Raw genomic sequence first — 144,179 nt, 5'->3', positions numbered from 1 at the left:
GTAGAATTTTCCAGCGAAGCTGCCCGGGCCAGGGCTTTTTTTTTTTTTGTTGTTGGGAGTTTTTCATTTACCTTTTCAGTCTCTTCTTTTGTTATGGGTTTATTTAGTTCTACCTCTGTTTGTGTTAGGTTAGGTAGGTAGTGTGTTTCTAGAAGTTTGTCCATTTCTTCTAGGTTTTCAAATTTGTTAGAGTACAATTTTTCATAGTAATCTGATATGATTTCTTTAATTTCAGTTGGATCTGTTGTGATATCGCCCTTCTCATTTCTTCTTCAGGTTATTTGCTTCCTCTCCTGTTTTTCTTTTGTCAGTTTGGCCAAAGGTTTATTGATTTTGTTGATCTTTTCAAAGAACCACCTTTTGGTCCTGTTAACTCTTTCAATTGCTTTTCTATTTCATTTAATTCTGCTCTAATTTTTATTGTTTGCTTTCTTCTGGTGCCTGAGGGTTTCTTTTGTTGCTCTCTTTCTGTTTGTTCAAGTTGTAGGGATAATTCTTAGATTTTGGCCCTTTCTTCTTTTTGGATGTGTGCATTTATTGATATAAATTGACCTTTGAGCACTGCTTTCGCTGTGTCCCAAAGGTTCTGGTAGGAAGTGTTTTCATTCTCATTGGATTCTATGAATTTCTTTAATCCATCCTTAATTTTTTCTATAACCCAGTAGTTTTGGGGCAAGAATTTCTTTAATCCATCCTTAATTTTTTCTATAGCCAAGTAGTTTTTGGGCAAGGTGTTGTTTAGTTTCCAAGTGTTTGATTTCTTTTCCCTGCTTTTTCTGTTATTGATTTCTACTTTTATGGCCTTACGGTCAGAGAAGATGCTTTGTAATATTTTGATGTTTTGGATTCTGTTAAGGCTTGGTTTATGACCTAATATGTGGTCTATTCTGGAGAACATCCCATGTGTGTTGGAAAAGAAAGTATACTTGGCTGCCATTGGGTGGAGTGTTCTGTATATGTCTGTGAGGTCAAGTTGGTTGATTGTGATATTTAGATCTTCTGTGTCTTTATTGAGCTTCTTTCTGGGTGTTCTGTCCCTCACCGAAAGCGGTGCGTTGAAATCTCCTACTATTATTGTGGAACTGTCTATCTCTCTTTTCAATGCTGTTAGAGTTTGTTTTATGTATCTTGAAGCACTGTTGTTGGGTTCATCAATATTTATTATGGTTATATCCTCCTGGTGTATTGACCCTTTAATCATTATATAGTGTCCTTCCTTATCTTTGTGGCAGATTTAACTTTAAAGTCTATTTTGTCAGAAATTAATATTGTCACTTCTGCCCTTTTTTGATTGTTGGTTGCTTGATATATTTTTTCCCATCTTTTGAGTTTTAGTTTGTGTTTTTAAGTCTAAGGTGTGTCTCTCGTAGGCAGCATATAGATTGATCGTGTTTTTTTTTTTAATCCATTCTGCCACTCTCTGTCTCTTTATTGGTGCATTTAGTCCATTTACATTCAGCGTAATTATTGATAGGTATGAATTTAGTGCTGTCATTTTGATGTCTTTTTTTGTGTGTTGTTGACAGCTTCTTTGTTCCACTTAATTTTTTGTTCTGAGTAGTTTTTCTTTTTTTTATTGTCTTTTCCTCTCTTTCATTGTTGTTGATTTTGTTTTTGCTGAGTCCTTATGTTTTTCGTGTATTTTACTTTGATGTGTTGGATCGTTAGTCTCCTTTGTGGTTACCTTAATATTTACCCCTATTTTTCTAAGTTTAAACCAACCTTTTATCTCTTTATATCGCCTTGAGTTCCTCTCCATATGAAAGATCTATGACTACATTTTTTAGTCCCTCTTTATTGATTCAATGTTGTCATCTTTTATGTAATGTCACCTCTGTTTCCGTTTTGAGCATTTTTCATCTTGATTTATTTTTGTGATTTCTCTATCTGGTTTGATATCCGGTTGCTCCGTCGTGTGATCTAGTCTTGGTCTGATATCTGATGTTTTTGATTTTCTAACCAGAGGACTCCCTTTAGTATTTCTTGTAGTTTTGGTTTGTTTTTTGCAAATTCCCTAAACTTCTGTTTATCTGGAAATGTTCTAATTTCGCCATCATATTTGAGAGACTGTTTTTCTGGATATATGATTCTTGGCTGGCAATTTTTTCCCTTCAAGGCTTTATGTATGTCATCCTGTTGCCTTCTTGCCTGCATGGTTTCTGCTGAGTAGTCCAACCTTAGTCTTATTGGCTTTCCTTTGTAGGTGACTTTTTGTTTATCCCTAGCTGCTCTTAGAATTCTCTCTTTATCTTTGGTTTTGGCAAGTTTGATTATAATATGTCTTGTTGACTTTCTTTTGGGATCTACTCTGTGTGGAGTTCGATGAGCATCTTGGGTAGATATTTTGTCATCTTTCACGATATCAGGGAAGTTTTCTGCCAACAAATCTTCAAGAACTCTCTCTATATTTTCTGTTTTCCCTCTCTGTTCTGGTACTCAGTCACTCATAGGTTATTTCTCTTGATAGATTCCCACATGATTCTTTTTTTAAAAGAAATTTTTAAATTCTTTTATCTGGTTTTTCTTTGAATGTATTGGTGCCAAGTGTTTTTTTCTTCCATCTCACTAATTCTGACTTCCATATCCTGAATTCTGCTCCTCTGACTTTCTATTGTGTTGTCTAATTCTGAAATTTTATTCTTAATCATTTGAATTTCTGATTGCTGTCCCTCTACGGATTCTGTAGCCTATTAACTTTTTCATTACGTTCCTGAATAATCTTTTTAATTTCTTCAATTGCTTTATCTGTGTGTTCCTTGTCTTGTTCTGCATTTTGCATGATCTCCTTTCTGATGTCTTGAAGAGTTCTGTATATTAATCTTTTGTATTCTACCTCTGGTAATTCCAGGAATATCTTTTCATCCAGAACATTCCTTGATTCTTTGTTTTGGGAGCTTGTTGAAGCGATCATGGTCTGCTTCTTTATGTGATTTGATATTGACTGTTGTCTTCAAGCCATCTATAAGTTATTGTATTAATTTATTTTGTTTGCTTACTGTATCCTAGCTTCTTGCTTTGTTTTTTTTTTATATGCCCAAATAGGCTGCACAAGTTAGCTAGTTTGATTGTTGGTGCCTTTGAAGCTCTAATGTCCTGTTGCCAGATGGCTAGAGCTGTTATCAGGTTTATGAGCCCAAGAGTCCATTCACTTTTCTTGTATGGATTCAGTTCAGTTGTCCAGGTAGTTGGTCACCAAGTGTGTGGTGCAGGCTCTCACCTACAGTCTTCGAGGAGCAGGGGTGATTGGTGTAGGCACAGGTATCTAGCTGCAGCAGGGGGTCATGCTCTGAGCAAGGGAGGGGGCTGACAACCATCCCCTGAGTGACTGTGAGGAAAGCACGTCCCTGTTCCCTAGAGTGCACAGGTGGGTGGACTCTGCAACTGGTCCATGGGCACCCAGTTGTTTTGGCTGTAAGGACTGGGAGGCACCACTTATCCTTGAACCCTGTCACAAGTGGCTAGGTGGCATGGGTGGAGCCACCCGTCCTCAGGCCCGTGATGTGGGTAGGTGAGGACCCTGCTTAATAGGCAGAGTGGTATCAGACGTCAAAATTCCTCCTCTCCACCACACAGCTGAAACAGTTGAAGTCAGTCCTCAGGCACATACACCATTGCACTGTGTGAAGGAGGGTTTAAACTGCCAAAATGGGCCCACACAGGTCCATGCAGGGTTGAAAGGCATTGTAAGTCTGTGGACCACTTATGCCTTTGCCCAGACAAAGGAGCCGCCACTGTCCTGAGTTCCCAGTTTAGGGGAGCTGGCAGATTATTTTTTCACCATTTGTTAATTTGTTCCTTCTCCAAGGCCAGGAGAATGGCTCAGGATGCGCAGCAGAGCCTATCTCAGGCCCAGGGAAAGTGGCCGCAACTGAAGCTGGCTCACAGACTGGAGCAAAGGGAGGAAGGATCAGATAAATGGGAGAGAGTTCTTTCAAAACATGTGCTTTTTGATCCACTCAGTAAATTCGATGCAAGTACTTATCTTTGGGGAGAGTGCTGTTCTTCGCTGATTCTGGAGGTGCAGGTAAACTCTGTGTCACTTAATCTCACCTGCTGTGTGAAATGTGTCCTAAATGCTACTGCCAGCCCTGCCACGGTCGTGCCAGGGGATCGGGCCTGTGGAGCACTGGTTCCTGCTCCTCACTGCTTCTGAACCATCTCTCCTCCCCCTTTCACTCAGTCCAAGTTTTTAACTTTGCCTTTGATGTTCAGGGCTATTAGCTTGTCATATATATAATCGATTCACTTGTTTTTTGGGGTCTTTGTTGTAAGAGGGATCTCTAGAAGCGTCTGACTACTCTGCCATCTTGGCCCCACCTCCTAATTGACTCAGGTTTTAGGGGGTATTCAGGAATTTTAGGTAGTTCTTGATCTGAACAGATATGCGCTCAAATGGACTTGGCAGATTTAAACCCTGTTCACGTAGTGGTTAAGAGCTACAGCTGCTAGCCAAAAGTCGGCAGTTTGAATCTGCCAGGCACTCCTTGGAAACCCTACTCTGTCCTTTAGGGTCGCTATGAGTCAAAATCAACTCAATGGCAATGGCTATGGCACGGTATATCTGTTGAAAAACTCAAAACTCCAAACCATAGGGTTGCTATGAGTCAGAATCGACATGACAGCAATAGGTTTGGTTTGGTTTATGTTCGTTGAATTGGCAAAGAATGTTGAATTTTGAATATACCATGGACTGCCAAAAGAACAAAACAAATCTGTTTTGGAAGAAGTACAGCCAGAATACTGTACTATTTCAATTATAGTATAATATATGACAAGAGTTCATCTCACATACTTTGGACATGTTATCAGGAGGGACCAGTCCCTGGAGAAGGACATCATGCTTGGTAAAGTAGAAGGTCAGCAAAAAAGAGGAAGACCCTCAATGAGATGCATTGACACAGTGGCTACAACAATAGGCTCAAACGTGACAATGATTGTGAGGATGGAGCAGGACTGGGCAGCATTTCATTCTGTTGTACATAGGGTTGTTATGACTTGGAACCAACTTGATGGCACCTAACAAAAACAACAACAATATCGGTTGAATTAGTGGTCCATAGGAAGGGGGGCATTTGGGCTAATAGACTGGAAAATGCCTCCAGGATCTCTTTGGACTTTGCATCATCATGCTCTAAGGCTTGAAATAAGCATAACCAAAAAAGGATTCCTCAGAGGTGTCCTTGCAAGAAACATTAACCCAGAAAAAAACAAAACCCAGTTCTGTCGAGTCGATTCCAACTCATAACGACCCTATAGGACAGAGTAGAACTGCCCCATAGAGTTTCCAAGGAGCGCCTGGGGAAGAAACATTAGGGAAGTTTAAAATAGTTTCCCCCTTTTCATCAAAGGTGATGGAACAATTCCATTTCATTTGGAAGTTTTGTCCTAAAAGGCTAATGGGAGCATCAGGGAATAGTAAGAAAGAATGGAGATCTTTGATAGTTCCACAATTAATTTGAACAGATTCAGTTTTTGTTAAAGTTTGAACTTGATTATTTACCCCAATAATATTTGTAGTGTGTTTACTCCAGGGCAGGGGCTGAGATAACGAGTTGGGGTTTATAGGCAAGACAGTTGCTGCAGTATCTATGAGAAATTTACAGGGGTTCCTGTAGATTAAAAGAGTTGTTTCAGCCTGCTGATCAAGGGAAATAGCTGGTAACAGCCTCTGATACTCCCCAGAGCTCTGTCACTGTGAATCACAATGCTTAGGAAAACTTGCATCTGCCTCTATTAACTGTAGCCACCAGCCATTTGTTTTTCAATTTAAAACATTCAGTTTTCCAGTGACCAGGGTTTTTATAATAGTGGCAAATGCTGGATTTAGTTTGTTTTGGATTGGACCAAGGCTTGCCCTGGGTTTGTAACTGCTGTGACTGTAATTCCATTAACTTGTTCTGCTTAGGCTGCTTTCCTTGTTGTAGGGTCTAGGATAATTTAAAGGTTAGATTGGTCAGCTCAGTAATGGGTACAGTTTTCCAATCTAATTTACAGCAATTGACTAATGCAGACAGTTCTGAGTGCAGGCCATTTAGAAACATTGAATTAAAAGCAATTCTCGCTCCCGCTTCATAAGTGTCAATCCAGAATGTTCCACAAAAATTTTGGCCAAACAATCCTTGTAATTATAAACATTTTCATCCTTTTCTTGCTTAGAACTTTGGACTTTTGCCCAATCTATTTTCCAAGGAAACTCCTTCAGAATAGCATACAGAAGCTACTTGGCTTTGGCTCTTGCCTCGTCTAACAATTCAGAACCAGATGCAGTGGCTTTTATAGTTAAAGATTTTTCTGGGTTTATAAAAATGACGTGGCGGCAGCATCTGACCTCCTCTAACTTCATGAGGGAAAAGAGAATCAAGATCAACAGCCCAAGGCTGATTCCTATGAGGCAGAAGTCAGACATGCCTCCTATCTCTGCCATCTTTACCAACTCTGACACTAACCGTCCCTCCCACGACACTCTACTTCTCTGCGGAGTTCCATTAATTCTTTGCAATGGCCACACAGAACTCACAGACAATATTCGATTATGGGGTTTACTAGGGAAGATACAGGTCACAATTCAGGTTCAGGAATGCACAGGATACAGTTCTTCCATGAGGACAGCCTCTTCTCAGCCTCCTCTCTCTGGCCCTTTGGCCTCTGCCCTGCTTGAGCCAAGTGTTACAAAGCTCTTTTGGCTCCTTGGCCTCTGTCCTACTCAAGCAAGTGTTACTCTTTTAGCTCTGCCAGTAAGTACCCCAGGGCACTCCAGCCCCCAGTAAGCCTTGGCCCGAAGGGGCTCAGCTCTAGCTCCATGGGTAGGCAAGCCTAGCTCCACCAAGTGCCTGGAGGCATGCTATGCAACCAGCAACCCTCTGGCCCGAAGGCACTCAGCTTTCTCGATCCATGGGCTGGAAAGCCCACTGTGCTGTCTCCTGCCAGACTACTGGTTCAGCTGCCCCTGCTGCTGCTATTTCTCTGCCGCTGCTTCTTACCATCTTATTGTCTTCAATGTTACAGCTCTCTCTCTGTCTCCTGGGTCTAGGAGGGTTTCAGTGCAGGGATTCCAGGTCCAAAGGACACACTCTACTCCTGGCTATTCTTTCTTGGTGGTGATGAGATCCTGTCTCTGCTCTGGAATTGGCTCTCTTTTAAGCCTAGCAGGATGGTAAAATGACCAGTCTCCTTGGTGGGCCACGAATACCTTATTTGCACAGTTGCACCCAATCAATTGGGTGGGAGTTACAAGGCCATGGCAAGAAAGGCCACACAAAAGCGATTCATTGCACCACAGGCCACCCCCAGGCTCTTCTAGGTATTGACCCTTTCATACTTGAAGGATTAACTTACTCTTCCCAATCATTTTACCAGTCCAAAACAACCATTAACAATAATTAGTCCTTCAGTAGGGCAAAAGAGTCCTAAGGGTGAGGTTATTCAGGTACTGGCCATTCAGGTCTGCTGCAGGTATCCATCTGATCTGATTAGGTTCTCCAAAAGTCACCTTGGCTTCACCCGTTCTGATGTCTGATAAAATTTAACTGAGAGAAGATTATTCCCTTGCTCTGAGCCTTTCAAGGTAACAGCATAGTAAAACCTTTAACGGACTTTAGGTTTGGCCACTGTACTCAAGTCCAGCAGTGCCTCCCCGTTATTCTTTCACGCTCACAGCTTCTATAATTACAGTTTTTATAATCACAGTTAACCCTGTTAACAATCAACACTCACAGCTGAATCATATAATTCTATCAGCATCTTCCCAGAGGAGATGACAGGAGATGGCATGGTGGGCTTCCCAGCCCATGGAGCGAGAAAGCTGAGTGCCTTTGGGCCAGAGGCTTGCTGGTGGAGTAGCATGCTTCCGGGCACCTATCAGCAGAGCTAAAAGAGCTTTGTAACACTTGGCCAGAGCAGGACAGAGGCTGAGGGGCTGAAGGGCCAAAAGAGCTTTGTAACAATCAGCCTCTCTCACCCATAATTGAGCCTCTCCTGGCTAGACTAACATATTTATCAATTGATGTAAATTAGATAATCTAGGGTCATAAGCTTCAGTTAGGATTTTAAAATCCTCTGTGAATTTTTGGGCTAATAGGGGTTAGGAAATACTTTTATGATTGCTCAAGGTTATGCTTTAGACCAAGGAGAGAAAGTAAACTGTGGAGGTTCCTTAGCTTCCTCTGGTGGTTTTATCTTAAAAGGCATCTGATATTGGGGTTTAGAAACTGCAGTTATTTCTACCAGGTTAGAAATGGGAGCAGAGGATTAGGGGTTCAGAGTCAATATCAGCAGCACAGAATGGAAGGTCAGAATGGAAAGGTGGAGATGGGAGAGGTGAAGCCATAGCAGAAAGAGAAGGGGAAACAGCAAGGGGAGAAATTGAAAAGGAAGCCTTTGGCTCAGTTCGATTTAGAGAGCATTCCAAGGCTCTCTGTGCCTCCTTTAACTTAACTTTTTGTAGCTATTGTTAATTTAGAGACCATATCTTTTAAAAAGGTCAGTTGAGACTCTGGTTGTCTCTTAGAAGCTTCTAAGTACCAAATAAAATATGCATATTGTCTTAGTCATCTAGTGCTAATTTATCATGAATATTCAGGACTGACCTTCATGCAGGTGCTCAGGGTTTGGAGATTACTGTGCATTTTCTCTAGACAAGGGTTTGATCCCCTGGAATGGAGGAAAAGGTTTTTTTTTCCATTAGCATATTAAGTCTCCACCCAGAGGTGGGGTGCTTATATGTATTTTTCACTTAATGAGCTGATAGGTCACTCGAAGTGTTAAGATGGTGTAGAAAACCTGCTAAAACCACTTGAGGCCCTCAATGGCTGTTCTGTGGTTATCTTGTCAAGGACAATTTCAGAAGAATGTGTAGCCTGCTTGGTGTAGGAGGATAAGCCAAAGCAGGAGTCTCTTAGAAGGGTTGGGTTCTGAGGCTGTTTGCCTCAAGGGTGTTCTAGAAAGACAAAAACAAACACGATCGGACTGGTGTGCCTGGGGGCACATCCAAAGCTCCCTTAGAGTTTGCACTACCCATCAGGATAGCAGTTTCAAAGTTGACAACCCAAACACAAATCAAAAAATCAATCTCAAGAGAGCTACTGTGCAAAGCACAGAATTCAAGCGACCCCCGAGAGAGTGCACGGGCAAGGAGACCAGTCAACTCAGCTGGTATCAAGCTCATGTCCAATGAAATCTGAGAGTGTCGCAGAGGCTTCAGCACCCTAAGATCCCCACTTCTGACACCAAAAATGTTGAATAATTTCTGAGAGTTAAAATGCTAAAGACTTATTAGTCAATCATACAATTTGCAAATTGAGCTACACACAGCATGAGACTGGGTGTTGCACCTGAGATGAGGTAATTTGGGGTATTTATAGTCCAAGAAACAAAGGAAGTTCAAGAATTTTGATGAGTCTTTTGGATATTCATCAAAATGTCTCTTGAAATCCTTTCTTCCTCAGAATTGTGTTTGGCTAAGAAGACAAACAATGAAGGTCTGAGGGGTCAGTGCCTGCCACCAGCTTGTCTGGAATGTAGAGCTTTTCTAAGAGGGTTCATTACACAGAAATGTAAAGAAACAAGCTAGTTATTATCTCTAAGGTTTAGGTTACTTATTATCTTAAACATCTGCCCTATGAAGCCAGGTTTTGGCATGTTCTTCGGACTTGGCAGGGATGTTATCCTCAGTTTTCACATTTTGTTTTAGTCTTCACATAGATTTCTAGCCTCCAGCTTGTGAACTGATTTTAGCAAAAGAGCCTTAACCACTGAACTAGATCATCGCTATGGGCCCTTCTCAAGCTCCCTCACACACTCACTCATACAAATCTAAGACTTGTCTCTGACTATTGTCTGTTGCCCTGCAATTTCACCAGGCAGAAGCAATAGGGAAGCAATTTGGGTTTGACCTAAGACAGTTCTGATAATCAGAGGTATTCAAAGATACGGAGGTGAGCTCCCTGTTCCTGGAGGCATGTAAACCCAGTCTGGATAATCACCATCTCACAAAGAGCTTTTCAGGCCATTCAAGCACCTGATGGGAATTTTTATACTTTCCACTTAATCTGAGAAATCGGAAAACAGAAGAGGTTTCTTTTTGCTTGGGGGAGGGGAGTGGACAAGAAGGAAGGCACAGAAAGCCCCAGGGCATTTGGAAGGCAAAGGTGGGAGTTGGGGAGTCGGGGGGAGCACTGAGGGGAATGTGTTCTCTATCCCTCTTTTGCTCAGTTAAGTTCCCTTTCTACACGCAGGTAAATGTTAATCCCTCCTTCAGGGCCTGATTAGTGTTTATAGAGATTTGAAAGCATACCAGCCATGGTGAGCTGAAGGAGCAACCTGAGGGAGAGATACCATAACTACGATGTTGACTCCAGCCCTTGTTCCACAGTGTAAAACAGCTCCTTCATCCCAGCTTGGAGAGTTGCTCAAGGGATCTATTCTAATGAATCGCCTGGAATGACTAGAACACATTCTCAAGTGTGTAAATAGTGCTTTGAAATATTTGAGGGGGCTTGAAAACAGCTTGTGCTTTTAAGTATATTGAGCTCCACAAAATATATCAAGTATCTCTGATAACAGGCACTGCTTGCTGTGCAGGGTCCCAGGAAGGCCGAGAGAGAGGAGTCCAAACTAGTAAGACTACATTCGTGCTCTCAAGGAGGCCTCACAGCCTCCAAAGTGAGATCCACACAAATCCAAGTTACCCCTAACCCAAAAAAAAAAAAAAAAAAAACCCGAGGCCCACCAATAAGTGTTGTGATGGAGTAAGAAGATGAGGAGAAGGGGTGGGAATAATCTGGGCCAGGTTCGGGCCAGGCGGGGGGAGGCAGAAGAGGGAATAGGTATCCTTGAAAAAGCAGCTTAGATTTAGGTGGGCAGCGCTAAAGGGAAGGGTATTCCAGCAAGAGGGGACCCCACTAGGCAAAATACACAGAGGTGGCAGTCTGCATGACACATGTAGAGAACAGTTGTTGGTTCCATCTCTAGCATCCATCTCTATTTCCGAAAAAAAAAAAAAAAAGACACTTTTCTTTTGGGGTGCCGTTTTCCTCAACCTCTTGGGGTGAAAGGAGTTTGCCCACAGGGCCAAGGCCTCTAGGTCTGCCAATCAAAGCACCGCGTCTTCCTGGCCACAGTGATTGGTTTGAGATAAGCCTATGGCCTGGGCCCGTCCAATCAGAGTGAAAGCCTGGATTTGATGAGCGCATGCGCATTGTTCCTTGTTTGAATTTGTGAGGAACGGAGTCTGGAGCCTCTGCCATCTTGGAACCGTTAAGAGTGGGAAGGGGGCAAAGGTAGCAGTTACCAGGGGCGGCTCACGTGGAGCCAACATGGGGAATCACCTAGTGGAATCAGCCCCTAGCAAGAGTCTAATAAGACCCTTCCTGGAACTGGAGGTGAGTTCAGAATTTGAGGAAAATCCAAATCAGGAGTTTGTTCGAAAGAGGAAGGAAATGGGTAGCAAGAAGCATTGTCCATGTTTTGATTTCATGTTCACCGAACAACTCTATCTGGGTTTCTTAGCTACCTTGATTCCAGGAAGAGGGCGCTTGAGGGTATTCTAGTCCCTGGGGAGTGGCTTCCCTACTGAGGAGAAGTAAATGGAAATTCTGGGGCGTGATATGTCAGCCTGAAGTGAATTGAGGTAGTATTTGTCCATTCCCAAGAACTCGGGCCGAACTGGGGGTACTGGGAATATCCAGTTTCTGATACTAAGGGCAGGCCCATGTGGCAGCTTCCATCAGTGTAGGGCCCAGGCTCAGCAGTTAGCCAGCGGCGGAAATAGTTATTTCTGCAACCTGCTCACCCTTTGAGGGAGAAAATCTTATGTATTGAGGAGTTAGAATGCTACTCCATGGGCAATAAGCTGTTTGGTTTCTACTCATGACGACAAAAATTTGTTTTTTAAGGAAAGAATGAGACATGAGAGCTGTGCTTTGGAGGTAATGAAACATAGCTTTTGGAGGAAAGACAGAGTTGAAGGCAAGAAAGCAGAGGTAAGAAGACAGAGGCTCCCTTTTAATCTATGTCAGATGACGCTGACCTGGACTAGGGCAGTGGCAGCAGGGAGAGAGGAGTGGATTAAGGTGATAGATACTGGGAGTAGAATTAACATTTGTTTTATGTGGAGAGTAAGGGTGAAGGAAGGATCTGAGGTGAGTCTCCAGTTTTTGGCTTTAGTAACTGAGATCAAACCAAAACCCAACCAGTTGCTGCCCAGTTGACTCCCACTCACAGCGACCTCATGTGTCAGGATAGAACTGTACAACACAGAGTTTTCAATGGCTGATTCTCAGAAGTAGATTGCCAGGCCTTTCTTCTGAGGGGCCTCTGGGTGGACTCGAATCACCAATCTTTAGGTTAGCAGCAAGGGCATTACCTGCACCACCAATCCCTTAAACTGCCCTTCAAGTACAGTGTTCCAGGTTTCACGTGTACAACCCTTGTACACTGAATTTTTTAGTACCTCTGAGCTAAACTATGAGTCAGAATTGACTCAATGACAGTGAGTTTGGTTTGGTTTTTTTGGAGCTAAGCTTAAAGGGGTGTGTGTGTGTGCGCGCGCGCATGTGTATGTGTGTGCACGTGCGCTATGTGTTTACATATGTGCACATGCAAACTGTCTTAGGAAGGATATACAAGAAATTCCAAGGAGACAAACTCAGTGGCTGAGGGACATGGTGTGAGTGCATTGCTTATTCAAATATAAATATAGTTAAAATTTAAAAACACATTTAAATTTAAAAATGAAGTCAGTAGCAAGTTGAATGTGTGTTGACAGTCACCCAGCAGTAACCCTCAATGGTACTGTTCCCAAAGTCAGAATTATTCATCAATGATGATAAGACAGGGAGCTTCAGCAGGACAATGCAGGGAGGTCTCTGGCACTCTCTGCAGGTGTAGTGCACTAGGCATGCTTCTTCCTGTAGTCCACTAGTAGATAACTATTTGACCAGCATTCATAGTCTCTCTCTGTCATATACCACCCCTTTCAAGAAAAGTTAAATCCATATTTTAGAAGTTACATGCTTTTTTCCTGAATTCAATCTCACAGTAGATTTTGAGTTCAACATCATTTTGCAAAGCTCTTTCTGTTCCTTCTGCTTCTACTGGTGCAGAGACCTGATGCCCACTATAATGCTTCGTCTAACAACAGAACAACTAACCCTGAAAACAGAAAGAGTCCACAGCAGAAGCTTTGAAATTCAAGAGCTTTTTTGCTTTTTTTGTTGTGTTGTTTTTTACTTTGGGCCAGGTCAAATTTTTGGCCTTGGTGTATTTCCCTCACTGCCCTTTGAAGATAAGAAGGGAAGGTCCCCAGGAGCTATGGGGAGTGATGAGTAGATGGGATGGGGGTTGGGGACAGCAATTCTTATAGTTTCATTTGCATAGAATAAGCACTAGAAGAATAGACACCGAATTTTAATGGAGGTTTTCTGCCAGTGGTATTATCCAAAACCAAAAACCAAACCCAGTGCCGTCTAGTCAATTCCGACTCATAGTGACCCTATAGGACAGAGTAGAACTTCTCCATAGAGCTTCCAAGGAGCGCCTGGTGGATTCGAACTGCTGACCCTTTGGTTAGCAGCCGTAGCACTTAACCACTACACCACCAGGGTTTCCAATGGTATTATAACCCAAACCAAACCCACTGCCGTCGAGTCGATTCCGACCCATAGCGACCCTATAGGACAGAGTAGAACTGCCCCATAGAGTTTCCAAGGAGTGCCTGGCGGATTTGAACTGCCGACCTCTTGGCTAGCAGCCGTGGCACTTAACCACTATGCCACCAGGTATTATTAAAAAAAAAAAGTGAGTTTAATTTCTACAGATTATCGACAGTATATATTACATTTTCTTTTACATTTGATTTCAATAAAAATGAATCAGTGCAAAAATTCCCAGATACTGCAAGAGACTCATTAAAATGATGTTGTAGTATTTTTTCTGCAAACAGAATACTTTTCTTTAAGGAAAAAAAAAATTAATTGCAAACGCTTTTTTTTTTTTTTTTTGGATAGAAAAGCAATAAGCCATGTCTTTCTTTTTCCTAATGAATAACGATTTTCCCAAATAGGCTTGCTCCAAATGTTAAAATTTTAAACATTTCAGTGATGTAGTGTACTGTGTACGCAGTAGCTAACATGATGAAAAATTAAAATCTTCCTTAAAACACTGAAAATCAATGTAACTAATAGTTAAATTAAAAATAAAAATATTATTTTTCTAAAAATAATTTCATATTTTAAGGACTTGTTAGAAAAATGAAGCTGGAAAGTAATTTGCAAAATAAACCATACAAAGCAAATTTACTATAAAATTGTCATCCTTCTAAATTTTTAGGTATTTTAATGCTTTTATGATAGTATAAAAACTATAAATATTAAAAATAAATGTTTAAAAAGGGGAAGTGACTAAGGGAACATGAGGGGAGCTTCTGGGAGTGGTGGTATTATTGTCCCGTTTTTTTTTATCTGAGCTCCGATAACATGTGTATTCATTTTGGAAAACTCATGAAGCTGCGTCCTTATGAAATGGGCTTTTCTGTATGTGAGTTATACATCAGTAAATCTTATTAAAAACAAAAAAGAGGAGGAAGTCAAACAGCTGAATGTCACAAGATTTCAGGATAGGAAAAAAACTAGGTTGTTGGATATTGTGAATAATAGTATTAATAATAATAATGACCATGTAATAATAGCTAATAATAATTGTAGTGAACACTTACCATGTACCAAGCATGGTAAATTTAATCCTTCCTAACCCTATGAAGGGAGTCCTGGTGGCTCAGTGGTGAAGAGCTCAGCAGCTAACCAAAAGGTCTACAGTTTGAATCCACCAGCCGCTCCTTGGAAACCCTACAGGGCAGTTCTACTCTGTCCTATAGGGTCGCTATGAGTTGGAATCGACTCAATAGCAATGAATTTGGATTTTTTTTAACCCTATGAAGGAACCCTGGTGGCGCAGTGGTTAAGCGCTTGGCTGCTTACCTAAAGGTCAGCGGTTTGAACCCACCAGCCACTCCATCGGAGAAAAAACCTGGCGATCTGCTCCCATAAAGATTACAGCCTAGGAAACCCTATTGGGCAGTTCTGTTCTGTCCTGTGGGGTTGCTATGAGTCAGAATCGATTCAACAGCACACAACAACAGCCGTATGAAATATTTACTATTATAATCTCTATTTTACAGATGAGGAAACTGACTGATGGAGCAGTTAAGTATCTTGTCTAAGGAGATTATTTTACTCTTTTGAGAAGTTTATAGTGAATAAAAAGAGAGAACAGTAATTAATGCAGAAAGCAGGGAGGTTGATTTTATGTTGTACATTGGTTGAGTGCATTTGTGGTTTGAGGAGAGAAGCTAGAGAGAAGGGGAAGGAAAGTCTGAGGCCAGAAAGGGATGGATCAAGAACCCATATAGGTACAGATTTGCCCAAGAGAAAAGCATCTTCTAAGATCTGAAGAAAGGAGAGGCCTGTGCAGTGGAGAGCTGGAAGAGCCCAGGTCTAGTGGGCTTTTCTCTGTCAGGTAAAGTAGGTGGTGAGGACCTTTGCTGAGGATGAGGAAGTCAGGAATAGGTTAAGGAAACTTGAGAAAATCTGCAGTAAGGATTGCCCAGTGTTCATCAAAGTTAAAATGACTACAGTTTCTTATTTCTGGATCCCACCCCAGGCCTACTGAATTAGACTGTCTGGAGGCAGAACTCCAGCATTGCATTTTTAACAGGCTCTAAGGGTGATTCTGATCACCCTTAAGTTTGAGACATGCTAGCATATGAGATCCACAGGCTCAAAGATGAAGAAAGATGGGTTCACCCTGTGAGACAGAGCATGGAAAGGTCATTTTCCCCAGGAATTGGGAGTTTTTAATAAACTCTCCAAGTGATTCTGATGTAGGTGGTCTGTGAACTAACTTGAGAAATTTTGCCTCTAGGGTGACTGGAGCCAGATTGGCTGGATTTGATCCTAAATACTACTGTTTATTACCTGTGCAACCTTTGGCAAATTAATTAACCTCTCTGTGCTTCAATTTCCTCATCTGGAAAATGAGGCCAAAAGTAGATAGTACCTACTTCATAAGGTTGGTGTAAGGGTTAAATGAGTTAACATATGTAAAGCGCTTGAAACACAATAAACAGTGAACACTCAATAAATACTAGCTGTTAACATTGCTATTTTTATTCTTCTTCTTTTTATTCATATTTGGGGAGCCCAAGACTACTGAACGTGTGACCTATGAAAAGTAGGTTAGGCAATGGAAATGTTCAAGCAGATTCATGAAAATTGCCCAGAGTCTTGTGACCAAAGTTGTAATAAGGGTTGCAAACTCAGATGCCCATGAGGGTCATTAACATAAATGGGTGAGGGAAACCAAACTGTTTGGACTGTGGCCCAGCATAACACTAACTGCAGAGTGTACATACCTAGCAGCCACCAATTTGGGAGCTCTGTGAGTCGACAACCACTCTGTGTGTGCATGCATATGTGTATGTGTGTGTGTGTGTGTGTGTGTGAAGCCCACACCTTGATCTCAGTTTGGTAGAGGTCTTAGGTTCTGAGAGGGAGCAAAAGGACAATCTTTGCTATTCAGGTGCCTCTGAACTTTCTGGCCCCTAAAACTCATTGCCCACCCCCTTCACTTTGCCAAGGTGAAGGCGTTCTTCAAATTTCTCTTCACTTCCTTCAGGTTTCTCTCTTCAAAACAAAGGACTCATTTTTCTTCATTCAACACAATTACTAATGGATGTCTCTGTTTCATCCCCTACTTGGCTCACACACACAGCTTAAACAAAAGGTTTGTGGCAGTCATGCTTGGACAGTAGATTAAAGAACAAACCCCAGGTTTTGAGGGGTAAAAGATGAACTAGGTAAAAGCCAAAGCTCTGGGCCACATGAGAGTCCTACACATTAGTTCTTCCTTAGCAAAGGGATAGAATGGAAAAGAAAGTGGTGTATTAATGAAATAAGGACTTAGAGATGAAAAAACAGATATTTGCCATGGAGAAAGTGTTCTGATTCTAGAAACCTAATCCCAAACCCTGGACTCTGGCCTTAGGTTTAGGGAGAGAAAGTCCTTATTTGGAAAGGGAAAGAATTTGATTTAGTAAGCTGCTTACTCAAGTTAGATCAAAGCAGCCTTTGCTCTGATTTCCATGGCCTCCTAGACTCCCAGGTGGAAGAGCTTTATCTTAGAACATGTTATTTAGTCCATCTTGCCACTGCCACCTCCCACAAACAATGCCTCAATGTCTTCTCTATTCCTCAAGCAGATTTATGAGTTGTCATTTTCCCAAGTGATCTTTCTCTCCGAGAAAGGAATTTTACCTCCCAGGAAAGCACTGTTCTTGAGTATAAATCAGTTTTCATTGAATGTAAGCCCTTTATTTCAGTGCCTCATATCTGTCAAGGTCAGGTGCTGGAAGTCACAATGATCTGTGAAAGAATTGTTCCTTCTTTCCACAAAAGAGCCCCATCCAGTAAGAAAAGCGACAGTAGGGAAAAAGACTTAAGCCCAGGTTTATAGTCACTAATATGGAAATCCAACCCCAAACCCCTTGGTACCCTTGGGAAGTGACATTGGAGAGTAAAGCACAGATCGTTCTACAGAAGATATAGGACATCGTGCTTCATTTTCTCACACCTTCTAGCCCCCTTTCATAAGGAGAGCACAAATACCTTACTATTGGAATTATGTTGACTTTTAAGAGTGGGCAGCCTTTCATTGCACACAGCCTGGGGATAGAGGCAAATGAGACAGGTGAAGAAAACATGAAGAATTCTAAGGAGGGTGAGGATTCTAAGAATTAGCTGCCTCCCCTAGGAGAAAGGGGGAGCTACTTTCAAGGCTCCAGGGCATTATCTCTGGACATTTGGAGAGGTGGCGGGGGCCTCACCCCCAGGAGGTATGTCCTGCCAAGGTGGCTCAAATGAGAATCCTACAGTCCCATCTCTTAGCAGCCTCCCCCTCAGGCACTGTGCTAGGTGCTGTGTTATAGAGTTAAATAAAGGCTTGCTGGATCAAGCCTTTAGTTAATTAGAATTTAGAGGATCGAAGGCCTTTGCCAGCTAGTCCTTCACAAGATTGATGAGAATAGGGATGACAGCCCCAGTTGGGCATGAAGGTAGGCCCCAGGATGGAACATTAACGGGACCTAGTGGTGTCTTAACATTCCCCATCCAGTGTTGCAGCTCCAACCTCCCAGCTGCTAATCACCACGCCCCCTTCCTGGCTGGTGTGGGGCAATGAGTAAGGAAGACTGAAGAAGAACTGATACCTTTGAATTATGGTGTTGGCAAAGAATATTGAATATACCATGGACTGCCAGAAGAACAAACACATCTGTCTTGGAAGAAGTATAGCCAGAGTGCTCCTTAGAAGTGAGGATGGCAGGACTTTGTCCCATGTACTTCGGACATGTTATCAGGAGGGGCCAGTCCCTGAAGAAGGACCTCATGCTTGGTAAAGTAGAAAGCAAAAAAAAGGAAGACCCTGGATGAGATGGATTGATACAGCGGCTGCAACAGTGGACTCAAACATAGCAACGATTGTGAGGATGATGCAGGACTGGGCATTGTCTCCTGTTATACATAGGGTGTTGCTGTGTGTCAGAACCGACACAACAGCACCTAACAACAATAGTGGTGTCTGCTCCTAGACAGACTGCTTTTTTGTAGGAAGGTCACAACTGTTGCAGAGAGGCTTTGTCGAACTGTGGGAAAAGCTTGCTTTGAGAATCAGTCTTATGAAGTTGGGATTCTACTTTTTAGCTCTGTAACTTTGAGCAAGTTACTTCACCACTCTGTGCCTCAGTTTCCCCATGTGGAAAAACCTCTTAAGTGTGTTATGAAAATTTAATGAAGTGTGGGTAACAGCAATGTTCTTGGTTGGTGCAAACAGTTTGCACTCGGCTACTAACCTAAAGATTGGTAGTTTGAATGCACCCAGTGGTATTGCAGAAGAAAGTCCTGGCATTCTGCTCCTGTAAAGAGTACAGCCAAGAAAACTCTATGGAGCAGTTCTGCTCTGTTAACACGTGGGGTTGCAATAAGTTGTGATCGACTCAACGACAGTGAGTTTGGTTTTAGTTTGGTATAAAAGCACTTGGCACATAGCATGTGCTCAATAAGTGTTACTTCCTTTCTTTTGGCTTGGCAGAATACGTTTACTAAGAAAACCTGAGATATGGAAAGGCCAGCCCTATCTCTTGGACTGGTGCCAAATTGGAGCCCTCTAGATGACATGCCCAAGAAACAAAAATACAATCAGAAGAAGGTTAAATAAAGCTTTTCTCTGCCGGCCTGCCAGTGTCACAGGAACTGATAGCCTATGTGCTGTCCTTCAAATACATAGTTGACTTTAACAAGATGGAAAAACCAATCGCCAACTTTATATGGAAAGGAAAGAGGCCCTGGATAAGCAAAGCATTACTGAAGGAAAAGAACAAAGTAGGAGACCTCACACTATCTGATCTCAGAACCTACTATACAGCCATGGTAGTCAAAACAGCCTGGTACTGGTACAATGACAGACACACAGACCAATGGAACAGAATCGAGAACCCAGACGTAAATCCATCCACTTATGATCAGCTGATCTTTGACAAAGGACCAAAGTCCACTGTGGGGAAAAGGCAGTCTTTTTAACAAATGGTACTGGCAAAACTGGATGTCTACCTGTAAAAAAAAAAAAAAACAGGACCCATATCTCACACCATACATAAAAATTAACTCAGAATGGATCAAAAACCTAAATATAAGATCCTGGAAGAAAAAATAAGAACAATGTTAGGGTCCCTAATACCTGGCATAAATAGGATACAAACTATAACCAGCAATGCACAAACACCAGAAGATAAACTAGATAACTGGGAGCTCCTAAAAATTAAACATTTTTGCTCATCAAAAGACTTCATCAAAAAAGTAAAAAGAAAACCTACAAACTGGGGAAAATTGGCTACAACATATACGACAAGGGTCTAATCTCTAAAATCTATAAAATACTTCACCTCTACAACCAAAAGACAATTGACCCATTAAAAAATAGGCAAAGGTTGTGAACAGACACTTCACCAAAGAAGACATTCAGGCAGCTAACAGAGCTCAGCTGCTAACCAAAAGGTCAGTAGTTCGAATCCACCAGCCACTCCTTGGAAACCTTATGAGGCAGTTTTATTCTGTCCTGTAGGGTTGCTATGAGTCAGAATAGACTCGACTGCATTAGGTTAACAGACACAGGAGGAAATGTTCGGGATCATTGGTCATTAGAGAAATGTAAATCAAAACTGCAATGAGATACCATCTCACCCTGACATTACTGGCACTAATTTAAAAAAAAAAAACAAATGTGGAACTCTTAGGCACTGCTGGTAGGAATGTAAAATGGTACAACCATTATGGAAAACAATATGGCACCTCCTTAAAAAGCTAGAAATAGAAATACCATACGATCCAGCAGTCCCACTCCTTGGAATATAACCTAGAGAAATAAGAGCCGTCACACAAATAGACATTTGCACACCCATGTTCATTGCGGCATTATTCACAATGGCAAAAAGATGGAAACAACCAAAGTGCCCATCAACAGATGAATGGATAAACAAATTATGGTACATACACACAGTGGAATACTACTCAACGACGAAGAACAAAGATGAATCTGCAAAACATTTCACAACATGGATGAATCTGGAGGGCATTATGCAGAGTGAAATAAGTCAATCACAAAAGGACAGATACTGTATGAGACCACTATTATAAAAACTCAAGAAAAGGTTTACATACAGAAAAAAACAATCTTTGATCATTACAAGGGTGGGGAGGGGAAATCACTAACTAGATAGTAAACAAGTGCCAACTTTGGCGAAGGGAAAGACAACACACAACATAGGGGAAGTCAGCACAACTTGACCAAGGCGAAGTCATAGAAGCTTCCTAGACACATCCAAACACCTTGAGGATCCTAGTTACTGGGGCTGAGGGCTGGGGACCATAGTCTCAGGGGACATCTAGGTCAATTGGCATGACATAGTTCCTAAAGAAAATGTTCTACATCCTACTTTGATGAGTAGCATCTGGGGTCTTAAAAGCTTTCCAGCAGCCATCTATGGTACATGTCCTATCCTGTCCAGAGCAAAGGAGAATGAACAACACCAAAACCAAAAAAAAAAAAACAAACCCAGTGCCGTTGAGTCGGTTTCAACTCATAGTGATCCTGTAGGACAGAGTAGAACTGCACCATAGAGTTTCCAAGGAGTGCCTGGTGGATTCGAACTGCCAACTCTTTGGTTAGCAGCTGTAGCACTTAACCACTACACCACCAGGGTTTCCGAACAACACCAAAGACACAAGGAAAATATTAGTCCAAAGGACTAATGGACCACGTGAACCACAGCCCCCACCAGCCTGATCTCAGAAGAACTAGATGCTGCCTAGCTACCACCACCAACCACTCTGACAGAGATCACATAGCAGGTCCTGGACAGAACGGGAGAAAAATGTAGAACAAAATTCAAATTCACAAAGAAAGACTAGACTTACTGGTTTGACGGAGACTGGAGGAACTCCCAAGACTATGGCCCCTCCGGACACCCTCAGAATCGAAGTACTCAGATTCTGGTAACTCAGAATCGAAGCTACCCTTGAAGTCCACCTTTCAGCCAAAGATTAGAAAGGCCTATAAAACAATAACACACGTGAGGAATGTACTTCTTAGTTCAATCAAGTATATGAGACTTGGTGGGCAACACCTGCCCAAAAGCAAAGACGCAAAGGCAGGAAGGGACAGGAAAACTGGACGAACGGACACAGGGAACCTGGGGTGTTAAGGGGAAAGGGGAGAGTGCTGACACATTGTGGACATTGCAACCAATGCCACAAAATGATTTGTGTATAAATTTTTGAACGAGAAACTAATTTTTGCTGTAAACTTTCACCCAGAGCACAATTAAAAAAAAAGACATAGTTGATCCTCTTGGTCCTCAGGCATGTTCTTGGATTCTTACCTTTACACCAAGCTCTCCAAAGTCTGGTCTTCTTGTGACCAAAAGCAGTCATTTTCAAGATACCAGGCCTGGGGAACAGTTTGTCTGTGTGAAGCTAATTAGTCCATGAAATATTTTGAACTTTGCTCCCTCTTGCCTTGAGTCTTCAGAAATCCTGTTCTTTGGTTGTTCCCCATCTTCCCCTTCCTTCACTTGTCTAACTTCTAAAGGTCTCAGCTTAAATATCACTTCTACGTACTCACTAAACTAGGCTGGTATAAAAATGGCATGACTGGGGTGGCGTCTGACCTCTAACTTCAAGAGGGGGAAGGACAATCAAGATCAACAGCCCAAGGCAGATTCCTATGAGGCAGAGGTCAAACACGCCTCCACCCTCCAACCTTTTCACCAATTCTGACACCAATGGTGCTTCCACGGCATACTCTACTACTCTGCTGGGTTTGATAATTTGTTGCAGTGGGCACACAGAACTCACAGACAATATTCAGGATTGTAGGGTTTATTAGGGAAGTAATTCAGGTTCAGGAATGCTCAGGATACAATTCTTTGATCAGGACAGCCTCTTCTCAGCCATGCCTGCAAGCACACCTCTCTCTGGGCCCTTGGCCCCTGCGCTGCTTGGGCAAGTGTTACAAAGCTCTTTCAGCTCTGCCAGTAAATGCCTGGAGGCACCCCATTCTGCCAGTAAGCCTCCTGCCTGAAGGTGCTCAGCTTTCTCGCTCCGTGGACCAGGAAGCCCACTGTGCCATCTCCTTTCAGTCTCCTGGTTCTGCTGCCTCTGCCACCGCTGTTTCTCTGCCACTGCTTCTTCCCATCTCTGGTGTTACAGTGCTCTCTTTCTGCCTCCTAGATCTAGGAGATTCTCAGCACAGGGATTCCAGATCCAAAGGACGAGCTCCATTCCTGGCTCTTCTTTCTTCATAGTGGTTACACCCTTCCTGCCTTTGGGATGGCTCATTTTAAGCACAGTGGGATGGCCAAACTGACCAATCACCTTGTTAGGGTTCCATATGCCTTATTTGCATGGTTCCACACCCACAGGGGTGCCATGCACCTTATTTACATTATTAGCAAGCTATCCAGTCCCCTTGCTGGGCACAAGCACCTTATTTGCATAGTCCCACCTACTCATCTGGTGGGAGTTACAAGGACTGTGGCTAGAAGGGCCATATTAAAAAATCCACTGCATCAAAGCTGAGTACTTGTACTTTGCCTCAGCACTTTGTGCACTTAAAAGCAATGAAACAAGTGCACCTTTCTGTGTAATGACTATTTTCCCTACTAGATTGGGGAAGGTCCAGTGAGGGAGGGACCATGCTTGTTTTATTCAACTCTATGACACAGCACCTAGCATAGTGCCTGGCATGTGGTATGTGCTCAAAATATGTGTTGATTAACTGACTAGATGACCTTTAAGATCCCTTTTATCCCTGCAGTCACATAGGCAGGCTGTTTCTCTACCTCCCAATGGCAAGACCATGGCTAACCAGCCAGAGTCCAGTCTAGGAAGGGTTTGGGACACCATGGGGCCAGATGCATAATGGCTCTGAAAATGTGACATCTCTTTTTTTCCTCCCTCTTCCTTTTCCCCCTCTTTTTCATGACCATCCCTATTGAGGTGGTGACAGAATTGTGAGCAATCATTCCGGCCTCTACCACAGTAGAGAGGAAGACTTAGCCACCAATCCTAACAGCTGTTTTGGGTTCTGACAAAGAGCAAGCCAGAATGAACAGGGCACCAGCTCTGGGGGTTTCAGATCCCAGAACAAGGTCCTGAGTCTTGGGGGTGATAAAGACAGAGTCCCTAACTGCTCCAGGCTGGCAGATATGTAGGTGAGGCCTAGATCAGGTAGCCACAAATGGCTCTGACTCTGGCTGCCAAGAGAAATGTGATTTCTGGTGTTAGAGGTCAAGAAGCTTCCCTCCTGCTGAGTGCTGGAGAAGATTTCCAGAATGAACAGGGAGTGCAAAGAGACAGCAAGCCAAGAGAAAGTCCTGAAGGAACCATCCATCAGAGGCTCATATTGCAACTTCTCTTCTATGCGTTGGCTTAAAAATCAAATTCCATTCTGGACAAATTTTTTCATTGCATGCAAGCTGCCCTAATTTCAAGAATGTCAGATATGTGGCCAAATGCAATTACATTATAGGCACAGCACTCACTTGAAATGTGGCACAAATTTCTAAACCAATTTTAATCACATTACAGAGAAGGCAGACATGCTCGGCAATCTGAAATTCCAACTTATCCAGAGAGCCTTTCCTGATTAGTTAGAAGAGTGGCCAGTTCACTGGCTCTGCTCTGCCTGTTCACTCTCTGCTCTCAGGTATGCATTTGTCCTTATTCTTGTACACAATGTAGATGGGTCTGTCGATTATTCATTTCTGCCCTGGTTACTTGTTTGCTCAGTTACTCACATGTCCTATATGCCTGAGCAGCCTTTTGGCTGTTTCAGTCTGGTACCCTTTGTGATTACAGGCCTGACCTTGATTCCTTCCATGCAGAAATGTCAGGGGCAGAAGGGACAGTGGAAAAGTAGGGACTGGCCTTGAACTGGCAATGCCATAGGATAGTGGGCTGTCATATTCTGGAGACAGTTCCAGGCCATACAGATGTGCTAAAGGATAGGAAGCCTACCAAGGAAGTACCTTGGGAATGCTGCCAGTTGGTTCCCACTTAGGTCGAGTGGTATATGGCAAGATAATGTCACTCAGGTTGTGTCTTGGCCCCTCCTATTGGATGCCACCTAGTCACCTCTCGTTACCAGCTGGCAACCCCCAAAGCTAGAAATAGGGGATGTGGCTCTAGAGAGGCCAGAGAGTTGACAGAGAGGTTAAGATGGAGGAGATAGTTTAGGATAGAAAGAAATGGAAAGGTGCTCAGCTGGTTATGATTCAAGTCTAATACCTGAAACTGGTACGCCCATTCCAACCCTCAGCTGTGAATAACTGCAGGACATTAGAGCACAAGTTGAGCTGCCACAGGTTTGAGAGGCTTCAAGCAGGGATGCAGTGGAGAGAATCTCTGTTCAAGGTGAGCTTCTATAGCAGGGGCAAGCCATGAAAGACCCCTGTTCAATTTCCAGATGTAGTTGTTGCTCAGGTTGATGTTCAACAGCAAAAGAGAACCCGATAAGGTACACCGGGCCAGGTGAATCATGTGGTTGTCTGGGCTATTTTTTTTTATGGAGCTTAGTTTGGCTACATAGTAAGCAGCCATGTCACTGTTGAGTGAGTTGGCTGAGAGGCTCATAACCTGAACGTAACACAAGAGGTGGAGGCCCCTGCCATTGGCCAGATTGTTATGGCCTGGGAGATTGGATGCCAAGATGAAGGAGCAGAGCCAACAAAGCTGGCAGAGGGCCTCTGAGACCAGAACTTTCAGGTTGTTGCCCTGCAAGTCTAAGTGTTGAAACCTCGGTTTGGCCTTCATTGCACCATCTCCTGAAGGCTTTTAGAATGTTGTGGGAGAGGTCAAGTTGTTTTACAATCCATGGGAGCCCTGCCAGAAAAGTTTGGAACCTGAGGCCTTGGAAGGGAACACTCTCAGCCTGACCTTTAGAGTAGGGAGAAAGAGAAGAGTATCCTGTGAATAAGAGAAAGAGCAGGGTGGAGTTAGGGAGGAAGAGCTGAACCCCATTCAATTAAAAAGAAAGATCCTGAGCACCTTCCATGTCACATATGTTACCTCACAACAATGACTCTGAGAAGTATGGTTGCTGTTCCTGCTGTACAGATGATGAAAGAAGCTCAGAGAAGCAAAGTGCCTTGCCCGGTGTACAGGATTTTGATCTAAGTCTAGCTGACTCAAAGCCCATGCCCTTTCTACTATTTATCTTGCCTCCTTGAATGTATTTTTTCCTAGTTCAAAAAAGCCCTTGTTTCCTATGGCAACAGGAAATTTGTTTTTATCCATGAATGAATGCAGAAGGCTGTGGTTAAAGAATACAATACTGTATCAGGCAATACTACAGTACAATACAGTCATTACAATTCTTGAATATTAGAGCTAGAAGAGACCTTAGAGACCCTCTTCCTCCGACAACCCTCTCATTTTAAAACTGGAGGAAAAAAGGCTCAGAGAGGGGAAGATGCTTATCTAAGGGACAGTCTGTTCACCGTGCACCCCCAGGAGCTCACTATGTAGAATGAAGAGAGTAGGGAGATGCCACAGTGAATCTATTTCTGGATGCTGCCTACCCAAATGACTCTTCGTTGGAAATGGGGCACCCAATGCAGGACAGGAGGAACATATTTCTAGCCCTTTCCCTTGGAAAAAGGGTCAACTAAGGAGGTTCTCTTCCTACCTCCTACTGGCCCCCTGTAACATATCTTACTGGGTAAAAGTGGGTTTTGAGATAAAAACAGATGAGTTCACTTCCCAACTTCACTAACTAGCCTAATAGCTTTGGAAATTTTCTGTAACTTTCCTGAGTCTCAGTTTCCTCATCTGTAAAATAATGATACTAATACCTCTCTCACAGGGTTGTTGTGGGGGGTTCAATGTAATGACCTACACAAAGCACTTAACACAAAGTATGCATCTATAAATATTCATTTGTCCCTTTTTATCTATCAGAAACCTCCATATTTTTACCACAGACTGGGCCAGAAAAACAAAAGTCCCCATCCCCAGCATGGAGACGATGTCCTTACCTATAGACAGCCTTGGGATACCAAACAAAAAACCATTTTCATCGAGTCGATTCTAACTCATGGTAACCCCAAATAGGACAGAGTAGAACTGCCCCATAGGGCTTTCAAGGCTATAATCTTTACCGAAGCAGACTGCCACGTCTTTTCTTCCACAGAGCAGCTGGTGGGTTCAAACCACCCCCCTTTCAGTTAGCAGCCAAGCGCTCAACCACTGAGCCACCAGGGTTCCTTAGCCTTGGGATAAAAAAAAAATAGAGAGGCAGAATTTTCACTGCTGCCCATGGGCTGCAGAGACAGCAGGTCTAGGAACAGGCTGAGTTCCAGCTGGGCCATGTCGTTGGGTTCCTTCAGTTTTCCCCCAAACCATAAGCTTGGTCTGTGCCTTGGTGCTTTAAATTAGGCCCATGCCAGGGCAGGAAGTCCAGATATAGGAACAGAAAAGCAGGAACCAACAATTCTCCCTGAAGATGAGGAAGAGATGTTGGACACGTGATTGGGAAGGAGGGTGGAGGCCTTTGAAATGAAAAGGTAATAAGCAGATGAAAATTGCTGAGCTTTTCTGACAGGAACCATGTCTTGGGGTACCAGAAAATGAACAAACTGGGATGCCTCTCTGGAGGCATTATAGGGAAACCCCTCCATTGGGAGGGAAATCCACACTGTGACTAGAAAGGCCAGTCTCCCAGCCCTTCTGTTGTGGAGCTTTGATTCAGAGATGAGAGGGCAGTCAGAGGGTGGAAGCCAAGCTGAATCTGGGATGGCCCTTATCACTTGGCAGGTATTATGCTGGGTGCCCCTCCCTCCACTCATTCAGTGAATTAGTGCCATTCCCTGTGCGGAACAGAAGAGCCTCGAATCTCACCCATATTAAAACACAAAAACTGTACCATGACCCTACTTAGTTCTTTAGCCCTATTGCCTTCCTTTTTCAGCCATACTCTTTGAAAAGTTTGGTTGCTAATTTATTACTCTGGGTGAAAAAAAACTCCATGGACTTCATCTCTATCCCCACTACAACTTCCCTAACCTAAAGTCGGCTCATCTCTCACCTGCCTCCAATCTCTGCCCTCCTTCAAGGCAGCTGGACCACCAAGCCATCAATTGGGACCATGTCACTTTCTTGCTTAAAATTTTTTAATGGCGAAGATTACTTACAGACTGGGAAGAAGTTTTTAGCTATGACATTTCCAATCAGCGTCTGATCTCTAAAATCGACATGATACTGCAAAAGTTTAACAACAAAAAGACAAATAACCCAATTAAAAAATGGGCAAAGGATATGAACAGGCACTTCACTCAAGAAGACGTTCAGGTAGCTAACAGATCCATGAGGAATGCTCACAATCGTTAGCCATTAGAGAAATGCAAATCAAAACTACAATGAGATTCCATCTCACTCTAACAAGGCTAGCATTAATCCAAAAAATACAAAATAATAAATGTTGGAGAGGTTATGGAAAGATTGGAACACTTATACATTGCTGGTGGGAATGTAAAATGGCACAACCACTTTGGAAGTCAATTTGGCGCTTCCTTAAAAAGCTAGAAATAGAACTACCATAGGATCCAGCAATCCCACTCCTTGGAATATATCCTAGAGAAATAAGAGCCTTTACAGGAACAGATACATGCACACCCATGTTCATTGCAGCACTGTTTACAATAGTAAAAAGATGGAAGCAACCAAGGTGCCCATCAATGGATGAATGGATAAATAAATTGTGGTACATTCATACAATGGAATACTATGCATCGATAAAGAACAGTGATGAATCTGTGAAACATTTCATAACGTGGAGGAACCTGGAAGGCATAGTAGTTGCAAAAGAACAAGTATTGTATAAGACCACTATTATAAGAACTCAAGAAATAGTTTAAACAGAGAAGAAAATATTCTTTGATGGTTATGAGAGTGACGAGGGAGGGAGGGAGAGGGGTATTCACTAATTAGATGAGAGAGAGAGAAATTAGATAGGAGACAAGAAAGAACTATTTTAGGTGAAGGGAATGACAACACACGATACAGGAGAGGTCAGCACAACTGGACTAAACCAAAAGCAAAGAAGTTTCCTGAATAAACTGAGTGGTTCGAAGGCCAGCGTAGCAGGGGCGGGGGTTTGGGGACCATGGTTTCAGGGGACATCTAGGTCAATTGGCATAATACAATCTATTAAGAAAACATTTTGCATCCCACTTTGGAGAGTGGTGTCTAGGTTCTTAAAACACTAGCAAGCGGCCATCTAAGATGCATCAATTGGTCACAGCCCACCTGGAGCAAAGGAGAATGAAGAACACCAAGGACACAAGGTAATTATAAGCCCAAGAGACAAAAAGGGCCACGTAAACCAGAGACTACATCATCCTGAGACCAGAAGAACTAGATGGTGCCCAGCTACAACCGATGACTGTCCTGACAGGGAACACAACAGAAAACCCCTGAAGGAGCAGGAGAGCAGTGGGACACAGACCTCAAATTCTCATTTAAAAAACCAGACTTAATGGTCTGACTAACACTAGAAGGACCCCGGAGGTCATGGTCCCCAGACCTTCTGTTGGCTGTTGGCCCAGGACAGGAACCATTCCCGAAGCCAACTCTTCAGACAGGGATTGGACTGGACAATGAGACGGAGAGGGATGCTGGTGATGAGTGAGCTTCTTGGATCAGGTGGACACTTGAGACTATGTTGGCATCTCCTGCCTGGAGGGGAGATGAGAGGGTGGAGGGGGTTAGAAGCTGACGAAATGGACGTGAAAAGAGAGAGCGAAGGGACAGAGCAGGCTTTTTTTTTTTAGCAAGGTGTATATGGGTTTTTGTGTGAGAGACTGACTTGATTTGTAAACTTTCACTTAAAGCACAATAAAAAAAAATTTTTTAAGTCTTTAATGGCTCCATACTGCCCACCAGATCAAATCTAGCCTCTTTTGCCTGGCACGTGAGACCCTTTCTGATCTGGCCACTCCTTGTCTGTGTTTAGTTCTTGTCACTCCACTGCAACAAACTTGCATTTCAGTTATATTTAACTACTTGCAGTTATTGGAATATAGCCATACTGCTTCACACTTCTCTTGATTTGCACATGTTGTTGTTAGGTGCTGTCAAGTCAGTTCTGACTCATTGCAACCCTATGAACAATAGAGGGAAATACTGCCTGGTCCTGCACCATCCTCCTGCTTCTTATCCTTGAACCTATTTGTCATGGATTGAATTGTGTCCCCCCAAAATATGTGTCAACTTGGTTAGGCCATGATTCCCAGTATTGTGTGGTTGTCCTCCATTTTGTGATTTTCCTATGTGTTATAAATCATAATCTCTGCCTGTGGTTAAAGAGGATTAGGGTGGGAGGTAACACCCTTACTCAGGTCACATCCCTGAACCAATATAAAGGGAGTTTCCCTGGGGTGTGGCCCACACCACCTTTTATCTTACAAGAGATAAAAGGAAAGAGAAGTAAGCAGAGAGTTGGGAACTTCATACCACCAAGAAAGCAGCACTGGGAGCAGAGTGCATCCTTTAGACCCAGGGCTCCTGAGTGGAGAAGCTCCTAGTCCAGGGGAAGACTGATGAGAAGGACCTTCCTCCAGAGCTGATAGAGAGAAAGCCTTCCCCTGAAAGCTGATGCCCTGAATTTGAGCTTGTAGCCTGCTAGACTGTGAGACAATAAATTTTTCTTTGTTAAAGCTATCCACTTGTGGTATTTCTGTTATTGCCGCACTAGATGGCTAAAACCCCATTGTTGCAGCATCTGTGTCAATCCATCTCATTGAGGGTCTTCCACTTCTTTGCTGACTCTACCAAGCATGATGTCCTTCTCCAGGGACTGGTCCCTCCTATTAATATGTCCAAAGTATGTAAGACGAAGTCCCACCATCCTGGTTTCTGAGGAGCATTCTGGTTGTACTTCTTCCAAGACAGATTTTTTCATTCTTTTGGCAGTCCATGGTATATTCAGTATTCTTCACCAACAACCACAATTCAAAGGCATTCTTCTTCGGTCTTCCTTATTCTTTGTCCAGCTTTCCCATGCATATGAGGTGATTGAAAACACCATGGCTTGGGTCAGGCGCACCTTAGTCTTCAAGGTGACATCTTTGCTTTTTAACACTTAAAAGAGATGTTTTGCAGCAGATTTGCCCAATGCGATGCTTTGCCTGATTTCTTGACTGCTGCTTCCATGGGTGTTGCTTGTGAATCCAAGTAAAATGAAATTCTTGACAACTTCAGTCTTTTCTCCATTTATCATGTTCCTTATTGGTCCAGTCATGAGGATTTTTGTTTTATGTTGAGGTGTGATCCATACTGAAGGCTTTGATCTTCATCAGTAAGTGTTTCAAGCCCTCTTCACTTCCAGTAAACAGGGTTGTGTCATCTGCATAATGCAGGTAGTTGGTGAGTCTTCCTCCAATCTTGATACCACATTCTTCTTCACAAAGTCCAGCTTCTCAGATTTTTTGCTTAGCATACAGATTGAATAAATACGGTGAAATGATACAACCCTGACGCACACCTTTCCTAACATTAAACCAAGCAGTATCCCCTTGGACTGTTTGAATGGCTGTCTCTTGATCCATGTACAGGTTCCTCATGAGCACAATTAAGTGTTCTGGAATTCGCATTCTTCTCAATGTTATCCATAATCTGTTACGATTCACACAGTTGAATGCCTTTGCATAGTCAATAGAACATATGTAAACATCTTTCTGGTATTATCTTGCTTTCAACCAGGATCCATCTGATATCAGCAATGATATCCCTGGTTCCATATCCTCTTCTGAATCTGGCTTGAATTTCTGGCAGTTCCCTTCCCGTGTACTGCTGCAGCTGCTTTTGAATGATCGTCAGCAAGATTTTGCTTGCGTGTGATATTAATATTGTTCAATAATTTCTGCATTTTGTTGGATCACCTTTCTTGGGAATAGGCATAAATATGGATCGCTTCCAGTCGGTTGGCCAGGTAGCTGCCTTCCAAATTTCTTGGCATAGATGAGTGAGCACTTCCAGTGCTACGTCTGTTTGTTGAAACATCTTAATTGGTATGCTTTCATTTCCTAGAGCCTTGTTTTTGTTTTTGCCAAAGCCTTCAGTGCAGCTTGGACCTCTTCCTTCAGTACCAACAGTTTCTGATCACATACTACCTCCTGAAATGGTTGAACATCTACCAGTTCTTTTTTAGTATAGTGACTCTGTGTATTCCTTCCATCTTCTTTTGATGCTTCCTGCATGGTTTAGTATTTGCACATACCATTCTTTATTCCTGGAATGCTCTTTCAAATCTTGTCCCTCTGGCAGCATTTGATCTGTCCTACAAGATGCAGCTGAAACGTGATCTTTTTGGCGAAGCCTTCCTTGATCTCCCACCTTTTATTGGCTTCAGCCTTCTAGTCACCTAGGCAGCATCCTTCTTACACTCCCTGGCCAGTTCCTGCCGTGTCTGGTCTTGTTTATCTCACCCTCATTTTTCTTCAATTGAGTCTTATTCTGTACCAGGCACTGCTAATAATTGTGCATTTCTTTAAATCTTCACACCAACCCTGTGAGTTTGGTATCATTATTATCTCCATTGTATAACTGAGAAAACTAAGGATTGAAAAATCAAGGTCAGTTCCCCAGCATCACCCAGGTCACAAAGCCATAAGTGGCATAGTGAAGATTCAAACCCACACGGACTCAAAAGGCTTAACCATGGCCCTAAAGTGCATTTCTGGCCTAGCCTTTACATGGTTGAGGGGTACGGTAACTCCAGGAGGCACTTGCTGAAGCTGGGCAGAAGTGGAGGTGAAATCTCTCTAGGGCCATGTGCCCTGATAGCCTATAGGCCACAGAAACTTACCTTGGGGCAGCCCAATGGCTAGTATCTGTGGCTTTTTCCATCAGAGGCAGAGAGCAGGGTAGAGCAGGAAAGAAACTAGAACCATTCAAAGGAGAAAAAGATGCAAGACTTTAGGTACTGACACTGCTTCAACTGCTCACACAAAATCTCCTGGCCATTCCTAGGCAGAGAAGGTCAAAAAAAGTCCTGGACAAGACTGAAAGGTGGCAGGGAGATGGCAAGTTGGAGCAAGTGAGGCAGGGGTTCAGGCTCCAAGTGCCACCTGGTGGTCAGACATAGAAAGGCAAGTGGGTGGATCTACGGTCCTAACTTGGCACAAGCCTTTCATTTACCTGAGGGGCAGAGACCCTGGGTCCTGGCTCACAGCATTCATTCTTTCCTTCCTTCCTTCATCCATCCATCCTTCTATTCAATCATTTGTTCGTTTCTTCAACAAAGGTTTGTTGTACCAGGCACAGTCTAGGCTCTGGGAATACAGCAGTAAACAAAACAGAAAGTACTGCCCTCATGAAACTCATAGGAGAAAAGCCAAACTTGTTGCCATCAAGTCAATTCTGACTCATAGCGACCCCATAGGACAGCATAGAACTGCCCCACAGAGTTTCCAAGGAGCACCTGGTGGATTCAAACTGCCAACCTTTTGATTAGCAGCCATAGCACTTAACCACTAAACCACCGTGGTAGGAGACAGACAAAAAATAAATAAGAAATTATATTGTGTGTTAAATGGTGATGAACGCTAGGGAGAAAAAGCAGGGAAAGGGGAGGGGCAGGGAATTTGTCATTTTAAGTATGATGGTCTGGGAAAGCCCTACCGTTATTGTTGTTGTTAGGTGCCGTTGAGTCTGTTCCGACTCATAGCGACCCTATGCACAACAGAATGAAACACTGCCTGGTCCTGCGCCATCCTTATAATCGTTGTTAAACTTGAGCTCATTGTTGCAGCCAATGTGTCAGTCCACCTCGTTGAGGGTCTTCCTCTTTTCTGCTGACCCTGTACTCTGCCAAGCATGATGTCCTTCTCCAGGGACTGATCCCTCCTGACAACATGTCCAAAATATGTAAGACGCAGTCTCGCCATCCTTGCCTCTAAGGAGCATTCTGGCTGCACTTCTTCCAAGACATATTTGTTTGTTCTTTTGGCAGTCCATGGTATATTCAATATTCTTCACCAACACCACAATTCAAAGGCGTCAATTCTTCTTCTGTCTTCCTTATTCATTGTCCAGCTTTCACATGCATATGATGCGATTCAACATACCATGGTTTGGGTCAGGCACACCTTGGTCTTCAAGGTGACATCTTTGCTCTTCAGCACTTTGAAGAGGTCTTTTGCAGCAGATTTACGCAATGCAGTGTGTCTTTTGATTTCTTGACTGCTGTTTCCATGGCTGTTGATTGTGGATCCAAGTAAAATGAAATCCTTGACAACTTCAATCTTTTCTCCATTTATCATGATGTTGCTTATTGGTCCAGTTGTGAGGATTTTAGTTTTCTTTATGTTGAGGTTCAATCCATATTGGAGGCTGTGGTCTTTGATCTTCATTAGCAAGTGCTTCAAGTCCTCATCACTTTCAGCAAGCAAGGTGTGTCATCTGCATACCGCAGGTTGTTAGTGAGTCTTCCTCCAATCGTGATGCCCCGTTCTTCTCCATATAGTCCAGCTTCTCGTATTATTTGCTCAGCATACAGATTAAATAGGTATGGTGAAAGAATACAACCCTGACACACACCTTTCCTGACTTTAAACCAATCAGTATCTCCTTGTTCTGTCTAAACAACTGCCTCTTGATCTATGTAAAGGTTCCTCATGAGCACAATTAAGTGTTCTGGAATTCCCATTCTTCGCAATGCTATCCATAGTTTGTTATGATCCACACAGTCGAATGCCTTTGCATAGTCAATAAAACACAGGAAAACATCCTTCTGGTATTCTCTGCTTTCAGCCAGGATCCATCTGACATCAGCAATGATATCCCTGGTTCCACGTCCTCTTCTGAAACCGGCCCGAATTTCTGGCAGCTCCCTGTTGATATACTGCTACAGCTGTTTTTGAATGATCTTCAGCAAGATTTTGCTTGCGTGTGATATTGTTCAATAATTTCCACATTTGGTTGGATCACCTTTCTTGGGAATAGGCATAAATATGGATCTTTTCCAGTCAGTTGGCCAAGAAGCTGTCTTCCATATTTCTTGGCATAGATGAGTGAGCACCTCCAGTGCTGCATCTGTTTGTTGAAACATCTGAATTGATATTCCATCAGTTCCTGGAGCCTTGTTTTTCACCAATGCCTTCAGAGCAGCTTGGCCTTCTTCCTTCAGTACCATCGGTTCCTGATCATATGCCACCTCTTAAAATGGTTGAATATTGACTAATTCTTTTTGGTATAATGACTCTGTGTATTCCTTCCATCTTCTTTTGATGCTTCCTGCTTCATTTAATATTTTCCCCATGGAATCCTTCACTATTGCAACTCGAGGCTTGAATTTTTTCTTCAGTTGTTTCAGCTTGAGAAAGGCTGAGCGTGTTCTTCCCTTTTGGTTTTCCATCTCCAGCTCTTTGCACATGTCATTATAATACTTTGTCTTCTCGAGCTGCCCTTTGAAATCTTCTGTTCAGTTCTTTTACTTCATCAATTCTGCCTTTTGCTTTAGCTGCTTGATGCTCAAGAGCAAGTTTCAGAGTCTTCTCTGACATCCATCTTGGTCTTTCTTTCCTGTCTTCAATGACCTCTTGCTTTCTTCATGGATGATGTCCTTGATGTCATTCCACAACTCGTCTGGTCTTTAGTCACTAGTGTTCAATGCGTCAAATCTATTCTTCAGGTGGTCTCTAAATTCAGGTGGGATATACTCAAGGTCATATTTTGGATCTCGTGGACTTGCTCTGATTTTCTTTAGTTTCAGCTTGAACTTGCATATGAGCAATTGATGGTCTGTTCCACGGTCGGCCCCTGGCCTTGTTCTGACTGATGATACTGAGCTTTTCCATCATCTCTTTCCACAGATGTAGCCAATTTGATTCCTGTATGTTCTACTGGCGAGGTCCATGTGTATAAAAAAAAAAATCGCTGTTTATGTTGGTGAAAGAAGGTATTTGCAATGAAGAAGTTGTTGGTCTTGGAAAATTCTGTCATTCGATCTCTGGCATTGTTTCTCTCACCAAGGCCATATTTTCCAACTACTGATCCTTCTTCTTTGTTTCCAACTTTCGCATTCCAATCACCAGTAATTATCAATGCATCTTGACTGCATGTTTGATCAATTTCAGACTGCAGCAGCTGATAAAAATCTTCTATTTCTTCATCTTTGCCCGTAGTGGTTGGTGCATAAATTTGAATAATATCATATTAACTGGTCTTCCTTGTAGGTGTATGGATATTATCCTATCACTGACAGCGTTTTACTGCAGGATAGATCTTGAAATGTTATTTTTGATGATGAATACAACACCATTCCTCTTCGAGTTGTCATTCCCAGCATAGTAGACTATATGATTGTCAGATTCAAAATGGCTAACACCAGTCCATTTCAGCCCTACTGAGAAGGTGAAATTTGAGAAAAGACTTGAAGAATATAAGGGAGGTAGTCATGAGGATGTCTATGGGAAGAGGGTTCTAGGATAAGAAAACAGCATGAGTAAAGACCCCAAGGTAGGAGCAGATGTGATGTGATTAAGGCCAGTGTGGCTGGAGTAGAGTTAACAAAGGGAAGAGTAATACAAGGTAAGCACAGAGAGGTAGGCAGGGGTAGATCACGTGGGGTTCTGGGGGCCTCTGCAAGGACTTTAGCTTATTTTATAAACTGAGCAAGATGGGAAATCATGGGAGGGCTTGAAGCAAAGGAGTTACATGATCCGAATTACGTTTTAGAAGGATTACTTGGGCTATTTTGTTGAGAATTGACTGTAAGAAGGCAAGGGTGTCTGTAAAAAAAAAAAAAAGAAACAAGACCCATACCTCATACCATACACAAAAACTAACCAAAGTAGATCAAACACCTAAATATAAAACCTAAAACAATAAAGATCATGGAACAAAAAAATAGGGACAATGTTAGGCGCCCTTACAGATGGCATAAATACAATACAAGCCATAACTAACAATGCATAAGCACCAGAAGATAAACTAGATAACTGAGAGCTCCTAAAAATTAAATACTTACGCTCATCAAAAGAGAACCTACAGACTGGGAAAAATTTTGGGCTTCAACATATATGACAAGGGTCTAATCTCTAAAATCTGTAGAATACTTCAATACCTCAACAACAAAAAGACAATCCATTAAAAAATGGGCAAAGGATATGAACAGACACTTCACCAAAGAAGACATTCAGGCGGCTAACAGACACATGAGGAAATGCTCGTAATCATTGGTCATTAGAGAAATGCAAATCAAAACTGCAATGAGATACCATCTCACCCTGACATTACTGGCACTAACCCAAAAAAATAATAATAACAAAATAACAAAGGTTGGAGAGGTTTCAGGGAGATTGGAACTCTTAGGCAATGCTGGCGGGAATGTAAAATGGTACAACCACTATGGAAAACAATATGGTGCCTTCTTAAAAAGCTAGAAGTAGAAATACCATACCATTCAGCAATCCCACTCCTAGCAATAGATCCTAGAGAAATAAGAGCTGTCACACAAATAGACATATGCCACCCATGTTCAGTGCAGTGTTATTCATAGTGGCAAAAAGATGGAAACAACCTAACTGCCCATCAACAGATTAATGGATGAATTATGGTACATACATACAATGGAATACTACTCAACGATGAAGAACAAGGATGAATCTGTGAAACATCTCACAACATGGGTGAATCTGGAGGGAATTATGCAGAGTGAAATAACTCAATCACAAAAGGATAAATACACAGAAAATTACACAGAAAAAAACAATTTTTGATCATTACGAGGGGAGGGGAAATCACTAGATAGTAAACAAGTGCTAACTTTGGTGAAGGGAAAGACAACACACAGTTTCAGATATCACACCCAGACAAGACTAGGATGAGGTAGATTACTCAGGCCAAATCAGGGTACAGTCAGAAGAGAAAGACAGGTGAAGGGTTGTTAGAGAGGCAGCCAGCAGATCTACTACAAGAGATAGAAGCACGTTTTTATAATTATGGGATAACTGTTGCTGCTGCTGTTTGCCATTGAGTCAATTCCGACTCATAGTGGCCCTATAGGACAGAGTAGAACTGCCCCATAGGGTTTCCTAGGCTGTAATCTTTATGAGAGCAGATTGCCAGGTCTTTTCTTCAATGGGGGCTGGTGGATTCAAACCTCCAACCTTTCAGTTAGCACCCAAGCACTTAACCATTGTGTCATCAGAGCTCCTTGTGATAACCATTACCCAATGACGTTGAGTCGACTCCGACTCATAGTGACCCTGCAGGACAGGATAGAACTACCCCATAGGGTTCCCAAGCCTGTAATCTTAAGGGAAGCAGACTGCCACATCTTTCTCTTGCGGAGCCACTGGTGGGTTCAAATCGCTGACCTTTCTTTTAGCAACCGAGTGGTTAAAGCTGTGCCACCAGGGTGATAACCATTAAAAAAAACTCGTTGTCATTGAGTTGATTCCAGCTCATAGCAACCCTGTAGGACAGCGTAGAACTGCCCCATAGGGTTCCCAAGGAGCACCTGGTGGATTCGAACTGCCAACCTTTTGGTTAGCAGCAATAGCTCTTAACCAGTACACCACCAGGGTTTCCAGATAACCACTGGAAGGTATAAAACCCTAAATGATTGACAGTATTGTTTCTGGTGAAGGTATTGTTTCTGGAGAAAGGGCCTAGGTAAGGGTGTGATAGGGTAGAAAACTTGGCTTTTAATTTAATGGCATTCTTTACCCATGTGGAGCTTTTTGTTTTTTGTTTTAAACAATGTGCAGGTGTTACTTTTGTAATGAAGCAACTTAAATACGTTAGTTTCAAAGTAGCACTTTTTTTTTAACCCTATCCTATTATTCTTTCTTAATGGAGTTTATTAATCTTCATTTTAGATGGAATTATACTTAGAATTCTATGTTTAGACCTATGCCGTATTTCTGAAACTTCCATTGTTTATGTTTACCTTCACAATTTTGACTACATATGTATGACATATGGATGTTATACAACATCTCTACTGCCATTTACAAGGAGCCCTGGTGGCACAAATGGTTAAGCACTCAGCTGCTAACCAAAAGGTCGGAGATTCAAACCCACCCAGTGGCTCCGTGGGAGTGGAGATCTGCTTCTGTAAAGATTACAGCCTAGGAAACCCTATGGGGCAGTTCTGCTCTGTCATATGGGGTTGCTATGAGTCAGAATCAACTCAACGGTTTCTAACAATTTGTACTACCTGCTCAGTCTAAAACTGCTCTAAAAAATAACGTCTATTAATAATAATTTTTTAAAAGAACATGAATTTACTGCCATTTACTTAATTTTTTTTAACTTAATATTAGATCTATTCACTTTTTAGGAAATTTATTTTTTCAAGGAATACCATACTATAAAAGGAAAACTGAATATCATTTGCCATATAGAGTAACAGTAGAAATACAGTGGAGACAAAACAGTGATAATAGTTAACACCTACCGAGTGCTTACTGTGTGCCGAGCACTGTTCTAGATGCTATGTATGCGTAGCCTTTTTCATGTGGGAAAACTGAAGCATGGAAAGGTTAAATAATTTGCCCAGCATCACTCAAGCTAGCAAGTGGCACTAGGCATTCTGGCTCTAAAGCCTGTGCTCTGTGATACTGACAGAGGGATAGACACATGTAGTCTAATAGAACAGAATAGAGAACCAGAGATAAAAAAAAAAAAAACTTGACGTACATAAATTTGCCCAACTGATTTTTGACAAGGGTACAAAAGTAATTCCGTGGAGGAAGGATAGTCTTTCCAACAAATAGTGCTGGAGCAATTGGACAACCGTAAGCAAAAAAAATGAACCTCGACCTAAACTTCACACTTTATACAAAAATGAATGCAAAATGGATCATGGACTTGAGTGTAAAACATAAAACTATGAAAATTTTTGTAAAAAACATAGGCGAAAATATTAGGGATCTAGGGCTTGGCAAAAAGTTTTTAGACTTGACACCAAAAGCACAATCTATAGAAGGAAAAATGATAAATTGCATTTGGTCAATATTAAAAACATTTGCTCTATGGAAGACTGTATTAAGGGTATGAAAACACAAGCTACAGACTAGGAGAAAATATTTATAAACCACATATCTGACAAAAGACTAGTATCTAGACTATATAAAGAACTATCAAACTTCAACAGTAAAAAACAATCCAGTTAGAAGATGAGCAAAAGACATGGACTAGACTTTCACCAAAAATGAACAAATGAAAAGATGTTCAGCATCATTAGCCATTAGGAATATGCAAATCTGAATGGCTAAAATAAAAAAATAGTGACAACACTAAATGCTGATGAGGATTCAGAGAGTCTTCTCTCTCACATTGCTGGTGGGAATGTAAAATATAAAGTAACAGAAAGCTTTTGGCTACAAGTATCAGAAAAATAAAAATGGCTTAAGTAATTAGGAAAATGTACTATCTAACATACTGAGAAGCCCTGAAGTAGGGACTCTGGAAAATTGTTTGGCAGTTTCTTAGAAAACTAAACATGCAACGACCGTATGACCCAGCAGTTGCACTCCTGGGCATTTATCCCAGATGAACGAAAACTTATGTTCACATAAAAATCTGTATATGAATAATCATAGCAGCTTTATTTGTAATAGCCCAAAATTGGAAAAACCCCAGATGTCCTTAGTCAGTTAGTTGAATGGTTAAACAAACTGTGGTTCATCAGTACCATGGAATGCTAACTCAACTAAAAAACTCAGTGCCGTCGAGTCGAAAAAGAAAGAAATTTATTGGTACACTCAGCACCTTGGATGAATTTCCAGGCAATCATGCTGAATGAACAAAGCCACTTAGAAAAGGTTACATACTGTTTGATCCCATTTTTATAGCATTCTTGAAATAACAAAATTGTAGAGGTGAGAGCAGATCTGTGTTGCCAGCGATTAGGGATGAGGGGAAGGAGTCAGGTGGATGTGGTTATAAAAGGGCAACATGAGGGATCTTTGAGGTGATTGCATCTTTCTGTATCGTGACTGTGGTGTCGAGTACAGAAATATATCCACATGATAGAATTGGATGGTGTTATACATGCACACAAACATATGCAAATGAGTGCATGTAAAAATGATGAAATCTGAATAAGTTCTGTGGATTGTACCAACGTCAGTTTCCCTGTTTTGATATTGTGCTACAGTTATACAAGATGCCACTATTGGCAGAGGTGGGGTGAAGGGTGCACAGTCCTCCCCAAAACTTCCTATGAATCATTTCAAAATAAAAATTTAAGAACCAAAAAAAAAAAAGCGCTAGAAGAAACCATGATAAATTTTAAACAATAAACTTAGGATGTTAGGTCAGGAAAGTTTGGAAACCTCTACTATGTGTGTTAAAAAGAAACAAAAACAAAACCTTAATGGATTTATTAGCATTCATACCTGAAAATCAGTTTCTCAATGAGATCAGAACTACTTATGATCTGACATTAAGAAGGGAATATTCAGGATGACACATAGTTCAACATTCTTATTTTACCAACGGGGAAAATGAGGCCCAGAGACAGGAGACTACTTGTCCCAGGTCACACAGCAAAGGAGAATGGTGGAAATAAAATACTCTTGTTTCCTATTTTCAGTGAGAGTGATAAGGGGCTTGAGGGAACAAGGCCAAGTGCCTTCACCTCTTCCTTAAACTCTGTAAAATGGCAAGTTATGAGTTATAACACTGCCATTGTATCGATTCTGACTCATGGCGACCCCATAGGGTTTCCAAGGTTGTAAATTTACAGAAGCAGGCTGCTACACCTTTCTCCCTCGAAACCGCTGTAGTGTATGTAAAGCACCTAGCCCACTGCCTGGCATATAATCAGCGCTCTATAAACCATAGTTTCCTTACCCCCTTTCTTGAGAGAGGGACTGCCATGCCTTAAATGTCGGGAGGGACCTAAGACCCAGACTGCAACCACAGCAGGGAGTCACCCTCACCTTCCAGTACCACCTGAGTTTCTAGAACTCTAGGAGAGATTGGGAAACCCTGGTGGCGTAATGGTTAAGTGCAATGGCTGCTAACCAAAGGGTTTGCAGTTTGAATCCACCAGGCGCTCCTTGGAAACTCTGTGGGGCAGTTCTACTCTGTCCTGTAGGGTAGCTATGAGTTGGAATCGACTCGACGGCACTGGGTTTATTTTTTTTTTGGTTTAGGAGAGATTGATCCTAGTGATATCCAGGGGGCAGGGCTGAGGGTCACCATGGAGATGACTGGGGAAGGGAGGTAAGACCAGTTTCTATGGCAACAGCCTGAAAAGCAGAATGTGACTCGGAAAAAAAGGTTGGGGAGCAAGGAGTTCTTTCCATGGAAATGGGGAGGGGGCTTGCTAAGGTATACCTAGGGGTGAGGGTAGGGGAATTGGAGAAATAAAGCAGCTCATCTCCATGGCAACAGGTAGGGGAGGGCTGGACCCAGGGAACAGCTGGAGGTGAAGTTTTCTATCTCCGATGCTAGAGGGCCACTACGGTTCACTTAGTTGAACCTGTTTTAAACAAATGTTCCTCCATGTACCACCTAAATTCATCTCTCATACCACCAGTATGCCTCCATACTTTGGGAAAGACTGGACCAATGTATCTACTATAGTCTCTCAGAGCTATTATGGGGAGTGGTTGAGGCATTTTTTTTCTCAGTTCTTTAGAAATAAGTGCTATACAAATGGTGGAGTGGCTATACAGTAGCCCCTGCTTGTCTTCCGTGATCAGTGAGCACAGAGATTTTGTCTGTCTCATTCACTCCAGCACTTAGAACATAGTCTCTCACATAGCAGGCATTCAATAACTATATGTTGAATGAATGAATCACCTATCACTTGTTGCCTCCAACTGTAAGTTCCAGTAATATTGAAATGCTTCAAGTTTCCTGTGTATGCTATCACCATTCAAGACTCAGTTTAGGCATCTCTTTTCAGAGGCCTTCTATGACCCCTGACTAGGCTCCCCTCCTGGCTGATTCCATCATACCCTCTGGTGTATCACTGTAACCTATACCAGCATTTACCACATTGCACTGGAATCATTTGTTTGCTTCTCTTCCTCACTGTTTTAGTTACTAGTGCTGCTATAATGGAAATACCACAAATGGATGGCTTTAACAAAGAGAAATTTATTCTCTCACAGTCCAGGAGGCTACAAGTCCAAATTCAGGGTTCCAGCTTCAGGGGAAGGCTTTCTCTGTCTGTAGGCTCTGGAGGAAGGTCCTTGTCATCAATCGTCCCCTGGTCTAGAAGCTTCTCAGCACAGGGACCCCAGATCCAAAGGATGCGCTCTGCTCGCAGGTCTCCTTTCTTGGTGATAGGAGGTCCCTCTCCTCTTTCCTCTCTTCTGTATCTCAAAAGAGACTGACTCAAGATACAACCTCACCCTGTAGATTGAGTCGGGCCTCATTAACATAACTGCCTCTAATCCAACCTCATTATCATAGAGGTTAGGATTACAACACATGGGGTAATCACATCAGATCACAAAACGGAGGACAAACACACAATACTGGCAATTGTGGCCTAGCCAAGCTGACACACATTCTGGGGGGACACAATTCAATCCATAACACTCACCTAACTCTTAGAGCCTCAGGAGGAAAGATTATGCATATTTATACCCCAGCATCTAGCGTAGTGTCTGGCACATAATAGGTCCTCAATACATATTGAATTGAACTAAATGCTTCCCTATTGCTTATAGCCCATCAAGTCTATACTCTTCCTGGCAGACGGTAAACCCTCCGTAATACGGGCCAACCTACTGATTCAATCTTTCTTTGCTTTCTAGCACAAATCTATTACATGCTCATTTCTTGTTCTGTAGCATAGTATAGTGGTTTTTTCCCTTCTGTAGTATAGTACAGTGGTTAAGAATATAGGCTCTGGAATCAGATCTGGAGTCAGTAGAGTTGGGTTCAAATCCCAGCTTATGGTAACACTATTGGGCCAGTTACATGAACCTCTCCAAGCAACGGTTTCCTCATCTGTAAAATGGGTATCATAGTGTCTATTTCTTAGGCGGTTATAAGGATTAATTGAGAAAATGCCTGTATAGTACTTAGCATAGTCACCTGGCAGGAGTGAGCACTCAGAGAAGTTAGATATTATTATTACACATTATTCATTCAGCATTAAATCCCTACCTAACAGAAAGATGAATATGACACTCTACCTGGTCTCAAGGAGCTTTCAGTCTAGCGAGACACAGGTGTGGCTAAAGATAACCAAAGTATAGTATTATGTTGTTGTGTGCCCTTGATTCCAACTCATAATGACCCTATAATACAGGGTAGAACTTCTCCATGGGGTTTCCTTGGCTGTAATCTTTACAGCTTTACAGGAGGAGATCACCAGGTCTTTTCTCCCAAGGAGCCACTGGTGAGTTCAAACTGCCAAAGTTTTGGTTAGCAGTCGAGTGCTTAACCATTGTGCCACTAGGGCTCCTTCAGTACTATCATAGGGAGATTAATAAAGTGATGTAAGAGCTAAGAAGATGGAGCCTCACCTTCAAGGGAAAGACCAGAAATGCTTCCTGGAGGAAGTGATCCTTGAGCTAAGTCATGAGTAATGAATAGAAATTTGCCAGGCAGACAAAGGAGAGAAGGGTATTCCAAGCAGAAGGCACAGCCCGCGTATATGCATGAAGCGCTAACAGAAGGAGAACATGGTAGGTTTGGAGAAATAGAGTTAGCTCAAGGTGGAACTTAAGATCCTTGGAGAAACAATGAAAAGGATGTCAGGAAGCAGATCAGAAAGGATTTTGTAAGTCATGTTAATGGAGTTTGACCCTTAAGAGAATGTCTCTCAGGGCTAAAATTATTCTCTCCATTCTTCTGACACCTTGCACAAACCTTCATTATAATACTTATCAAGTTGCTATTTGATTATTTGTTTACCTTTCTCTTCCATTGAACTGTGGGCCCCTTAAGGGATCAAACCCCATGTCTTATTCTTCGAATTCCCATTTTTTGTAGGGTTGCTGGGAAACCCTGGTGGTGTAGTGGTTAAGTGCTACGGCTGCTAACCAAAGGGTCAGCAGTTCGAATCCTCCAGGTGCTCCTTGGAAACTCTGTGGGGGAGTTCTACTCTGTCCTGTAGGGTCACTATGAGTCAGAATCGACTCGACAGCACCGGGTGGGTTTTTATAGGGTTGCTGTGAGTCAGACTTGACTTGCCGGCAGTGGGTTTGGTTTTTTTTTTTTAGTAGGTAATGGAAACGCTGATGGCATAGTGGTTAAGTACTGTGGCTAACTAAGAGGTCAGCAGTTCGAATCCACCAGACACTCCTTGGAAACTCTTATGGGGCAATTCTACTCTGTCCTATAGGGTCACTATGAGTCAGAATCAACTCGGTGGCAATGGGTTTGGTTTTTCTTTTGGAATAGGTAATGTCCCTGAGTGGCACATATGCTTCGCGCTAGACTGCTATCCTAAAGGTTGGCGGTTTGAATACACCTAGTGGTACCACAGAAGAAAGGCCTGGCAATCTGCTTTCTGTAAAGATTATAGCCAAGAAAACCCTATGGGTAGGTGGCAGTGAGTTTATGTTAATTAGGGAGGAACAACTCAGAAAAGGAGGGTGAGAATGGAAGTACAACTTGAAGAATGTAATCAATGTCATTGAATTGAACATATAGAAACTTCTGAATTGGTGTATGTTTTGCTGTGTATATTCTCAACAACAACAAAATAAATAATTTTTTAAAAATCAACTAAAGGAAAAAAGAAAACCCTATGGAGCAGCTCTACTCTGTAATACCTGGGAACACCTGGGGAAATGACTCATTGGCAATGGCTGTAGTGTTTTTTGGTTTTAGCATTCAGGTAGCACACAACTAATGTGGAAAAAAGGGAAGGGAGGGACTTATCCAGGGCCACATAGCTACTCAGTATCAGAGGGTAGGACTCAAATCCAGATCTCCAGACAGTATGTTTACATGCATTATCACATTCCTCAGAGTTGGATATAGAAATAGGAACTGAAATTTTTCATTTGATCTTCGTTGTATTAGTTTAATGAACTTCCTGCCACTAGTCGGGCAAATTCAAATCTCAAAAATACTTTGTGAAGATAATTTCGACGCTAAGGATTAAGTAATTATTTCATAAATAGCTGTTGGCAAGTTACAGCCTGTTTTTGGCTTTTCACTGCACACAATTCAGTCTCATTTAGTGCTTTTGCCAGCATTATAGGTACGAATATCAATAGAATGTTGCCTACTCAAGACAAAACAGCAGTGGACCCTCTAAAGTAGGCCGACAACACACACAAAAAAAAAACCTGTTGCCATTGAGTCAATTCCGACTCATGCAACCCTATAGGACAGAGTAGAACTGCCCTATAGGGTTTCCAAGGAGCGCCCAGTAGATTCGAACTGCTGACCTTTTGGTTAGCAGCCAAGCTCTTAACCACTGCACCAGCAGGGCTCCAAAGTAGGCCAAAGAAGATCTAAACTGCCAAGCACCTCAATTCAGATAAAAACAAAAACAAACCCATTGCCATCGAGTCGATTCTGACTCATAGCTACCTTATACGACAGAGTAGAACTGCCCTATAGAGTTTCCAAGGAGCGCCTGGTGGATTCAAACTGCCAACCGTTTGGTTAGCAGTTGTAACACTTAACCACTACACCACCAGGGTTTCGTCAATTCAGGTAGGCAGGGAAATGTCTAAGGACTACTTTAACATTTCTCTCATGAATCAGAAGATAACAAATCTGTGTTAAGATCCATACATGACAAATGGACACCCATCTTCTCTATCAGGGATCTCTATCATATTGAGAAATACTTGAAAAATCATCACATTTCTGTAGTCTTGCATACTTAAAATGCTTTCTACTATGCTCCTGGACTCTAGTTTTTCCCCACTCTAACTTACTCTATGTAGTGTTGCCCAGTTAATCTTCTTAGCTGTGTGAACTTGCGAATGTCACCTAACTTCTCATCTGCAAAATGAGAGAGCTGTGTTAGATTAGTGCTTTTTGATTGTTACTTGAAAGGTTCCTCAGGTGCCACTGAGTGGATTGGGAAGAAGATGTCTGGAGGCTGAGTTGGCAGGCTTCTGTGTACCTCCATCAAACACAGCAGCCCTACTTTTACCCCTTTTAGAAATTGTGGACCTGCCTAAAATTTGGTGTAGAAAAAAAGTTCTGCTACTACAGAAGTTTAAGTACTATTATGATTTCTAAGGGCCTTTCTACTTTCCCCAAACTTGGATTTTTTAAAAATCTGTCTTGCTTATCTAGTGCTGCTATTGCAGAAATACCACAAGTGGATGGCTTTAACAAAGAGAAACCTATTCTTTCACAGTCTAGCAGGCTAGACGTCCAAATTCAGAGCACCAGCTCTAGGGAAGGCTTTCTCTCTGTGTTGATTCTGGAGGAAGGCCCTTGTCATCAGTCTTCCCTTGGTCTAGGAGCTTCTCTGCGTAGGAACCCCAGGTTCCAAGGACACGTTGTGCTCCTGATGCTGTTTTCTTGGCGGTATGAGGTCCCCTGTCTCTCTGCTCGCTTCTCTCTCTTATGTCGCAAAAGAGATTGGCTTAAATTGTAGGTTAATCTTGTAGATTGAGTTTATATAACTGCCACTAGTCCCATCTCATCAACATCATAGAGATAGGATTTACAACACATACAAAAATCATACCAGATGACAAAATGGTGGACAGTCACACAATACTGGGAATCATGGCCTAGCAAAATTGATATACATATTTTTGGGGACACAATTCAATCCATGACATCTCCCATACATGATAAGGATTTAATGTGATAAAGTGCGTACACACAGAAACATAATAAGCAACTAGTTTTTAATATTATTTTAACCACTTTTTAAAAATCTTGGTATTGTCTCAGAATAAGAGGCAATGCAATACTTAAAATGACAATTCAGATGTGTAATATGCACTCTGAAAGTAATTGACAACTCCATAAAGACTGTCTTTTGAAAGCTATAGAAAATGGCTTGTGAAGTTCAGGACCAACTCAGATTCCACATTTTTTCCCCTTCTTAGGCAACAGTAAGATATGTCTTAACCCAAGCAAATGTAGAGGACAAATTATCTTTAGTCTCACAATTACTGAGTTTCTAAGTGTCCTCCAATAGTATTATCTTCCCCCGCCCCTCCGGCCAAGGCTGGCCTGCAAGTTCAGTTTACTGGAGTCACTAGAGGTGCCAATGCAAATAGGTAATTTTCCAGAGCCTCACTATCTCCTCAGCTTCTAGGGCAGGGTTGCCAAGGGAGGTCTATTAGAATCGCCTGGGAAGTTTTTTTTGCATCCTATGCTTTTTTTTATGCTTATGCCCTACTCCTTCCTCTTGAAAACATCGTTCTCCTTGGAGCTGCATTCCGTCCCACATTGGAGGTGGTCTCCACCTTTCTAAAATCCTACTTAGCTTAAGGTTGATGGAGTAGAAATAATTGAACTCAAAACAATGGCTTTGTCACAAACTGGTTGGGCAGATCACTTAACCTTTCCTGTCTCAGGTTTTCCCTATGATTTTTGAGATTCCTTTCCAACTTTGAAATTTATGACTGCATAACATGTCTAAGAAGCCGTCTGAACTACTCGTAGCATAACTTGTCCCTTCTTTGTTTTCCTGCAGCCTGTGCAATACAACATATCACCTAATTATATGCTGTCTTATATTGCCCTCTAGTTGTTTAAAATATGAAATTTTTTTTCTAAACTTAGTTTTTAAAATATATTTTGTTTAAAAGTTTATTTTCAGGTGAAGGCAGTTTGCCTTGTACTTAAATCTCCTCAAAGAACTTGGGGCATATCCAAAAAAAAAAAAGGTAATTATGTAGTATATATTTAAGTTTTTCAAAGCAGTGATATCCCTTCTTTCCAAGTCCTGGGATTCTATTTTAGCTGCTGTCCAATAGGAATATAATGTGAGTCACCTATGTAATTTTCAATCTTCTAGTTAGTACATTAAAAAAGTAAAATAAAAAAAGTGTAATTAATTTTAATATTTCACCCAATATACCCAATATATTATGATTTCAACAGGTCATCAATATAAAAATTAATGAGATTTTTTACATTCTTTTTTCATTATAAGTTTTTAAAATCCTGTGTGTATTTTTCACTTAAACACATCAATTCAAAAGAGCCACATTCAAGTGCTCAGTAGCCACATGTGGCTAAAAACCAAAACCAAACCCAGTGCCATCGAGTCGATTCCAACTCATAGCGACCCTACAGGACAGAGTAGAGCTGCCCCATAGAGTTTCCAAGGAGCGCCCGGCGGATTCGGGCTGCTGACCCTTTGGTTCTCAGCGGTAGCACTTAACCACTAAGCCACCAGGGTTCTAAAAAAAAAAAAAGTGGCTACCATATTGAGTAGTGCAGTTCTGCATAATTGGACTGCTTTCCAAACTGATCATTTAATTTTCTATTCCTATAATGACATTGAGCATTTAATAAGTACCAGGCACAGGGCTAGCCAGAGGGGTGCAAAAATGAATACGGTTCATTCTGATAAGGAAGACAGATTTGTAAATCACTAGCTATGATACAATGTTGTGTTAAGAGAGCAGGGGCAGATTATACAATAGGCAAGGTAAGCACGGTGCTTACCAGATCATCTGTAGTGAACACTTTCACATGGGTTTCAAAGAGGTGGTGAGACCCATGTGAAAGTGTTCACTACACATTAGTAAGCACAAGTGAGCCCGTGCTTACTTTGCTTACTAGTCATCCACCCGTCAGGGATTGTGAATTTGAAAAGAGGTTTTGATTCTGTAGCAAGGTGCTCTGGTGTTGGGAGAGAGACGGATGCCAGCCATACCTAGTAGTGGAATCTTTGATGTGGTGAAAAAAGGTGAAATTGTTCACTACTGATGATCTGGTAAACACTGTGCTTACCTGGCCTATTGGATAATTCACCCCTGTATAATAGAGATATACAGGGGAAACCTTGACAGTGGGAGGTAGGACGGGCAGCGCAGGCGAGGTTGGGGGGGATGGGTCAAGGAAGGCTTCACGGAGGAAGAAACATTTGACCTGGGAACTTGGTGGCAAAAAAGGACGCCGCCTGTGGGGTGGCCAGAGTTGCAGGTTACCAAATTACCTGGACTGAAAGCACGTTGCTGTGCGCGTGGAGGGGGTGGCTTGAAGGGGAGGAGGGCGGGCGAGGATTGGCTGTGCAGAACCCGGAGCTACATCTGGTGGGCAGACGGAAGCCAGGTAGGGGGCGCTACTTCCATTACGTCCTGGTGCGTCCAGACCCGCATTCCACAGATGGCGGCGCGGAGACTGGAGACCCTGACTGGCGGGGCTCCTCAATCTAGGTACTGACTTGCGAGGTAAGGCGCGTGCCTGACTGGCTCCTAAAGCTCGCGCCCGCTCACTCGCTTTCCAGCGTCGCCACACCCCGGCCTCAGACCCTCGAAACTTTGAAGCCCAGTGTCCGCCAAGAGAAACAAATTGTAAAACAGCGCCTAGGGTTTTTCTTGTTTGTTTGCCTTTAATAGATGTCTACAATAGGCTGCCTGGCAAAACGAGTCTATGGAAACGGTTGCCGGGGCCGGCAAAGAGCTGCTTCCGGAAGGTTTTTTTTTTGTCCTTTTTTGGACGCTTCGGTAACAATGAGCCAGCTGGACCATCGCAACGCCCCTTCCGGTTTCATTACGTCTCACTGAGCTCTTTACAAATGTTGCCTTTGACCCCGGAAGTGAGGTCTTCCGGGTTCCTCCCTCCCACAAGATGGCAGCTGCTGAAGACGAATTACTGCTGCCGCGGCTCCCTGAGCTGTTCGAAACCAGCAAGCAGCTCCTGGATGAAGTGGAAGTAGCGACTGAACCCAGCGGTTCCCGGATAGTCCAGGACAAGGTGTTCCAGGGACTGGCTCTCCTTGAGAAGGCTGCCGAAATGTTATCGCAGCTCGACTTGTTCAGGTATGGGGGAGAGGGTAATAAGGACTGAGAGCGAAGGTAATAATGGTTACTAAGGGAGGAGTCATTGAGGCTGGGTGGAGACCTTTAAGACTAGGAACCTTTCATCCCTATCTCCCACTGCGATCTTGTGTGCGTTGTTTACATTCTCCGCCTCTTCTCCGAAATAGCTAATATCCCACGACTCTGCTCCCTAGTGTCAGGCTGACTGCATAGGTATTGGAAGTGAGCACTCACTCAGCCAGCCACTTTCATGGAAAAACTGGCCGCTGTTCCCCGTGCCTCACCCCTTTGCTCCTCTACCTCCCCAGCTCTCTCCTCCCCCAGGAAGCAAGAGCCACGTTTGAATGTCCAGCCAGGCTTCACAGCCTCCTCTTTGTTCTTTCTAGCCGAAATGAAGATTTAGAAGAGATTGCTTCCACCGATCTGAAGTACCTGTTGGTGCCAGCATTTCAAGGAGCCCTCGCCATGAAACAAGTCAACCCCAGCAAGCGTCTAGATCATTTGCAGTGGGCTCGAGAACACTTTATAAACTACTTAACTCAGTGCCATTACTATCATGTGGCAGAGTTTGAGCTGCCCAAAACCAAGAACAGCTCAGCTGAAAATAACACTGCTAGCTCCTCCATGGCCTATCCTAGCCTCGTTGCTATGGCATCTCAAAGACAGGCTAAAATAGAGAGGTGGGTCAGTAGCTGTAATTTGAGGGACACCTAATGGTAGTGGCATTGGGGAGGTGCATGTTCTTTTGGGAGGGAAAGAGCACAATGGTGCAAGTCATTCTCTTGGTTCTTACTGAGCATAGACTTTGGTGAGAGCAAACTTTTCTGAGTTTTTCAGGATGCCTTTGTTGAGGTGATCGTACCTCACCATCTGATCCCTACTATCTTATGATTACCAACATCAGCAATATAGTTTAGCAAAGTATCTCCCAACCTTTTCCACGTGACAGCCTAACAATATTCTTATGGTACATTTTTTTTTACACTGGGGTAAATATCCCTGACGGGCACAATATCTTGTAGCTGTAATCCACATAAAATCAATTGATTGAGAAACTCTATTCTAACAGAGCATTAGATGAGGTATATAACATCCTGAACTGAGCTTAGTCCTAGCATGGCTTCATCATGTGACCTTGAACAAGTTGCTTACCCTCTCAGTTAAAAAACATTTAATGAGTGTCACAGTGCTTAGGAACTGTACTAAGGACTGGGAGTATACACTGTATGGATGTTTGTGTGGGTATGGTTGTATGAGCATGGATGTTATGAGTATAGGTGTCCTGTACCTTGGCGGAGCATACAGCCAGATGCACAAGATACTATGGCAGAAGACAGGAAGGACACCTAACCAAAGAGAGTGGGAGAGGGAGAAGGCTCCCTAGAAGAGGTGACTCCTTTGCTAAGGCTTTTAAGGATAAATAGGGGTATTGTCCAGAGGAAGAGGAAAGGAGGGTATTATCTAGCATTAGTAAAGCAACAGGGTCATTAAAGAACATAGTGCTGAGATGGGGATGTGTGAGAGGAGAACAGCAACTCTGTGCAGTTAGGGGATGGTGGAGAAGGGGAAGGAATGATGCTGAAGAATGTTATAAGGTTCAGATCAAGGAGAGTTTAGGCTGTGAGGAAAGTGAAGGAGTATAACCTTGTTGCTAACAACCTGGAAAGAAGTTCAAATCCCAACCTCACAATTTAATCACTCTGACTTTAGGCAAATCACTTAATCTCTCTCTGCCTCAATTGTCCCGTCTGTAAAATTGGGAATAATAGTAGATGCTTTCTCATAAAGTAGTTATGAGGATGAAAAGAGAGATATCTATAAAGCACTTAGCATAGTGTCTGACACATAGTAAGCACTCCAGGTCAGCTATTATTGTTGTGTCTTTGTGGCTAAGAATATGGGTTGTGGAGTTAGAGACCTGGGTTCGAGTCCCAGCTTTACTTATCTGAGACCCAGGTTTCCTCATATGTGAAATCTAAGTAATACATCTATCTCATAAGGTTAGGCATAAATGAAATAAAGCACATAGAACACCTAGCACAGTGTCTGGCACATAGTAAGTAGTCTGTAAATGTGAGCTATTGATATTAAAAAAAAAGGCTATGCTTAAGAGCTTAAACTTTGGTTGGTGGCTGGGATCCATTAAAAGTTTTTTAAGAGAGTAGCATGGCCATATTTGCATTTTAACTAGCACACTCTGGACGGTGGTTAGGGAACAATGTGAGGGAGAAAATTAGACCCAGTTAGGTGAAGGACTCAACTAGAAATGATGAGAATTCAACTAGTGCAATGGCAGTAGGGATGGGGGAGATGATATTTATTTAGGAGGCTTGAATCTGCAGAAAACCTGGTGATCATTTGGTTGTGGGAGATGGGGTAGAAGGAAGCAAGGAAGAAGTCCATGTTTCTGACTTAAGTGTTGAGTGTGGAAGTCATTGAGATGGGGAATAGAGGAAAAGAGCAGATCAAGTGATAGGGGAGAGTATGAATTCCTTATTAAAACGTTGCACTTAAGGTGCCTAGGAGACATTCAAGTAGAGCTATGTGGTAGCATGAAGCTCAAAGGAGAGGCCTGGTCTAGAGACCTGTAAGTTTGTATCATTTTTTCAAGAAATATTTATTGAACTAGGCATTGAAGAAGCAGACCAAGTTCGTACCCTCATGGAGCTTTTATTCTGGTGAAGACAATAAGCTAGTAAAAATGTAGCTTAAGGTTGTAAGTGCTATGAGAAAGTGTGGTTTGAGGATAGAGAGTGACAGGGAATGATTTTTAAGGGTATGGGATAGACTGATACTAAGTGGAATTCAGCATCATGTTCTTTGTAAGAAGCGGGGGGCAGCTCATAGGCATATATAATTGGTAGCTGAAACCATGAGTTTAGTATCCAAATTTTTATACAAAAAAGACTGTAAATGCCGTAAACTGTGGCAGACAAAGATGAGGGAGTGATCACATCTGGTTGGAGGGATGAGGAAATTATTTCAGAACGTGATGGTATTTGAGATGGACCTTAAAGAATTGTTAAAATAGAAATTACTGATTTTTCTGAATGTAAAAGCAATAATGCTCATTGTAGAAAGTTGCAAAAACAGATATATGTAAAAAGAATTAAAAATAAGTCTCAATCCTAGCACTCATATAATTAGTGTTAACTTTCTGATATATTTCCTCCCAGATACATAGTTATTTCAGTTAATAAATTCGGGATAATGGAGTAAATATAGGTTTTTTTAACCTAACATTTTGTAAGCATTTCTTATGTCTTAATATAGTTTTTAAAACTGTGATACATAATGGTTACATAATATTCCATCCTGTAGTTGTACCTTAATACCGTAATTATTTAAAATAATGTGTTGCCAAATACTTAGACTATTTATGTTTTTTTGCTGTTCTAAGTAATGGATGAATGGACACCTTCAACTGCATCTCATTGTTTCCATAGGATAGATTTCTAGAAGAACTAGTGGTAGCCTCAAAGGGTTTAACTATTGATACATGGTAACAATGTTGCTTTCCACAATAACAGTTTCAGAGTCTGTCCTACTGCACTAGTCTTGAGTGCAGTCCTTTAGAGAATCCAGTTAGTCAAGCAAAAAGGTATCTCTTTGTTTCAATTTACATTTCTTTGGCTAGCAAGGTTGATCTTTGCAGTTTTTTTTAAATGTCTGACGAGTAGAGATATAAATACTGTCTTTTTGCTAATGATTCCTCCATTTATATCACTAGCCCAGCCCTCTCCTGAACTTAAATTCATACTTCCAACACCCTCCATAGGTGTTTCACAGACATATCAAACTTAACAAGCTTTAAATTTAGCCCTTAATTTTTTGAACCCCCAAATCTGCCCCCACACCCAAGTCTGTGCTGTCTCAGTAAATGGTACCACCATTCACCGGGGTATTTAATCCAGGAACCTAAGACTTAGCTTCAATTCCTCCCTTTTTCTGAATCCCCACATCCATTCTATCAGCAAGGTCTGTCAATTTTAACTATAAGATGTATCTTATATCCTTCTTTCTGTCCATTTCTACTAGCATACCTTAATCTAGGCTACCAGTGTTTCTCATCTGAAATAGCCAAACTACTAACTACAAAAGGCCTTGCATAATCTGATGGCTGCCTCTCCAGTCTCATCGTCAAACCCCCCCTCCTCCCCCTTTCACTAGACTCTAGCCACACTGGCCTTTCAGTTCCTTCCCCCCTACAGGGTCTTTGTACATGGTGTCCCTTCTGTGTGGAATGCTCTTCACATGGCGAATTCTTTATCCTTAGGTTTCAGCTTAAATGTCACTCCTCAGAGAGGCCTTTCCAGACTAGTCTCTCTTTAAGTAGTTAACATCTGTGGTTCTGTCTCTTAGCCTCATGTTTGTTTTCTTCATGGCACTTATCTCACTTGCAACTATTCCACTTATCTGTCTTTCTGGTTTTTGCCTTTCTCCCCTACTAGAATGTATACTCCATGAGGGCAGGAGTCATTTCTCTCTTGCTCACTGTGGTATACCTAGCACAGGACCTGGCATAAAACATGTTTATTGTTGACAAGCAGGAGGAACAACACAGGCAAAATCCCAAAGAGAGGGAATGGAAAATAGTCTGGTTTGACAGAAGCTAAGAGTACTATGGTCAGAGGTCTGCATAAGGAAGTGATGTATAAGATGTTAAAAAGAAAGAGAGACAGAAAGACAAGTTAGCATGTTATAATACTAGTTCAACAAGGATGAAGTGATAAAAATGGAGTTACAGCCGTCAGATACTACTTTTACAAGAAGCATTTGTGTGACTTGAAAACAAATTGTTAAGATCCTTATTTACTTTCTGTACGTCCCCCTCCGTCATGATTACCTACCAACACCATCCTACATAAAAACCCCTAAATGGTAGTCCTCTCCCTCTCAAAATCTGTTTCTTCACCTACATTATCTGTCCTCATTCCCATCTTTGAGGAGTAAGTGTGAGCCTGGTTCATTAACTGTACCTCCATTCTTTTGACAGAAATAGAGAAGTAAGAAGTGGGAGCTGGGTAAGTAATAAGTCCAGGTTTGAACTTACTGAATTTAGGTCCTAAAGTGACAACTGGATAGCCTTATCCATAGACGGATGGAAATGTGCAACTAAAACTTACAAGACAGTTTTGGGGCTAGTGCTAAAAATCTAGGAATGTGGATTTGGTTAGTGTGGATGAGTTTGCCAAGGAAAAATATGCAGAGAAGGGGAAGAAAAGCCAAGAATAAAACCTTGGGGACAGGTTAACAGAGAAGGAAGAGGAAGGAAACAGCAATTAGAGGTAAGAGACTCAAAAAGGTACAGATGCAAGTACTTATAGAAGCCTGGGAAATGGAGAGCAAATGCCGTGTCCTCTGTGAAGCTTCTCCCTCTCTACCCCCCGTCCCAGATACGGTAACACTTATTTCATGTTACCCCAGATACTGTAACACTTAGTTCATGTTACTATTGTGGCATAACTGTTTGTCAGTCTCTAGACTTTGAACTCCGCAAAGTCAGAAACCTTGATTATTGTATCCTTGGTATTCTAATTGTATCCTTGGTGCCCAACCCAGTAATTTGATTGTAGTAAATATTTCGAAGTATCTTCGGGAGGATCAGATGGAGAGAGTGGTCATCAGAAAGATGGAAGGAATATGGCATAACAGAAAAAGCATGGACTTTGGAGTCAGAAGCAGACCTGAGGTGACCAATTTCTACTACTTAATAGATGGGGGTATCATCTAGCTCCCTGAGCCTCAATTTCTTCATGCCCTAACAGTGTCTGTATTATATTGGCACTTACAAAACACTTTCATGTGTACCATTTCATTCGATCCTCTTAACTCCGTGAAGCAGACATCCTTATCCCCATATAAGACATAACAGGCTCTGAGAATTGGTTTGCCTGAAGTTACATAGCTAATGAGTGGCCAGGATAGGATTTAAATCTAGATCTTCAAATTCTCATTTCTAGTGCTGTTTCCAATATAGCACAGAGAAGAGGAGAGTGGTAATTTGAAAAGGTAGAAAATGGGTTGAGGGAAAGTTTTCTAGGACAGGAGAAAGGTATCATTAGAGTGAAAAATTGTAGCTACTAATGACAGGGAGGATAAAGAGTAAGGTGTGGAAGAATATGTTTGGGGACTGGATTGATAGCAAAAATGAAAGAAATGGTAAAGATAGTGCCTTTTGCGACTAATTTCACTCAGCATAATGCCTTCCAGATTCATTCATGTTATCTGTCACGGATTCATCATTGTTGTTTATCATTGTGTAGTATTCCATTGTGTGAATATACCATAATTTGTTTATCTGTTCATCCATTGATGCGCACCTTGGTTGTTTCCATCTTTTTGCTATTGTGAACAGTGCTGCAATAAACATGGGTGTGCATATTATCTATTTGTGTGAGGGCTCTTATTTCTCTAGGATATATTCCAAAGAGTGAGATTCCTGGGTCATATGGTACTTCTATTTCTAGCTTTTTAAGGAAGCACCAAATAGATTTCCAAAGTGGTTGTACCATTTTACATACCTGCCAGCAGTGTGTAAGTGTTCCCAAACTCTCCACAACCTCTTCAACATTTATTATTTTGTTTTCTGGATTAATGCTAGCCTTGTTGGGTTGAGATGGTATCTCATTGTAGTTTTGATCTGCATTTCTCTAATGGCTGGTGATTGTGACCATTTCCTCCTGTATCTGTTAGCTGCCTGAATGTCGTCTTTGGTGAAGTGCCTGTTCATATCCTTTGCCCATTTTTTTAATTGGGTTATTTGTCTTTTTTTTGAGGTTTTACAATATCTTGTTTTTTGTAGGTTTCAGAGATTAGAGCCTGATCGGATTTGCCGTAGCCAAAATTTTTTCCCAGTCTCTGGGTTGTCTTTTTAGTCTCTTGGTGAATTTTGATGAGCATAAGTGTTTGATTTTTAGGAGCTACCAGTTATCTGGTTTCTCCTTGTGTTTGTGCATTGTTGTATTCTGTTTATGCTATGTATTAGGGCTCTTAGCATTGTCCCTATTTTTTCTTCCATGGTCTTTATCATTTTAGATTTTATATTTAGGTCTTTGATTCATTTTGAGGTAGATTTGTGCACATTGTGAAGTATGGGCCTTGTTTCCTTTTTTTGCAGATGGATATCCAGTTATGCCAACACCATTTGTTACAAAGACTGTCTTTTCCCCATTAAACATACTTTGGGCGTTTGTCAAATATCAGCTGCTCATAGGTGGATAAATTTATGTCTGGATTCTCAATTCTGTTCCATTGGTCTATGTATCTGTTGTTGTACCAGTACTAGGCTGTTTTGACTACTGTGGTGGTACAATAGGTTCTAAAATCAGGTAGTGTGAGGCCTTCCACTTTCTTCTTCAGTAATGCTTTATTTATCTGGGGCCTCTTCCCTTTCCATCTGAAATTGGTGCTTTGTTTCTCCATCTCATTAAATAATGCCATAGGAATTTGGATCGGAATAGCGTTGTATCTGTAGATTGCTTTGGGTAGAATACACATTTTCACAATGTTGTGTCTTCCTATCCATGAGCAAGGTATGTTTTTCCACTTATGTAGGTCTCTTTTGGTATCTTGCGGTAGTGTTTTGTAGTTTTGTTTGTATAGGTCTTTTATATCTCTGGTTAGATTTATTCCTAAGTATTTTATCTTCATAGGTGCTACTGTAAATGGTTTCGATTTTGCTGATTTCCTTTTCAAAGTTCTTTTTGTTGGTGTAGAGGTATCCAACTGATTTTTGTATGTTTATCTTGTATCCTCATACTTTGCCAAAATCTTCTCTTAGTTTCAGGAGTTTTCTTGTGTATTCTTTGTGGTTTTCTGTGTGTAGTCATATCATCTGCTAATAGAGATACTTCTTCCTTACCAATTTGGATGCCCTTTCTTTCTTTCTAGGCTATTTGCTCTGGCTAGGACCTCCAGCACAATGTTGAATAAGAGCGGTGATAAAGGGCATCCTTGTCTGGTTCCCGATCTCAAGGGGAATGCTTTCAAACTCTCCGTTTAGGGTGATGCTGACTGTTGGCTTTGTATAAATGCCCTTTATTATGTTGAGGAATTTCCCTTCTGTTCGTATTTTGCTGAGAGTTTTTATTATGAATGTGTGTTGGCCTTTGTCAAATGCCTTTTCTGCATCAATTGATAAGATCATGTGGTTCTTGTCTTTTATTTATGTGATGGATTACATTGATTGTGTTTCTAATATTGAATCATCCCTGCATACCTGGTATGAATCCCACTTGGTCATAGTGAATTTTTTTTTTAATATGTTGTGAATTCTATTGGCTGAAATTTTGTCGAGGATTTTTGCGTCTAAGTCTATGAGGGATATTGGTCTGTAATTTTCTTTTTTTGTGGTGTCTTTATCTGGTTTTGGTATCAGGGTTATGCTGGCTTCATAGAATGAGTTTGTGAGTATTCCATCCTTTTCTATGCTCTGAAATACCTTTAGTAGTAGTGGTGTTTACTCTTCTCTGAAAGTTCGTTAAAATTCTCCAGTGAAGCTGTCAGGGCCAGGCCTTTTTTTTGTTGGGAGTTTTTTAATTACCTTTTCAATCTCTTCCTTTGTTATAGGCTGTTAGTTGTTCTACCTCTGTTAGTGTTAGGTTAGGTAGGTAGCATGTTTCTAAAAATTGTCCGTTTCCTCTAAGTTTTGAAGTTTGTTAGAGTACAGTTTTGCATAGTGTTCTGTTATGATTCTTTTAATTTGTCAGGTGTATTATGGCATCGCCCCTCTCATTTCTTACTCGGGTTATTTGCTTCCTCTCCTGTTTTTCTTTTGTCAGTTCGGCCAGTGGTTTATCGGTTTTATTGATCTTTTCAAAAAACCAGCTTTTGGCCTTGTTAACTGTTTTCAATTGTTTTTCTATTCTCTATTTCATTTAATTCTGCTCTAATTTTTATTATTTGCTTTCTTCTGGCACCCAAGGGCTTCTTCTGCTGCTCCCTGTTTGTGTGAGTTGTAAGGTTAATTCTTTGATATTGGCCCTTTCTTCTTTTTTGGATGTGTGCATTTATTCCTCTGCTGCTTTTGCTTTGTCCCAAAGATTCTGGTAGAATATGTTTTCATTCTCATTTGATACTGTGAATTTCTTTATTCCGTCATTATTTTCTTCTATAATCCAGTAGTTTTTTTTTAGTTGTACTTAACATGAAGGTTTACAGAACAAAGTAGTTTCTCAAGAAATACTTAGTACACGTATTGTTTTATGACATTCCTTAACCGCCCCACAACATGTGAAAACTCTCCCTTTGCAACCTTAGGTTCCCTATTACCAGCTTTCCTGTCCCACCCTGCCTTCTAGTCCTTGCCCAGGGCTGGTGTGCACCTTTAGTCTCATTTTGTTTTATGGGCCTATCCAATCTTTGACTGAAGGGTGAACCTCGGGAGTGACTTCATTACTGAGCTGATAGGGTGTCTGGGGGCCATACTCTCAGGGTTTCTCCTGTCTCTGTCAGGCCAGCAAGCTTGGTCTTTCTTTTTGAGTTAAAATTTTGTTGTACATTTTTCTCCAGCCCTGTCCGGGACCCTCTATTGTGATCCCTTGTCAGAGCAGTCCGTGGTGGGAGCCAGGCACCATCTAGTTGTACGGTACTCAGTCTGGTGGAGGCCATGGTAGATGTGGTCTGTTAGTCTTTTGGACCCAATCTTTCCCTTCTATCTTTAGTTTTCTTCATTTTTCTTTGCCCCCATAGGGGTGAGACCTGTGGGGTATCCTGAATGGCCGCTCACAGGCTTTTGAGACCCCGGATGCTACTCACCACAGTAGAATGTAGAACGTTTTCTTTATAAACTACGTTATGCCCATTGAGCTAGATGTTCCCTGAGACCACGGTCCCCACAGCCCTCAGCCCAGCAATTCAGCCTCTCAGGGAGTTCGGATGTATCTATGGAGCTTCCATAACCTTGCCTTGTACAAATTGTGCTGCCTTCCCCAGTATTTGTGTACTGTCTTATCTTCACCAAAGTTACCACTTATCTATTATCCATTTAGTGTTTTTCCATCCCTACCCCTACCCCTACCCTCCCTCGTAACCATCAAAGATTGTTTCTTTTTGTGTGTAAACCTTCTCATAAGTTTTTACAGTAGTAGTCTCATACAATATTTGTCCTTTTGTGATTGACTCATTTCACTCACCATAATGCCCTCCAGATTCATCGTTATGAGATGCTTCAAAGATTTATCATTGTTCTTTATCATTGCATAATACTCCATTGTGTGGGTACCACAGTTTGTTTATCCATTCATCTGTTGATGGGCACGTAGGCTGTTTCCATCTTCTATTTTGAACAATGCTGCAGTGAACGTGTGTATATGTCTATTCATGTGACAACTCTTCTCTAGGATATAGTCCTAGGAGTGGGATTGCTGGATCATAAGGTTTTTCTATTTCTAGCTTTCTAAGGAAGCGCCATATCGTTTTCCAAAATAGTTGTATCATTTTGCATTCCCACCAGCAGTGCATGAGAGTTCCGATCTCCCTGCAGCCTCTGCAACATTTGTTATTTCTGGTTTTTTTTATTCCTGCCAGTAATGCTGGGGTGAGATGGTATCTCATTGTTGTTTTGATTTGCAGTTCTCTAATGGCTAGTGATCCTGAGCATTTTCTCACGTGTCTGCTGGCCACTTGCATGTCTTTGGTGAAGTGTCTGTTCATTTCTTTTGTACGTTTTTTAATTGGATTATTTGTCTTTTGTTATAGAGGTGTTGGATTTTCTTGTAGATTTTAGAGATTAGACCTTTGTCTGCTTTGTAATAACCAAAACATTTTTCCTGGCCTGTAGATTCTCTTTTTACTCTTTTGATGAAGTCTTTTGATGAGCATAAGTGTTTCATTTTTAGAAGATCCCAGTTATCTAGCTTATTTCTGGAGTTTGTGTGTTGTTCGTTGTGACTTGTACCTTGTTACTGCCATGTGTTAGGGCCTCTAGCATTGATCCTTTTTTTTTTTTTATTCTGTTGACTTCATGGTTTTTGGCTTTATATTTAGGTCTTTCAGCCATTTCCAATTAGTTTTTGTGTATGGTGTGAGGTATGGGTCCTTTTTCAGTTTTTTGCAGGTGGACATCCAGTTTTACTAACACCATTTGTTAAAAAGACTGTCTTTGCCCCATTTGATGGATTTTGGACCCTTGTCAAAGATAAGGTGACCATAGGTGGAAGGATTTACATCTGGGTTCTGAATTCTGTTCCATTGGTCAATGTATCTGTCGTACCAGTACCAGGCTGTTTTGACTACAGTAGCTGTGTGGTAGGTTCTGAGGTCAGATAGTACGAGTCCTCCTAGTTTCTTCTTCTTTAGTCGTGCTTTATTTATCTGGAGGTCCTTCCCTTTCCATATAAAGTTAATGATAAATTTTTCCATCTCTTTAAGAATGTCGTTGATATCTGGATCGGTATTGCATTATATTTGTAAATCACGTTGGGTAGAGTTGTCGTTTTCACAATGGTGAGCCTGCCTATCCATGAGGATGGTATGTTTTTCCATTTATGTAGATCTCTTCTGGTTTTCTTTCAGTGGTGTTTTGTAGTTTTCTTTGTATAGGTCTTTTACATCCCTGGTTAGATTTATTGCTAAGTGTTTTATTTATTTTTTTAGGCCTATTATAAATGGTGTTTTTTCTTGATTTCCTTTTCATCGTTCTTTCTGTTGGTGTATAGATATCCAACTGATTTTTGTGTGCTTATCTTGTATCCTGCAACACTGGTGAATCTTTCTATTCCAGTAGTTTTCTCATGGAGTCTTTTGGGTTTTCTATGTATAGTATATCATCTGCAAATAGGGAGAGTTTAACTTCTTCATTACCAATTTGGATGCCCTTTATTTCTTTTTCTTGCCTTACTGCTCTAGCTAGGACTTCCAGCACAATTTTAAATAGGGCTGGTGATGAAAGGCATCCTTGTCTTGTTCCTTTTCTCAAGGGGAATGTTTTCAGCCTCTGTCCATTAAGGATGTTGTTGGCCATTGGTGTTAGATAGATGCCCTTTATACTATTGAGAAATTTCCCTTCTACACCTGTTCCATTGATAGTTTTTATTTGGAATGTGTTGGACTTTGGCGAATGTCTTTCTTGCCTCAGTTGAGATGATCATGTGATTCTTTTCTTCTCTTTTATTTATGTGGTGGATTATGTTAATTGATTTTCTAATATTTTATCATCCTTGCATACCTGGTATGAATCCTGCTTGGCCATGGTGTACTTTTTTTAATATGATGCTGAATTCTGTTGGCTAGAATTTTGTTGAGAATTTTTCCATCTGTATTCATCCATAATTTTCTTTTTTTGTGGTGTCTGTCCCTGGTTTTGGTATCAGGGTTACACTGGCTTCATAGAATGAATTCGGAAGTATCATTTCGTTCTGTGTGTTCTGAAACAGTTTCAGTAGTAATGGCGTAAGCTGTTCTCTGAAAGTTTGGTATAATTCTCCAGTGAAGCCGTCTGGGACAGGGCTTTTTTTGTTGTTGTTGTTGTTGGAAGTTTTTAAATTACCTTTTCAATCTCTTCTCTTGTTAAGGGTCTGTTCAGATTTTCAACATCATTTTGTGTTATTTTGGGTAGGTAGTGTGTATCTAGAAATTTGTCCATTTCCTCTAGGGTTTCAAATTTGTTGTAGCATGGGTTTTCATAATTCTCTGTTATCCTTTTTATTTTAGCTGGGTCTATTTTTTTTTTTTTATTGTAGTATCCCCCATTTCATTTCTTATTTGGGTTATTTGCATCCTCTCCTGTTTTTCTTTTGTCAGTTTGGCCAGTGGTTTGTCAATTTTGCTGATCCTTTCAAAGAACCGACTTTTGGTTTTGTTGATTCTTTCTATCGTTTTTCTATTCTCCATTTCATTTATTTCTGCTCCTATCTTTATTATTTCCTTTCTTATGGTGGCTGTGGGCTTCTTTTGCTGTTCTCTCTCTGTTTAAGTTGTGTAGCTAAAGTTTTGATTTTGTCCCTTCGTTTTTGATGTGTGCATCTATTGATATAAATTGATCTCTGACTGCCTTTGCTGTGTCCCAAAGGTTTTGTTTGGTATGATGTGTTTTCGTTCTCATTTGATTCTGGGAATTTTTTAATTCCATCTCTGATTTCTTCTAATACCCAGTGGTTTTTAATTTAAGCAGGGTGTTACTCAGTTTTCATGTAATTTATTTTTTTAGCATACTCTTCCTGTTGTTAATTTCTACTTTGATGGCATTGTGGTCAGAGAAGATACTTTGTATTATCTCAATGTTTTGGATTTTGTTGAGGGTTGCTCTGTGGCCTAAGATGTGGCCTATTCTGGAGAACATTCCATATGGTTTGGAAAAGAATGTGTATTTTGTAGCTGTTGGGTGAAGTGTTCTGTATATGCCTATGAGGTCAGGTTGACTGATTGTGCCCTTTAGTTCTTCTGTATTTTTGTCGACTTTCTAGATGTTCTGTCCTTTACCCAGAGGTGGTATATTGAAGTCTCCTACTATTACTGTGGAACTGTCAATTTTCTTTTCAGTGCTGTTAGAGTTTGTTTTATGTATTTTGGGTCCCTGTCAATGGGTGCTTAGATGTTTATCATGGTTCAGTCTTCATATTGGATTGTCCCTTTAATCACTATACAGTGCCCTTCTTTGTCTTTTATGGTGGATTTTGTTTTAAAGGCTATTTTATCGGTGATTAGTATTACCACCCTGCTCTTTTGTGGTGGCTGTTTGCTTGATATATTTTTTCCATCCTTTGATTTTAATAAATTTACATCTTTGTTTCTAAGGTGTGTCTCTTCTAGACAGCATATTGATGGGTCATTTTGTTTAATCCGTTCTGTCGCTGTCTTTTCTCTTCATGGGTGCATTTAGGCCATTTACATTCAGTGTTAATTATTGATAGGTGTGAGTTTATTGCTGTCATTTTGTAGTGCTTTTTTTGTGGTGCTCACGTTTTCTTTGTTCCTCTTACTCTCCTGTGCTGAGTTCTTTTTGTTTGTGGATTTCTTTTTCATTTCTTCTGTTTTTGTAGATTTTATTTTTTTGAGACTTTATGTTTTTCTTCTTTATTTTGATGATTAGGTTTGTTAACTTTCTTTGTGGTTACCTTGAAATTTAACCCTTATCTTTCTAGGTTTGAACCAGTCTATTATTACTTGGTATCAGCTTGCCTTGCCATCTGTTAGAAAGCTCTATGCCTACACTGTTGATTCCCTCTTTTATTGTTCTGACGTTGTTGTCATTTACAGATTAACCTCTCTGGTTCCCTGTTATATTTCTTTTGGTTTTGGATAGTCCTTGAGAATTTATTTCCTAGGTTGGTATCTGACTGGTACAATCTTGACTCCTAGATTCAGGTTGTGGTCTGATGTTGTTTGTTCTCCAACCAAAGGACTCCCTTTAATAATTCTTGTAAGTTTGGTTTGGCTTTTATATATTCCCTTAATTTCTGTTAATCTGGAAATGTCCTAATTTCACCATCATATTTGTACAAGAGTTTTGTAGGATATATTATTCTTGGTTGGCAGTTTTTTTTCCCTAAGGTTTTATATATGTCATCCCATTGCCTTCTTGCCTGCATGGTTTCTGCCGAATAATCAGAGCTTAGTCTTATTGTTTCTCCTCTGTACGTGACTTTGTTTTTCTCGAGTTGCTCTTAGGGCTTTTTCTTTGTCTTTGGTTTTAGCGAGTGTGATTATGACATGCCTTAGTGATTTTCTTTTGGGGTCTGTCCTATATGGGGTTCATTGAACTTCTGGAATGGTCAGCCTTTCATCTTTCATATTAGGGAAGTTTTCTGTCAGCAATTTTTCAATGATCCTCTCTATGTTTTCTGTTTTCTCTCCCTGTTCTGGAACTCTGATCATTCGTAGATTTTTGCTTTTGATTGTATCCAAAATCATTCTCAGAGTTTCTTCATTTTTCCTTGTTCTTTTTTCTGATTTTGCCTCAGAGATATATCCAAGTGTTTGTCTTCAATTCATTGATCCTGTCTTCCATCATTCCAAACCTGCTCCTCAGCCCTTCTATGATGCTGCCTATTTCTGAAGTCCTGTTGTTTATCTTATGGATTTCTAATTGTTGTTTCTGTGTAATTTCTAGTTGTGAATTTATTTTGCGATTTTGTTTCTATATTATTTTCCTGAATTCTTCCATTTTTTGTCTGTATTTTCCATGAATTTGTCTGCCTTTTCCATGAATTTGTCTATTTTTTCCTCCTTTTTGTCCACTTTTTTCTTCACCTCTTGGATAGCTCTGAATATTAGATTTGAATTCCTGTCAGATACTTCTAGTGCCTTTTCTCCTACTGGAAGGACATCTGGTGTTTTATTTTGGGCACCTACTGGAACCATCCTGTCCTGTGTTTTTTTATGTTTTGATATTGTCTGCTGTCTTCTGGACATTCAGTAGTTATTTTCTTCATTTATTGGTTGTAGATCTGTTTGTTTCATCCTGCTTTTTTGTCTTATTTGCTTATGTCTGAGCAGTTGGGCTGTGTGTTCTTTGTTGTTTGCGTGTCTGTGGTCATGATACTTTTCACCTCCTTGTTCAATGGTCAGGTCCAGTCGCTCAGCTATGGTGCAGCACGGCAGGTCCATCTGAAGGGGAGGGGCTGGGGTGGGTTGTTCGGCACATACTAGGGCTGACAGGACAGGCTGGGAATCAGTGCGGGGCAGGTTTCGGTAGGCCATGCCTGTGTTACTCAGGGATGTAACGTTCAGTGCACGGTGCAGGTAGGAAGGAAGGAGGGGGGAGGTTGTGATGTGTGGAGCTAATATGGGTAAGAGAAAGAAGAGAGATCGGAGAGAGAACCAGGAGCCAAAAACAAACAAAAAAGAGTGGTAAGACAGCCTGCCGTTTGAGTGAGAGAGATATGAAACCAAGAAATGGAGAACAAAGGGAAAAAGAAAAAAAAGTAACTAGATAAAAATTCGAAAAAAAAAAAGCGTCTAGTGTTCCCACCAGTGTGGCTGCAAAGACCAGGGTGTGGCTCCCAGCCTGCACAGTATAGCCTGGCTAGAGTGGGTATAGATGTCACATGGTGCCAGGTATTCAAGAGATAGGAAAAGAAGGTAAGTATAGAGAGACGCGAACTGAGAAATGAAGAAACACGGAATTAAAAAGAGAAAGAGAAAAAAAAAGAACAAAGAAAAAAATACCCCCAGGGATCCCACCGACTTCAGAAGTGGCTCCTAGGCCATGTAGTGCAGCCTGGCTAGAAGGGGCTTCCAAGTCACAAAAAGAAAAAACAAACAACATGACAAAGCAAAACAAAATAAAGCAAAAAAAAAAAAAGCCCCAGGGAATCCCACCAGCATGGTGTCTCGGGCTGGGGAGTGGTTCCCCAGTCCAGCAGCCGGTGCTTCACAACGTTTCAAGAAGAAGCAAAGATGGCACACAGAGCCAGGTGTTTGAGAGAAAAGGGAGGGAAGGTGGTGGGAGGCATGGAAGGAACCAAAAGGAACAGAAAAAACACCACCAGCAACAGACAAATGTCACTCAGACCAGTGTGGGCAGGATGAATCCAAGCAGCCTGGGACGGAAGCATTTGCCTCCCAGCCAAGAAGCAGGCGGGAAGCAGAGGAGGCTGGGTGGGAGAAGAAGAGTGGGGTTAGGAAAGCATATATTACTGGTTACCAGGTGCTCTGTCTCCTGCGGGGAACTTTGTGAAGCTGCTTTCCTGTACTTCCTGTCCACCAATCTCCGATGTGGGTGGGGCGAATCCAAGCGGCATGGATGCTGCACTTCCCGGCCAGCTCAAAGGTAGAGCAGCGGGGAGAGGATGGAGGGGTGGGAAAGCCTGTATCGCTAGTTACCGGGTACTCTGTCTCCTGCTGGGAGCTCCATGAAGCTGCTTTCCCATGATCCCTGTCTGATGATCTCCGGCAAGAGTCCAAGGTGGCAGATCCGTGCTGCATTAGCTGATAGGATCCTTGGCACGTATCTCTCCTCACTATCTGTCTCTGTAGGTTTCTTATTCCATTCGCTGCTTGGCTGAGTGTTTTATCTCTTCATTTGACACTTTGGGTTCCAGGAATGACGTTTGTTTTATTTAGTTTTTCGGGTCTTTGCTGTAGAGGGATGGCATGGTGCTTCTGTCTGTGTCACCATGTTGGCCAGAAGTCTAACCCAGTAGTTTCTGAGCAAGGTGTTGTTCAGCTTCCATGTGTTTGATTTTTTTTTCCCTTGGTTTTTCTATTACTGATTTCTACTTTCATGACTTTATGGTTAGAAAAGATGCTTTGTAATATTTCGATGCTTTGGATTCTGTTAAGGCTTGCTTTATGACCTAATATGTTGTCTATTCTGGAGAATGTTCCATGTGCACTAGAAAAGAAAGTATACTTGACTGCTGTTGGGTGGGGTGTTCTGTATATGTCTGTGAGGTCAAGTTGGTTGATTGTGGCATTTAGATATTCCGTGTCTTTATTGAGCTTTCTGGATATTCTGTCCTTCACCAAAAGTGATGTGTTGAAGTCTCTTACTATTATTGTGGAGCTGTCTATCCCTCTTTTCAATGCTGTTACAGTTTGTTTAGGTATTTTGGGGCCCTGTTGGGTGTGTAAAATTTTTACATGGTTATGTCTTCCTGGTGTATTGATCCTTTAATGATTATATAGTGTCCTTCCTTATCCTTGTAATGGATTTTACTTCAAAGTCTATTTTGTCAGAGATTAATATTGCCACTCCTGCTCTTTTTTCATTGTTTTTGCTTGATAGATTTTTTTCCCATTCTTTGGGTTTTAGTTTGTGTTTTTAAGTCTAAAGTGTGTCTTTTGGAGGCGGCATATAGACAGATCATAGGTAGGGGTGATTGGTGTAGGCACAGGTGTCTGGCTTCAGCAGGGATACACACAGTGAGCAAGGCAGGGGGCTGACAGCCACCCCTGAGTGTCTGTGAGGAGAGTGTGTCCCTGTTCTCTAGAGCACATGGGTGGGTTTTGCACCCGGACTATGGGCACCCAGTGCTGTTGGCTGTAAGGACTGGGAGGCACCACTTATTTATGGACCCCTGTCACAGTTGGCTAGGTGGCGTGGGTGGAGCCACCAGTCCTGAGGCCCCTGATGTGGGTAGGTGAGGACCCTGCTTAATAGGCAGAGCAATGTCAAATGTCATAAACCTGCCACACCACCATATAGCTGATACAGCTGAAGTTAGGCTTTAGGTATATACCCTGTTGTACTGTGCTAATGAGGGTATATGCTGTTGAAGCAGGCCTACGCAGGTCTTTGCAGGGGTGAAAGGCATTTAAAGTCCGTAGACCCTTTACGCCTGTGCCTAGGCAAAGGAGCTGTGCCTTCCCTGAGTTCCCGTCTTAGGGAACCTGGCAGATTGTTTTTTCCTGTTTATTAATTTGTACCCTATCCAAGGTTGAGAGAATGGCTCAGGACATGCAACAGGTCCTGTTTCTGGCCCAGGGGATGTGGCAATCTCTGAAGTCGGCCCCAGGGACCGGTGCAGAGTGGGGAGGGAGCGGGTAAATGGGAGAGAGGTTTTTCCCAAAGGGTTGTGTTTTGATCCACGCAATAGGTTAGACACATGTACTTATCTTTGCCGATTGAGTGCCACTTTTCACTCATTGTGGAGGCTTGAGTAGATTCTCCACTGCTCGGTCTCTCCTGATGTGGAAAACTTGTCCCAAGCGCCATTCCTTGCCTCCCCACTTGCACCAGCCAGTCCAGCCTGCAGGGTTCCGGTTTCTGATGGGTCAGGTCTGGCAATTCCTTGCTGCTTCTGAACCATCTCTCCCTCGCCCTGCAGCTCAGTCTGATTCCTCAACTTTGCCTTTGATGTTCAGGGCTCTTCGCTTGTCATACATATAATAGATTCACATGTTTTTCGGGTCTTTGTTGTAAGAGGGACCACAGGTAGCGTCTGACTACTCCGCCACCTTGGCCTCCTTCCTGAAGCTATAGAAATTTTAAGCTGAAGAAGGAAATTGAATTCTGCATTGATTGGCCATGTGGTAAGGGTGATGGTGGCATGGAGTCTACAAAAGATAAACAAAAGGATAGGTAAGCAAGAGTGACTGCTCAGCTATAGTTTGGTAGCATGGATTTGTAGTTGATCCATTTGACACAAATTCGTGATTCATTAGCTCTCTTCAGCAGCTTGGGAACAGGAAAAGGAAATGGTGAACATTGCCCAGAGTCAGAAGGGTCACAGGGTCAGGGTGATAGAGAGTGTTTCCATGTAATAGTTCACCATGGAGAGTCAAGAACAGTGATGAAGGTCTGTTGTTGTGTGCCGTTGAATTGATTCTGACTCATAGTGACTCTATATGACAGAGTAGAACTGCCCCATAGAGTTTCTGGGCTGTTATCTTTATGGGAGTGGATCACCAGGTCTTTTCTCCTGCAGAGCAGCTGGTGGGTTTGAACAACCAACCTTTTGATTAGCAGCCAAGTGCTTAACCACTGTACCTCCAGGGCTCCTTGATGAAGGTCTAGGACAGTGGTTTTTAATCTGTTTCTTGAAGGCCTAAGATTCCATCACAGTGCCTGGATAAAGGGTGTTGAAAGCCCTCATCCAGTTTAACCAAGTCAGTTTTGTGTTCTTCTGCTAAGACAAAAAGGTTTAAAAAATACTGGCCTAATAGAACAGGAGTTTAGGAACTGAAGTCCCAACAATGACAAAGAGCAAAGTTAGCAGGAGCAGGTAAGTAGTAAAGAAGAAAAGACCACAGAGTGCAGTTAAACCATATGAATACAGAGAATAGGAAACGAAGCAAATGAACCTTATTCAGAGGACCACTGGACTAACCCAGAACTTACCCTGGGTCGTATATATCCTAAGGCTCTAATATTCCCCCCCACCCCGTGATTAGGTACATTCAGGAAAGGAAGTGAAGGTGGGAGTGGTACCAGGAGTACATGTCGTCAAGTATTATCTCTAATAGAATTCATGAGCTAGGAATTGACCTTTGTAGTGTTTTACTCAGACGGATACCTGTGATGATAGTGTGACAGTTATTTGTAACATTATATAGAATGCTCATTTTTTAGTCCTTTTCTGTACTTCCTAGGTGATCATATGTAGTCCCATCTCCAACCCTTGATCCTTCACTAAACTCCAAATTTGTGTATCCAATAGACTGTTTGAGACTGACTCTTGAAAAGACCTCTTGAAGTTAAATTTCAACAATGAAATCTTGATTCCTGACTCCTCCTCCCCCCATCCCTCACCCAGCCTATCTTCCTCCATCTTAGTAGATGGCAACCCCATTCTCACAGTTGCTCAGGTCAAAAATCTTGGAATTTATCCTTGACTCCTCACTTTCTTTCAAGCCCTTACTTCCAATTAATTAGCAAACCCTGTTTTATATTTTAAGTACATCCACATCTTACCACATCTATCACTACCTCCCTATTTCAAGTCACACCATCTCTCAGATGAATTTTAATTGATTTCCCTGCTTTCACCCTTGCCTCCAGCCCCACAGTCAATACTCCACACAACATCTAGCATGACCCTTATGATAAAAAAATCTTTTCATGTCACTCTTTTGTAGTCATGTCACATATTCTATTTAAAAGCCTCCAGTGGCTTTCCCATCTCTACAAACTGTAGCCCTGGCTAGCTCTCTGGCCTCATTTCCTATCACTTTTCACTCCATTCCAGCCACATTGACCTTCTTGCCATTTCTCAAATATAACAGGCCAACATTCTCCCACCCCAGGGCCTATGTATTTGTTTTCCCGTCTTCGTAGAACATTCTTCCAGATATCTACCTGGCTTGCTTCTTATTTCTTTGAAGTCTTTGCTGAAATGTCTTCTCTTCAAAGAGGGCTTTCTTGACCACTTTATATGTAATAATACCCCTACTTCTGCACCATCACTTTATCCACCTCTTACTTTTTGATTTACTTCATAGCACTAATCACTACCTGACTCATCTGTTTCTTTCTGTCTTCTCATGAAAGTTTCGTAAGAGCAGAGACTTTGTTTATACTTTGCTGTGCCCCTCCAGCACTGAGAACAGTGCATGTCACACAGTAGGTCCTCAGTAAATAATTGTTGAATGGATGAGTGAATGACAGATGACATATTAGAATGCATCCTGAAAAGCAGCCAGTTGCCGTTAAGTCGATTATAACTCATGGCAGTCCCACGTGTTTCAGAGTAAAACTGCACTCCATAGGGTTTTCAATGGCTGTGATCTTTTGGAAGTAGATCACCAGGCCTTTCTTCCAAGGCACCACTGGGTGGATTTGAACTATCAACCTTTCAGTTAGTAGCTGAGTGATTAACTGTGCCACCCAAGGACTCCATCCAGGGTAGTTATGAGTCTTTAACCTTTCATAAACCAATTATTTCCTCGTTTGAATTTTTTGTTTATAACGCGTTTTCATTAACGGAAGCATGCTGAATCATTGAGTGTGTCTGAATTTTTGATAGGTAGTACTGATCTTTTTTCTTGCCCCTTCCCACAAGCCTACCCTAAGTGTTTAGTGGTGCGTATGAAGTACCGCTAATTATGCCCCAGAATCCCCACTGGGGTCTATTGGTACATATGTGTAACAAATACAAATTTTCAAAATTTCTGTTTTTCCTACCAAAAATTCAGACACCTCATACAATATCGTGTAAAAACAATAATTTGCAGCACATGCCCATTTCTTCGGTTTCAGTCAGAAAGGCCCCTGCCTTGCAGCAGCACACACTGTCAGTGGCGCAGCAGCTTCCCAATAAACCTTCAGAGGCAGAAAAAGTACTTGGTCCCTAGAAGTACCCATGAGCACGAAAGGGTTAAATTATATAAGGATGAGTCAGAAGAGCTGGGAATTTTTTGTTTCCAGAAGAAAAGAAGAGACGATCATTTATTAAGCCGTTTTACAAGGAATTCCTGCATCAATGGGAGGTAAATGACCCCTAAGATTCTATGATTCTTTGAAAGCGTAACTCCCAAATGGAAGCATGTGGGAAGCGTTGTATGATATTAGTCACCCAGCCTAGTAAGGGTTGATGTGTAAACTAAGGCACTCCCATCATTAAAGATAATGGCAGGAGTTGCTCATACTAGGTTACTTCTATATTTTTCTGGCTTCAGAATATATTTCTCAGCCCCTGCTGGTCCCTTCCTTTCCTTGTAGTCTAAGGGAACAGCCTGGTGGCAAGCTCTGGGGTATAGAATCTGTATTCTTGACAAGGTGAAAATCAACATACTTATAACCTGATAATTTGAAAAGGTAAAACCTTATTGTAGCCTTCTTTTGAAGGAATACCTCTTTATTTTTAAGTGCATGGGTAATGCTTTTCTGTGGAACAGATACAAGCAGAAGAAGGAGATGGAACGTAGATTATCTGCGCTGAAATCTGCTGTGGAAAGTGGTCAAGCAGATGATGAGCGTGTTCGTGAATATTATCTCCTTCACCTTCGGAGGTGGATTGGTATCAGCTTAGAAGAGATTGAGAGCATTGACCAAGAGTTAAAGATCCTGAGAGAAAAGGATTCCTCAAAAGAGGTAAGCCTCACTACTGCCCATAAAGCTCAAAAAGTTACTGTCACAAGATGTTAGATATCTACTTAAGAGTAACCAAATTAAAATTCTTCTGAGATTCCATAAAATTATTGGTCTTACTAAGATTAATAGAGGAAAGCTGAAGGTCCAGTAGGATAGATTTCTCTTTATAGTAGTAGTTCCCAGTCCTTTCTAATCTGTCATACACTTCTAGTCACTTGTGTTTTTGTGACATGCCGTGAGAGAGGGAGACTTCTCTGAAATAAAAATTGGTTTTTGCGGTGGGAAGTCATGACTTGTGGTTGACTATAACAAACAAAGGGGAAGAGAAATAGGATGGGAAAGGAGAGGAAAAATAAAACTGGAGGAGAGACAGAAAAGACTAGAACGAAGAAGATAAAACGAAAGGTCAGGGAATATGTTTAGGTTGGGGAAGGAATCAGAATTTAACATTACACAATGAATTAGTTATACACTTTGAAATCACCCAAATATGAGACACAGCAAGGACATCTCAATGTACAAAATGCCAGATATGCTGACAAAGAAAACCTGGTATAACATAGTTTTGGCTTTTTGAATATCATTACCCTGTTTTGGCACCGCTGCCTCAGAAGAATAGGCTGTACTGCCACTTGCTCTTTGGTTCAGGTTGCAACATAAATTGAGTTGAGTTTATCAGCTAGTCACAGGAATTTATTTAAGTCCTCAGAGAAACATCTTCCTGATTTGATTTGTACTAATTAAATTAGCCCAGGTGCTCTTGCCTCAGGGTAACATCAACCTAGTTCCTCCATGTTAAAGGGTCAAAGAATCAATAATTACTATTCTAATGCCAAAAGGTCCCTCGAACATATCTAGAGTGGTTTTCAAGCATTTTGAGGCTGGAACCTTCTGGATCCTTTCCTGCCCGCCCTCCCCCTTTTTTTAGTAAACGCTCTCTCATGTGGTGTTGGGATTGGCTCTGAAAGTGATGGAGCTGGAACCAAGTAAACACTGTTTCTTTGACCATAGATTGTTTCAGGGGCTTTAGAAGAAGGGTCTTAATAATTCAGTGTTTCCACTTAAAGCCAGGCTGAGGGCAAGTGCTTCAAATTGAGCTCAAGGGAGTTATATGGAACATGGAAGAAGGCTGTAGTATCTCCTTTGGAGGAGGTATTGTAAAGCCAAGTAATTTTTTACTTCTGGTGAGATAGTTGCTGTAAGAACTTTTTCTTTATCTCTTTTTAGTGAGGTACCTAGGCCTTCTCAGCAGAGTTAAGCAACTTCTACCATTAGTATCCTGAGACTGATAAACAGGGAGTGAGTGAAATTTAAATCAAGGGCTTTTCAAGGTTTTGAAGGCTTAAGGACCTACATAGTGAGGTGGGCAAAATGGCAAATGCACATCTGATCATTTCTTTTTTTAGGCATCAACTTCTCACTCATCTCGTCAGGACAGGCCGCCAATGAAACCCTTCATTCTCACTCGGGATATGGCCCAAGCCAAGTAGGTAGAACTTGAAAAAGTAGGTTGCCTTTGTAGGCCTCCTGCTTTTATAGTTCAGTTATGATGCATTAATAACAGACAGAACAGGTGTTGTTGAAAGGTCATGGTTTCAGCTGTCGAGGCTCTTCTTTCATTAAAGAGATATTATTGCCTCTCCTGATGCTTTCTCTGTGTCCGTCTTGATCAGACATTTCCCTCTCAGACTGAAGCTTTAAAACAGACTCAAAAGGAAACAAAGATGAATAAAACAGAAAGGAACAATCTAATGGGGAATTGTATACTTAAACTTCTTTTTCCCCATTGTTGCCACCCTTCCTACATTCAGCTGCAGTTCTCAAAGGACATATTTGACTACCTAGAATTTAATTCTGAGCTCATAAGATGCTTTTCCATAGGGTGGCAGGAGAGTCTCCTTCCTCTTTATACTTTTCAGACTTAGCAACCATAAATACCCCTTCCACCGTGTCATTACTGCTCTGTGGGTCATTGACCTCTGGGGTTGCTTATTGGGAGATGATCCTGGACTGTTTATCTTCTTATTAAAGCTCTTTAATGCCTATTTCTGGATGCTGCTTTTTACATATCCTTATAGAAGTTTGTACAGCTTTTCAGGAGATAGCTGGTTAGGGGAACAAGAATAAAACAGACCCAGGCTTTGTCACCAGAGAGAAGAGGCATTTTAATTATGTTATACGTGTTTAGTTTTTTAAATGCAATATGATTCTTGCAGGGTATTTGGAGCTGGTTATCCAAGCCTGGCAACTATGACGGTGAATGACTGGTATGATCAGCGTCGGAAATATGGAGCATTACCAGATCATGGAATAGCCAAGACAACACCAGGTATAAAGCGGTGGTAGGAAGGTAGTTATACTTCTGGTCTCTCGCTCCCCAGCAGTTAAATTCATACCAAGTATTGTTGTGCTTTAGGAGCAGAAGTAGTCTGGGCAAAGATTGTGCATAATAGATTCTAGGTAGTATTGTGTTTATTATTAAAATATATAGCAGAAAATTCTGGAAAGACAGGATAGTGGCAAAAAAATAGCATTTGTATCTCCAAATCCCTATATAAAAACAGAGCAGCTAGATAGCATAACCAAAATCCATGGACAGCAGTCCCATTTCTGGTAATAGCATAGTAGCTTGTATCAAACCAACCTCTATGACAGTTAGCAATTACAAACTGAACAAAATACCTGAAGGCACTGGACAGTGACCAGAAGCAGGCATGAATGGGAGGGCAGTCAATACTTAGAAGAAGGGAATGGCACTTCGAACTTCTAAAGAGCAAGGGCTTTGACTTATATCCTTGATGCCCAACCTGGTTGCTAGATTATAGTAGGTACTTAGAGGTGTCTTTGGAAGGGACAGATGGAGAGAGTAGTCATCAGAAAGATAGAAACAACATGGCATAGCAGAAAAAGCATGAATTTTAGAGTCAAACAGATGTGGTTGGCCAACTTCTACCAATTAATAGCGCATTATCTAGCCCCTCTAAGCCTCAGTTTCCTATCACATGTATTACTTAATTTGATCCTCTTACAACCCCATGAAGCAGACATTCTTTTCCCCATTTTAGGATGAGAAAATGGGCTGTGAGAGTTGACTTGCCCAAAGTTACATAACAAAAAAGTGGCCAGGCTAGGATTTAAATTCAGGTCTTTAAATTCCCAGTTCTAGTGCTGTTTCTACTATAGTATAGAAAAGAGAAGAATGGTAATTCTAAAGGGCTTTCCATTTTTTACAGTTTTTCACCTGTGAGTAGGCTACAGTTGCTATGCTGTGGTTATAGCTAAAACTTGAATGGAAACCTGCAGTCTTATTGGTTGAGGAATAAGAGAACTGAGATCAGGGGGTGACTATAGCAGCCGAAAAGTGAGGGAGGATAGCCTAGAAAGGAGAGAAACACAGAGGGGGGGCCCTAATTCTGTATTTAAACTCTGCCCAAATCTCTGGCTGACCCCTAAACTGCACACACAGGATAGACTTGAAGGCTAAAATCACTGAATGGAGAATTCAGCTGCTGCCCAATGCAAGGGAGATGAAATTTGGAGTTTTGGTTCTAACCAAGTTAATTGCTTGCTGAAACAAACAAACAAAAAAAGAATAAAACAGAATCCAGAATCCCTACAGCATTTCATTTTCACTGTCCAGGATGCAATCTCTACAGCATTTCATTTTCAATGTCCAGTATTCAATCCTAAATTACTGTTGTTGGCATTCTTAGTTGTCATCTAGTTGATTCCAACTCATGACAGCCCCATGTGTGCAGAGTAGAACTGCTCCATAGGGTTTTCAAGGCTGTGACCTTTTGGAAGTGGATTGCCAAGCCCGTTTTCTGAGGTGCCCCTGAGTGGGTTCAAACTGGCAAACTTTGGGCTAGTACTTGAGCACTTTACCATGCATGCCACCCAGGGGCTCCTAAATTACTAGACATGAAGATAATAATAATAATAATGAGTCATACTCAAGAGGAAAGGCAGTCAGGGGAGACTAACCTCAAGATGACTCTGATGTTAGAATTAGCAGAAAAGGACTTTAAAGCAACTATCATAAAACTATGCTCTTGGACAGAAAGAAAAATATACTTGTAATGAATGGAAAGATAAGTGTAAGCACAATCCCACTTTGGTGAGTGGTATCTAGGGACTTAAAAGCTAGCAAGTGGCCATCCAAGATTTATCAGTGGGTTCTAACTCACCTGGAGCAAAGGAGAATGAAGAACACCAAAGACACAAGGAAAGTATGAGCACAAGAGACAGAAAGGGCCACATAAACCAGAGACTCCATCAGCCTGAGACCAGAAGAACTGGATGGTACCTGGCTACCACCAATGGCCACCCTGACAGGGAACACAACAGGGAGTCCTTGATGGAGCAGGACAAAAGTGGGATGCAGAACTCAGATTCACATAAAAAGACCAGACTTAATGGTCTGACTGAGACTGAAGGGATCCCAGAAGACCTGGCCCCCGGACTCTCTGTTAGCCCAAAACTAAAATCATTCCCAAAGCAAACTCTTCAGACAAAGATAAGACTGGACTATTGGGTATACAGTGATACTGATGCAGAGTGTGCTTCTTACCTCAAGAGACTAAATGGGCAGCTCCTGTCCAGAGGTGAGATGAGAAGGCAGAAATGGACAGGAGCTGCTTGAATGGACATGGGAAATCCGGGGTGGAAAGGAGGAGTGCTGTCACATTATAGGGAGAGGAAGTAGGGCCACATAACGATGTGTGTATAAATTTTCGTATGAGAAACTAACTTGAACTGTTAACTTTCATTTAAAATCAAAAACCAAACCCGTTGCCGTCGAGTCGATTTTGACTCATAGCAACCCTATAGGTCAGAGTAGAACTGCCCCATAGAGTTTCCAAGGAGCGCCTGGTGGATTTGAACTGTTAACCTTTTGATTAGCAGCTGTAGCACTTAACCACTATGCCACAAGGGTTTACCTTTGACTTAAAGCACAATTAAAAAAAAAAGGGAGGCGGGGCCAAGATAGCGGAATAGCTAGGCACTTCCTGCAATCCCTCTTACAACAAAGACCCGAAAAAACAAGTGAAACGATTATATTTATGACAAGCTAGGAGCCCTGAACATCAAAGGCCAAGTTAGAAAACGGACTGAGCGGCACAGGGAGGGAGAGACGGTTCAAAAGCGGAGAGGAGTTGCTGGACCTGAATCGCCGGGATCCTTCAGGAACCATTCCTAGGAGCAGCTGCGGCGGGCTGGTAGTAGCGTTTGGCCACAGTTTCCTCAGGGAGAAGCAGCCAGCAGCACAGCCTACTCACACCTCCGGAACCAGAGAAGAACGGCACCCTTGGCAAAAGCTAAGTACTTGTGTATATTTTACCACGCCCTCCTGGCCTTGGAGTAGGAATAAATTCACAATTGGGGGAAAAGATAATTTGCCAGCTCCACTAAGCGGGGTACAGCAGGACAGAAGCGGCTCCTGTCCAGGCGTAAACGGTCTGTGGACTTTGAATACCTTTCCCCCTGCATGGACCTGTGTGGGCCTAATTCAGGAGAATTGGCCCTTGTTGTCAGACTTCAACCGTTTCAGCTGTGTGGTGAAGAGGCGGGTGTTTGATATTTGACACCACTTTGCCTATTAAATAGGGACCTCACCTACTCACGTCAGGGGCCTAAGGACTGGTGGCTGCACTCAGGTCACCCAGCCACCCGCGACAGGGGTCCAAGGATAACTGGTACCTCCCAGTCCTTACAGTCAAAAGCACTGGATGCCCATGGTCTGTCTGTAGAAACCACCCACCTGTGCGCTCTAGAGAACAAGGACACGCTTTCCTCACAGACACTCAAGGGACAGATCTCAACCCCCTGCCTTGTTCAGAGCATGACTTCCTGCTGCAACCATATACCAGTACCTACACCAATCGCCCCTGCCCCTCTAAGACAGTAGGACAGAGCCTGTACCACCCACTTGATGATCAGCTACCTGGACACATAAGCTGAATTCATATAAGAAAAGTGAATGGACTCATAGACCCATATACCTGATAACAGCTCTAGCCATCTGATGACAGGACGTAAGAGCCTCAAAGGCAAAAATAATCAAGCTGGCACACTCAAGCAACCCATTTGGGTATATCAAAACAAAACAAACCGAGAAGCTAGGATACAGTAAGCAAACAAAATAAACTAATACAATAACTTATAGATGGCATGGAGACAACAGTCAGTATCAAGTCACACAAACAAACAGACAATGATCACCTCAACAAGCTCTCAAAACAAAGAATCAATGGATCTTTTGGATGAAGGTGACTTCCTGGAATTACCGGATGCAAAATTCAAAAGATTAATATACAGAACTCTTCGAGACATTAGGAACGAGATTAGGAAGGAGATCAGGCAATATACAGAACAAGCCAAGGAACACACAGATAAAGTAGTTGAAGAAATTAAAAAGGTTATTCAAGAACATAATGAAAAGCTAATGAGCTGCAAGAATCCATAGAGAGACAACAATCAGAAATTCAGAAGATTAACAATAAACTTACAGAATTAGACAACTTAATAGAAAGTCAGAGGAGCAGAATTAGTGAGATTGAAAACACTTGGCAACAGTATATTTGAAGAAAAATCAGATAAAAGAATTTCAAACAATGAAGAAACCCTACGAATCATGTAGGACTCTATCAAGAAGAATAACCTACAAGTGATTGGAGTACCAGAACAGGGAGGGGCAACAGAAAATACAGAGAGAATTGTTGAAGATTTGTTGACAGAAAACTTCCCTGATATTGTGAAAGATGACAAGATATCTATCCAAGATGCTCATCGAACTCCACATAAGATAGATTTTAAAAGAAAGTCACCAAGACATATTATAATCAAACTTGCGAAAACCAAAGATAAAGAGAGAATTTTAAGAGCAGCTAGGGATAAACAAAAAGTCACCTACAAAGGAGAGTCAATAAGAGTAAGCTCAGACTACTCAGCAGAAACCATGCAGGCAAGAAAGCAATGGGATGACTAATATAAAGCATTGAAGGAAAAAACTTGCCAACCAAGAATCATATATCCAACAAAACTGTCTCTCAAATATGAAGGTGAAATTAGGACATTTCCAGATAAACAGAATTTTAGGGAATTCATAAAAACCAAACCAAAACTACAAGAAATATTAAAGGGAGTTCTTTGGTTAGAAGATCAATAATATCAGGTGTCAACCCAAGACTAGAACACTGGACAGAGCAATCAGATGTCAACCCAGACAGGAAAATCACAAAAATAAATCAAGATTAAAAAAACTCTCAAAACAGGGAAACAGTGATGTTATTATGTAAAAGAAGACAATATTAAAACAATAAAAAGGGACTAAGAAATGTAGTCATAGATCTTTTATGTGGAGAGGAAGAAAAGTCAATTATAAAGAAATACAAGTTAGGTTTAAACTTAGAAAAATAGAGGTAAGCATTAAGGTAACCACAAAGGATACTCACTATCCTACTCGTCAAAATAACATACAGGAAAAAAATAGAGACTCACAGATATAAAATCAACAACAACGAATAAGAGGAAAAGTTAATATATAAAGATAAACTACTCAGCACAAAAAATTAAGTGGGAAGAAGAAACTCTTAACAACACACGAAAAAAAGACAAAATGACAGCACTAAACTCATACCTATCTATAATTACCCTGAATGTAAATGAACTAAATGCACCAATAAAGAGGCAGAGAGTGACAGAATGGATAAACACAATTCATCTATATGCTGCCAACAAGAGACATACTTTAGACTTTCAGAGATAAAAACAAACTAAAATAAGAAGAATGGAAAAAAAATCAAGAAAACAACAATCAAAAAAGCAGGAGTTACAGTATTAATTTCTGACAAAATAGACTTTGAAGTTAAACCCACCACAAAGGACAAGGAGTGACACTATATAATGATTAAAAGGACAATATACCAGGAGGATATAACCATACTAAATATTTATGCACCCAACGACAGGGCTGCAAGATACATAAAACAAACTCTAACAGCATTGAAAAATGAGATAGACAGCTCCACAATTATAGTAGGAGACTTCAACACGCCACTTTCGGTGAAGGACAGGACATCCAGAAAGAAGCTCAATAAAGACATGAAAGATCTAAATGCCACAATCAACCAGCTTGACCTTATAGACATATACAGAACACTGCACCCAACAGCAGCCAAGTATACTTTCTTTTCTAGTATACATGGAACATTCTCTAGAATGGACCACATACTATGTCATAAAGCAAGCCTTAGCAGAATCCAAAACATCGAAATATTACAAGGCACCTTCTCTGACCATAAGGCCATAAGAGTAGAAATCAATAACAGAAAAAGCAGGGGAAAGAAGTCAAAGACATGGAAACTGCACAATACCCTGCTCAAAAAGACTGGGTTATAGAAGACATTAAGGATGGAATAAAGAAATTCAGAGAATCCAATGAGAATGAAAACACTTCCTATCAGAACCTTTGGGACACAGCAAAAGCAGTGCTCAGAGGTCAGTTTTATATCAATAAATGCACACATACAAAAAGAATAAAGGGCCAAAATCAAGAATTATCCCTACAACGTGAACAAATAGAGCAACAAACGAAACCCTCAGGCACCAGAAGAAAGCAAATAATAAAAATTAGAGCAGAATCACATGAAATAGAGAACAGAAAAGCAATTGAAAAATTGAACAAGACCAAAAACTGCTTCTTTGAAAAAATTGATAAACCATTGCTCAAACTGACAAAAACAGAAGAGAAAGCAAATAACCCAAATAAGAAATGAGATGGGCGATATTACAACAGACCCAACTGAAATTAAAAGAATCATATCAGATTACTAGGAAAAAATTGTACTCTAACAATTTGAAAACCTAGAAGAAATGGATGAATTCCTAGAAACACACTACCTACCTAAACTAGCACAAACAAAGCTGGAACAACTAAATCGACCCATAACAAAAGAAGAGATTGAAAAGGTAATCAAAAAACTCCCCAAAAAAAAAAAAAAACCCTGGTCTGGACAGCTTCACTGCAGAGTTCTACCAAACTTTCAGAGAAGAGTTAACACCACTACTACTAAAGGCATTTCAGTGCATAGGAAAGGTGGAATACTCCCAAACTCATGCTATGAAGCCAGCATATCCCTGATACCAAAACTAGGTAAACATGCCACGAAAAAAGAAAATTACAGACTTATATCCCTCATGAACTTAGATGCAAAAATTCTCAACAAAATTCTAGCCAGTAGAATTCAATAACCTATCAAAAAAAAATAATTCACCATGACCAAGTGGGATTCATACCAGGTATGCAGGGATGGTTCAATGTTAGAAAAATAATTAATGTAATCTATCATAAAACACAAGAACCACATGACCTTATCAATTGATGAAGAAAAGGCATTTGACAAAGTTCAACACCCATTCATGATAAAAACTCTCAGCAAAATAGGAATAGAAGGAAAATTCCTCAACAAAATAAAGAGCATTTTATACAAAGCCAGCGGAAACCCTGGTGGTATAAGGGTTAAGTGCTACGACTGCTAACCAAGAGGTCGGCAGTTTGAATCCGCCAGGTGCTCCTTGGAAACTATGGGGCAGTTCTGCTCTGTTGTATAGAGTCGCTATGAGTTGGAATCGACTCAACAGCAGTGGGTTTGGTTTTGGGCTATACAAAGCCAACAGCCAACATCATCCTAAATAGAGAGGGTCTGAAAGCATTCCCCTTGAGACTGGGAACCAAACAGGGATGCCCTTTATCACCACTCTTATTCGACATTGTGCTGGAGTTCCTAGCCAGAGCAATTAGGCTAGATGAAGAAATAAAGGGCACCCAGATTGGCAAGGAAGAAGTAAAAGCATCTCTATTTGCAGATGACATAATCTTGTACACAGAAAACCCAAAGAATCCTCAAGAAAACTGCTGAAACTAATAGAAGAGTTCAGCAGAGTATCAGGGTACAAGATAAAATTAAAAGAATCAAAAATCAGTTGGGTTCATCTACACCAACAAAAGGAACACAGAGGAGGAAATCACCAAATCAATACTGTTTACAGTAGCCCCCAAGAAGATACTTAGCAATAAACTTTACCAGAGACGTAAAAGACCTATACAAAGAAAACTACAAGACACTACTGCAGGAAACCAAAAGAGACCTACATAAGTGGAAAAACATACCTAGCTCATGGATAGGAAGACTTAATATTGTAAAAATGTGTATTCTACCAAAAACGATCTATAGATACGATGCAATTCCAATCCAGATTGCACTGGCATTTTTTAATGAGATGGAGAAACAAATCATTGACTTCATATGGAAGGGAAGGAAGCCCGGGATAAGTAAAGCATTACTGAAAAAGAAGAACAAAGTGGGAGGCCTCACTCTACCTGATGTTAAAACCTATTATACTGCCACAGTAGTCAAAACAGCCTGGTACTGGTACAACCACAGATACATAGACCAATGGAACAGAATTGAGAATCCAGACATAAATCCATCCACGTATGAGCAGCTGATATTTGACAAAGGCCCAAAGTCAGTTAAATGGGGAAAAGACAGTCTCTTCAACTTATGGTGCTGGCATAACTGGATATCCATCTGCAAAAAAATGAAACAAGACCCATACCTCATACCATGCACAAAACTGACTCAAAATGCATCAAAGACCTAAATATAAAATCTAAAATGATAAAGTTCACAGAAGAAAAAACAGGGACAATGTTCAGAGCCCTAATATGTGGCATAAACATTATACAAAACATTATCAATGCAGAAGAGAAAACAAGGTAACTAGGAGCTCCTAAAAATCAAACACCTATGCTCATCCAAAGACTTCACCAAAAGAGTAAAAAGGCAACCTACACACTGGGAAAAAGTTTTTAGCTATGACATTTCCGATCAGCGCCTGATCTCTAAAATCTACATGATACTGCAAAGACTCAACTACAAAAAGACAAAAAACCCAATGAAAAAATGGGCAAAAGATATGAACAGACACTTCACGAAAGAAGACATTCAGGCAGCTAACAGATACATGAGGAAATGCTCATGATCATTAGCTATTAAAAAAAAAAAAGAGGGAGAAATGCAAATCAAAACTACAGTGAGATTCCATCTTGCTCCAACAAGGCTGGCATTAATCCAAAAAACACAAAATCATAAATGTTGGAGAGGTTGTGGAGAGAGTGGAACACTTACACACTGCTGGTGGGAATATAAAATGGTACAACCACTTTGGGAATAGATTTGGCACTTCCTTAAAAAACTAGAAATAGAACTACCATATGATCCAGCAATCCCACTCCTTGGAATGTATCCTAGGGAAATAAGAGCCTTTACACAAACGGACCTGTGCATACCCATGTCATTGCAGCACTGTTTACAATAGCAAAAAGATGGAAGCAACTAAGGTGCCCATCATTGGATGAGTGGATAAATAAATTATGGTATATTCACACAATGGAATACTATACATTGATAAAGAGCAATGATGGATCCGTGAAACATTTCGTAACATGGAAGAATATGGAAGGCATTATGCTGAGTGAAATTAGTCAGTTGCAAAAGGACAAATATTGTATAAGACCACTATTATAATAAGTGGAGAAATAGTTTGAAGAGAAGAGAATATTCTTTGATGCTTACAAGAGCGGGGAGGGAAGGAGAGGGGTTCTCACTGGTTAGATTGTGGATAGGAATTGTTTCGAGTGAAGGGAAGGACAACACACAATACAGGCGAGGTCAACATAACTGTACTAAACTAAAAGCAAGGAAGTTTCCTGAATAAACTGAACGATTCGAAGGCCATCATAGCAGGGGCAGGGGTTTGAGGACCATGGTTTCAGGGGACATCTAAGTCAATTGGCATACTAAAATCTATTAAGAAAGCATTCTGCATCCCACTTTGGTGAGTAGCTTCTGGGGTCTTAAATGCTAACAATCAGCCATCTAAGCTGCATCAGTGGGACTCAGCCCACCTGGAGCAAAGGAGAATGAAGAACACCAAAAACAAGGTAATTATGAGCTCAGGACACAGAAAGGACCACATAAACCAGAGACTGCATCGGCCCCAGACCAGAAGAGATAGCTGGTGCACAGCTACAACCCGTGACTGGCCTGACAGGGAGGGCAATGGAGAGCTCCTGAGGGAGCAGGAGAGCAGTGGGATGCAGACCCCAAATTCTCATTAAGAGACCAGACTTCATCATCTGACTGAGACTATAAGGACCCTGGAGGTTATGGTCCCCAGACCTTTTGTTACCTCAAGACAGGAGGCATTCCCAAACCCAACTTTTCAGACAGGGATTGGACTGGAGTATGGGATAGAAGATGATACTGGTGAAGAATGAGCTTCTTGGATCAAGTAGACACATGAGACTATGTTGGCATCTCCTGTCTGGAGGGGAGATGAGAGGGTAGAGGGTGTCAGAAGCTGGCTGAATGGACATAAAAAGAGAGAGTAGAGGGAAGGAGTGTGCTGTCTCATTAGGGGGAGAGCAATTAGGAGTATATAGCAAAGCGTGTATAAATTTCTTGTATGAGAGACTGACTTGATTTATAAACTTACAGCACAATAAAAAATTTTTTTAAAAAGAAAAAAACATCTTGGGAAAGCACAGGAATGAGGGCTCTGCTCTCAGCTCTGCTACTTTGGGCAGGCAGTGAACTGTAGAATGTTATTAAATATTCTTCAGTTATGAAATGGAGAGAGTGAGATCTAAGAAATACAAGTGCCGATAAGCTTAAGTAAAATCTAATTCCTAACAAAATAGATCTAACCAGAGAAATAGAAACTATAAAACATTGTGGAACTGAAAAATATAATACCTGAAATTTAAAAATCACGGGATGGACTTAATAGATTGTCCATGACAGAAGAAAGTGTCACTTAACTTGAAGATAGATCAATAGAAATTATCCAATCTGAAAAACAGAAAAAGATTGGAAAAACATGAACAGAGCCTCAGTGACCTGTGGAACAACGTAAAAAGTTCTAACATACATGCAGGTGGAGTACCAGAAGGAGCGGCAAGAGAAGGGAGCAGGAAAAAAAAAAGTTGTTTTTTTTTTTTTTGGAGAAATAACAGCTGTAAATTTCCTACAAATTTAGTTTCAAGAAGCTCAGCAAATCCCAAGCAGGTTAAATAAACATCATAGTAAAACTGCTGAAAACTAAAGATAAAGAGAAAATCTTGAAAGCAGCAGAGAAAAATTGTACACTACATATGGGACAACAATGATGTGATTGGTTTCTTCTCGTTAGAAAAACTGGGGACCAGAAACAGTGAAATATCTTTAAAGTGTTGAAAGAAAAAAAAAAAAACTGTCAACCCAGAATTCTATATCCAGTGTAAATATCCTAGAAAATGAAGATGGGATTAAAACATTTTCAAATAAACAAAAACTAGCATTATGATAAATGTTGAAGCAAGTTCATCAGGATTAAGGGTATGGTACCAGATGGAAACATGGATACTTAGGAAGAAAGGAAGAGCAACAAAATGGTAGTTATATAGGTAAATACAAAGGACTGTCTTTTCCCTCTCACCTAAATTTTAAAACAATTTATGACTGCAAAAATTATATCTTGGTGGAGTTTATAATGTATGTAAATTGTCTTAGTCTTTTAGTGTTGCTGTAACAGAAATACTGCAAGTAGGTGCTTTAAAGAACAGAAATTTACTTTCTCATAGTTCAAGAGGCTAGAAGTCCAAATTTAGGGTGTGGCTCTTGGGGAAGAGCCGTCTTTGTCTATTTTAGCTCCTAAACCCCTTGCCATCTAGTCAAATTCCAACTCCTAGCAACCCTATAGGACAAAATAGAACTGCCCTATGGGGTTCCCAAGGCTGTAAATTTTTTTTTTAATTTTTATTGTGCTTTCAGTGAAAGTTTATAAACCGAGTCAGTCTCTCATACAAAAACTTACATACAGCTTTCTATATACCCCTAGTTGCTCTCCCTCTAATGAGACAGCACACACCTCCTCCCCACTCTCTATTTTTGTGTCCGTTCGGCCAGCTTCCTACCCCCTCTGCCCTCTCATCTCTTCTCCAGACAGGAGCTGCCCACATAGTCTTATGTGTCTACTTGATCCAAGGAGCTCACTTTTCACCAGTATCATTTTCTATCCCATGCTCCAGTCCAATCCCTGTCTGAAGAGTTGGATTTGGGAATGGTTCCTGTCTTGGGCTAACAGAAGGTCTGGGGACCATGACCTCTGGGGTCCTTCTAGTCTCAGTCGGAGCATTAAGTCTGGTCTTTTTACAAGAATTTGGAATCTGCATCCCACTGCTCTCCTACTCCCTCAGAGGTTCTCTGTTGTGTTCCCTGTCAGGGCAGTCATTGGTTGTGGCCGGGCACCATCTAGTTCTCCTGGTCTCAAGCTGATGTAGTCTCTGGTTTATGTGGCCCTTTCTGTCTCTTGGGCTCATAATTACCTTGTGTCCTTGGTCTCCTTCATTCTCCTTTGCTCCAGGTGGGTTGAGACCAATTGATGCATCTTAGATGGCCACTTGCTAGCGTTTAAGACCCCAGATGCCGCTCTCCAAAGTGGGATGCAAAATGTTTTCTTAATAGATTTTATTATGCCATTTGACTTAGATGTCCCTGAAACCATGGTCTTCAAACCCCCGCTCCTGCTATGCAGGCCTTCGAAGCATTCAGTTTATTCAGGAAACTTCTTTGCTTTTAGTTTAGTCCCATCGTGCTGACCTCTCCTGTATTGTGTGTTCTCTTTCCCTTCACCTAAAATAGTTCTTATCTAGTATCTAGTTAGTAAAATCCCCCTCCTTCCATGCCTCCCTCCCCCTTCTCGTAACCATCAAAGAATATTTTCTTCTCTGTTTAAACTGTTTCTCACATTCTTATAATAGTGGTGTTATACAATATTTGTCCTTTTGCAACTGACTAATTTCACTCAGCATAATGCCTTCCAGGTTCCTCCATGTTATGAAATGTCTCTTGGATTCATCATTGTTGTTCATTGATACATAGTGTTCCGTTGTGTGAATATACCATAATTTATCTATCCATTCATCCATTGATGGGCACCTTGGTTGCATCCATCTTTTTGCTATGTAAACAGTGCTGCAATTGTGCTGTTCTTTATATAACTCCGAAGTGATTAGGTTTGGGATCTACCTTACACTAGTAGGACCTCAACTGACTGATCCCATTGCATTAGATTGCATTGTGGGAGGTGATTGCATTATATTAGATCAGATTATTTTGCATGCACAGGTATAACCAAAAAAAAAAAAAAACCAAAACCAAACCCATTGCAGTCGAGTCAATTCTGACTCATAGCAATCCTATAGGATGGAGAAGAACTGCCCTATAGGGTTTCAAAGGAGTGGATGGTGGATTCAAACTGCTGACCTTTTGGTTAGCAGCCAAATGTTTAACCACTGCACCACCAGGCCCCCGGCCACAGGTATAAGGATTAGTATTCCAACACGTATTTTGGGGAGACACAGTTCAGTCAATACAATGAATGTAATACATCTGATGGCTATAGCAAAAAGAACAGGGATAAATGGAACTATATGTTTCTAAGATTCTTACATTTTATGTGAAGCCGTCTCTATTAATTATTGCTGTGTTACAAACTACTCCAAAGCTTAACAGCTTAGAACAACAAATATTTATTATGTCACATGGTTTCTGATAGTAAGGAATCCAAAAGTAACTGGGTGGCTCTAGCTCAGGGTCTTTTATGAGGTTGCAGTCAAGCTGTTGACTAAGGCTGGGTGATCTGCTTCCAAGCTCACTCATGTGGCTGTTGACTGGAGGCCTCACCATGTGAGCCTCTACACAGGGGTGATCCCAACTTAACAGCCTCCTTTTCCCAGAATACTCATCTGAGTTCTCATGACCAAGATGGAGGCCTCAGTGTCTCTTACAACTTTTTAAAGTTGAAGGTGGCATGCCATCTCTTCTTCCATAATGTAATGGTCACACAGACCAACCCTGATCCAGTATGGGAAGGGGACTACATAAGGGCATGAATACTAGGGGGCAGGGATCATTGGGGGCCATCTTTTAGGCTCCCTACCATATGGTACAATATTAATTCTTAAGTAGACTGAGAAGTTAAGAATGAATATTGTATTCCCTACCGCAGCCACTTAAAAAAGGAATGCAAAGCAACATAGCTAAAAAGCTGACAAATTAAAAGGGAAGAAGGCAAGAAAAAAAGAGCAGAGGAACAAAAAATAGATGAGAAGAACAAAAAACAGTTGGCAGACTGGTATATCCAAACCCTTAAATGTAAATGGAATAAACTCTCAAATTAGAAACCAGAGATTGATTTATAAATCAGCAACCCAACTGTATGCTGTCTGTATGCAAGAGCTTCATGCTGTATGCAAGAGACGCATTTTAAATATAAAGATGTAGATTAGTTGAAAGTAAAAAGATTGAAAATATATATAACATGCTAACAGTATAAGAAAACTGGAACAGCGATAGTAGTATTAGGTAAAGTAAACTTAAATATAAGAAGTAACATATCATAGTGATAGAAGGGGCAGTTTTTCAGAAAGACAGTACTTATAAATGTATTTGTGCCTAATAACAAGCTTCAAGTTACATGAAGAATGGATAGAATTAAATGGAGAAACAGACAAATTACAATCATGGTTAGAGACTTTAATACTCTTAGCAAGTGATAGAACTACTGAACAAAAAATCAGTAAGGGCCTAGAAGATCTAAAAACACTGTAAGTCACCTATTTTTACCTATTTGACATTTGTAGAACAACTATATCCAACAGCTGCAAAATAGCACCTCAAGTACACATAGTATGTTTACCAAGATAGACCATACACAGGGGCATAAAATAAGTCTAACACACTTCTAAATAACCCATGAGTCAAAGAAGAAATCACAAGGGAAATTAGAAGATATTTTAAACTGAATGGCAATGAAAATACAACATCAAAATTTGTGGGATACAACTGACATAGTGCTTAGAAGGAAGTGTATAACTTTCAGTATTCATATTAGCAAAGAAGAAAGATAAAATCTGTTGCCTACAGTTCTACTTTAAGAACTTGGGGTGGGGGGATACAAGAAAGGAAATAATGGTGGGAAATCTCAGAGTGATGGTGATAGTGATGCCCAAAAGCTGGACATATGTATACCCCCATAACCTGGCTGCTTCACTCCTGGGTATATACCCAAAAGGAATGAGGCCGTGTGTCCACAAAACACATGTGTAAGAATGCTCATAGCAGCATTATTTGTAGTAGCTCAGATGGAAACTACCTAAATGTCCCTAAATAATTGAATGGATAAATAAGTTTAGGTATATTCATATGTTGGTATACTGTATGGCAAAAAAGTTAAACTCACTGTAGTTCTTCCACTATAAGTGACAAATATAGATGAACTTTGCAAACATAATTATGAGTGAAAAATGCCAGACACGAAAGAGTTTATACTTTATGATTCCATTCATATAAAGTTCAAAAACAGGTAAAACATATATGCTGGTTAGAATTCAGGACAGCAGTCACTCGTAGTGGGGGATCATGAATGGAATTTGAGGGAACTTCTCGGCAGTTAGTAATGTTTTTTTATCATGTGTTCAGTATGTGAAAATTCATGAAGCTTACTTAGGCTTGTGTACTTTTCTACACGTATGTGAGACTCGGAAACTAAAAAAAAAAAAAAAAAAAACCCACAATATTTTCAACAATGCTAGATGACAGTTATATCCCCGAGGAACTGACAGACCTGAGAACAGGAAAAATCCAAAGCCATTAACAGCTTTTTACTAGAAAGTATGGCAGTCCAATTTAACAATAGCAGCTGAAACTAGGAGTGGTTTTACCTTTCAGTAAATACTGGGTGAGTACAAAGGACCAATGATAAGAAAGAAGGTCTGAAAGGGATAGATCAGTCCAGTCCCTAATGAAATCTTCAAACTGACCCACGAGGTCTCCCTTTCAGGACAGGGTCTCACATTGAGCAGAAATTGCTGAGAGTAGAAATGAAATTGAGCAGGACAGGGACAGTAGAAAAGAAGGAAAGAAAAAGCCCAGATAAAAATGGGGGAGAACAGAACCAGGAACTCTAATCAATCAAGCCATTATATGTCTGCAACCTACATGAGAACAGCAGAAAGTGTCCTCTGTGACGTTAGAAAAGCCACTCTGAACCATGCTTCTTTCTTAAAGTTCAAGAAATCTTATATAAAAATGAATAGATTGTGATGGTTGCACAACTTTGAATATACCAAAAACCACAATACACTTTGTTGTTGATACGTGCTGTCGAGTCGGTTCCGAATCATAGCAACCCTTTGTACAACAGAACAAAACACTACCTGACCCTGTGCCATCCTCACAATACTTGTTATGCTTGAGCCCATTGTTGCAGCCACTTGTGTCATTCCATCTCATTGAAGATCTTCTTTTTCGGTGACCCTCTACTTTACCAAGCATGATGTCCTTCTCCAGGAACTGATCCCTCCTGATAACATGTCCAAAGTATATGAGATGTAGTCTCTCCATCCTTGCTCCTTGGAAGGAGCATTCTGGCTGTACTTCTTCCAATACAGATTTGTTCATTCTTTTGGCAGTCCATGATATATTTAGTATTCTTCACCAGCACCATAATTCAAAGGCATCAGTTCTTAGGTATTCCTTATTCATTGTCCAGCTTTTGCATGCATATGAAACAATTGAAAACACCATGGCTTGGGTCAGGTGCACCTTAGTCTTCAAGGTGATATCTTTGCTTTTTAACACTTTAAAGAGGTATTTGCAGCAAATTTGCAATGCATCATCTGATTTCCTTACTGATGCTTCCATGGACGCTGATTGTGGAGCCAAGTAAAATGAGATCCTTGAAAACCAATCTTTTCTCTGTTTATCATGGTGTTGCTTATTGGTCCAGTTGCAAAGATTTTTGTTTTCTTTATGTCGAGGTGTAATCCATACTGAAGGCTATGGACTTTGATCTACATCAGTAAGTGCTTCAAATCCTCTTCACTTCAGCAAGCAAGGTTGTGTCATCTGCGTGACGCAGGTTGTTAATGAGTCTTCCTCCAATCCGGATGCCCGGTTCTTTATGTAGTTCAGCTTCTTGTATTATTTGCTCACCATGCAGATTAAATAGGTATGGTGAAAGAATACAGCCCTGAGGCACACCTTTCCTGACTTTAAACCACGCAGCATCCCCCTTGTTCTGTTTGAATAACTGCCTCTTCATCTATGTACAGGTTCCTCATGAGCACAATTAAGGGTTCTGTAATTTTTTTTTAATTTCCATTCTTTGCAATGTTATCCATAATTTGCTAAGATCCACACAATCGAATGCCTTTGCATAGTTAATAAAACAGAAGTAAACATCTTTCTGGTGTTCTCTGCCTTCAGCCAGGATCCATCTACCATCAGCAGTGAGATCCCTCGCTCCACTTCCAGTTTGAATTTCTGGCAGTTCCATGTCATTGTACTGCTGCAGCCACTTTTGAATGATCTTCAGAATTTTACTTGCGTGTGATATTAATGGTATTGTTCGATGATTCCCGCATTCAGCTAGGTCACGTTTTTTGGAACAGGCATGAAGTATGGATCTCTTCCCAGTCGGTTGGCCAGTTAGCTGTCTTCCAAATTTGTTGGCTTAGACGCATGAGCTTCCAGCGCTGCATACATTTGTTGAAATACCTCAATTGGTATTCCGTCAATTCCTGGAGCCTTGTTTTTCACCAGTGTCTTCAGTGCAGCTTGGTCTTCTTCCTTCAGTACCTCAGTTCCTGATCATACGCTACCTCCTAAACTTGTTGAACACTGACCGGTTCTTTTTGGTATGGTGAATCTGTGTATTCCTCCATCTTCTTTTGATGCTTGCTGCATCGTTTAATATTTTCCCCATAAAATCCTTCAGTATTGCAACTCGAGGCTTGAATTTTTTCTTTAGCTCTTTCAGCTTGAGAAATGCCTAGCGTGTTCTTCCCTTTTGGTTTTCTAACTCGCGGTCTTTGCTCCTGTCGTTATAATTCTTTACTTTGTCTTCTCAAGCTGCCTTTTGAAATCTTCTGTTCAGCTTTTACTTCATCATTTCTTCCTTTTGCTTTAGATACTGAACATTCAAGAGCAAGTTTCAGAGTCTCTTGTGACACCCATATTGGTCTTTTCTTTCTTTCCTGTCTTTTGAATGACCCCTTGCTTTCTTCATGTATGATGTCCTTGATGTCATTATACAACTCATCTGGTTTTCGGTCATTAGCGTTCAGTGTGTCAAATCTATTCTTGAGATGGTCTGTAAATACAGATGGGATATACTCAAGGTCGTACTTTGGCTCTCGTGGACTTGTTCTGTTTTTCTTCAACTTGAACTTAAAAATGAGCAGTTGATGGTCTGTTCCGCAGTTGGCCCTGGCCTTGTTCTGACTGATGATATTGAGCTTTTCCGTTGTCTCCACAGGTATAGTTTATTTGATTCCTGTGTATTTCATTCATTGAGGCCCATGTGTATAGTCGCCATTTATGTTGTTGTAAAAAGGTATTTGCGGAGGTGGGGCCAAGATGGCAGAGTAGTCAGACGCTTCTGGTGGTCCCTCTTAAAACAAAGACCCGAGAAAACAAGTGAATCAATTATATATATTACAGGCTAGGAACCCTGAGCATCAAAGTCAATAAATCAGACTGAGTAACAGGGGAGGGAGAAATGGTGCTGAAGCAGCAAGGAGTTGCCGAGCCTGTGGCAGCGCCTCAAATCCAATTCCTTGGCATGACTGCAGTGGGGTTGATGGTAGTTTTCTGGGACATGGCCGCTTCAGCGAAAGAAGGCAAGCAAAGTGGTGCACCCCTGACCCTGTAGTGTGACTGCAGTGGGGCTAGCTGTGGCATTTAGGACGCGGCTGCTTCAACAAAGGAAGGCAACCAGTGTGCTGGCACCCCTGATCCCCTGGTGTGACGGCAGCGGGGCTGGTGGTGGAGTTTAGGACACAGAAGCTTCAGCAAAAGAAGGCAAGCACAGGACATAGCCCTAAACCCCTGGGGCAGTCTCGGCAGGGACCCAGCCAGCGCACACAGGCTACACACACCTCTGGAATCTGAGATAAAACAGCACTCTCCTCTCGGCATAAGTGATTTTGTCTGTTTTACTGCACCGATCTAGTATTTCCTCCTCTTGAAAGAACTGTCTCCTGTCTGTCTGATCCCTCCTCCCTCTGCCTTAGCTGGCTTCAATAACAGTTGATTTCCCTGGGCCTGAGATAGGTCCTGGTGTACTCCCTGAGCCATTGTCCTGGCCTTGGAAAAGGAACAAATTAACAAATGGAGGAAAATACTCTGTTGACTCCCCTAATCTGGAGACTTAGAGCAGAAGTGGCTCCAGTCCAGGCACAAGCGACCCATAGACTTTGTCTTTCACTCCTCCATGGATCCAGGTGGCTCCAGTACACCAGATAGGATCTGGCTGTTACATTGCAAGGGCAAATCTGTTTGAGGCCAGAGTGTAACTGTTTCAGCCGCACGGTGGAGAGGCAGCTTTTGAACGTTTGATACCACTCTGCCTACTAAACAGGGCCTTTACCTTCCCACAGCAGGGGCCTGAGGACTGGATGCCCCAACCACGCCATGTAGCCACCTGCAAAATGGCTCCAGGAATAAGCAGTGCCTACTTTTTTTTTTTTACCAGTCCTTACAGGTAAAAGAATTGGGTACCTATGGTATGGCTGCAGAGCCCACCTGCCACAGTGCTCTACAGAACAGGAACATGCCCTACTCAGACACTCGGGGGAAGGTTGTCAGCCCCCTGCCTTCTTCAGAGTGTGACCCCCTGCTGCTACCAGAAATTTGTGCATACAGCAGTCACCACTGCTCCTCTAAGATAGTAGGTGAGAGCCCACACCACACACTAGGTGACCAACAGTCGGGACACCTGAGCTGAATCTATACGAGAATAGTGAATGGACTCCTAGGCTCCTATACCTGGTAATAGCTCTAGCTGTCTGGTACCAGAACATTAGTGCTTCAAAGGCTCCAGTAATCAAGTTAGCTCACTCTAATAGCCTATTTGGATATATCAAAACAAAACAAAGCAAGAAACTAGGACACAGTGAGCAAACATAAATTAATACAATAACTTATAGATGACTCGGAGACAACAGTCTATACCAAGTCACATAAAGAAGCAGACCATGATTGCTTCAACAAACTCCCAAACCAAAGAATCAAGGACTTTCCCATATGAAGATGTATTCCTGGAATTACGAGATTTAGAATACAAACGATTAATATACAGAAATCTTCAAGACATCAGGAACAAGATCAGGCAAAACACAGAACAAGCCAAGGAAAACACAACTAAAGCAGTTGAAGAAATTAAAAAGGTTATTTAAGAACATAATGAAAAATTTAATAAGCTGCAAGAATCCATAGAGAGACAGTAATCAGAAATTCAGAAGATTAACAATATAATTACAGAATTAGACAACTCAATAGAAAGAGGAGCAGAATTAGTGAGATTGTAAACACTTGGCAACAATATATTTGAAGAAAAATCAGATAAAAGAATTTTAAAAAATGAAGAAACCTTAAGAATCAATGTGGGATACTATCAAGAACAATAACGTACAAGTGATTGGAGTACCAGAACGGGGAGGAATGACAAAAAATAGAGACTTGTTGAAGATTTGTTGGCAGAAAACTTCCCTGACACCATGAAAAATGAGAAGATACCTGTCCAAGATGCTCATTGAACCCCATACAAGTAGATCCCAAAAGAAAGTCACCAAGACATATTATAATCAAACTTGCCAAAAACAATACAAAGAGAAAATTTTAAGAGCGGCCAGGTATAAGTGAAAAGTCACCTACAAAGGAGAATCAATAAGTTTGGACTACTCGGCAGAAACAATGCAGGCAAGAAGGCAATGGGATGACATATACAAAGCGTTGGAGGAGAAAAATTGCCAGCTAAGAATCATATATCCAGCAAAACTGTCTCTCAAATATGAAGGCGAAATTAAGACATTTCCAGATAAACAGAAGCTTAGGGAATTTGCAAAAACCAAACTGAAACTACAAGAAATACTAAAGGGAATGCTCTGGTTAGAAAATAGTATCAGATATCAACCCAACACTAGAATACAGGACAGAGTAACCGGATATCAACACAGATAGGGAAATCACAAAAATAAATCAAGATTTAAAAAACGCTTAAAACAGGGAATCAGTGATGTCATTATGTAAAAGATGACAATATGAAATCAATAAAGAGGGACTAAGTAAAGTAGGCATAGATCTTCCATATGGAGAGGAAATCAAGGCAATATAGGGGGAGGTATAAGTTAGGTTTAAACTTAGAAAAATAGGGGTAAATATTAAGGTAACCACAAGGAAGACTAACAATCCTACACATCAAAATAAAAAACAAGAAAAACATAAAGACTCAGCAAAAACAAAATCAACTGCACTGAAAAAGAGGAGCACCCAATTTACAAAGAAAAACTACTCAACACACAAAAAAATAATTGGAAAAGGAAACTGTCAACAACACACAAAAAAGGCATCGAAATGACAGCAACTAAACTCATACCTGTCTATAATCACGCTGAATGTAAATAGATTAAATGTACCAATAAAGAGACAGTGGCAGAATGGATTAAAAAAAAAAAACACGCTCCGTCTGTATGCTGCCTAAAAAAGACACACCTTAGACTTAAAGACACAAACTAAAACTCAAAGGGTGGAAAAATATATATCAAGCAAACAACAATTAAAAAAGAGCAGGAGTGGCTATACTAATTTTTGACAAAACAGACTTGAAACTTAAATCTACCACAAAGGATAAGGAAGGAAACTGTATAATGATTAAAGGGATAATATACGAGGAGGGTATTACCATATTAAATATTTATGCACCCAACGATAGGGCTTCAAGAGACATAAAACAAAACTCTTAACGGCATTGAAAAGTGAGATAGATAGCTCCACAGTAATAGTAGGAGGCTTCAACACACCATTTTCAGTGAAGAATAGAACATCCAGAAGAACCTCAATAAAGACACGGAAGAGCTAAATCCCACAATTAACCAACTTGACCTCATAGACATTTACAGGACACACCACCCAGCAGCATCCACGTATACGTTCGTTTCCAACGCACATGGAATGTTCTGTACAAGAGACCACATATTAGGCCATAAAGCAATCCAAAACATCAAAATATTACAAAGCGTTTGACCATGAAGCCATGAAACTAGAAGTCAATAACAGAAAAATCAGGGAAAAGAAATCAAAAACATGGAAACTGAACACCTTGCTCAAAAACGATTGATTGTAGAACAAATTAATGACAAAATAAGAAATTCATAGAATCCAATGAGAATGAAAACACTTTCTATCAGAACCTTTGGGATACAGCAAAAGCAGCACTCAAGTCAATTTATATCAATAAATGCACACATCCAAAAATAAGAAAGGACCAAAATCAAAGAATCATCCCTACAACTTGAACAAATAGCAAGAGAGCAACAAACAAAACCTTTAGGCACCAGAAGAAAGCAAATAGTAAAAATTAGAGCAGAATTAAATAGAAAACAAAAACAATTGAAAGAGTTAACAAGACCAAAAGTTGGTTCTTTGAAACAATTAACAGAATTGATAAACCATTGGCCAGACTGAAAAAAGAAAAACAGGAGGGGAAGCAAATAACCGAATGAGAAATGAGATGGGCATTATCACAACAAACCCAAATGAAATTAAAAGAATCATAACAGAGTACTGTGAAAAGTTGTACGCTAACAAATTTGAAAACCTAGAGGAAACGGACAAATTTCTAGAAATACACTACAGAGGTAAAAGTAAATAAACCCATACCAAAAGAAGAGACTGAAAAAGTAATTTAAAAACTCCCAACAAAAAAAAAGCCCAGGTCCGGATGACTTCACTGCAGAGTTCTACCAAACTGTCAGACAAGAGTTAACACCACTACTACTAAATGTATTTCAGAGCATAGAAAAGGATGGAATACTCCCAAACTCATCTTATGAAGCCAGCATAACCCTGATACCAAAACCAGGTACAGACACCACAAAAAAAGAAAATACAGACCAATATCCCTCATGAATTTAGATGCAAAAATCCTCAACAAAATTGTAGCTGATAGAATTCAGCAACATACCGAAAAAATAATTCACCACGACCAAGTGGGATTCATACCACGTATGCAGGGATGGTTCAACATTAGAAAAACAATCAATGTAATCCATCACATAAATAAAATAAAAGACAAGAGCCACGTGAACTTATCAGTTCATGCAGAAAAGGCATTTGTCAAAGTCCAGCACCCATTCATGATAAAAACTCTGAGCAAAATAGGAGAAGGAAAATTCCTCAACATAATAAAGGGCATTTGTACAAAGCCAACAGCCAACATCATCCTAAACGGAGACAGACTGAAAGCATTCCCGTTGAGAATGGGTACCAGACAAGGATGCCCTTTATCACCACTCTTATTCAACATTGTGCTGGAGGTCCCAGCCAGGGATTTTAGGCTAGATAAAGAAATAAAGTGCGTCCAAATTGGCAAAGAAGAAGTAAAAGTATCTCTATTTGCAGATGACGTGATCTTATGCACAGAAAACCCTGAAGAATTTCCAAGAAAACTACTGAAACTAATAGAAGAGTTTAGCAGAGTATCAGGATACAAGATAAGCATACATAAATCAGTTGGATTCCTCTATACCGAAAAAGGGTTGAAGAGGAAATCACCAAATCAATACCATTTACAATAGCCTCTCAGAAGATAAAATACTTAGGAATAAATGTAACCAGAGACGTAAAACACCTATACAAAGAAAACTACTGCAAGAAACCAAAATGGAACTACATAAGTGGAAAAACATATCTTGCTCGTGGATAGGAAGATTCAACACTGTAAAAATGTCTATTCTGCCCAAAGGAATTTATAGATACAGTGCAATTCCGATCCAAATAAGGTGGAGAAACAAATCACCAACTTCATATGGAAGGGAAAGAGGCCCCAGATAAGTAAAGCATTACTGAAAAAGAAGAACAAAATGGGAGGCCTCACACTACCTGACTTTAGAACCTGATATACCGCCACAGTAGTCAGAACAGCCTAGTACTGGTACAACAACAGGTACATAGACCAATGGAACAGAATTGAAAATCCAGACAAAAATCCATCCTCATGTGAGCAGCTGATATTTGACAAAGGCCCAAAATCTGTTAAGTGGGGAAAAGACAGCCTCTTTAACAAGTGGTGCTGGCATAACTGGATATCCATCTGCAAAAAAATGAAACATGACACATACCTCACACCCTGCACAAAAACCAACTCAAAATGGATCAAAGACCTAAATATAAAATCTAAAACAGTAAAGGTCAGGGAAGAAAAAATAGGGAGGATGCTAGGAGCCCTAATACATGGCATAAACAGCATACAAAACATTACTAGAAATGTACAAACACCAGAAGAGAAACTAGATCACTAAAAAAAAAACTGGGAGCTCCTAAAAGTCAAATACTTATGCTCATCCAGAGACTTCACCAAAACAGTAAAAAGATTACCTACAGACTGGGAAACTTTTTAGCTATAACATTTCCGATCAGCAGCTGATCTCTAAAATCTACATGTTACTGCAAAAACTCAACTACAAAAAGACAAATAACCCAAATTAAAAATGGGCAAAGGTTATGAAGGGGCACTTCACTAAAGAAGACATTCAGGTAGCTAACAGATACATGAGGAAATGCTTACGATCATTAGCCATTAGAGAAATGCAAATCAAAACTACAATGAGATTCCATCTCACTCCAACAAGGCTGGCATTAATCCAAAAAACATAAAATCATAAATGCTGGAGAGGTTGTGGAGAGACTGGAACACTTACACACTGCTTGTCGGAATGTAAGATGGTACGACCGCTTTGGAAATCGATTTGTTGCTTCCTTGAAAAGCTAGAAATAGAATTACCATACGATCCACCAATCCCACTCCTTGGAATACATCCTAGAGAAATAAGAGCCTTTACATGAACAGATATATGCATACCCGTGTTCACTGCAACACTGTTTACAATAGCAAAAAGATGGAAGCAACCAAGGTGCCCATCAACGGATGAGTGGATAAATAAACTATGGTATATTCACACAACGGGATACTACGCATCAATAAAGAACAATGATGAATCCATGAAACATTTCATAACATGGAGGTATCTGGAAGGCATTATGCTGAGTGAAATTAGTTCCAAAAGGATAAATATTGTATGAGACCACTATTATAAGAACTCAAGAAATAGTTTAAACTGAGAAGAAAATATTCTTCGAATGTTACAAGATGGGGAATGGAGGGAGGGAGTGAGAGGGAGATCCACTAATTAGATAGTAGACAAGAACTAATTTAGGTGAAGGGAAAGATACAATACGGGAAAGGTCAGCACAACTGAACTAAACAAAAAGCAAAGAAATTTCCCGAATAAACTGAACGCTTCGAAGGCCAGAGTAGCAAGGGCAGGGGACTGGGGACCATGGTTTCAGGGGACATCTAAGTCAATTGGCATAATAAAACCTGTTAAGAAAACATTCTGCATCCCACTTTGGAGAGTGGCATCTGGGGTCTTAAATGCTAGCAAGCAGCCATCTAAGATGCATCAATTGGTCTCAACCCACCAGGACCAAAGGAGAATGAAGAAGACCAAGGACACAGGTAATTATGAGCCCAAGAGACAGAAAGGGCCACATAAACCAGAGACTACATCAGCCTGAGACCAGAAGAACTAGGTGGTGCCCGGCTACAACTGATGACTGCCCTGACAGGGAACACAACAGAGAACTCCTGAAGGAGCAGTGGGATGCAGAACTCAGATTCTCATAAAAAGACCAGACTTAGTGGTCTGGCTGAGACTAGAAGGACCCCGGAGGTCATGGTCCCCAGGCCTTCTGTTAGCCCAAGACGAACCATTTCCAAAGCCAACTCTTCAGACAGGGATTGGACTGGGCTATAAGATAGAAAATGATACTGGTGAGTAGTGAGCTTCATGGATCAAGTAGACGCTAGAGATTATGTGGGCAGCTCCTGTCTGGAGGGGAGATGTGAAGGCAGAGGGGGACAGAAGCTGGCTGAATGGACACGGAAATACAGGGTAGAGAGGAGGAGTGTGCTGTCTCATTAGGGGAGTGCAGCTAGGAGTATACAGCAAGGTGTATATAAGTTTTTGTATGAAAGACTGACTTGATTTGTAAACTTTCACTTAAAGTGGAATAAAAATTTAAGGAAAAAAAAGGTATTTCCAATGAAGAAGCTATTGGTCTTGCAAAATTCTGTCATGTGATCTTTGGCATTGTTTCTGTCCTCAAGGCCGTATTTTCCAACTACTGATCCTTCTTTGTTTCCAACTTTTGCATTCCAGCCACGAGTAATTATCAGTGCATCTTGATTGCATGTTTAATCAATTTCAAACTGCAGAAGTTGGTAAAAAGTCTTCCATTTCTTCTTCTTTAACCTTAGTGGTTGGTGTGTAAATTTGAATAGCAGTCATATTATCTGGTCTTCCTTGTAGGTGTATGGATATTATCCTATCGCTGACAGCGTTGTACTTCAGGATAGATCTTGAAATTTTTTTTTGACGATGAATGCAACATCATTCCTGGCATAGTAGACCATATGTGTAAGTGCTTAAAACTATAATTATGAAAACTTTACATAATGAAATACAAAAAAATTTCCTGATTTGACAAAAAACACTGTGTACCTAAAAATTTCCACACATTCTAATAAAATTAGTAGACTTTAAAGGAAAAAAATGCATTGAGCATCTCAGCAGAAACATCCAAAGCAAAGCAAACCCATTGCCATTGAGTGGATTCGGAGTCATAGCAACCCTGTAAGACAGAGTAGAACTGCCCCACAGGTTTTCTAAGGAGCAGCTGGTGGATTCAAACTAATGACCTTTTTGTTAGTAGCTGAACATTTAACCACTGAGCCACCAGAGCTCCAGCAGAAACATCAGGTGGTTTATAAAGGAAAGAAAATTGACCATCATGCTTTTCAACACCAACACTTTATGCCATAAGAAAAAGGAGTAATAGTTATTTAAGGTACTCAAGAGGGAAAAAGATTATCCAAGGATATATCTGGCAAAACTGACTTTCAAGTGTAAAGGGCACACACATTTATCAAAATGCAGGAACTCGGGGAATGTTGTTCCCTTGAGCCCTTCCTGAGGACTTTACTAGGGAATGAGCTTCCGATAACCAAAAGGATGAGAGACACATTGACAGAAGGACTGGTGGTGAACATTGAGCATACAATTAACTTGCATAACTAAGACTCAACAAGGGTTAAAAGGAAGAGAGTATGGTATGTAATGCTTATATGTTCAGCGCTCATAACGTAAAGTACAACTATTTGTTAAAAATGTTCTCCATTTTATGGGGAAAGTATATGCAAAAAATTTAACTGCTCAATAATTATATTGCTGGTAGTATTAGTATTGTTCTGAGGCTGTGTAATAACTGTGTAATATAGGATAATGTAAATGAATTTGAGATTTTCTAATTCTGTCCTCTTTCTTTGGAAACTAGGACGTTTAGTGTAGAGGAATACCGATGTAATTCATGCAAATTGTTAAAAAAAAAAACCAATAGTCTTGAAAAGGCTCATGAGAAATTTAAACACACACATCTTTGCTGTGTTCACTGTAAAGGCTTAGAAACAATGACCAGCTCAGTAGTAATGAGCATGCCTAGTACCCAGATTGTGGTATTGAAATACCGTTCCCATTAAAAGAAAACTGGAACAACTTGGAGAAATAGCTAATTCCAAGTCAGGGGCAGGAAATGTACAAGATGAGCTTGAAAACTCTTGTCATACAAGATAGGGGAAAAGCTTCAAAGACTGCTAGGGTCATATCAAAAGGATTCTGGAGCCAGTTTGAAAGTGTTCCCACTGGCCGAAGATGAGACAGTTTGAGCTTCTAAAAGGATAATTGCCAATAGCAACGAACATATCCAGTGCCTGGATCTTGGTTTTTAGATCCAGGTTTTTAGATGCTTGCTTTAAATGGCTGATTCTGGGGCTGGGGCAGGGAATGTACAAGATGAGCCAGCAGCACCTTCTAGTGCTGGAAAATAAGAGATAAAAAAAAAAAAGTTTGTGGTACATCAGATGGGCACAAGAGCCAGTTGAAAGAACTCTCAATGGCCAAAGCTGGAAGAAATTGAGCAACAAAATGAATAACATAGTATTGGCTTATAACTCAACCAAATAAATAAATATCCATGCATTCATAGTGATATAAATGATTGAATATATACATGGTGAGATAAGACAAATCTGTCATAAAGAAGAATTCTAAAGAATTGATGTTGGGCAATGCATAGGGACGGAAACCCTGGTGGCATAGCAATTAAGTGTTACAGCTGCTAACCAAGAGGTCAGCGATTCAAATCCACCAGGCACTCCTTGGAAACTCTATGGGGAAGTTCTACTCTGTCCTATAGGGTCGCTATGAGTCAGAATTGACTCGACGGCATTGGGTTTCGTTTTGTTGGTATATGCATAGTGACTACCAAAGACTACACAGTAGAAAGGAGGGTGGGGAGTAACTTTACATTTGGGAACTCAACGAACACTACCTTAGCTAGGTGATGACGGTTAACATCATCACTGATAAGTCATGTCGATATCGTGTACCCTTGCTGTGATGTGATGAGAAGGGCACTTCACCTCTGTGGTGACCTTTCCCAAAATCCATAACCCCAGTCTACTGATGAAAAAAATATCAGACAAACCCAAATCTAGGGACAGTCTGCAAAATACGCAGCAGCCACTCCTCAAAACTGTCAAGGCCACTCTGAGAAACTGTCACAGACTAAAGGAGACTAAGGAGATATGACAATTAAATGTAGTGTTGTATCCTGGATGAGATCCCAGATCAGAAGGACATTTGGTAAAAAACAGGAAATCCAAATAAAGTATGGACTTTAGTTGCTAATAATGTATCAGGGTTGGTTCATTAGTTGTGACACAGAAACCATGGTAATGTAAGCTCCTGACAATAGAGGAAACTGGGTACAGAGTACATGGGAACTCTGAACTATCTTAATTTTTTTGTAAATCTAAAACTATTCTAAAATTAAAGTGTTTATTTAAATATTCTAGAAGAATAATTGCAGTTGATTGAAACCCATCAAATATGTTTAAATCCATGAGTTCAAAATTATATTTAAAAACAAAAATAAACTGTTCAACTTCAAAAGATGATAGGGAACGAATTTACTATCTTGAGAAGTGGCAAATAAAGAGAATCAAGCATATGTCTTTTCTACTGGATAACTAAATAAAAAAAGAAATTATAAAATTAAGAGTATCATGATTTTGAACCCCCCTCCCCCAGTAAATTAGTGGCTCTGGGCATGGATCATCAGTAGCTGTTATTAACATCACAACAGATGAGACACAGATATTATATGCCTCCTGATCAAGGAACACAGCACCACTTATAATGCTAAAGGGATCAGACAAGTCAGATCAAGTCTCTATATCCAGCTGCCAGTCTGCAGGAAATACAGAAGATGGTCTTGGGACTGCATTAGGACTATGTAGTCAGCAAAATCCAGGCTTTGGGCAACTAACTACAGGTCAGGTGCCCCATCTTCTTTAACAGATAACTTGTAAGAAAAGAAGGATGGAGAGGGAACCTGTAGATCAAAAAAAACAGATGCGAAATATTTTCAAGTGGGCAAGATTAACCTCAAAAACATGCTAAGTGAAAAGCCAGTCGCAAAAGACCACGTATTGTATGAATCCCATTTATTTGAAATGTCTAGAAAAGGCAAATCTGTGGAGACAGAAGTCCCTAGGTGGAGCAAACAGTTTGTGCTTGACTGCTAAGCTAAAGGTTGGTGGTTCAAACCCACCCAGTGGTACCCTGGAAGATAGGCCTGGGGATCTGCTTTTGTTAAGATTACAGCCAAGAAAACCCTTTGGGGCAATTCTACTCTGTAACACATAGGCTTGACATGAGTCAGAATCGACTCAAGAGCAACTAAACGAAACAGCAGCAACTTGTATGCAGAGGTACATTAGAGATTGCCAAGCGCTGGGAGAAGGGGGCGGGGGAGTGACTATAAATGGGCACGAAGAATCTTTTGGGGGTGATAGAAATTTCTAAAAATTAGTTTGGGATGATGATTGCACAACTCTGTACATTTACTAAAAACCATTGAATAAAAAATGAATGTAAAAAAGGGCAACTGTGGTGTCTAAGGATACACACTTGGGTAATAAAGCTATAATAAACTCTAGGAGGTTATTACTGTGAAAGGTCATATAGTGGTTACTTCTGGAGGGAGAAGAGACAGTTGTGATTTGAATGAGGCACATGGAGAGCCTTCTGGGATGGATGGAGACTTAAAAGAGTTATTTGCCTTTTTAAAACTTACTAAGTGTGTTGGGGGGGTGGGGGGCTCCTGTATCTGTTTTATTTTCTAATAAAAGGATTTTTTTAAAGAACACAAGACTTTTAAGCTGTTGAGACAGATTAGATCCTCACGTATTTCATTTCTTATCACAGTAATAAGATTATTTCTCATGAGCAATCTCAGGGTAGCCAGGAAAAATGCTGCTTTGCCTTACCAAGGAAAAAATAAATGCAAAAGGGAAATGTAGCAGTTAGTTTAATTTCTTTTGGGTGTATACTGTGGGCAAATGCCATTTGGACCTGTTGCAAGCATGTGCAAAATAACACATAAGGTATTCTTTTCCAGTAGACCCAGCTGCCCCATGATTTTCAATTTTACACAAAAAACTAGATGACTATAATAAAGAAAATGAATGGAGGAGGAAAAGTCACCTCTAGTCCCACCTCCCTAGCAAATCACAAATCATAAAATCATAATTTTTTTTTACCTTAGTATTTTTGGTTTTCTGAGGTTTTGTTTGTTTAGGTTTTTTGTTGTTGTTGTTGTTTTGGCCATTTTCGCAAGGATTTTTTTCCCAAAATAGAATTTCATTCTGAGGGACAACTTTGACATGTTCTTGCCTTCTCCTGAAAACCATTCTTTCTTACTGCTATTTAACACGTGATGTGATGTGTTAAGTAATACAAGTACTCTACCCACTTCCGCTGGGCACAGGGTAGACAGCCACCTCGTTCTCATTTTCTGTGGCTGTATTCAGAATGGAGCGGAGACGCCTGATGGCTTCTTAACCTACCAGTGTTAATTTCTCACCCCACTTTCTCATTTTCCCACTTCAGCAGAGTTCAAAAAAGCAGCTCAGCAGCAGGAAGATCAGGAACAAAAGGAGGAAGAGGATGATGAGAAAGCACTACACAGAGCCCGGGAGTGGGATGACTGGAAGGACACTCATCCTAGGGGTTATGGCAACAGACAGAACATGGGTTAATCTTCCCACAACAAGACGAGACTAGAAGGGCGTGCATCTTCCCCTCCAAGGAAAGCTGTACAGTCTCCGGCTCCCTGGGCTCCTGCTTCAGCTGTGTAGGACAAAAGCAAAGATGCTTCATCTTGCTTTGTGTTCAATAAAGTGTCAAACAATTATGTGTGTATTTGTACCCTAGGTGATGAACCAAGAATCTTGTTGCAGCATTCTTATCCTTATCATGGTGTATTTTGATTAAGTGGAAAGAAAAGAGCACTGCGAAATGGCTCTGTATAATCAATGGCTGTATGAATTCTCTTTAAAAAATAATAAACGTCTCTTCTATTACATGAGCCTCTGCAGAACAATACGAGTATCAGCTGCTTTTTTGGGGGGAGAGGGGGGCGGTCAACTGTGGGTCCCTGTGCTTTTGGAGAGAGCCCGGTCATCTCCCTTTGATCTGGGCAGTGAATTCCCCAACATCAGAGCTGCCTAGATTAGCTGAGTGTTCTCCTTTCTACTGGGACGTAGTGTGAAACCAGTGTCAGACACGCCAACAGTGCTTTACAAGGGGGGAGCACAAAGGCCAGGACTTTCCCTGCTGCACAGCACCGTTTTCAGGAATTGGAGCAGTAAGTGAATGAACCCCGAATGGTTAGACTGTATTCCCCAATCCTGTCTACCTAGTCCTCCTTGTCTTGGCCAGAAGCCATAGCTTGGGTTTCTACAAATTGAACATTTACTGAAGGTCTGCTACATTTAAGATACAGTGCTGAGAGCTGTAGGGGAGGCAGAAAAGAATTAGATACCCTTAAATAAGATGAGGAGGAGAATAAGATAAACAGATAAAGCACTATTAGAGTCATCTTTGTGAGTTAAGCTGAGGCCAGGGCCCTTGTTCTCACACTAGCCGTAATCCTTTTGGTGACCAGTAGCCTCAGCCAGACGCCTAGCTCCTAAATTAACTCCGTAGACCATTTTGGCCCCTTCCTTGCCTATGCTGTGTAATACTTGGCACAGCCCGAACCTGGCCTGGGCAAATGTACGATGGCAGTCATTTCGCTGGTTAGTGAGATGCCTGGGATCATACTGATAGCTGGATGCAAAGGAGGGGGACCCCAGATGATACTGAAAGGTACCTACTTTCTGGAGTAGAAAGAAGACATGTCCTCAGCACTGGGTTGACACCCTAAAAAAGCAGTCATGTGTTAAATGATCTGTATAGAAAACATACTTTTGTTCTGTATGGCTTTGGTACATTTAGGTTTTCTTTTAAGAGGAAGATGACTCACCCCTTCTTACCTTCTGCAGCCTGGCTTAGGAAAGGGGTTTGAAAAAGAGACTGAGTTCCCTCTTGTTTATAGAATGGTAAGTGGGGGGCTGTCAGGTGATGAGTAGGAGGTTGTGTTCAGCGGGAGATGACAGGAAGAAGACTACCAGTGATACATTTGTATACTGCTTAATAAAGGACTCATCTTGCCCTCACAACATAAGCTCCTGAAGCATGGATTAAATTCCCCCAAGGATTTGCGAGGCAAACAGGCTGCCTCTCTAGCAACGGCCTATTCCTTGCCCTTGGAACTCCACCCTGAGTCAGTTGATTCCCAAACTTTGGGCCAGGTTGAGGTTACCCCCTGGGTCCAAGTCTGTTTAAGCTTGATTAAGCCCCTGCACACATTCTGATACCTAAGAGGCAACCCAAACAAGGTGGGTTTGAATCCTGGCTTTAAAAGTCACAAGCTGTGTGACCTTGGGCAATAAAACTTTCCTGAGCCGCAGTTTTCCTTAGTGTGTAAAATGTAGACAACAGCTGTCTCATGGGGTTGTTAGAATAAAATGAATAATGGCAGCTATCAATAATAAACTCAGGCAACTGAAGAATAAGTATGTTCTATTTTTTTTATTTGTATAAGCTCAATGACTACAGTCTGTCCACTAAGAGGGAAAGGAAATGGATAGGATTTGGGCCTGTTATGTGCTAGGCACTGGACCTAGCACTTTCACATACTATTAATATTCACAACCACCCTACGAAATAAGTAGCATTATTCCCATTTTACAGATGAGAAAACAAGCTCAGAAAAGCTGAGTTATTTCCTTGTGTTCACACTAGTAAAAAGCTGGACTTCTGTCATTCTCCATGTGCTTTCCCAATTGCTTGTGCTTTTAGTTATGTTTTAAAGCCACTTAAAAAGAGGGAGCAGCTTTAAAAAGCCACACTAAAACTACCACTTAAACACCATTGGAGCTCTAGAGATTCCTTCTTAGCTGACTCACCAAAGAAAAGGTTATGCCAGCTCCCCCGCCATTCCCCACTCAGCGGGGAGGGGTGGGGAATAACAGGAGGGAGGCTGTGAACGAGCCCGTCTTTCTCCATTTTCCTCCCCAGTTCAGACTTCCTGACTGCAAGAGAAAGCAAAAAAAAAAAAAAAAAAAAAAAAAACCACCTTCTCTGCTCCCGCCAGAGCAAGGGCTTTCAGGGTCCTAGAGCGAGCTGAGTTTGGTGGATTCTAAGAAGTGAAGACTTCTGAAAGCTTTCAACAGGTAATAATACTGCTTTACAGTTTGCAGAATGCTTTCGCGTACACAGCTTATTTAACTCAAAATCTGTCAGGAGGCAAGAGAGGATATCTTCATTTTACCGAGGAGGAAACTACCGCGGAGAGATGAAGTGAGGGACTTACTTTTGTCACACAGCTAGTAAGTAGAAGGGCCCAGGCTTAAATCCTGATCTCCTGACTAGAGGTCCAGAGATAAGTGTGCAAACGTATTCGTTTAGCCAGAGTGTTTGCCCTCAACGGCTCTCATGTGGAAGCTAGTTAGATTTGGAAAAGGGGAATTCTGGGCACTAATTCTTTTAAAGTCTTTGCACAGTGATTTGTCCTTTCCACTCTTGTTCCTCTCAACACCCCTGTGCGAAAGAGTGGGTAGGGGGCTGAATAAACTGATCTCAAGCCCAAGAAGTTGCAGATAGAGTCTCCATTCTCAGGGCTCTACCCCTCCCTAGCTGGCGGATCCCTGGCAAATTCTTCAGTTCTGTCATTTAAAATAATTTGAAAAGGGGGAAACTTTTGAAACTAAACCCACCTCTGTACATCATCTGAACTCCAGGAAATCCTCTTCTGCTTACTCATCAGCACAACAGGCACAGTGCCCCCTGTTATGGATTGAATTGTGTCCCCCCAAAATAGGTGTTGGGATCCTAACCCCTGTATCTGTGTATGGGGTTTCTTTCTTATGGTAACGAAGCTGTATCAGTGGAGGGTGTGTCCTAAACCTAATCACTTCTGAGTTATAAGTAACAGCATAGACACAGAGACAAGTGAGCACAAACAGGGGAAGAGAGATGTGGTCTGATGACAACAGAGGCAGATGAATCTACAAGCCCAAGAACTCCAAGGATTGCAAGCTATTAAAAGCTGAAATAAGGAGCCCTCGTGGTGCAAATGGTTAAATGCTCAAATGCTAACCGACAGGTCAGCGGTTGGAACCCACCAGCCACTCTGCAGGAGAAAAGACCTGGTGATCTATTCTTGTAAAGATCACAGCCTAGGAAACCCTACGGGGCAGTTCTGCTCTGCCGTATAGACTCGCTGTGAGTTGAAATTGACTAGAAGGCACACAACCACGGAAGCTGAAATAGACAAAAAGGACTTTCTCCTAGAGCCACACCCGAAATTCAGACTTCCAGCCTCCTAAACTGTGAGAGAATAAACTTGTGTTTGTTAAAACCATCCACTTGTGGTATTTCTGTTATAGCAGCACTAAGAAACTAACCCATCTGTTAGGCACCCTACAGCAACATGGTATTGTTACCACTGTCTCCTCGCACGACACAACTCCCTAACACCTGTGCATCATTTCCTTACAGTTTCTTTTAACCCATTCATCCAAGGTACAGCTCAACCAGGTCAGGTCACTCATATCCCAGAACAAAGAGACATAGGTTCTAGTCCCACCTCTGCCACTGTCATAGCCTTTCCCAGATGCAGATAACATCTATCCTACCCACCCACACAGGCCAGACTGAGGAGTAAATGAATATGGAAGCCACATCAAAAAATTACAAAACATGACACGAGAATGAGGAGCGAGAGTAGTAGGCTGTTGATAGGTTAGGAGGACTAAGAAGGGAATGTATTTTTAATTCAGCATTTCACAACTTTATTTTGACCTACACTCCTCCAGTGCTTTCTCGATTTATCTTCTATATGTTGCCACCAGCCCAAAAGTTTATGACATACTTGTCTTTGTGTGCTGAGATGATTGGCAAAGGACAGAATTGCTATGTGCAGTGGAAACTGAGAACCAGTTTTTACACATCTGTCTGCTAGGCCATCTTTGACAAATGTATGTGAAAGGCTGGTGAACAAAGTCTTAAATTTCAGCTTCTTGTCTCAACTGCCAACAAATCTCTCAAGGGAAGAACAACTCAGCAATGTCTTAGGCCAGCCTAGCCTGGTGTGGCAGCAGGAATAAAAATAATAGCTACTGTGTATTGAGCATCTACTATATACTTGGACAAAAATGAACAAACCAAACCTGTTTCTATCGAGTCAACTCTGACTCCTGGCAACACCGCGTGTTAGAGAGTAGAACTGAGCCTCATGGCTGTAATCTTTATGGAAGCGGACCACCAGACCTTTCTTCCATAGTGCTGCTGGGGGGCTTGGAGCCGCCAACCTTTTGATTAATGGTTGGGTGCAAACCGTTTGTGCCACCCAGGGACCTATATACTAGAAGCTCTCTGTGTATTATTTTTAACCCTCACAACAATGGCCCAAGGTAGATATTATTATAGTCTCAGTTTGGAGGTGAGGAAACTGAAGCTCAGAGAGTGATTTGCCAAAGATTACTCAGCCCGAAGTGGTTGAGCTGGGCCTGGCTTCCAGGTCAGCCTGATTCCAAAGGCCCTTCTAGTCTACCACACTACCTCTCTAGAAGCACAGGGGCTATATGGAGGTGGTGAATATACCCTGGTGGCACACTGCTCTGGGGATAACCCCTCACCTTTCTCTGAACAAGTTTTGAGCAACAGTTCCATTGGCTTTACCTACTGGGCCCTTCAGGGGTGCAGCTGAGACCTGCTCACTGGGGGAAAAGCCCCACTCAGAAACCTAAACGCTTCCTGGGGCCCCACATCACCCAACCTGTAGGAGAATGTTCCTGCTCCCAATGCCAAGTCCACCTACTCTCCCCTCCCAGCTCTAAATGGCTTTTGTTCAAGTAAATCTTTAAAACCCTCTATCCTAGCCTCGAAACAAAACACTGCCTGGTCCTGAGCCATCCTTACAATCGTTGTTATGCTTGAGCTCATTGCTGCAGTGTTTTGTTCTGTTGTGCATAGGGTTACTATGAGTCAGAACCGACTCGACAGCACCCAACAACAACATCCTAGCCTCTAAGGATCCCTGGTGGCACAATGGTTAAATGCTTGGCTGCTAACCAAAAGGGTGGCGGTCCGAACCCACCAGCCACTCTGTGGGAGAAAGATGTGGCAGTCCGCTTCCCTAAAGATTACAGCCTTAGAAACCCTATGGGGTAGTTTTACCACGTCCTATAGGGTCGCCATGAGTCAGAATCGACTCAATGGCAATGGATTTGATTTGGTTTTTTATCCTAGCCTCTCACTCACTCAGGGATTCCTACATACTTTCTAAGCCAGTCAAAGCCCCCTTTTGTCTACCAGGCTTTCTCTGACAACTAAGACTAGACCTAGCTCATTTGTGCATGGAGTTTGGGGAATATAGGCTGGGAGGAAAGGTTTCTGCCTGAATTCTGAGGCCCCTCAACATTCAACTCCAGATACAGCCTCCACTACCCTGACACCTTTGGCACTGACTCAGAGGCATTGCAAGATTTGCAGAAGGACTTCCTTCCCGGGCTTATTTAATCCATTTTCTCCTTCCCTTATTTGTCTTCTCTCTTAGTAAGCTCCACTGCATCTCTAGCTTCCTTGACCACATGCACACTGATGGCAATCACTAGCCCTAATCTTTCCCTCAGCTCCCAGACCCATATCCTATGACCTACTACACAGCACCTCTTGATGAACAAATGTAACTCAAATTCAAGAGTCTTAAAATGAACTCATCTCATTTCTCATCCTCTCACCCCATCACAGCTTCCTGTGTTCTCATCACCTACTTCGTGCCCATCCTGGGAAGCTCAGCATTATTTCTGGCTTTTTCTTCCTGACAAAGAAAGAATTCGATGCTTGCTGAATGAATTACTGCATGAATGAGTTCCATCATGAATCACACTTCTTCATCAGGCAAATTCACAATAATTCAGCCTCTTTCTTTTCATATTCAAACAACTTTACATAAAAGAAGACACAGAATCCCTTCTTCACCTTGAAGCAGCAATCATTTATCTCTCAGATTTCCTTTCATCATATCACTGAAGAGACCACATTTTTATGAAGTGTATTCAATGAGGAGGTCTACTTTATATTTTGCTTTTAAAGCTTAACATATCATATACTACAGAGTCTGCCTTGTGATAACTTCAATGACTGCAGCTTAGTCTATAATGTTTGTATATAATAGCTTATTTGGCAGCCCCAGATTTTGAACATTTAGATTGTTTCCAGGTCTTTTCAGTTTGTTCCTTTATTCATTTAACAAAGTAAGTTACCTTATTTTCTTGTGTATTCATAAAATGTCCCTGGAGGGATACAGAAGAAACTGGCAACAGATGCTGCCAGCAGGGGTGCTCGGTGGTTAGTGGCCAGGAGTGGGATGGAGATGACTTTTCGCCAAATACCCTATTGCTCCTAGAAGCTGGGTGTAGAGGTGAGATCTACATGCACAAACTGTAATTCCCTGATGAGTGCTATTTCAAAAGTCTGTATAAGGTACCTTGGGAACCCGGCTGAAATACCAGGCTAGAGAGTCTCAGGGAATCACATGTTCACTAAGCCTTGAAGGAAGGGTGGGGCCGGTCTACGCAAGACCCAGGGTAGGAAGGTGGAGGGAGGCGGGTGTCTGATCTGGAAGGGGCCTTCAAGAGCTTGGAGTTCTGGACCTTGTCTATCCTGGGTATTTTAGTCCCCTCCACATTCACGCTTGGCCCCAGAGGAGCCAGGCCTGCCTCTTTTCCATCCTTCCTTCCTCCGCTGCAAATTCTGAGCAGACATGCTCCAATACATCTCATCCTCTATGTGGCCGAGCAGCTCCAAGGAGCAACTTGAAAGACGCAGCTAGTCCAGGAGGAAGAAAAGAGGAGGCAGGGGAGAAAGGAGTGGCACGTTGGGTAGCCATCTGGGGCACATTAGTGAATGAAATCACAGCCCATCATTCAAAAAAAGCTCCCGCAGCTCAACTCTGAAAGGTTGCATCGCTTACTCTAATCGGGGAGGCCCAAACCAGGGATTAGAGATCCGCTAAATCTCCCTGGAAAAAGCTAAGGAATCAATATGCCCTTGCAAGAGTCAGGAATTGAAGGAGGACATGGAATGTGTGTCTAACTGCCTCCATGAACAACTGCCTCCTTTGCTATGAAACCAGAAGAAGAACTGGATGGTGTCTAGCTACCATTACTGAATGTTTTGATCAAAGTTTCTATAGAAGAATCCTGATCAAAAAGGGGAAAATGAGGAACAGAGCTTCAAATTCTCATGGAATCCAGATTACCTGGAGCCAAGGAGGCTGAATGATCCCCCAAAACTCTTACCCTGACACAATCTTTAAACCTTAAACCAAAATTATCCCCTAAAGTCTTCTCTGAGACAAACAATAGTTTAGCTTAATTAGTAAAATATGTCCGCCTTGAGCATTGTGCTCTTTTAAAAAATTATATGAGATCAAATTGACAACAGCAACTGAAAAGTTTAGATGAGAAGCTTAGGGAGCAGTGAGTTTATGTTGATGGTGGTGGAATAATTTGGAAAATGACAGCGAGAATGGTTGCCAACTTGAAAAATGTAATAAACGTCACTAAATTGTACATGTAGAAATTGTGGAAATGGTGTGTCTCTTACTGTGTATACTTTCACCAAAAAATAAAATAAAATATGCCTTTGTACTGGTAGAATACTTGATATCATTTTTGTGTTTGATTCTCCCAGAAACTCTTTTTTTAAAAAAATTATTTTGTTGTTGTTGTTGAGAATACACACAGCAAAACATACACCAATTCAACAGTTTCTACATGTACAATTCAGGGACATGGATTACATTCTTCAGGTTGTGCCACCATTCTCACCCTCCTTTTCTGAGTTATTTCTCCTCCATTAACATAAAGTCATTGCTCCCTACGTTTCCAATTTCATCTTTTGAGTTGCGTTGTAAATTTGATCCCATGGAGATAAATGTTGAAATAGCACAATGCTCAAGGTAGACGTTCTTTTCTATGGCAGAATCCTTATCAAAAGAGGGAAAATGTAGAACAGAATTTCAAATTCTCATGAACTCCAGACTTTCTGGAACCATGGAGGCTGTATGAGCTCCTGAAACTATTTTCCTGAGATAATCTTTAAACCTTAAACCAAAAATATTAATATCACCTGAGGTCTTCTTCAAACCCAGCAATAGTTTCGCTTAACCAGAAGCCCTTTTTAATTACATTCAACAGGTATTTTTTTGAGCACTTTCTATATTCAAGGCCTTATGCTGAGCACATTGGCCCATTCCCTCAGGACACTTACCACAAACTCAAGAGTAAAGTCATTTTTGTGTTTTTTTTTTCCAAGTTTATCTTCTCCACTAAACTGTAAGTTCAATGAAGGCAGAAATCATGTTTGTCTTCTTCAACACTGAGTCCTTAGCACTTAGAACCCTGACTGGCAAACAGTAGCCACTCAATAGTTACAGAAAAAATAAATCCAGAAGGTCTGGGATGTAAGAATAATCTTTAATTTTGTGAAGGCTGATGTACAAAAGCAAGCCTCTTAACTTTAAACATATAGATGTTCAATAGACTTTAATTGAATTAAATGATTAATAATAATAGGAAACACTTATATAGTGCCTACTGTGTGCCAGACCATGTGTTAAGAACATTACACCCACAAGCTCACTTAATCCTTAAACAACCCTATGAAGTGGATACTAGTATTGTCCCCATTTTACAGACGGGAAAACCAAGGCATAGAAAGTTCCCTGACTTGTAAGTGGCAGAGCTGAGATTTGAACACCAGATGTCTGGCTCCAAAGTCAATGCCCCTCACCACTACAGGCCTCTCAATGAATGCTCAAACTGAGATCCAGGAAGATAGAGCAATTTCCAAAGGTGTTCCGGGAAGGACATGGTGGAGGTAGGACTGGAAGCCAGGTCTGATCTCTGTGCAGTGCTTCTCCCACTCTTCCATGTGGTATCTGGCCGCTAATGCAGAGCCCCTGGAAATAGAGACACAAAGAGGAATCTGAGAGGTGTATATACTTGTGCAAAAAAATAGCACTAGTAGAATAGGTGGCTCTCAGCGGAAGACAGGAGGAGCCAAAGGAGCAGCCACTAATGCAAAAGCAAGTGTGGCCCCTTTCTTAAGCAGGGAAAGATAGTGTATTGCTTCTCAAAGGTCCTATCTGGGCCTACCCATTCTCTTTTACTGCACTAATTTGTCAGGGCTCCCCACAGCTAGAGCCACCTCGAAGCCATTTCTGCTTCATTGCAATTGGCTACACATGGAGATAGAACAGGTAGGCTACATATAATGTAGATAAGACAGTCTGATCTGGAAACCCGTGTGTGTGTAGGAAGTTGGGGCGGGGCAGAGAGCAGGGAAGACTGGTGGAAAGATTAGGAAAGCCTAAAAGTCCCCAGCAGGTAAATACACTCGGTGATAAGTGATTACAGCAAGTACCTATAGTTAACTCTGCTTAAAAGGTTCTAGCCTTCTGTCAGGGCTTCTTGCCACAACACAACAGCACCATGGCCATGGGCTTCTTTTCCAGGCTGGATCTTCAGGAAGGCCTCCAAACCCTCTCTGTTTTGCAATGGATCCCATCCTATGTATTGTTAGGTAAGCGAACCTTAGGGGCTGGAGGGCACACGGGAACAGGCCAAGAAAGAGGCCAGGAATCTCCAGATGAGGAGGGATCCAAAGAGATCATCTAGGTGGTCCCCGGACTCTGGGAAAAACTGTCTCCCCACCCAGAAAGACAGCCACTGCTGTGCTCACCAGTAGATTTCTCTTCTTCCAACAGAGGGCACAGAGGCCAGGAATGAGGCTGTGGCCATTCTAGTTTAAAGATCACCCCAGCCTGCTCAGAAACTGTACCCTATGTAGTAGCTGAAGAGAGTCATATTTGGGGATGGGGAGAGGAGAAGGGCCTTCCAGAGGGCGTGTTACTAGGTAAGTGCAAGGGGATTTTCTAGTATAAGGCTATGGTAAGAGAATTCTGGAAACATGAGGAATGCCTGTGGCTCATTAGACAGAATTTTCTGAAAGGGCCAGTTATTCAGTGGACTTAGGGCACAGTAGTCATTAATAACTTAGGCACAGTAGTCATTAGCACTGGGCAAATGGGCCAAGAGTTCCAAGCTTTGCCCTGCTGGAAACCAGGGCTTTGTGAAAACACAGAACCAGTTTGAATGTTTTCTTTCTTTCACCTGCATTTTTAAATCTTTGCACAAGAGAGGCAGCAGGTTTTAGAGTAGGGTGGGGTGGGGTTGTGTTCCCTGAGCACATTGGGAGGCTGAGTTGAGATCATGACAAGGGGAGAGAGAAATGAAGAGAAGGCTCCCACAAGATTGTGAGACTAAACAAATAGGGCAGAGCTAAAGCAAGCTAGGAGACTAACCCTTTATATTCGTAGAGTACTTTACACACTACAAAATGCTGTCACATGGCACAGAGCTGGTGGAAGAGGCAGTGCAAAGAGATGTGTCGCAGGCCTCTTGCTGCATGTCCCAGTGTCATGGCCCAACTGAGCTGCAGAGAGAAGGAGTGTCATAGTTTGAGGTCTTTGCTCAAGGCAGCCTACTCTGCCTTCTTCCTTTCTTCTGGGTTTTTCTGGGATGCACTTGGGCTGACTGTCTACTAAAAACAGGATAAACACACTTATAGCTAAGTGAGCGTCTCAGGCTCATTTGGCACCTATGGCCTTCCTTACAGTCTGTTTTGCCTGATAGGAACATAACTGCAATGACTTTCTTTTAGTTATTATTTTGCATGGTATATCTTTTTTCATCCTTTTCTTTTCAACCTTTCTGCACCCTTATGTTTTAGAGATATCATTTGTAAATAGCCTATGACTGGCTTTTTTTTTTTTTTTTTTTAGTACGGTCTTTCAATCATGGCATTTATATTTAATGTACTTAGAATATATTTGGGTTTTAATCTACCATCTTTTTTTTTAATTTGTCCCACCTGTTCTAGCTTTATTTTTCTCTCCTTTCTTGACTTCTTCCAGGTTATCTTTATAATTCGATTTGTTTCTCTCTACTCTTTCAGATGTTATACATCCTATTTCCATACTTTTAGTGATTATGCTAGAAATTACAACACAAATTCTGGATCTTACCAAAGTATCTCTAGCACCTAACATGATGTGATGCCCACAGAGGTGCTACGACTTTCAAGTCAGTTCAATTCAACAGTGATTGGGCAAATACTAATGATAAGGCCTTAGGCTGCCCTTGCTGAGACTACAACAATGAATCAAGCAGGCTATGACTCCTTAATATCAAGTAGCTGAGATAAGCTAATCATTCATTCAACCATTGTGCAAATTTTATGTGTCTGTATACTGAGGCACCGTGCCAGGCCCTGGACATATACACGAATCACTGCAATGTAAGACAGGCTGTGGTAAGTGAAAGAAAGAGCCACAGCAAAGTAATATTAGGGTGTCAGAGAAAGAAAATATTACATGAAGTTGAGAGGACCAGGGAAGGCAAGAATGGAAAGCAGTGTGGCATGGTGAATGGAACGTGATCCCTGGTGTTTATCACACTTGGATAACAATTAGCTATGTGACTTCAGACAAATACTGTAATCCCTCTAAGTTTCAGGATCCCCATCCTCTCAACCTAACCAAACCAAAAACCTGTTGCCGTTGAGTTAATTCCGACTCATGGGGACCCTATAGGACAGAATAGAACTGCCCCATAGTTTCCGAAGAGTGTCTGGTGGATTCGAACTGCCAACCTCTTGGTTAGCAGCCATAGCTCTTAACCACTACCCCACCAGGGTTTCCCCGCTCAGCCTAGTCTACAGTATATACTCCATACAGAGAAATTTTCTTCCTTCCTTCCTTCCTCCCTGCTTTCCTTCCTTCTCTTTCTTTCCCTCTTGCCTTCATTCCTTCTATCTTGCTCAGAGCCTCGCTCCGTGCTTCTTCTCCTTGAATGTTGTTCAGAATCATGGCTGATTACTGAGCATTACTGAACAAAGGAAACGAGGGGAGAGGAAATAGAGAAAAGGGAGAGAGGGAGGAGGGAAAAGAAAGAGGGAGGAAGTGAGAACAGAGGAATGATATAATGGATTGGGGGGGAAGTGGAATGCCAATATTCACAGCCCCTAGGATTAGGCAGTGGCCCTGACAGCCCACTTCCATTTGGAGGATAGCTCTCATGTGTCTCTTCCTTTCTGGGTTTCTATCATCACCTGCCTAAACTACTGCCTAAAATATCTTCTTTCCTGGCCCCCTAGCCTCTACTCTCTACCCTCTTCAATCTAGTCTACTGCTTGCCCCAGAAGAGCCTTTCAAAAGCATTTTTGATCACATCCCTCTTCTGCTTAAAAATAGTCAGTAGTTTCCCACTGCCTACTGCACAAACACAAACGTGTTAGCCTGGGTACTGAACGCCTTCCTCCACTTTCTGGCTCTAATCCCCAACCAGCTTTTCTCCCTACTCTTTCCCTATGTGAACCTTGTATTCTAGACAATCTATTCATAGAACAAATGGGAGTGCGTGTTTCCTACTCCTTCACCTCTGTTTCCATTATTCCCTCCACTGGAAAGGTGCCCTAATCTCTCTTCCTGGACTATCCACAGACAACCCTCCTTTGAGATATTCCTCAAGTCATACCTTCTCTGCAAAGGATTTCAGGCAACCCCAGACTACCTCACCTCTGAAAATTCAGAGCACTTTGTAAAAAGTGGCTGGGTGGCAGCCCTTATATCCTTTCTCCCCTCTCCACAATAAACTCCATGAGAAGAGGAACCATATCTTATCACTAGCATATTTCTCACCCAAGCTTGACACTAAATTGAGGGTCTTTCTATATTTCTTCTTCCTCAGTAGAACCTTTAAGTCCACCTTTCATTCTTTTTTTGATTCCCTTGGACATCCTTTTTTTGGTGGGCCTGCCCCCTTCCTCTTGTTTCTGATACTACAAAAAATGGAACACAGTCTCGAGAGTCAGATAAACAAGTTCTGCCACTCACTTGCTATGTAACTTTGTACAAGCAAGTCACTCGCCCTCCACTGTCATAAAAACAGAGCACGGTACCTGCTTCCCAAGATGATTCTGAAGATCAGTGAGGTGAGAAAATCTTCAATAGATGTTAATTTTCTTTCTTTCTATTATAGAAATTGACATTACTTGGAGTCCAGTGACTCTACTTCATAAGACACTGCCAACCTTGCCACTTGATTCACAGAGGAGTGACAATTGCTTTTGAGGGAGGCATGAGTGTACTCTGATTTCACTATACCTACAGAGAGAATAGGAATCCTGATGGTGCAGTGGTTAAGCACCCAGCTGCTAACCCAAAGGTTGGTGGTTCGAACGCACCAGCCACTCTGCAGGAGAAAGAAGTGGAAGCCTGCTTGCATAAAGATTACAACCTTGGAAACCCTATGGACAGTTCTACCCTGTCCTATAGGGTCACTATGACTCGAAATCAGCTTGATGGAAACGGGTTTGTTTTTTTGTTTGTTTTTGTTTTTTACAGGTAGAATATGAGTACATTCAACTAGGTCCTAGAAAACTAGGAACATAGAGACTTTGATGCATTCCTAGCATTTCCACAGACCCCTTCAAGGCATCTTTCATTATTCCATTTCCCTCATCGCCTACATCTATCTAATCAGCTGCCATACCCTGAAAATTCTACCTCCATGGTATCTTTCAAACTGGTTTGAGAAACAGTGACCTATTTCAAGTTCCTATTGCCTCTCATCTGAATCACTGCAACTCTTAGCTGATCTCCCTGCCTATAGTTTCTCCTGCTCCCACAGTTATCCCAAATTATCTTCCTGAAACACAGGTATGAATGATCATGCTACTCCTTTGCTTAATAACCTTCACTGGCTTCTGGTTCCCTTTTAGGCCAAATCTCCCCAGCTTCCTACTCCATGGCTTCCCCATGCTCCTATACACTTGCAGGTTATGGTGCTACTCACAGGCCTTGGAATCTTCTGTCACTAGGCCTTTGTTCAAGCTCTTCCTTGTGCATGGAAGGCCCTTTCTCCACCAATCCATCTATCAAAATCCTACCCTTCCTCCAAAAATCAAGTTAAATTTTACCTTCTACAAGGAGCTTTTCCCAGATTCCCCAATAGTAATGAATAATTCTCTTCTTTGGGTTCCCATTTGAACCCTAACTATATGGTTCTTACTGTCTGGGACATATCAGTTACTTATGGTATCAATCTTTCCCACTAGACTATGAGTTTCTGGAAGGCAGGAACTTTGTTTTTTACATGTATTTATATGAGTTAACACACATAAAGTACCTAAAATAGCTCTTGGCACATAATAAAATGGGGACAATGAAAATATTTGCTCCCTTCATCCTTCTCCTTCAAGTTCCCCACCCTGTCCTCAAAGCTTGTAGCACAGAGAATTCACATGAGGAGGGCTCGGGCAATTACTAAATTACCTTTTACTTCCATAGGTTCTTATATTTATAGTTAGTTTTCATTCAACAAACAGTCACAAAGCCAAACAAATGCCTCTTTGACAAACTAGCCATGTTCTTGAACTTCTGAAGGCTTCAAGCCAACTGACTAGATTTGGCAGGCACCACTAATGCTCAGATTTAGGTCATTGTCCTGAAACATCATGCTTCCATGTATAAGGACAATGGGTTCTCACCTTACACTGGAAGCACCTGGTTACCTATGACCTTATACACACATGCACACCCCGTAACCCTCAGAAGGCCTTTCTCTGTTTGGAATAAGGGCAGTGGTTTTCTCTTCCTGTTACCTTTCACCTGCCACTTGGAGAATTTTGAAATCAAACTTCTCCCTCTGCTGCAATTCAATATAACAAGTATTTATCAAGAGTTACCCTATGCTGGGCACTGTGCTAAAGGCTGCTTTCAAGTAATGTGTGGAGGATGTGCGGAGGTGAGAGCCCTGAATTCTGAGCAGGTGAGCAGCAAAGACATCATCAAGGAGATGTTTAAGCTAAGCCGTGAAAGGTGAGAGAATTTTTATAGGCTGAAATTTGGATAGAGGGAGAGGAGGACAAACAAAATAAGGCGTAAAAAAAAATAGAGATGTGAAAATACATGGTGGCTGAGGAAATGGGGAGTAGTCTAAAGTGACTGAGCCCCTGTTTCCCATATTTCAGCCATTTGCATCCCATCTTCTGGTTCCTTCCACATTTGTGTACCACCTATGCTATTATTAACACTTTTTTCCCCAAATTAACTCATTTTTGTAACCTAATACATTTTTAAAGGAAACTTGCATCACTGCCGGGAATGATGAGCTTGATGTGCTAGATTAATTTTTATTCACTACACATTACAAGGGAGCCCTGGTGGCACAGTGGTTAAAGTGCTTACCCACTAACTGAAAGGTTGGTGTTTCGAACCCACCAGCCACTCTGGGGGAGAAAGATGTGGCAGTCTGTTTCCATAAAGATTACAGCCTTGGAAACCCTATGGGGCAGTTCTACTCTGTCCTGTAGGGTCGCTATGAATCAGAATCAACTTGACAACAACAGGTTTGATTTTGGATTTACAGATTACAATAACTTTCTTTCCATCCACAGATCACTTCAGATAACCTGGCATCCCTACAGCAGTACGAGGACCATATTTTGAGGCTAGGAAGGTGTTTGGGGCTAGTCCACAAAGGGCCTTAAGTGCCAGGCTAACATGTTCAGACATATTCTATCAGCAGTGGGAAATATTGAAGGTTTTGGAGGAAGCAAAAAACATTATGTAATTGTGCTTTAAAAAAAAAAAAACCCGGTTTCAGCATGGACAACGGACTGGAAGGGAAAAGATCAGCAGCTGAAGAGCAGACAAAATGCTGCAGTCCAGGCCAGAGGAGATCAAGTCTGGGACCAGGGCAATGGCAATGGACCTGAGGCAGTAGGATGGATGGGAGAGATTTTCTGGAAAGGGAGAAAAGTCAAGATGGCGCCAAGATATTCAACCTGTGACATTCATCCTTAGGTTTGAAGGATGAATAGGAAAATCAACCTCAGGCAATGAGTTGGGGGAACAGCATTTAGCATGCACAGAAGCCCTGAAGCAAGAGAGCATAATGAGTTGGAGGAAGTGAAAGAATAACAGTATGGTGAAATGCAGAGAACAAAGAGGTGGCTAGGGGTTGGATCATGAAGGGCCTTGTAAGCCAGGGTTAGGAGGCTGGACTTGATTCTGAAGGGCCGTGGTGACAAAGTCAAACTTCTATTTAGCATGCTGGCTGCATCATGGCACAAACGGAAAGGGGGAGTTATTGCTTAAGGGGTATCCCCACTAGCAGCGGATGAGGGTTCCAATTACTCCACATCCTTGTCAGCATTTGTTGCCTTCTGTTTGCTTTTGCTTTAAATCTTAGCTATAATAACAGAGGAAACCCTGGTGGCGTAGTGGTTAAGAGGCCGGCATTCAAATCCGCCAGGCGCTCCTTGGAAACTGTATAAGGTCGCTATGAGTCGGAATCGACTCCACGGCAGTGGGTTTGGTTTTTTTGGGGTTTATATTAGTGAGAGTCAAATGATATTGTGGTTTTGATTTTCATTTCCCTAATGACTAATGAGGAGGTTTTCTTAAGGATGATGAAAAAATTTGAAAACAAAGAGTGGTGCTGGTTGTACAGCATGATGAATGTAACTAATGTCACCTAAATGTACACATCAAAATGGTTGAAAGGTCAAATCTTTTTTTTATTCACTTTTTTATTGTGGATATATATATATATAACCCTATGGGGCAGTAGTACTCTAGCCTACAGAATTGCAATGAGTTGACATCAATTCGACAGCAAAGGATTTTGGAATGACTAATGACATTGATCATCTTTCCATGTGCTTGTTGGCCATTTGTATTTCTTCTTTGAGGAAATGTCTATTCAAGACCTTTGCCCATTTTTTGATTGGGTTGTTTGTCTTTTTGTTGTTAAGTTGTAGGAGTTCTTTACATATTCAAGATATTAAACCCTTATCCAACATGTGGTTCCCCCAAATTTTCTCCCAATCTCGTTGTCTCTTTATTTTGTGGTTAAAGTCCTTTGTTGAACAAAAAAAATAATAATTTTGATGAAGTTCTATTTCTCTATTTTGTCTTCTGTTGCTTATGATTTTGGTGTTATATCTAAGAGTCCGTTGTTAAAAACCAGGTTCCAAAGTAATACCCCTATGTTTTCTTCTAAGAGTTTTATGGGTTTAGTTCATGCATTTAGGTCCTTGATCCTTTTTGAGTTCATTTTCATATATGGTGTGAGATATGAGTCCAGCGTCATTCTTTTGCATGTGGAAACCCAGTTGTCCCAGCACCATTTATTGAGAGACTATTCTTTTCCTGTTGCATGGACTTAGCACCCTCGTCAAAAATCGGTTGACTGTGGATATGTGCGTTTATTTCTGAACTCACAGTTCTATTACATTGGTTTATGTGTCTGTTCTTATTGCAGTACCAGACTGTTTTGATTATCGTAGCTGTATAGTATGTTTTGAAATGGGGAGGTGTGAGTCCTCCTAATTTGTTCTTCTTATCCAAGATTGTTTTCACTATTCTTGGCCCCTTGCAGTTCCATTTAAATTTCATAAATTTCCATTTCTGCAAAGAAGGCTGTTGGAATGTTGATAAGTATTGCACTGAATCTACAGAGCACTTTGGGTAGTATCAACATCTTAGCAATGGTAAGTCTTTCAATCCATGAACATGGAATGTCTTTTCATTTATTTACGTCTTCTCTAATCTCTTTCAGCAATATTTTATAATTTTCATTGCACAAGTCTTTCACATCCCTGGTTAAATTTATTCCTAAATATTTTATTCTTTTAGATGCTATTGTATACAAAATTTCTTTCTTTTTTATTGTACTTTAGATGTAGGCTTACAGAGCAAATTAGTTTCTCATTAAACAAGTAATACAAATATTGTTTTTTGACATTGGTTGCCAAACCCAAGACAGGTCAACATTCTCCCCTGCTTGACCTGGGGTTCCCCATTACCATCTTTCCTGTCCCCTTCTGCCTTCTCATTCCTGCCCCAGAGATGGTGTGCCCATTTAGTCTCATTTTGTTTTATGGGCTTGTCTAATCTTTAGCTGAAGGATGAACCTCAGGAGTGACTTCAGTACTGAGTTAAAAGGGTGTCAGGAGGCCATACTCTCAAGGGTTTCTCTGGAATTTTCTTTTCAGATTTAACAAATTTCATTTTTAACAAAGTTGCAAAAGCAATTCAATGGAGTAAAGATAGTATTTTCAACAAATGGTGCTGGAACGATTGAGCATCTATGTGCAGCAAAATGGACCTTGACCAAAACCTCACACCTTATACAAAATTTAACTCAAAATGGATCATAGATCTAAATGTAAAACTATAAAACTTTTAGGAGAAAACCATCATAACCTGAGGTTAGGCAGAGTTCTTAGATTTGACACCAAAAGCACAATCTGTAAAAGAAAAAAAATTGATAATTTGGGGTTCATCAAAATGTAAAAATTCTTCTCTGAGAAAATCTCTGTTAAGAGAATGAAAAGACATACAGACTGGAAGAAAATGTTTGCAAACCACATACCTGACAAAAAAAGAATGTATCAAACCCAGAATGTATAAAGAACTCTCAAAACTCAACAGTAAGAACAATGAGATACCACTTCACCCCTATTGGAATGGCAATGATAAAAACAAACATACAAAAAAATGGAAAACAGCAGATGTTGGTGAAGTTTTGGAGAAACTGGAACCCTTATGCATTGCTGGTGGCAATGCAAAACGGTGCAGCCACTGTAGAAAACTGTTTGGCAGTTCCTCAAAGACCCAGCAATCCCACTCCTAGGTATATATCCAAAAGAAGTGAAGGCAGAAATGCAAACAGAAAGCTGTACACCAATGTTCATTGCAACATTTTTCACAGTAGCCAAAAGGTGGAAACAACCTAAATGCCCATCAGCAGATGAATAGACAAACAAAATGTGGTATAGACACACAATGGAACACTACTCAGCCATAAAGAGAAATGCAGTCCTGATGCGTGCCACTACATGAATGAACCTTGAAAACATTATGCTGAGAGAAATAAGTTAGTTGCAAAAGGATAGATATTTTATGATCTTACTTCCATGAAATAAGCATGTATATAGAAACCAAAGATTATTAGTGGTTACCAGGGTTGGGAGGGAAGGGGAAAGAGGAAGTTTTTGCTTAGGGAGAATTGAGTTTACATTACTGGTGGTAGGATGATTTGGAAAAGGATAGCAAGAGTGGTTGTACAACTTGAAGAATGTAATCGATGTCTCTGAATTGTACATGTAGAAATTGTTGAGATGGCATATGTTTTGTTATGTATATTTTCAACACAATAAAGTTAAAAACTAAAACTCAACAGTAAGAAAAGAAACAACCCAATTAAAAAAATGGACAAAAGATTTGAACAGACACCTCACCCAAGAAGATATACAAAAGGCAGATAAGCACATGAAAAGATGTTCAGCATCATTAGCTATTAGGGAAATGCAAATTTAAATTATGAAAATCTACACCCCTATTTTTATTTATTAGAACGGCTAAACTAAATTAGGAGCCTAACTTATGTGAACTTCCTCCTTGATAATCCACTCCAAGGCTCCTCACTTGAACATGGACAAGATACATCTCATGATGTCAAGGCTGAAATATTTAAGTGAGAATCACACATAACATACAAGCGCTTATTCTCCATCCTTCCTCCCTCAGATACCTTTGCTTTATGTCATGGAACTCCTTGTTCCGTGAGCTTGGAATTCCATAGGCTTTAGCTCTTTTGTGTTAGGCCTCTGTTTCTTCCGTCTCTTTAAATCTCATTCCTGTCACCATGAGTGGCATTGATGACACTCAAACAGGCTGGGTCTGAAAGTTTTGCTCTCAAAGGACACTTTTGGTCTCCTGAGGTAACACCTGCAGTTGCAATAGATTCCACAAGGTGAATGGTGCTTACCCAGATATGGCTCTTGGCTAAACTTTCTTTAGAACTGGTAGATAACTGAGGGAGATCAGATATAAGGGACACAATCCATCTATGCATTTTAAATAACATCACATTTAAGTAGCATTATAAATACTGACTAAAATATTAATCATTTAAGTTTACCTATTATTGAAAACAGAAAACGTTTATTTATACATGTATTTATGTATGCATCCAGTCTACAAATATTTGTTGAACACTTACAGTGTACCATGCACTGTTCTAAGTACTGGAATTTCAAACAAAATTTATCTGAGGCAAGACATAAAAGAAACGATATACTTAGACTACCTTGAATTAGTAATGGTTCTTATTTAACCTTATCTGAGTGTCCTTCAGAAGCTTAACCAGCAAATTTACTCTCATCCTTAACGAAGATCACAGGTAGTAGGACTTTTATCTATGGCAGACTTCCCGTAAAATTCCTTCCACCATTATTTCCTGTTTAATTAACATGCTTAGAACAACCATCTCAGCCACTTCTTGTACGGGAATTCAGCCTGTCACTAAGGTTTCTTCTACCTCATAACATGATTTTAAAAAAAAATCTCCATTCAGTCTTTTTCTCTCTAATTTCATCCAAATCCAAAATGAAAGAGCCAAACCTGCTAGTAGGTAACTCTTGAGTTTCTTCCCTTTCTCTGAAACTTTATCCACTGGGATGTGGTTTCCTGGTCAAAGAAGCAGTTCTCTTAGCTAGGTCTTTTTTTAAATTCACAGTATGTGTGCTTAGCCCCTCTGTCTCATGAATGCAGATTTTAAAATAGAGTTCAATTCCCACTGCTGTGAGATGTAACATATTTGCATTTCACAGCCTGCTGTGGCCCTTTGCTAACAGAGATAAACTTTTCCCCTTGTGAGCCTTTGGGGCATTTTGAACATGACAAAACAGAACCACAGTAAAGCAGTTTCTAATCCATGTTTTCTTCTCAGCATCCAATAGCCTGTGCGTGGCAGGCAACCCCTCTTCACTGGAATGTGCTGACTTGGCAATTCAACAAAGGAAGGAAGGTCAAGCTCTTAGAAAGGATTTCCTGAGGACCCAGGATGGGAATGTCAGCCACCGGCCAGAGGCGCTGTTCTTTCCCCTTGTCGAGTAAAGCTGCTTGCTCTTTGACCCCAGCTGAGGGCATACTCTGAGAACTTTGTGGTTTGGTTGTTTCCTCAAATTAAAAATTTCAGCCATCAAGAGGACCCAGATCCAAGGGCGCAGAGATCAGTTTTGACCACAACAGAGCTAGTCCAGTGGTGGGGGGAGGGAGAGGAAAGCGCCACACCAGCCTTAACTCATTCCTTCAGAGATCAGGGTTATGACAGATGTGCTGAAACTTGAAGGGAACTGAATAACATAAACCCTTTGTGTCCCCTCAGGAGCTATTCCCATTCTCTTTATGCCTTACTTTCTGGTGTTCACTAAGTTCTGGACCTTGGCCATGTTCTTGTTAGCCTGGCTCGTCTATGATTGGAACACTCACAGTCAAGGTGAGGGGAAGGGGCAGAGCGGTGGTCCCTGTCTGTGCAAAGGATGGAAAAATGACTCCAGGGCCATAGAGAAGGAGGTAGAGGGAGAGAGTGGGAAAGGCAGAGGGAGAAGAGGTGGGGAAAGAGAGGAACAGGAAAGACAGGGGAAAGGAGGGGAAAAAGTGGAGGGGGGAATGGAGAGTGGAAAATGGAGGGGAGGGAGAGACGAGCAAAGCTCAGCAGGGACAGAGATCTCTGCCAGATTGCCCAAGAAGTATTAAGAGGTTGAGGTTTCTGGGGCACATGCCCCCAGCCTCAGGCTGTCTCCCTTTCTCACTGGCTCCAGAGGAGCAAGGGTTTCTTATGCCTCGGGGGCTGGATTCAGGGACAGTATCTACACCTTTAACAGAGCCCTGGTGGTGCAGTGGTGTTGTTGTTGTTGTGTGCCATTGAGTCGATTCTGACTCATAGTGACCCTATAGGACAGGCTAGAACTGCCCCATTGGGTTTCCAAGAAGCAGCTGGTGGATTTGAACTGCCGACCTTTTGGTTAGCAGCCTGAGCTGTTAACCACTTCACCACTGGGCCTGGCAATAGGGTTGTTATGAGTTAAAGTCGACTCCACAACAATGGGTATCTATATCTCTGAGCCCTAGAACTATGGAAGTGTGAGAAGGAGGACTCTCCTGTGACCAGAGGGTAGAGAGTTTGGCAATGCCCTACCTCTTCTTCCTTCCCTTCTGTTTCCACAGGTGGTAGGCGTTCAGCTTGGGTACGAAACTGGACACTCTGGAAGTGTTTCCGAGATTACTTCCCAATAAAGGTAACCACTCTAGCTCTGGGTGCTCTCAGTCCCTGTTTCCCAGAATCCCCCCACCCCCAGCTTCACGTTTGCAAAGACTTTGGTGGCCAGCAGTGAAGGTCAAGGCCCAGAAGCATAATGCAGAGCAGAGGTCCAAGATGGATGGGCAGGTGGGGGCCAGATGGAGAGCAGGTTTTCCCCACAGTGGCAAACCCAGGTCAGCATTTCTGAATATCACGACCCCTGGCAGTCTTATGACCATGATGATATCCCAATAAACATGGATTTGGCACTCCTCAAGGGAAATGCAGGCTAACTGCTGGGGCTGAGCCTACAGCTACTCTCTTCCTTCTTCCTATCCAATGCTCTGACTCGATCTCCTTTAACAGCTGGAGAAAACTCATGACCTCTCTCCCAAACACAACTACATTATTGCCAACCACCCCCATGGAATTCTCTCTTATGGTGCCTTCATCAACTTTGCCACTGAGGCCAATGGCTTTTCTAGGATATTCCCAGCCATCATCCCTTCTCTAGGGACCTTGGAGGGGGTCTTCTGGATCCCAATTGTGAGAGAATACGTAATGTCAATGGGTGAGTATAAGAAATCATCCCATTCTCTGACGCACCTTAGGGCCCCAGCCCCAATAAACCCTAAGAGTTCAACTGTCACTCCTGCTGGAAGAGGGGTTGGTAGAAAATGAGTCCAGAACACACTGGGCCAGGAACAGGAGTATGATGCCAAACATCAACTTCTGTCCAAGATTTGGGAGGAAGTTAGGCAGCAGTATAAGTTACGGGCTTTCCTAAGAGTAACCAAGAATCCTTTCAGAGGAGGAACCTGAAGTGGTGAGTTCAGAGTCAAAGCCAAATTGGAAAGCAGAAGATGAAAGCCAAGTATCAAACACAAATACACGAGAAATAAGGCATAAATGGGGCAGCTCATATGAACTTTGCCAGACTTTTTCTGGGATGTCACTTGGCTTCTTTTGGTCAGTCATTCGTGCAGCAGCTCTCATTCCAGGATGTCTTAAAGACATTTTAAACCCTCTTATACTAGCTGGTCTGCTCCTGGCCCGTGCACTTCATCTCCTGGGAAACCCTTCACCCTTGCATAAGGTACCAAGGAATAAAGGATAGGCATCCATCAGAGTTCAGGACAGCTTCCCAATGGCAGGCCTTAAGCCAGGGCATAGTGACAAATATCCTTCTCTTTGGATGAATACCCATCTTTCTGGACACCAGAAAATAACTGAAGCCAAACATGGGAAGGTAAGATACACGTATCTGGAGGGGCCAGGTGAAACCACTTGAGCCCCAAAGGCTGTTTATGCTTCCCTCTGGGGTTGACATGGCCCTGAAGCAGGGATCTCTCTCAATGATTGGAACCTGGAAGAAATTTCTGCCATGCCAGGAGAGAATAAAAGACAAGCACAGGGCAAAAATGTGAGATGAAATGAAGAAAGACTCTGTAACTATTGTTGAACAACAGGATATCAGCCTTATTCCATTGTTCTTCTGCACTTAAGTTTGAGTTTGGTTTTAATTAGCCTCCTGGGTCTGTCTACTCTCCAGAAACTCCAGCTAATGGCTCCCCTATGGCAGGTTGCTCTTAGGGAGAAAGCAGGTTGGTGGTAGCTAGATCACTCTTACAAGAGTGAACTCTGAAGGGTCTCCAGTGCTGCCAGGCAAGCAGAGTTGAGGACAGCAGTGGTTCAAGGATAGGGAGGGAAGAGGGTGGGCTCAAATACTATTGAGCTGAGAGGTAGTAGGCTATGGGAGCAGATAAACTCAGTGCAGCCCCGACCATAGGGGTACAGACCTCCAGGGTAAGGAGCTGACTCTAAGGATCAATCTCAGTCTAGGGCTAACCCAGCATGTGGATGTCAAAGACAGAGAAGGGCGGAAACAGCAATAGTTAGGAAACAGAATTGTCTCCACTAGGAAGAGCCCAGAGGAATGCCTTACCCAATTCTCAGGCACCAAGTTTGTTACGTCACTTGATTCTTTGGTTTCACAGGTGTGAGTCCAGTGAGTGAGTTGGCCTTGAACTACTTGCTGACCCAGAATGGCTCAGGCAATGCCGTGATTATTGTGGTGGGTGGAGCTACTGAAGCCCTCTTGTGCCGACCAGGAGCCTCCACCATCTACCTCAAACAGCGCAAAGGCTTTGTGAAGCTGGCACTGAAGACTGGGTGGGTCCCTAGGTTCTGGCACTCTCCAGGATGGTGCCCTCCCTGAGAAACCTGTTAGAGGGGGCCCCTCTTCACTCCAATTGCTTCTCTCTACCCCTCTCATTTCATTTAGAGCAGGAGCCACAGCCCTTACACTGTGCTTTAAGGGTGTTTGGGCCTCCAGGCACATTTTGGTGGGCACTTTTGGAGAAAGAACAACAGAAGATCTTTTATTTTCTACACATTAACCTGGTAGGCTGAGGGACTGGGGGAAGGGGGCCTCACCCATTAACCCGTTAACCTATCAAGGGCTTGATGCTATTGGGATCACAAAGGTAAATAAGACAAGCTTACTGCCCTCAAAGAGCATACAAGCTGGTTTGAGGAATAAAAATTTTTTTTTTTTTTAGGAATAGAATGTATTAATTCAGCAGTTGTTGAACAGCTTTTCAGGAATAGTATAGGAATGAGGATATAAAAATAAATAAAAGCTGGTCCCTGCCTTTAAGGAACTCACAGTGCAATGGGGAAGACAGACACATGCACATATAATTACCAAGTATATCCAAAATCCAACCACTTCTTACCACCTCGACTACCTTCCCCTGGTCTAAACTACTGTTATCTTTCTCCTGGATTATTGCCTCCTAATTGGTCTCCCTGCTTCTAGCTCTATCTCCTCCATCCTGCAAGATCCTAAATCGTCTGGTCCCCAGCCCCCTCTCTGACCTCATTAGCCGCTACTCTCCCCATTGCCCACTCTATTATGCAACACTGGGTTCTTTGCTGTCACTCAAACAGGCCACACACTCTTGCCTTAGGGCCTTTGCTGTAGCTGTCCTCTCTGCTTGGAACACTATTCCTCCAAATGACTGCTTGGCTCATTTCTCTAACTCCTTCAAGTCTTTGCTCAAACATTATCTTCTCAGTAAGGTCTACCCTGACCATCCTGCTTTATTTTTTTTCCTGTTGCACTTATCATCTTCTATGTATCATCTATTTTATTTTTATTTATTTATTGTTTATTGCCTGTCTTCCTCCAAGAAAAGGTAAGCTCCATGAGGACAGAGTTTCTGTGTTTATCTGTTGTATTCACTGACGTATCTCCAGGGCCTAAAACAGTGCTGGCAATTGAAAGAACTCAAATATTTGTTGAATGAATTAAGTGCTATAATAGAAATATGTTCAATAATTGATGGAAAGACCTTGATGCATAAGTAGGTGATATTTGAATTGTGAACTGAAATACTTGTAGGAGTTATAAGTCAGAACTCAGGCATTCGATGAGAACCTACTGTGCCAGGCCCTTGGAATTCAAAGATGAATAAGACAAAGTTCCCACCTTTAATTGGCTTGTGGTCTACTGGGGAAGCCAGACAGGTAAGCAGATGACCATAATAATATAGGGTTAGTGTAGTGTTAATGTAGGGTAGAGGAAGCATTAAGTGAGGGATTCCTAGTCCACACTGGGGGAGATTAGAGGTGGTCAAAGAAAATTGCTCCAAGGGAATGAAATACGCACTGAGTATTGAAGGGCAAAATATAATTAGTCACATGAAGACAGAGGGAAGGCATTTCAGGCAGAAAGCAGAATGTACAAAGACACATAGATAAGAGAGAACTTGGCACCCCTGGTATGGCTGAGAAGATCGCAAGGAAGGAGTGGGGAGTTCGTCAGTTTGTCATACTGTGGTGACTTGTGTGTTGCAATGATGCTGGAAGCTATGCCTCTGGTATTTCAAATACCAGCAGGATCGCCCATGGTGAACAGGTTTCAGTGGAGCTTCAAGACTAAGACAGACTAGGCAGAAAGGCCTGGTGTTCTACTTCCAAAAATTAGCCAGTGAAAACCCTATGGATCACAATGGAACACTGTCTAATATAGTGCTGGAAGATGAGCCCCCTAGGCTGAAAACCAAAAACCAAACCCAGTGCTGTCAAGTCGATTCCGACTCATAGCGACCGTATAGGACAGAGTAGAACTGCCCCATAGAGTTTCCAAGGAGCTCCTGGCGGATTCGAACTGTCAACCCTTTGGTTAGCAGCTGTAGCACTTAACCACTACGCCACCAGGGTTTCCCATAGGTTGGAAGGCACTCAAAATACACAGTGGCCGCAACAGTGGGCTCAAACATACCAAAGATCATGAAGATGGTGCAAGGCCAGGCAACATTTCATTTTGTTGTACGTGGGGTTGCCATGACTCAGAACCAACTCAACAGCAACTACCAACAACAAAGCAGTGTGGTACAAAATGAGGAGCTATGGAAGAGCTCTAAGCAGAGGAGTGATATGCCCAGATATGCACTTTAGGAAGATTGCTCTGGATGCTGGGTGCAATGAAGGCAGTTAGATCACTTGCAATTAGTTTCTTCTCATCATAGAACAAGGAGCAGCAGCTCCCCTTAATGGGTTCAGGTGAGAGGATATGGTATGTCAGGAATGGGCCACGAAGTTGGAGATGTTTGATGCTTGGGCTTTTTTCCTGTAATGGGAAGGCGGAGAGGTTTCCCACCTTGGAGAGGGCTTTGCTAGGAAGCTTTTTCGGAGAGCTCATACTCTTACCCCCTCTCTGCAGGGCACACCTTGTCCCTTCTTATTCCCTTGGAGAGAATGACGTTCACAACCAGGAGACTTTCCCTGAGGGCACATGGATAAGATTCTTCCAAAAAAGATTCCAAGACATATTCAAAAAAATCCTGGGTCTAAATTTCTGTACCTTCCATGGCCGGGGCCTTACTCGTGGATCCTGGGGCTTCCTGCCTTTCAATCGGCCCATTACCACTGTTGGTGAGCTTTCAAGCACCCCAGACCACCCTGGTCCTTGACCACCCCCTCCCCAGGTCGTCCATTAAGTCCTAGGGGACCCGGCTCACAGCTGGGATGGGCAATGGGAATTCCAGTGGGTGTGGTTGAGGACAAAGTGGGAGGACAGCTAAAAAGGTAAGGGTTATGGCCATGGGGTGGAGGGTGGAGAAAGAGTTCGACAACTGCCATGATAGCATTATTATTCATGCACATTCCTTCAGCTCTTTTCGGAGCTTGCTTTCATTTTCTTGGGAATGCTTGGGATTACGTGATTGGTGAATGAGGGACAGGCTGGGGCTGGAGCAGAGGGAAAGAATGAAGGAGAGCGGACCCAGATACTGATTTCCAGTACATGTTCCCCTCTGAGGAATGGATAGTTTGAATGGATTAGGGGAGAATCTGATACTGAGGATTGTTTCTTCTCCTCTTCCATAGTTGGGGAGCCCATGCCAATTCCCAAGGTTCAGAATCCCAACAAGGAGACAGTGGACAAGTACCACGCTCTCTACATCAGTGCCCTGCGTAAGCTGTTTGACCAGCACAAAGTTCAATATGGCTTCCCTGAGACGCAAGCGCTGACGATTATATAAAAGGAGCCCTTACTAAACCCCCAAAGCTGTGAGGGATCCAAGTAGGGCTACAGGGAAGGAAGACTTTGGGAGAGCAGAGGGTCTCAGAGATGATGGGGGCCAAACCAGAAAGTACCTAAAGAATCAGGGTCCTAGCAATGAAATTCTGTTCCAAGTGGCTGAGGCAGGCTTTAGAGAAGGAACCAGCAGGAGAGCAGAGGGCTGGGGAGGGTTGGCTAGCAGAAGTGACTCTATCACCCCTGGTTTTTCTAGAGCAATAACCCAGTTTAGGAAGCAGGGTCTTGTGAGTCATCCTTTCTACAATTTTTTTTGCCCCCTGACTCCAGCCTATTCTCTGATCAGAGTAATTAGAAGCCAAAGAACACTGTGCCCCTTCCTCCTAATCCTTAGTGTTGTTGTTGTTAGGTGCTGTCGAGTCCGTTCCGACTCATAAGTGACCCTATGTACAACAGAATGAAAAACTGCCTGGTCCTGCACCCATAGTGGTAGCCACTGTGTCAGTCCATCTTGTTGAGAGTCTTCCTCTCTTCTGATGACCCTCTACTTACCAAGCACGATGTCCTTCTCCAGGGACCGGTCTCTCCTGATAACATGTCCAAAGTACATGAGACTAAGTCTTGCCATCCTCTCTTCTAAGGAGCAAAATCCTTAGTGACACCATCACTATTCAGGTTTAGGCTTACAGCCTTGTCTAGAACAAGGGTGGTTTGTTTCCTCACAGGTCCTTTCTTTACAACTGGGGAAATTCCACAAGGTAAAGTGGGGGCTTTGACTATGGACTTATGACTCAAGCAGACAGGCTTCCCCCAGGAGTGACAGAGTTCTAGACTATGACAAAAGCTTTTGTACCCAATTATTCTGTTTTTCTCTAAAAATAAAACTCTAAATATATAAAACAAGGTGTGACTATTTCCTAATTATTCTGTGGTTCACTTCTGGGCTTCCCTGAAACCTAAGATTTTCTCTTTTGGCCAGAAAGCTAGTGTATGGAGAGCCATTTTCCTCTTCTCCATCTACTCTTTACATTGCCCTTGACAGAAAGGTGAGAGAGTGGAACTAGAGCTTCTGCACCGTGTCGGAGACAGGAGCAAAACTATGGCAACTGGCACAAGTACCCACTGAGTACCAATCTCTCCTGATGCCACATAACCACCCTGGATCAGAGGGAGGAAAGGAACCACAAGACCATGTACCAGCTGAGAGTTTTCTCTTTGTCATGTACCTACTGTGTACTACACCATTGCTTTCATAATCTTTGTTTCTTAATGCTAATACCAACCCTGTGAGATGAAGATTGCCATCATCTCCATTTCACAGTAGCTAAAACTCAGAAAGGTTAAGTAACCTGCCCAAAGCTACACAGTTTTGTGTAGAGCTGAGGCTCAAACTTGGAAAAAAAAAACCCCTATGCCATCGAGTTGATTCTGACTCATAGTGATTCAAACTCAGGCCTTACTAATTCCAAACCAAAGCTCTTTTCAATACACCACTATGCCTCCCATTCCTCATTTTCTGGAGAAATATTTATCAGCTTTGTTGTCCTAATTAAAGTCCCATGACACCTCACCTAAATTAGCTCATAACTGTGGACAAAAATAATACAGATTCTCCTCAGAGTGGTCACAGATTAGGTCCCAGGAAAAGTAATGGATTAATTAAAAAAAACTTTGCACATCAATGTAATAGAATTGAGAGTCTAGAAACAAACCTACACATTCCTGGTCAATTGATTTTTGACAAAGATGTCAAGATCATATAGTGGGGGAAAGAGTAGTCTTTTCAACAAATAATGTTGGAAGAACTGGATACTCATCTGCAAAAAAATGAAGTCGGACCCCTACCTCACACCATATAAAAAAGTTAACTCAAAATGAATCAAAGACCTAAATGAAAGAGTTAGAAGTATAAAACTCTTAAAAGAACACATAGGAGCAAATCTTCATGACTTTGGATCAGGCAATGATTTCTTAGACTTCTGTAAAAACGGTGTGGGGATGGTGTTTGACATCATCCAATTTCACAAGGGGGGAGGAAAATCAAGACCAACAGCCCAAGGTTGATTCCTATGAGGTGCAGGTCAGACATGCCTTCTCTCTCGGCCATCTTTACTAATTCTGACACCAACTGTCCCTCTCACAGCACTCTCTACTTCCCTGCTACTTTCAATTATTTATTACAATGGCCACACAGAACTCACAGACCACACTCAAGATTATGGGGTTTATTAGAGAAGTAACTTGTGGCCCAGTGATTAAGAGCTACAGCAAGCTACCGCTGCTAACAAAAAAGTCAGCAATTTGAATCCACCAGCTGCTCCTTGGAAACCCTATGGGGCAGTTCTACTCAGTCCTATAGGATCTCTATGAGTCGGAATCAACTCAATGGCAACAGGTTTGGGTTTTTCTGGGTTTTAGGAAAGTAACAGTTACAATTCAGGCTCAAGAATACTCAGGAATCCAGGCATAAATCCATCCACATATGAGCAGCTGATATTTGACAAAGGTCCCAAATCAGTTAAATGGGGGAAAAGACAGTCTTTTTTTAACAAATGATGCTGGCATAACTGGATAGATATCCATCTGCAAAAAAAAGGAACAAAACCTATACCTCACTCCGTACACAAAAACCAACTCAAAATGGATCAAAGGACTACACATAAAATCTAAAACCATAAAGATCATGGAAGAAAAATAGAGACAATGCTAGAGGCCCTAATACATGGCATAAACAGTACACAAAATATTACCAACAATGCAGAAGAAAAACTAGATAACTCGGAGCTCCTAAAAATCAAATACCTATGCTCACCCAAAGATTTCACCAAAAGAGTAAAAAGATTACCTACAGCCTGGGAAAAAGTTTTTAGCTATGACATTTCTGACCAGTGCCTGATCTCTAAAATCTACATGATGCTGCAAAAACTCAACTACAAACAGACAAATAACCCAATTAAAAAATGAGCAAAAGATATGAACAGACACTTCACTAAAGAAGACATTCGGGTAGCTAACACATACATGAGGAAATGCTCATGATCATTAGCCATTAAAGAAATGCAAATCAAAACTACAGTGAGATTCCATTGTCACTCCAACAAGGCTGGCATTAATCCAAAAAATACAAAATATCAATGTTGGAGAGGTTGTGGAGAGACTGGAACACTTATACACTGCTGGTGGGAATGTAAAATGGTACAAAAATTTTGGAAATCGATTTGGCACTTCCTCAAAAAATTAGAAAAAGAACTACCATACAGTCCAGCAATCCCACTCCTTGGACTATATCCTAGAGAAATAAGAGCCTTTATGCGAACATATATGCACACCCATGTTCACTGCAAGACCGTTTACAATAGCAAAAAGATGGAAGCAACCAAGGTGTCCATCAATGGATGGATGGATCAATAAATTATGGTATATTCACACCATGGAATACTATGCATCGATAAAGAAGAGTGAGGAGTCTGTGAAACATTTCATAACATGGAGGAATCTGGAAGGCATTATGCTGAGTGAAATTAGTCAGTTGCAAAGGGACAAATATTGTATAAGACCTCTATCTAAGAATTTGAGAAATAGTTTAAACAGAAAAGAGAATATTCTTTGAAGGTTACGAGAGGGGAGAAGGAGGGAGGGAGGGAGGGGGCTATTCACTAATTAGATAGTAGATAAGAACTATTTTAGGTGAAGGGAAAGACAACACACAATACAGGTGAGGTCAGCAAAACTGAACTAAACCAAAAGCAGTTTCCTGAATAAACTGAATGCTTCGAAGGCCAGCATAGCAGGGGCTGGGCATTTCAGGACCATGGTTTCAGGGGACATCTAAGTCCATTGGCATAATAAAATCTATTAAGAAAACATCCCGCATCCACTTTGGAGAGTGGCGTCTGGGGTCTTAAAAGCTAGCAAGCGGCCATCTAAGATGCATCAATTGGTCTCAACCCACCTGGACCAAAGGAGAATGAAGAACACCAAGGACATGAGGTAATTACGAGCCCAAGAGACAGAAAGGGCCACATAAATCAAAGACTACATTAGCCTGAGAGCAGAAGAACTAGATGGTGCCTGGCTACAACCAATGACTGCCCTGACTGGGAACACAACAGAGAACCCCTGAAGGAGCAGGAAAGCAGTGAGATGCAGACTGCAAATTCTCGTAAAAAAGACCAGACTTAATGGTCTGACTGAGACTAGAAAGACTCCGGTGGTCATGGCCCCCAGACCTTCTTTAGCCCAGGACAGGAACCATTCCCAAAGCCAACTCTTCAGACAGGGGTTAGACTGGACAATGGGATAGAAAAGGATGCTGGTGAAGAATGAGATTCTTGGATCAAGTAGACACTTGAGACTATGTTGGCTTCTCCTATCGGGAGGGGAGAGGAGAGGGCAGAGTGGGTTAGAGGCTGGTGGAATGGACATGAAAAGAGAGAGTGGAGGGAAGGAGCAGACTGTCTCATTAGGGGGAGAGCAATTAGGAGTGTATAGCAAGGAGTATCCCCCACATGTGTGTCAGTTTGTCGTACCGTGGGGGCTTACGTGTTGCTATGATGCTGGAAGCTATGCCACCAGTATTCAGATGCCAGCAGGGTCTCCCATGAAGGACAGGTTTCAGCTGAGCTTCCAGACTTAAGACAGACTAGGAAGAAGAACCCGGCAGTCTACTCCTGAAAAGCATTAGCCAGTGAAGACCTTATGAATAGCAGTGGAACATTGTCTGATATAGCACTGGAAGATGAGCCCCCCAGTTTGGAAGGCACTCAAAAGATGACTAAGGAAGAGCTGCCTCCTCAAAGTAGAGTCAGCCTTAATGACGTGGATGGAGTAAAGCTTTTGGGACCTTCATTTGCTGATATGGCACAACTCCAAATGAGAAGAAATAGCTGCAAACATCCATTAATAATCAGAACATGAAATGTACATAGTATGAATCTAGGAAAATTGGAATTCGTCAAAAATGAAATGGAACGCATAAACATCGATATCCTAGGCATTAGTGAGCTGAAAGGGACTGGTATTGGCCATTTTGAATCAGACAACCATATACTCTACTATGCCGGGAATGACAACTCGAAGAGGAATGGTGTTGCATTCATCATCAAAAAGAACATTTCGAGATCTACCCTGCAGTACAATGCTGTCAGTGATAGGAAAATATCCATACGCCCACAAGGAAGAACAGTTAATACAACTATTATTCAAATTTATGCACCAACCTCTAGGGCCAAAGATGAAGAAATAGAAGATTTGTATCAGCTGCCGTGGTCTGAAATTGATCGAAATGCAATCAAGATGCATGGATAATTACCGGCGATTGGAATGCAAAAGTTGGAAACAAAGAAGAAGGATCAGTAGTTGGAAAATATAGCCTTGGTGATAGAAACAATGCCAGAAATAGAATGATAGAATTTTGCAAGACCAATGACTTCTTCATCGCAAATACCTTCTTTCACCAACATAAACGGCGACTATACACGTGTATAAAAAAAAATTTTTTTTCTTTTTTTTTATACACGTGGACCTGGCCAGATGGAACACACAAATCAAATTGATTGCATCTGTGGAAAGAGACAATGGAAAAGCTCAATATCATCAGTCAGAATAAGGCCAGGGGCCAACTGTGGAACAGACCATCAATTGCTCATATGCAAGTTCAAGCTGAAACTGAAGAAAATCAGAGCAAGTCCACAAGAGTCAAAACATGACCTTGAGTACATCCCACCTGAATTTAGAGACCATCTGAAGAACAGATTTGATGCACTGAACACTAGAGACTGAAGACCAGACCAGAGTTGTGGAACAACATCAAGGACATCATCCATGAAGAAAGCAAGAGGTCATTGAAAAGACAGGAAAGAAAGAAAAGACCAAGATGGATGTCAGAGGAGACTCTGAAACTTGCTCTCGAATGTCAAGGAGCTAAAGCAAAAAGAAGAATTGATGAAGTAAAAGAACTGAACAGAAGATTTCAAAGGGCCTCTTGAGAAGACAAAGTAAAGTATTATAATGACATGTGCAAAGAGCTGGAGGTGGAAAACCAAAAGGGAAGAACACCCTCGGTGTTTCTCAAGCTGAAACAACTGAAGAAAAAATTCAGACCTTGAGTTGCAATAGTGAAGGATTCTATGGGGAAAATATTAAACGAAGCAGGAAGCATCAAAAGAAGATGGAAGGAATACACAGAGTCAGTATACCAGAAAGAATTAGTCAATGTTCAACCATTTCAGGAGATGGCATATGATCAGGAACCGATGGTACTGAAGGAAGAAGTCCAAGCTGCTCTGAAGACATTGGCGAAAAGCAAGGCTCCAGGAATTGATGAAATATCAATTGAGACGTTTCAACAAACAGATGCATTGCTGGAGGTGCTCACTCATCTATGCCAAGAAATATGGAAGACAGCTTCCTGGCCAACTGACTGGAAGACATCCATATTTATGCCTATTGCTAAGAAAGGTAATCCAACCAAATGTATGTGGAAATTATAGAATAATATCATTAATATCACACGCAAGTAAAATCTTGCTGAAGATCATTCAAAAACAGCTGTAGCAGTATATCGACAGGGAACTGCCAGAAATTCAGGCTGGTTTTTCAGAAGAGAACGTGGAACCAGAGATATCGTTGCTGATGTCAGATGGATCCTGGCTGAAAGCAAAGAATACCAGAAGGATGTTTACCTGTGTTTTATTGACTATGCCAAGGCATTCGACATAACAAATTATTGATAACATCGCCAAGAATGGGAATTCCACCAGAACACTTAATTATGCTCATGAGGAACCTTTACATACATGAAGAGGCAGTTGTTCGGACAGAACAAGGGGATACTGATTGGCTTAAAGTCAGGAAAGGTGTGTGTCAGGGTTGTATTCTTTCACCATACCTATTCAATCTGTATGCTGAGCAAATAATACTAGAAGCTGGACTATATGGAGAAGAACGGGGCATCAGGATTGGGGGAAGGCTCATTAGCAACCTGCTTTATGCAGATGACACAACCTTGCTTGCTGAAAGTGAAGAGGACTTGAAGCATTTACTAATGAAGATCAAAGACCACAGCCTTCCGTATGGATTGGACCTCAGCATAAAGAAAACAAAAATCCTCACACCTGGACCAATGAGTAACATCATGATAAATGGAGAAAAGATTGAAGTTGTGAAGGATTTCATTTTACTTGGATCCACAATCAACAGCCTTGGAAGGAGCAGTCAGGAAATCAAAAGACGCATTGCATTAGGTAAATCTGCTGCAAAGGACCTCTTTAAAGTGTTGAAGAGCAAAGGTGTCACCTTGAAGACGAAGGTACGCCTGACCCAAGCCATGGTATTTTCAATCGCATCATATGCATGTGAAAGCTGGACAATGAATAAGAGTTTACGCCTTTGAATTGTGCTGTTGCAAAGAATATTGAATATACCATGGACTGCCAAAAAAAACGAACAAATCTGTCTTGGAAGAAGTGTGGCCAGAATGCTCCTTAGAAGCAAGGATGGCAAGACTGCGTCTTACATACTTTGGACGAGTTGTCAGGAGGGACCAGTTCCTGGAGAAGGACATCATGCTTGGCAGAGTACAGGGTCAGTGGAAAAGAGGAAGACCCTCAACCAGGTGGATTGACACAGTGGCTGCAACAATGAGCTCAAGCATAACAACGATTGTAAGTATGGCGCAGAACCGGGCAGTGTTTCATTCTGTTGTGCATAGGTTTGATATGACGCGGAACCGACTCAACGGCACCTAACAACAACAAGCAAGGTGTATATAAATTTTTGTATGAGAGACTGACTTGATTTATAAAGTTTCACTTAAAGCAAAATAAAAATTAAAAACAAATAAAAGAATACTCAGGATACAGCTCTTGCATCAGGACAGCCTCTTTCAAACCTTGCTGTGCTCATAGGCACGCCTCTCCCTGGCCCTAGGCCTTTCCACAAAGGCACTCAGCTTTCTCTCTCTGTGGGCGGGGAAGCCCATGGCACTGTCTCCTGCTGCCGGGTCTCTGCTGCCAGGTCGCTCTTGCCACTACTTCTCACTGTCTTCAGGGTTACAGCTTTCTCTCTCCTGGTGTCTTGCTTCCAGGAGCTTCTCAGCACAGGGATCCCAGGTCCAACGAACGCGCTCGCCACTCGTAGCTGTTCTTCTTTGGTAGTGGTAGGATCCTCCTCTCTGCTCTGGATTGGCTCTCTTTTAAGGCAAAACCGACTAATCCCTTTGGTAGGCCAAAATTACCTTATCACACACCTGCCCAATTACCTGGGTGGGAGTTACAAGACCATGGCTAGAAAGGCCACAAACAAAAGTAGTTTATAGCACCACAACATGACACCAAAACCACAAGTGACAAAAGAAAAAAATAGATAAATTGGGCTCCATTAAAATTAAACACTTTTACGCTTCAGAAGACACTATCAAGAAAATGAGAAGACAATTCACAGAACAGGAAAAAATCTTTGCAAATTACATATCTGATAAGCGTCTTACAGCTCAACAGTAAAAAGACAAATGACCAAACTTAAAAATGGGCTAAGGATTTGAATAGGCATTTTTCCATACAGAATATACAAATGAAAAGTTGCTCAATATCATCAGTCATTAGGGAAATGCATGTTAAAGCCAAAATGAGTTGCCACTTCACTCCCACCGTTGTTGTTGTTTTTAGGTGCCATTGAGTTGTTTCCAACTAATAGTGACCCTATGTATAACAGAACAAAACACTGCCAGGTCCTGTGCCATCTTCACAATCGTTATGCTTAAGCCCATTGTTGCAGTCACTGTGTCAATCCATCTCATTGAGGGTCTTCCTTTTTTTCCCTGACCCTCTACTTTACCAAGCACGATGTCCTTCTCCAGGGACTGGTCCCTCCTGACAACATGTCCAAAGTATGTGAGATGTAATCTTGCCATCCTTGTTTCTAAGGAGCATTCTGGTTGTACTTCTTCCGAGACAGCTTTGTTTGTTCTTTTGGCAGTCCGTGGTATATTCAAGGTTCTTCTCCAACACCACAATGCAAAGACATCAATTCTTCTTTGGTCTTCTTTATTCATTGTCTAGCTTTCACATGCATAGGAGGCGATTGAAAACACCGTGAATTGGGTCAGGCACACCTTAGTCTTCAAGGTGACATCTTTGCTTTTCAACACTTTAAAGAGGTCTTTTGCAGCCGATTTGGCCAATGTTTTTGTGTCTTTAGGGTCTGTAGGGTCGCTGTGAGTCGGAATCGACTTGACAGTACTGGGTTTTTTTGGTTTTTTTTTTTTTGGTTTACGTGTCTTTTGATTTCTTGACTGCTGCTTCCATGAGTGTTGATTGTGAATCCAACTAAAATGAAATACTTGACAACTTTAATCTTTTCTCCGCTTATAATGATGTTGCTTATTGGTCCAGTTGTGAAGATTTTTCGCTTTTACTTTGAGGTGTAATCCATACCGAAGGCTGTGGTCTTTGATCTTCATCAGTAAGTGCTTCAAGTCATCTTGGCTTTTTGCAAGAAAGGTTGTGTCATCTGCATATCACAGGTTGTTAATGAGCCTTCCTCCAATCCTGATGCCCTGTTTTTCTTCATATAGTCCAGCTTCTCAGATTATTTCCTCAGCATACAGATTGAATAGGTATGGTGAAAAGACACAACACTGACGCTCACTTTCCCAACTTTAAACCACACAGTATCCCCTTGTTCTGTTTGAACAACTGCCTCTTGGTCTATGTACAGGTTCCTCATGAGCACAATTAAGT

General features: G+C 41.5%; 2 protein-coding genes across 5 annotated transcripts; both read left to right on the top strand.

Annotated features, from left to right (window-relative positions):
- The first annotated feature begins 49,806 nt into the window (after nt 1-49,806).
- On the top strand, nt 49,807-106,654 carry IGBP1 (immunoglobulin binding protein 1). 4 transcript variants are annotated; one of them, XM_049871688.1, is made up of 6 exons: nt 49,807-50,512; nt 50,899-51,192; nt 72,734-72,929; nt 74,336-74,415; nt 75,146-75,258; nt 106,174-106,654. In XM_049871688.1, the coding sequence occupies exons 1-6, from the start codon at nt 50,322-50,324 to the stop codon at nt 106,317-106,319; spliced, it is 1,020 nt and encodes a 339-aa protein (XP_049727645.1). In that variant the 5' UTR covers nt 49,807-50,321; the 3' UTR covers nt 106,320-106,654. The 4 variants fall into 4 exon arrangements, with proteins under 4 accessions (XP_049727645.1, XP_049727646.1, XP_049727644.1 ...); XM_049871689.1 differs by having other exon boundaries at nt 75,146-75,279; nt 106,171-106,257; XM_049871687.1 differs by having other exon boundaries at nt 49,809-50,512; nt 106,171-106,654.
- A 9,514-nt stretch (nt 106,655-116,168) lies between these two features.
- Nucleotides 116,169-134,443, top strand: DGAT2L6 (diacylglycerol O-acyltransferase 2 like 6). Its single transcript, XM_049871691.1, has 7 exons — nt 116,169-116,259; nt 127,980-128,090; nt 128,822-128,892; nt 129,261-129,465; nt 130,892-131,066; nt 133,624-133,835; nt 134,289-134,443. Exons 1-7 carry the CDS (start codon nt 116,169-116,171, stop codon nt 134,441-134,443), a joined length of 1,020 nt encoding a protein of 339 aa, XP_049727648.1.
- Nucleotides 134,444-144,179: the final 9,736 nt, after the last annotated feature.

This window comes from Elephas maximus, chromosome X, assembly GCF_024166365.1.
Source record: "Elephas maximus indicus isolate mEleMax1 chromosome X, mEleMax1 primary haplotype, whole genome shotgun sequence".
Classification (NCBI taxonomy): Eukaryota; Metazoa; Chordata; class Mammalia; order Proboscidea; family Elephantidae; genus Elephas; species Elephas maximus.
This window is presented reverse-complemented; position numbering and strand designations above follow the sequence as displayed.

What these genes read in the sequence shown, in the direction of transcription:
- DGAT2L6 (XM_049871691.1), top strand. Translation starts at nt 116,169, where the DNA reads ATGGCCATGGGCTTCTTTTCCAGGCTGGATCTTCAGGAAGGCCTCCAA. An exon ending in TTGGAACACTCACAGTCAAG is followed by an intron (nt 128,091 to 128,821) that starts GTGAGGGGAAGG and finishes CTGTTTCCACAG; the next exon opens with GTGGTAGGCGTTCAGCTTGG. An exon ending in GAGATTACTTCCCAATAAAG is followed by an intron (nt 128,893 to 129,260) that starts GTAACCACTCTA and finishes CTCCTTTAACAG; the next exon opens with CTGGAGAAAACTCATGACCT.
- IGBP1 (XM_049871687.1), top strand. Translation starts at nt 50,322, where the DNA reads ATGGCAGCTGCTGAAGACGAATTACTGCTGCCGCGGCTCCCTGAGCTG. An exon ending in AAAAGGATTCCTCAAAAGAG is followed by an intron (nt 72,930 to 74,335) that starts GTAAGCCTCACT and finishes TTCTTTTTTTAG; the next exon opens with GCATCAACTTCTCACTCATC. An exon ending in AATAGCCAAGACAACACCAG is followed by an intron (nt 75,259 to 106,170) that starts GTATAAAGCGGT and finishes TTCCCACTTCAG; the next exon opens with CAGAGTTCAAAAAAGCAGCT.